At 43.3% G+C, this 122,176-nt stretch overlaps 6 protein-coding genes across 21 annotated transcripts; 2 read left to right on the forward strand and 4 right to left on the reverse strand.

Moving 5' to 3' along the window:
- Nucleotides 1-20,114: 20,114 nt before the first annotated feature.
- Nucleotides 20,115-36,088, reverse strand: LOC134027169 (doublecortin domain-containing protein 2C). 8 transcript variants are annotated; one of them, XR_009931426.1, is made up of 14 exons: nt 35,508-36,088; nt 35,276-35,324; nt 35,090-35,166; nt 34,689-34,820; nt 34,342-34,500; nt 34,125-34,173; nt 30,004-30,145; nt 28,110-28,210; nt 27,708-27,851; nt 27,290-27,391; nt 24,299-24,368; nt 21,554-21,602; nt 20,521-20,550; nt 20,115-20,252 (listed from the first exon to the last, which is right to left on the reverse strand). XR_009931426.1 is itself a non-coding variant. In XM_062470365.1 (13 exons), the coding sequence occupies exons 1-12, from the start codon at nt 35,795-35,797 to the stop codon at nt 21,586-21,588; spliced, it is 1,323 nt and encodes a 440-aa protein (XP_062326349.1). In that variant the 5' UTR covers nt 35,798-36,088; the 3' UTR covers nt 20,115-20,252; nt 21,554-21,585. The 8 variants fall into 8 exon arrangements, 7 of the variants coding, with proteins under 7 accessions (XP_062326349.1, XP_062326350.1, XP_062326345.1 ...); XM_062470365.1 differs by lacking the exon at nt 20,521-20,550 and having other exon boundaries at nt 34,125-34,164; XM_062470366.1 differs by lacking the exon at nt 24,299-24,368.
- Nucleotides 36,089-37,585: 1,497 nt separating this feature from the next.
- colec11 (collectin sub-family member 11) lies at nt 37,586-41,131 on the reverse strand. Its single transcript, XM_062470187.1, has 7 exons — nt 40,501-41,131; nt 39,523-39,656; nt 39,102-39,173; nt 38,579-38,650; nt 38,433-38,486; nt 38,211-38,306; nt 37,586-38,021 (listed from the first exon to the last, which is right to left on the reverse strand). The coding sequence occupies exons 2-7, from the start codon at nt 39,650-39,652 to the stop codon at nt 37,630-37,632; spliced, it is 816 nt and encodes a 271-aa protein (XP_062326171.1). The 5' UTR covers nt 39,653-39,656; nt 40,501-41,131; the 3' UTR covers nt 37,586-37,629.
- On the forward strand, nt 40,740-46,759 carry senp6b (SUMO specific peptidase 6b). 5 transcript variants are annotated; one of them, XM_062470184.1, is made up of 15 exons: nt 40,740-40,924; nt 41,744-41,790; nt 42,187-42,386; nt 42,607-42,759; nt 42,851-42,884; nt 43,008-43,169; nt 43,444-43,951; nt 44,136-44,252; nt 44,356-44,469; nt 44,671-44,763; nt 44,935-45,359; nt 45,476-45,527; nt 45,679-45,747; nt 45,848-45,998; nt 46,289-46,759. In XM_062470184.1, coding segments are annotated over exons 2-15 (2,253 nt in total). In that variant the 5' UTR covers nt 40,740-40,924; nt 41,744-41,789; the 3' UTR covers nt 46,463-46,759. The 5 variants fall into 5 exon arrangements, with proteins under 5 accessions (XP_062326168.1, XP_062326166.1, XP_062326170.1 ...); XM_062470182.1 differs by lacking the exon at nt 40,740-40,924 and adding an exon at nt 41,037-41,174; XM_062470183.1 differs by lacking the exon at nt 40,740-40,924 and adding an exon at nt 41,258-41,446.
- A 1,407-nt stretch (nt 46,760-48,166) lies between these two features.
- Nucleotides 48,167-85,884, forward strand: myo6b (myosin VIb). 4 transcript variants are annotated; one of them, XM_062469025.1, is made up of 33 exons: nt 48,170-48,327; nt 53,103-53,255; nt 55,093-55,162; nt 55,304-55,377; nt 55,491-55,620; nt 55,885-55,990; nt 56,446-56,501; nt 56,647-56,744; nt 56,874-57,038; nt 57,914-57,994; nt 60,194-60,374; nt 61,683-61,827; nt 64,273-64,430; nt 64,640-64,731; nt 65,337-65,409; nt 66,988-67,115; nt 68,046-68,141; nt 68,625-68,795; nt 70,044-70,082; nt 70,415-70,508; nt 70,787-70,917; nt 71,079-71,156; nt 71,406-71,535; nt 73,105-73,195; nt 73,647-73,797; nt 75,376-75,584; nt 75,729-75,807; nt 77,750-77,910; nt 78,306-78,350; nt 80,698-80,801; nt 81,961-82,092; nt 83,439-83,657; nt 84,014-85,884. In XM_062469025.1, the coding sequence occupies exons 2-33, from the start codon at nt 53,136-53,138 to the stop codon at nt 84,211-84,213; spliced, it is 3,807 nt and encodes a 1,268-aa protein (XP_062325009.1). In that variant the 5' UTR covers nt 48,170-48,327; nt 53,103-53,135; the 3' UTR covers nt 84,214-85,884. The 4 variants fall into 4 exon arrangements, 3 of the variants coding, with proteins under 3 accessions (XP_062325011.1, XP_062325009.1, XP_062325010.1); XM_062469026.1 differs by lacking the exon at nt 78,306-78,350; XM_062469027.1 differs by lacking the exons at nt 77,750-77,910; nt 78,306-78,350; nt 80,698-80,801; ... (1 more) ...; nt 83,439-83,657; nt 84,014-85,884 and having other exon boundaries at nt 48,169-48,327; nt 75,376-75,590; nt 75,734-75,791.
- Nucleotides 85,789-102,368, reverse strand: impg1b (interphotoreceptor matrix proteoglycan 1b). Of its 2 annotated transcripts, XM_062469029.1 has the most exons (17): nt 102,086-102,368; nt 99,193-99,414; nt 98,449-98,615; nt 98,251-98,291; nt 97,590-97,630; nt 97,459-97,505; nt 97,189-97,338; nt 96,351-96,409; nt 96,001-96,188; nt 95,354-95,842; nt 94,510-95,201; nt 94,077-94,166; nt 89,610-89,829; nt 88,876-89,086; nt 88,433-88,618; nt 87,295-87,378; nt 85,789-86,681 (listed from the first exon to the last, which is right to left on the reverse strand). In XM_062469029.1, exons 1-16 carry the CDS (start codon nt 102,150-102,152, stop codon nt 87,339-87,341), a joined length of 2,910 nt encoding a protein of 969 aa, XP_062325013.1. In that variant the 5' UTR covers nt 102,153-102,368; the 3' UTR covers nt 85,789-86,681; nt 87,295-87,338. The 2 variants fall into 2 exon arrangements, with proteins under 2 accessions (XP_062325013.1, XP_062325012.1); XM_062469028.1 differs by lacking the exons at nt 85,789-86,681; nt 87,295-87,378 and adding an exon at nt 87,414-88,303.
- An 8,907-nt stretch (nt 102,369-111,275) lies between these two features.
- On the reverse strand, nt 111,276-113,942 carry htr1b (5-hydroxytryptamine (serotonin) receptor 1B). The gene has a single exon (XM_062470237.1). It carries the CDS (start codon nt 113,584-113,586, stop codon nt 112,438-112,440), a length of 1,149 nt encoding a protein of 382 aa, XP_062326221.1. The 5' UTR covers nt 113,587-113,942; the 3' UTR covers nt 111,276-112,437.
- Between the last annotated feature and the right edge of the window lie 8,234 nt (nt 113,943-122,176).

Raw genomic sequence — 122,176 nt, forward strand, 5'->3', positions numbered from 1 at the left:
AGAGAGAGAGAGAGAGAGGGAGAGAGGAAGGAAGGAAGGAAGGAAGGAAGGAAGAGAGGGGAAGAAAGGAAGGTAGAGAAAATTATAATTCCACAATTCATTGCCCTTAAACCCAATCCAGCATTATTACCATGCATCGAATCGGGAAAGGACTTTTGTTGAAAGAAATAGGTTTTTGATGGCTCTGCCGGAGTAGTTACGGTTATTAGGTCTGAGAACTCTTTCATGATGGAAGTGGCATCCTGTAGTGCGGAGATCATGAAAATTTAAGTGGGGAATTTTCACCAGAAAGACTGTGGGCCAGCCAGTCTGGGCCATGCCCGGGGACACATGTGTTTTCATTGGGCGTAATGTGCGGCTAATGTCACCCGGAATAAATAGTTAACCAGCTGGGGATACAGTATCTGAGCTCGTCTTCTCGGTAGAGATGCTTTTCTCGAGGCATTCAGCATGTCCAGGAGATGATTTAGTAAAGAGACAAATGAAAAAAGAGAGAATAAAGCTGAGCTGTTAGGAGTGCTTGTTTCTGACACAAGCCCATAATGGAGTCAACTGCTGTTGTGGTGTGTGTATCTGCGGCTGATTTTGTCAGACACACTAATAACCCAATGCATAATCACTTTGAAGTGGATTTTTGACACTATCTATTGAATCGCTCACTCTTATTTCTAGTGTGCCAGAGTGTACATTTTCACAAAATGTGAATGAGTCACACACCATCTGAATCACACACCATCTAAAGAAATGACCTATTTTAGTTTGCCTTCAACAGTGCCTCTAATTGAAGATGTTACTTGAACTCTTAGCTCCTTTTATAAGTGGTAAAACTTCTCAATCAACCATGTCCTCTAAAATGAAGTCAAGGACTACATTTCCACACTTCAGTAGTTTGCAGTCCACCCACGCCTGCTGATGCAGTGTCTGTCTGAGGCTGTCCAGCGGAGGGCTAATTCCACTCCTCATCCAGGTGACCTATGGCATCATATATGTACTGCTTGTTGTGTGTATGACAGATTCCCATGCATATTCATACATACATATGGCTCGCCAGAATGAGGCCTGTCTCCTCACTCCAGCTATTCCCTTGTAGAGCTGCGTGAAGTCAGTTCATTACTAGATGTTCTCTAAACCAGTCCGGTCAAACCCTGAGGATTTAGTGCTGTGCTATTTGTGTGTGTGTGTGTTTGTAAGTACTCTGTGTGTTTTTGTGCATGTCTGTGTGTTTGTGTGGGGTCTGTGTGTGCAGATGTGTGTGCATTTTGTATGTGTGTGTGTGTGTGTGTGTGTGAGAGAGTTGTGTGTGTGTGAGAGTGTGTATGTGTGTGTGTGTGTGTGTGTGTGTGTGTGTGTGTGTGTGTGTGTGTGTGTGTGTGTGTGTGTGTGTGTGCGTGAGAGTGTGTGTGTGTGCACGCATGGCACTCACACACAGGATTTTCTTGTTTGTGAGGTGAGAACAGAGAGAAGAGGAGTCCCACAGCATGCCTCCGCCTCCCCTCGCTCCATCTGCCTCTCTTGCTCAGTCCTACATAAATTAAAAAAGCTGTACATCTGCTCAGGGGTACATTGTTAGTTGTGTGCATTTGGTGGTTCCTCTGTTTATGAAAAATTAAACACTTTGCTGCATTCAATTATTTTTCCCCGAAACTCCCTTGGTCTGCAGCAAACATGACAGGGGCCTAGGCACTGCCCCCGCTGTGTGGGTAGGCCAGGCACCTTCGTTCTCCAGCAAAGAGACAGAGAGAGCAAACAGGAACTGCTTAAGGAAAAAAAACATCTGTTGGGCTCAATGAAAAGCACATGTGATGCCTGGAAATGCACTGCAGCATGATGTTCTATTTCCACCAGAGACAAAATAGGATAATTGTGTTACTGTATTTTCATGGGGTATGGGTGTGGTGTTCGTAGTCATCACCTGGTCAGTCAACGCAATTTCTACTTAGCTGTCAGATTGGAGGGGTTAGCAAGTTTTATGACACCGTTAAATATCAGGATTACCTATCAACAGCAATTCTACTGTTGATATTTCATCATGGTGATCTTATTGCAGGATTGTCTAATTTTATTGTCCAGTAAACATGGCACATATTCCCCCCTCTCTACAGGTTTTCTGCTCTCCTACACAACTCTTCTGGGTTACATCCAATCGTGAATAAAAACAAAAAAAGAAACATGGCGGACACCCACTTCGATCAATCCAGTGTTGGCAGCGCTTAGAGAGATGGGTACCGTGGCTAGACCTTGGGGCCACAGATCCTGGACCATTCCCCGCAGACCAGCCAGCGCAGGACAGATGACCGCGACCAGAGGTTGTGGTCACTCTGTGGCCCCATACAGACACCAGGCCACAAGGGAGGACCTGTGTTTGTCTTTCACATTAAAGCTCTGGACTCGGGGCGGTCGTATTTGGCCAGGGGCCGTGGCCACAGTGATTCGCCTACAGCAGAACAGGTGTTGTGGGCCGACGGGGCCATCCATCTCTCTCTCGCCCATCTCCGTGGGATTCAGGGTTAATTATCGTCAAGCACGCCATTAAGGAGAGTGATGAAAACTGTGAGGATACAGGGACACTAACCTTGGCTGTGGAGGAAGAGAGCAGGGAGGGTTTAGATTGAGGGAGGAGACCTGGGTCACATACAATTCTCAAATATTGTTTGGTATTTGTGGTACACCGGAATTAGATTGCAATGAGGATAAGAGAACCGTCCCAAACAGTACTCTTCAGACCATTGTGACTCTCACTTTTAAGTACTTGTTGTATGACATGACCTACTATAGGTCTGACAAGGAGAGCTATAACTGTGTTTGGTCATTCACAGAACTAATGTAGAGACTGAAAAGGCAAAAACGATTGCTGGATTTAAAAAGAGGTGAAAAGGGATTCCTTTCTCTGTTAGCTAAGCAACCATAAAAAGCAGGTCATTTGTATCTTATTGTGTCTTGTCCTAATGTCAGGTTCTATCCTTATCCATCTCATCCTATGTTTCTTCATAATGAATAAATGACAACCACCATTAAGGTTTCTTTTTAATACCCAGTCTTAACATATTAATTGACATTACAGTGCATGTGAGATCATACAGTAAATTGTATCTAGTGGAGTCAGTGACACCTGACCTATTGGAGATTTTACAGTGTGCTTATACCTTCATTTATCTACCCAACGTCCCTATGAATATTTAAGACAGACAATTAAACCCCAGCTGACCTACGGGACACAGCAGCGCCGAGCAGCACGCTGTCACAGTGCTGCGGAAGCACACACACACCCACACACACACACACACCCACGCACACTCCTACTCTCGCTCCCTTTAGCCTCCTCCTTTTCCCTATCGCTCTCTTGGACCCGTGTACACACAGACACAATGTCCCAATGTCACACCGTCGGACACGTCACATGTGTCATGTTTATGGAGGGCGTCTACAGACACAGTTTGTGTTTTGAGTATGTAAATGCCCACGGGGGGGGGGGGGGGGGGGGGGGTCAAAGTTAATGTGTGTCAACGCGTTTCACCTTGGTGCAGCAAAGGTGCTGCTAAGGAATAGGTGTCCTCAACACTTTGTGTCACACATATTAATAAAAATGACTGGTTTGTTATTCTTATACAGGGGAAGCAATGCCTTATTAATTGAATCGACGTTAAGTGTTGGTGTTGACATTCAATCGACACCAACATTACCAGCACCAATAACAGGTGCCTTGTTACAAACAAGGTATTCCCACTGGACACGGCAATTAGCAGTCTCACAGATGTTAATGATATACTCAACAGGGAGTATATGTGTTAACCATATATTTCTTTCTGAGTAGATTCCATGACTCGATGAGGTACAGTACTTGATCACATTAATACTTTAAAGAGAGTAAATGCAGTCAAGACGTCTAAAACATGTTTTCAACGTGGTCTTCAAACTTATGTCTTATGTATGAAGATCAACCAGCATCCCTTCCCTGTCAAACACGCACATTAGATTTGAAGTACGTAGGTACATGCCTGCCTACCTTCCTGATTCTGACTGAAAGCTTGCCCCTCACTCTGATATGTAAGCTATGTACCGTCGATACATAATATGCATGACATTACAACAGATTGGCACATCACTATTTAAGATCATGGGATGGAAATTCTCACATTATCATCACAATTCCAACACCAAGCTTTTGTTGAAATGCCTGCGAGGAATGAGCTGTTTGTTTTATGCATTCGCTGACATTTCCTATGAAATTAAGCTACTTTGACGTGAAGAGAAGAATGTATGTTCATCTACACACTAGAACATGTGACTGTGTGGAATACTTTTGAGTCACTGGGAGGATGTCTATAGGTCAGATTACAATTTCATATGGTATGAAATATAGATGAACAAAGGCTTTTTCACCCTCTAATCAGTTTATTTTATTTCTATCACCGTTGTGATGAAGGTGAAATTACTTCCTGTTCTAATTACATTACCACAGCCTGAGGTCAACCCTACAATTTTGTCTGCTCACTACATACACCCAAAGAAAATAGCTTTAAAATGTACTGTAGTCTTTTGAATGTCCAATATATCACCATTGCACATACTCACATTTATGATCAAACTCATACCCATATCTTGTAGAATGAATCGCCTCATTCACATGACCGAAATACATTAATTTCATGTTACCACTCCTGCCCAAAACTCATGCAAAAACTCTGAACTCCAGTCAAGTAAATTTCAAATCCTGTCAGAAATGGTCATCATTCTTTGTAGTGAGCCAAATGCTGCATTCTATGACTTTAAAGTATTTCCAATCCATTCTCTTAAAGTATCCAAGCACCCATGCAGCAATTTAGCCAAAAACGTTTCTCTAAATTGTCTCAGACATCCTACAACCACTAGTTTTCCCGCCTCGAATCAGGCCCAAATCCAAGTTTCCATTTATGAAAAATGCCTGGTTAGGGCACTATCATTACAGCAATCATTCTTTCGTCTGTTGTATCATTTCTTCTTAAAATGCATCTCTAAGGCCTTCGTGAGGCTGGGATTTCCAAAACCACTATCATTTTGCCTCAGACTGTGATCTCCACAGGCAATCTGCATCTAGCAGCAGTACACCGTTTGCTGTGGGAATAGAAATCAGACACCTGTCGTTGCAGAAGGGATTTTTTATTCTGCAACACCCCTCAACCAGCCAGGCATATCAAAGCAGCGGAGGGTGAAAACACATCCTGGAATGAAGGGAAGTTAAAGAAAGCGGACATATTACAGCTCCCAGGCTTCCAAGGGGACTAATAATCATCACACTCTTCCTCCTCGTCAGCCCTCCATCATAACCGACATCTGGGACGGTAATCACATCTTAAATAGAGTCGCCACAGTGATGACAGTGTTTTAGGTTTGGTATTTTCTTTAAATACCCTGATATCCCTGTGTCTGGGGGTGATAGTGTCAGATCTTTTTGTAGTCTGTGAGGCAGAGTGACAGAAGCAGACAGCATCGTCGGTTTGGATGTCCGTCCTGTAAAAGCTTCCCCAGGGGATCATTAAAACGTGAATACAACTCCAAGGGGAAATAACAACAGTGGCTCTATCAACGCTGTGTTGATTATTTTCACAGTTAGATAGGAGGGTTCCCTGAATGGATGTAAACATATCAGGGCCAAAGGGGCCATTAAACACACAATTCGATATTGTACATAGATGATTGATGGAAGATGTCACTCAGATCTGGTCAGAAAACAGTAAAACACTAAGGCAGTGTTGTAACAGTCTCGTTTCTCTTATAATCAGCTAGCTCAATCCAGCCAATAAGTACTGCTTACTAACTGTACCTGCATAAAGTGTCATACCATCTTATTGATTTAGGAAAGCTACAAACCTGTATGAACAACACACACAGTACTCCTGTTATGGTGTCTACAAGTGACCCCTAAGCACTGAGTGCACTGAACACATGTAAAGGGTAATTGCATTGATTAATTCATGGTAGTCTTATGCAACTCACTCTTAACAGTCCTACTTCATTAAATTTGTGGTTTTATACATCTTGGCCCTATTCCGGGTCCGACTGTATTGAAGCCCTCCTCTCCACTAATCAACCTCTCTATCAAAGGAATATTGAGTCTGCTATGAGGCAGGTCGGGGAGGCCCAGAGCCTCCCTGTGCAGCATCTATAAGAGGACAGCACTTGTTTAATTGGCTCGTGTGCTCAGGTTGAACAGATGCTGCTAGCGTCCCTCATGTCCTGTTTTTCAAGAATATGAGCACTTCCAGCCTCAGCCTGGCCACCCCAGGAGGGAGCACAGGAAGTAAATGGATGGTCTACTTCAGATAGTCTCTAAGTAATATATCCAAACGCAACAGAAAGAGGGCTTTTTTTAGTCTTCATTTTGAGGAAGGACGCTCGTTGCTATTATGAAGAGAAAAAAAAAAAAACATTATTAGCATTCGCCATAAATTACCTAGAAGGAGCAAGAGAGGGCCACTATATCCAGATGGATGCCCCTTAAATCTGTCTTCAATTACTCTCCACTAACTTCCCCTTTCTGTTGAATTCTGATGAGCTGATCTGGAAATTTACTGAGAAGGGCTTGAGAGCACTTGTTCCCCATCCTAAGTGCAACCTGGCTGTATTTGAGTAATGTGAACCTTTGATCAGAGATCCTTATTACCTATAAAAGCCCATACTGTCCAATCCTACATTGCCTTTTCCCCTCTATAGTGCTTTTCTCCATTCATATCTGGCTGGGTGATAGTTTCTTTAAGGAGACACCGAAAATCCTGTGATCATAAAGAAATAAAATGAACGATAATGTCTTTTAGCCGTCAATATTCCTCCTACTATCCTGCTGTAACCTCTCTGTGGGCTGTCCAGGGCAGGAGAGTGAGTAGCTAGCTACTTCCCCCTGGTGGCCAGCAGAGACACCAAAGTGCTCTGCCTGCCGTGCATTCTGCTGAGGTCAACATGTTGAACGCCCGTCAGACACCTGGAGAGAACTAGCTATTCCTCTGGCTACGCCTGACATCAGACAGAGCCTGTCCAAAGCAGGAGGAAACAGAAAGATGGAAAAAGGAAAAAAAGTAGCGAGACAACGGATGCATTCTCGGTTTGAGCTAACACTAAGATAAACGCTGCACAGCACAACAAAGCTCTCTCGCTGGTTTCTCTTCTGCATCCGAACTCCTTCCTCTCTTCCCAGAGCTCACTCCCCCTCCCCTCTTCGATAGAAAGGGGAGCACCAGGGGAGCTGCACCAGGGCCATTAACATATATAGAGTCTTTATTTAAATCCCATTCTCCCAGCCATCCATTTAGAAGAGTGATGCCGGCGGGTCTGCGTTACGTGACACACTGATTGAGCTTCAATTTGATCATTTGATCTGATTGTGGGGTAAACAGAGGGGTGACGGATAAGATCTCATTACAATAGGAAAGTGAGAGTTTAATTTCCTGTACATGTTCCGTCTTTATTAATGTCAGAGACAGCAGGCCGTCAATAGCATTAAGGAGCCGGCCTCCGAAGCCGAGGCATCCGGCCTGACACAAACGAGAAGCCCTCGCCAGGCTAAAGGGATTACACTTGGCACACCCTATTGGGGTCTGGTTTCCTCCAGGCATTAATACAGTAGACGGACTTAACCACGTAAAATGCTAAATGACTTAATGGATATCAAGTGAAATTGAATCAGGCGGTCGTTAAATCAGGCCCATACAGACCTAGCAAGAAAATGAATGTTGCTCGTCGTTATCTAAATTACCGTTTCTCAGAAGCTCGTGGGGACAGGTCTGTGGAATACAGATGCCGGGGGAGAGCAGGTGTGTGTTGTCGTAGGTGTCCACCGAGCAGTGCATGTGGAGAAACCCTGGGATTTGAGCGTTTCTGAGGAACGTTCTCTACCCAGGCTAAAAACCTAGGCTAACATAATAAACCTGTCAACACTCCAGTGTGAATCCCCCAGAGCCTCTGGTGTCCCTCACACACCCCCTGTGATAGTCATCATCACAATCTCTGTCCTGGGAGACAGCATCTCATCTATCAGTCACTCACTGACACACGCACGCACGCACATATACACACACCCAAACGCACGCACACAACATATACATATACATAAACACAAAAACAAATAAATACACACACACAGTGCCCTAAACGTATCAATCCTGTCCTGTTTCCATCTTTAACAGTCTAATGTATTTCTACTGCCTCGGAGGAAGGACGGCCGTGCCTGGGACTTCATTTAGCGGCGATGCTGTCTCTCTGCCGGTCTTTCTATCTAGCTATCTCACTGCCAGTCTGTCTGTCTCACGGCCTGTCTGTCTGTCTCTCTGCCTGTCCGTCTGTCTGTTTGAGAGATGACAACTGGAGAAGAGGAGAGCATAGAAGAGAGAAAAAGCTTTGGTTATGTTCCCCTCGATCCTCTGGGGGCCGGCTTGCCACAGCAGAGAGAGAGGGGCGCAGGAGAGTTATACCCCGAGTGCACAATCATTACCATGCTAAATTTATATTGATTGCTGTAGCTTAAGAGCTAAATGTGAGTTATTCCCCGGACGGTATGCCCGTGTGTGTACAATCCGTGGTGAGCTGGTAATCCTGGGTACAACATGTGCAACGCGTTTACCGTAGATATGGAACGCGTTATGCAATCCCTAGCATGAAGATATGAACCTGCTAACGTCTTCCAGTTGGGATTTTTAAGTGGATGATTTGCAGAGCTCTTGGATTCCTTGTTACATCCCCTCATCACACACAACGAACACGAGTGGATGCAGGGAGTGAAGGATGGAGGAAGAGAGGGATGGAGGAAGAGAGGGATGGAGGAAGGTTGGAGGGAGGGAGGGAGGGAGGGCGAGGGTGTGGAAGGGGAGGGGGAGTCCATGCCAGAGGTGGTTAGAGAACATGCTGTTTCCACCAGTTCTTTTCCCTGCGTGGCTAGCTGGCTGTGCAGCATGGGTAAAGTTGTGTGTATCCCCTCCTGCAGGCACATTTCATCACACATATGCATATGTGCTTGCCCTTGACATTATCATCAGCACATTTGCTCCGGGCCCCGAGGTAAGGTTGAAATACTGCTGAGGCTTCCCAGACTCTGCGGCCCGCTTCAGAGCCGGCAGAGAGACTGTCCGTCGGCTAAATAAGCACCGAGGGACGGGGGAGAGGAGAGGAAAGGAGAGGAGGAGAGGAAGGGGAAAAAAGCTCAGTAGCAGAGCACAGTAGAGCGCCCCTCAGGGGACGCTAGTAATTAAACAGTGATTAAATTAAGGGGCGACGCGAGCAAAATGCCGTCTGATTGACAGACTTGATCCTCTCTCTGGCGGAGCATTCTCTCTACCTCAGTGAATTCAGTTCAGGGTGGCGTGACTCACGAGTGACTAGCAGAGCCTTGGTTTCTATTGACCTCCAATTACCTCTTTATTAGGATTCTTCAAGGTCCAATATTCCAAAAGTATTTTCTTAACGGTGGCTCACTGCGACTCTGAGAAAAGCACATTTCCGTTGGAAGAAAAAACGAACACCCTAAAAGGAACGCATGCACAGCACTGGAGACTCTAATACGATCAGTGTTTACTTCAGATAAAATCACAAAGTACAATCACTTGAGAGAATACATTACAGAAGCTGTGTCTCGAGTGCCAACAGTGCTCACTTCCACCTCAGAGAGTACACACACCAGTCACTACCTGTCAGAGGCTCTGAGGTACACTCACTCAGAATCTAAAGAGACCGTGGCTCTCATTTACTCGTGTGTAGTCGGCCTGCTTTAGGAAAAGCCTTATCCCACTCTCTTCCAAAGGGGTGAAAACACCATATATTACCTCTGGCGACTCCTTAAACCCAAAGCAAACAGACAGACAGGAGGGTTGAAAAACAGCAATAAAACCAGCTTTTACAAAACAATCAGAAAAATCGAGACACTGAAATTGCCTTTCTCTTTCTGGCTTCTAGAAGTCTCCACACGTCCCTCCTCTTCTCCCCTTCACTGGTACCACGACACCCAAGGTCCACAGGCCTTTTATAGATTTTTATAAAGCAGGTGTTGTGCTTATGAAAATACGTACTGAAGGTCCTTAAACAATCCTTTAAGTCCTCTGATGGTAAAGAAGGTCCTCTTAGCGTGTAATACAAATTCAAATAGCTTCATATGGAGATAGATTGTGGGCCAGGCAGCGAGCGAGAGAGGCTACTTTGGAGGATGACTTCAAGATGACAGATATTGATTAAGTGCTCAATGAGAGCATGCCTATAAAAGCCTGGCCTCCACACAGCTCATGAAAGAATCATACAAACACACACACACACACACAACCATCAGCAAATACACACACCCCCCTCTCCATTACGAGTTGGTGCAAGCACATTTTTTAAGTGACGCACTTGAGGACTGAATATCAAGTTCTAGATTAATTTGCATCCTCTCAGAAAGTTAGTGAAAGTGTACCATTTATGTCAAATTGTGAAGCAGTAGGTGGGTTAAAATTTATATTTTTCTACTTCAATTACATTCATCATTTACATATTTGAAAAAAAATGCTTGCATTGCAAAGAAATTACAACGTTTTTGTGTTTTTATGAATTATATATGTGAATTTGCTTTCAGAAAGGCCTTGTTAACTGTCCACAAAGTCAGTTTGCTACATTTAAGAAAGACTGAGTCCATTACTCCTTTGTTTTACCAGCACAGTGTGACACCTTGTATGTCTGCGCAGGCATCGGGGGGAGTGATGCAGGATGTTCTCAGAGATAAACATGTGAATCTAATTTCTGTGTGAAACAGCGGGCCGCTGAGGCAGGCTCACAGACGCGTGCATTACCGCCTCTGATTGTGGTTGTCAGAGTCTGTGATGATGCCATGCAAGCACTGCTGTAATAGCAACAGCACTGCCAGCCTGACCGACTTCATCAGCCCTGACATTTACCACAGCCTTGCACTCCATTTCTACCCCCCCACCCCTCTCTCTCTTTCTCTCTCTCTCTCTCCCTTTTCATGTCAGTCTCTTTTCTTTCCCACAAACCTTTTCTCTCTTTTTATCTCTCTTCATCTTTCGCATCCCTTCCAACTCCCTCTCTTCCTTTTCCTTCATTCCTCCCTCAGTCTCGCATGCACAATCTTTGCAGTATACAAACCTTTTACCCTGATTCCTATCAGATGAATAACCAGAGGGGCCTAGAGGCAGTAGCTGCTGGAGGAGAAGGAAAGGAGAGGAGGAGGACGCCTGGCCAGGCCAAACTAGGCCAGGTCCCACAAGTCAAAAACAGGCCAGACCAGTCCAGACCACGAAATCTAACAAAAAATCTAACAGAGGGGCATCATCAGAGGCTGATTTCACAAGAAAGCTGTCAGGTCCTCGCACACAAGCACATGATGAAACCAGGCAGTAAATGGTTCATAAAGCTTTCATAAATATGCAACTCAGGGGCTAATAGTCCCAGCTAGGCCCTGGCCCAGGCCTCATTATCCAGCCACTCCGCTGGGAGGCTGCTGTGCCAAGGTAGGCCAGGATCACTCCCCCTCTTACGGAGCCTCACAGGAATACTGATCCTGCAGCAGAGAGGAGGGAAGCTCTAAAATCAGAGGGTGAAAAAACCTGTCTGAACATAACACTGTGCTGAGCTAATGTAGTCTGTGGCAATGTTTTGATAATCATGTTGGCTTTGAATTAAAGGAGAAAAGCGATCTGAAAATGGAATTAAAAAAAATATTTGTAAAATGTAGAAGCAAAGTTTTAGGGTTATCGTGTTAAGCTAAGATGAGGAACAATAAACTTGAAATCCCGGGGGCAGAAATAGTTTGAATATGCAATGTGTGACCTCAGAATAGCTTTGTAAAAAAGGCACATTTGACTTGATTACCTCTTGACATTTTCTTTCACGAATGAAGGCGGCCGCAAGATAAGGCAATCATCATTGTGACACAATGTAAATATATAAATATGCGTATTTATCCTTCCCTGTCTGCTGATAAAGACATAAGGCCACATAAATGCATGAATGGTTCAGGTCTGGCCTTCCTGCCTGCCTTCTGCTCAGCCTTCATCGGCCCACACTACAGCGGCGTGCCCTTCATTATCAACAAGCAATGCTCATCACAACGCCCGGCGTTTTCTCCATAAACCCAAAGTCTCACACAATGAGACGTGTGGGAGATAAGGTGCGGGAGACCATTTCTCCTGACATTCACCATGGAAAAACTCATCAGTCATGCTGTCAGAGCCAGTGGTCTGGGCTAGTTTGGGATTTATGAGAAATAATGATGGCTTGAAAATAGCTGTAAGCCCCCCTTTTGCTTTTGCTTTTACCTGTGGTGTGGATGGGTGTTGTGCGTTGAGGCACGCTCTGCATAAAACCCAATCTCTTTTGTCAGTGACCCTTGCACTGATTTCACATCCCATCTCTCCATGTTTTGGAGGGCGAGGGTGTTCTCTGTTTGAGTTGGCTTTCTGAATAATGACATTTCCGCCTCAGATGATGAAGGGCTATGCTGCTGATCAGTTTATATTTAAAGTAGGGTGAAGGATGAGCGCAACATGAGGTACCTATGTGGTGCTTTTTCTTGTTGTAGACTTTAGAGTACCTTGAGTACCGGAGTACTAGTCATGTTCAAGTTTGACTGTTACCCTCTCTGATTAAACATTCATCAGCCAAGGTCAGACCCTTTAATAATGGATTTCACATTTTACAGTATACGCCAAAAGGAGTTTGTTGTTTTTTCTGTTGCAGCTATTTACTTAATCAAGTCACAACCCACAACAATTAAAATTGCTCTCAGGATTAATTGAGCGTTAATTCAAGTCTAATTCCATTGTGTATGCAGTCTTTGTTGACGTCCATCACTCCTGCACATTAACTCCCAACACAACAACTCAGGCACAGTAATAGCTTGTGTCAAATTCTGCTATTTTCCCTTCAAGGCCGTGACAGCCAGTCAATGACAGATGCTCCCAGAGCGATTCAGCTAGTAAACATCCTAGAACACAGCACTATCATCCATGTAGGAACAGACACTGTGATAACACAGACAAAAAAAGTCATGACTGAATACAATATCCCAGCTTCAATGTCATTTGAAAGTGGGTGTCGGTGCAATTGTGGAATTTTGTGGCTAAACCATATGATATAGCACCGCTATAGATTCATGTGGTTGGTATTATGGGCTCCCTATGGGTTTACACTGTAAGGATGTCCTCAAGCGCCATATTATTAGTCAATTTCAGGATACTCTGATTATCAGGTTTGTTAATTGCATTTCTTAATATATCTGAGAATTGTGCCAGAAGACATAACCTAACTACCTAGTCCTTCCTAATTGAACACTCGACATACATTTCCTTCCAGTCTGTTAATGAGTTACCATATTGCCTGGGTGTATGGCTAAAGCTCCTTGTGTGTATTTTACAGCCATATACCTGTAAGTGTTGTGAAATTAGTAGGCAGGAGAGGTTGGTGCAATTTCAAATCAAGTGCAGCAGGGAGGCCTCTTGAAGCTTGAGGGTTCTTTCATCAGACAGGAAATGAATCTGCCGGCTTGTTGCCGAGGAGACGGTGGATAGGCAATGACATCAGGCTCAAGCCCAGGTGAGCTCTTGATCATTGCTGTTGTGTCTCGTTTTGCACGGTAAAATGGACGGACGGGAATAGCCAATTACAGCGTTTTGAACAGAAGCGAAGTCAGGGCTATTTCTAAAGTAGAGGGGGGCACTAGGTGTGAGGAGAGTTTGGGAGATGGGTTTTAGTGAGATAAAATGAAGTGCTTCTGTAGTGTTTTGGCTAATGGACACAAACCAATTTCCGACTGAAGTCTTTTGGTGTGTTCATGTTCCATCGTATCCAGTCCCTTGACACAAGTTTACTCCCTGTTCTTAACATGTGGGTTATAATGATTATATTTCTACAGAACTTCTATTACCGATATGAACCTTTTGGGGGATTTGTTTGGTTTTATAATCCTCAGGCTTCGGGTTGTTTTTTGTTGTTCTTGTTGTTTTTGTTAGCATCGGATTGTTTGTTTTCTTTCTCACCGGGGTTCAACAACACCATATTGCTTTGCCACAGACTAACCTTAATGTAGACAAAGCCAAGTCGGCACATCTCAGCAAGAGCAAAACACACATCCACGTACACGTACACACACACACACTACGACAGGAAGTACACAGGAGAGCAAGGCGTTTTTCAATGCATTTAGATGAGACCTTTAACAAAGGTCCCTAATGCAGATATCAATGATCCAGGGGAGAAGCTATCGGAGCGAAATTGGCTGACAGAGGGATGTCACCCCTGTGCATGAAAAATGATGGATCCCATTTGTAAACTCTTCTCCTCCTGCCTCCTCCCCTCTCTTGGTCGCACCCAGCCCTGCCATTGGTCATTAAAAAAAGGAAGCAGCCGAATAACTCTGCAGGCAAATAACAAGTGCACCAGTTAAATTGGCACTTTACTGGCCGGTCTTTCTGGCTGTCAAGGAATGCACCAAGGAATAGTAGAATTCAATGATGACAAGATAGATTAACATCATGGCCTTTGTTTTTCATCTACTTTTCATTTGTTGTATTCCCCAAAGGGAGGAAAAACAATATGCGACCAATATCTATGGTCGCCTAGCGAAGTAACAACAGCTGGAGATCATTGCATAAATATAAGGGTGGGGGTAGCCGACTGCCACATAGTGATTTGCTCTCCAGCACGGTTTGTAACAGCCCTCAACATGTCCAACACCAGCACACGCAGCCCTATGTTCTCCTAGAGCACCAGACCCACTGCTCCTACCCTACAAGTCAAACTCATTAGAGGCAGCTAGCACTGCACAGCCTGAGCAATATTGCTGAGACCTTGGAAATGTTCATTGAAACTTCAGGTACAATGTCCAGCTCTCTTTAAACGCTGACACGGTCCATTTCTATGATGGAGTGACTTTGGGAAGCTTCCTGCTCAGCTACTGGTCTATGCTGTGCCCTTGAGGGGAAGAGGTAAATTTGCTAAGTTAATCACATAATGAGGCCAATTAAACATAGGAGAGCTTAGGTGAAATGAGAGCCACCTCTGAGCCTTTCGTAAATGAGTGTGATTTCCCTCTCTGGGCAGGGGTGGAAGGCCCAATTCCACCAGCTATACCCTCAGCTAATCCCTGCTAAGCAGACACGACAAAGTACATGCTTCTTATCACATTAACCTTCTGATCCTGGATTACGCATGTGTTTCCAAGTGTTTTAAGAAGAGCATGTATGTATGAATGTATGTAAACATCATTCAGGCTAATCCAGATTAGCGCAGCGGTTTCAAAGTCCCTCCCATGTCAGTCAAAACTTGACTCCGCTTTGACCCCTGTCGTACCGATGGTTGAGTCATCAGCAACTCATGGCGTGCCATAAACAACACTTTTCTTCAGTGGCAAACTCACACCTGGCTCCTCTAATCGTGTGTGAGGGTGCGGGGTGTAGATGAGAGTGACTGCATGAGTGCTCTTGGAGGGCCAACAGGTGCATAAATCACTTGAGCTGCACTCATCGTCCCCGAGTGGCTCCCCTCCTTCAGCTCAGTGAGCTACACGGCAGCAGAAACAGAACTCTAACCGGAGTCACAAAGAGAGGGCAAAGGTCATGATGATGGCCTGGGCTCTGAAGGAGAGGAGCATGGGTAATATATATCCATATCCTCGGCTGACAGCCTGTCCTCTCAGAGAGAAGAGCACTTACACTGAGGTCCTCATCAGCCCTTGGCCAACAGCTATTCACAAGATGGACACTACAGTGGAGCGGACATGGTTGGACAGGTTGAAGCATTGAAGGTCTTGTTTCTTCTTGTCTTGTGAGAGGCTAGCAAACATGTCCACTTTATTGACATGAAGGATAGTCCTATAATTTAGAGGGTAAGAGGCCAGGATCAGTTATAAGGCTTAAAACTGGCAGGTGCCTAAACCGGTATCACCTTGGTACCAAACATTACAAGCTTTGGATAAAAGGAGTTTATTTATAGTAGTTCTGAAAAAAAATATATCATTATTCTGAACATGATATGGTGGTCCTGGATGGTCCCATGTACATGGAACTCGTGTCCATTCTGGGCTGATTCTAATTCCAGGATGACATCATCCCCAAGAAGCAATTAAGCATGTGGGGAGAGCAGCATTAAAATATGAATGCATAAGGAGATACAGACCATAATAAGAGGATATTTCATCACCATCAAGGGTTTATAAAAGGCCCACCGTGTTGCTCACAGCATATCCCTTAATCTGGATCAGGGGAGATTCACAGAGAACAAGATGGACAAGGGAAATTAAAGGCAGACACATTTTACCAGATCATATTGCGATGATTTGTTAATAAAATGCAAAGCAGGCAGCAGGATGTAATGCAGAGACTAAACCGTCGCTGTGATTTAGACTTAATCCGTCATTATCCCGCCTTTGAAGTGACCTCGTCGGGGCATGTTCACACGGTGACCCAGAAGCTCTCTCCCCGTTTCCTCATTAAGCAGGATGAATCGCAGGCAGCAAGCGCCAGGGCTTTGATGTCCCCGACACCCACACCAGCCCCGGCAAAAACATTATGGTTCTTAATCAATTATGGCACTCACCTTTAGGGCAGTACATTCATTAGATCTGATAGGAACAGCTAAGGGACAATATTCAGATTGCGTGCTGAGATTGAAATGAAGGTTATGGTAACGGTAGGTCTAGGGGAAGGGAGGTTGGAGGTAGACAATGACTGCAATTTCACAGAGCACATCAGTGCCTGCTGGAATTTACATATGCACCCACAAAAGAGGGATATATAGCCATGGAGTTCAGAGGTATAATTTACGTCCATGGTGTGATTTATCATCCTTAGATCATCACAGAAATGTAGCGCAGATCACCTAAAGAGGTCTACATATGTTGCAGGTAAATGATAGCTGTTATAAAAGTTTATCACGGCCGTGAAATGAATCTATCAAAAAGACGTGGGTCGCCATTATGCAAAACGGCAGCCAATCAGAGAGGCTACGTGGAGGGCGTGGGGATGATGGAGGGAGAGCGGAGGATCTCAACAACAGTGCCCTTTGGGAAGAAACCAGTCAAAACCATACCGTAAATGATGGGCGCCTGCAACATTATACAGTGCATGTTGTTAACGCCCAATAGAAAAAGAATGTGTAGTGTGAATAAGGCAATACTGTGCCCAGGAGTGCATGTTAATGTCATTTCCAGATAACTGGGGAGATGTTATAAATCCCAGTGATTGCAACTATAACTGCAGTGCAGCACGAGAGAAAACAGCTTGTTCTCTCAGTACTGAGCAGGGTATGGGTCATATGTTTTGCCCGTAGTTTGTACCCACCTCAAGACATTCACTGTGCCTGATAACATAGTGTTGACAATAATGTTGCTGAACAGCAGAAAGTGTGTCCCTTGAAAGGTAATGCACCTGTGTTTGGGCATATGTTGGAGCATAACACCCCACCCTTAAAGGTGTCACCACCCATGCGGGTAGGAGCAGAGCCACATGCTCACGCTGTGGTGCAGTCATCTCCCCAGGCAGTGGCTCGTCAGGCTAGGCAGGGAGGCAGGAAAAAAGAGAGAGGGAGGGAAGGGAAGGGGAGAACGGGATGGGGAGAGAGGGAGGGGTGGAAGGGAGGGAGAGAGGGATGGAGAGAGGGAGGTGAGGGAGGGGGAGGAAGGGCGTTATGCAGGCATGCTGGCTGGCTGGCAGGGAGGCAGAGAGGAAGTCAGGCAGGCAGGGTGTTAAAGTGTGTGCTCGATACACACAGGAACAACATGACCATCTGCCCTGGGAACACAGGCATCCATCTTACTGAGGACAGGAACACAGAAGAGGGGAGAGAGACAGAGAGAGAGAGAGAGAGAGAGAGAGAGAGAGAGAGAGAGAGAGAGAGAGAGAGAGAGAGAGAGAGAGAGAGAGAGAGAGAGAGAGAGAGAGAGAGAGAGAGAGAGAGAGAGAGGGGAAGGTAGGGAAAGAGAGAGCATTAGAGGAATGGAAAAAGATGAAGGGAGTAAGCTGGTTCTTTCTGCATGCGGCATGCGGTACATATGACTTTCAACAAAACAGTCTGGTTCTTGTTTCAGTCCTGGGTAATCTAATCAAGAGCTGAAGGAAGGTTTAAGTTGTAAGCAAAATACAGCACAGTTTGAGGTTAAGGAAATTAGCATTAAGTCACTTATCTTTTGATAAACCTTGCATTTGTGATTAATAAAATAATCCATGGTCATACGCTATAGCGCATGTCTTTCACTAGTTACTGTCCCCATGCAGCCGACTTCCCTGAAGAGACAGTTGAGGAGCTGGAAAACTGCTCTCCCCTTTCTTTCCTACACAGTACACACATACATGAACACGCAAAGTCTTGTCGCTTCCCCCCTTCTACCCTCCCTCACCTCTCACACCCGGACTTTGTGTCTACAGTCACTCCACAGCAGTCATCAGTCTGAGAAGGATATCATCTTGCCCTTTTTCCATTTGTTTTTATTTTTAGCCCATGTCCTCATCACGGCATAATCAGTCCATGGCCCATTGATACAGTCTCCATCTGACTAACATCTTATCACACTGGGAGCTTTTAGACCCGCTCCCAGCCATTAGCGCTGGCCACTGGCTGGCCGGCCGGAAGAGTGAGAGGGGAGAAGTGGCCTCCTGGTGCTTCTGGATGATGTCAGTGTTAACAGGGCTTTACAGGACCAGCTGTCGGCTAGGGGCCTTCTCTGGGTGTCTGGTAGTACACACACTGCCCTCTATCTTTCTCCTCTACTTGCCGGCTCTCTCTTAAGTGCACACACCTCACACGTGTTTGCGCGCACACGCACACCTTTTTTTAAACGTGCAATGTCTAACGTGTCACTCAACTCAATGGAGTTTTTCTATTTTGCTCTCGGTGCTGACACAGGTCTGGAGCAGACAGTCTGCTGCTCCTCAGACTGCCCCTGCTCGCTTTGCTCTTTGACCCCGAGGAACTACTCCCGTCTGTCACAACCTTGAGGCTGAGGGCGGATGTTTTCTCACCACAGGTCAAATGGACAGGTGTTTTTCCGGAGTGCATTGCAACAGACGACTGACACATCATTGACAGGCAGTCAGGCGCTCGCCCAGGGGGAGAGATCCAGACCCAACACTGCTGGACACCCTCCGCTAGACCTTCGCACGTCCATCAACAATCAATTATTTAGCTATTTGTGCAGGCTTGCAAAAAGCTGCTTGCCTGTATTCCCTAAGTGTGAGACTGCCATGCATTTTGGATTAGGGAACCTGCCTAGTTTCTGAGATTCTAGAGTGAAGTCAAGGAACTGTTCACGCTCACAGTGCAACATGGAACAAAAATTAAGCGGGTCAATGATTCTTATTGCCTTTAATAAAACATGAGGCCCCTTGGACGATTTCTGTTGGCTACATTGTGTGATTTCAGGTGGTATGCTGTTTTATGCATTGTTCAGATACTTGGGAATAACACTCTGAACTCCTCTGAGTTAATAAGAACATTGTTGATAAAAAAAGTACTTATTGCACTCTGGCTTCCATATCTTGTAATGATAATTATTTATGATGGGTACGAGGTAGTTTGGGTCATTCTATCGGTCTCTTAATTGTAACAAGGTCTATTGGTGCTTCATATGAACAGGACTGTAGGACTGACGCTCCACTGTGCTGGAGTTACCACACGCTCGTCTAATACGATCTTCAACAGTGTTCTCTCCATGTCACACAGAGGAATTAAACAGGTGCTATGGGGTCACCGTCAACAGCTCTCCTTCCACTCATCACCATGCCTCTATGTTCTTAATGGCCACCACTGTGAGCCGACCGAGTCCTTTTTTTTATCCACTCCAATATCATTAAGTTATTAGTTGATTCCAGTGGATTTAATCAGCATAGTAATTCCTCTCCACGGGCAGATAAGTCTCTCTCCAGAGCAGTTACACTGGCCACTAAGCCTGCTGATTAGGCGCAAGCCCCCAAAATAATTCATCAGAAAACTACAAAAAATAATTTATCAAAAGTGCTTCTCGAGAAAGCCGCACAGGACCTTTGCTTCTTAATAATTAAACTCTGCAATTAGGCATCTTACCATGCGCTCAGTGTGAGACTCCATGTAATATTTATAACCATACATAATTATGCAATATATTCTTGAAATAAGAGGCCATATATCCACGGCCAGGCTGTCAAAAGGCAAGACATTTTTATTTGGTTTATAACACTGTTTCATCTTCTAGACGAGCCGCCGCTGGTGACTGAGGGGGGCGCGAGGTCCTCGCGTCTGTCAGACGCTCCACCCCTGCCCCGGCTCGAAGAAATCTGACGACAGGGACAGAGAGAGAGAGTGATTCAAGAAAAAAACACACACAAACAGACAGAGGTAGCTGGACGAAACAGGTTGAAGACATGAAGAGAAAAGGGAGAGTGGAAGAGAGCGAGAAAGAAATTGAAAAATAGAGAGGGAGACAAAGAGAAAGAGAAAGAGAGAGAACGAGGAGTGTAGAAAGAGAAATAGCATGGTGCTCCATTCGGTGCCACGGGGGCCAAAAATATCAAAGAACATCATCCCAACACAACAAAGGCATACCTTAGTGGTAACATAGATTGACCACACTGTCTGTCAACATGAGACGCAATGGGGAAAAAAGTGAAAAGAGAAAGATTAGATTAAAATAGTAGCAGAGATGGGCGCTGTCTTGAGATGTATTGTATGATAAATTATACATCACGTCCCGGCATGTAAAAAAAAAAAAAAAAAAGATTAAACAAAGTCTACAAAGCCCCTGATGGGGCATGAAAAAAATAAGCAACAGCAGCGTGTGGAGTGGACACGCCGGACAAGGTTGGCTTTCATCTAGTGATGTGGTTCAAAGCATGGCTAGGAACAGAGCAAACTGGCAATCAAAGCTAATGTGTAACTGGGCAGTGGCGCTCTCAGCTCTTCATAAGGGCCCCTTGTCAGAACGGCAGAGAAGATCACACGCAGGCAAGACGCCTCTCTCTCTCTCGCTTACTCTCCCACCCTCTCTCTCTCTCTCTTTCTCTCTCTCTCTCTCTCTCTCTCTCTCGCCGTCTCACTCTCTCGCCCTCCCTCTCTCCTCACATCACAATGGTTCGTTCTCCACACGAGCGTCTTTGGAACTTATTATTTTTCCGTGTTAAAAACGCAGTGCTGGTGGAGCAGCCTTTTGAAGGCTTTTCATGCCATGGATGTGATGAATGAGAAGTAAAACCGTACGTTTTCACTCCAACTTTGCTACAGTTCACAAAGGTTTTCTTTTCTCCTTCAAGTTCCCCATCCCCAGGGGTACCTACTGTATCGGAGTGTGAACTAGCGCCCGAGCGGAATGAATGAGTTAGAATAAAACGCATCCTGAAATGTATTGTCTGCTCAAACATGCATGGAACATGCAATTACCAATCTGTCACGGATATCAGGAGGCCTTTTGTGCCGCGGGTTCACTACCATTTAATATCTTCTCTCAACATTTCATCACACTTCCAAATGGACTGCATGGGGAACTTGCACACTGTACCCTGGTCGTGGAGCAGCCAACAATGTACAATGTTTCAGTTTATCACAAGTTCATCAGACTCAAAGTGACTCACCGCTCACTCACCTGACTGAAAATCATACAGTTGTGGTTCCGGCTCATTTTTTACTTCTCTCTGGAAGAATCATAAGGGGATAGTGTTACATTACAATTGCAAGGAAAAAGGTACATTTACAGACAGTTTTTTCTGCCTAGAAAAATCCTAAATGTTTTGGACTTACTGTGTACCACACAACAACGACCTTTCATGGATATTACGTTTTTCACACCGGCATTATAGAGAGGTGATTAACATAGATAAGAGTTAAAGTCAAATAGCCGTAAAGGTCGTCATTCAGGCCCTACTCCCACAGTTTCGAGAGTGATTTACAACACATTAATTTGGTTCAGGGAATAATTTATCCGTGACACACACCCAACCACACAGCAGCACGCATGTAGAATGCGCACGCAGGAGACAATATACCGTGAATGCACACATCTCATATCACCGATCAATCAAGATGCTTTACAACTTCTGTCAGCAGCTCTAACAGACATCATAAATTACAAAGCCATTGTTCATGTTGCCAATAACTTTTGAAGGAGAATCTCAGCAAACTGAGAGAGCACAACAACATTGTCTCTGCAGCCCGTTCCGCGGGAGGCGCGACACGACGCCCGGGCACAGGAAGCCATACCTAATCAAAAACCTGCCTGCAAATACGGAGGAGGGAGAGGAAAGTACTTTGAAGGTAGATTTACATTTGCGAATAGGTTTCCTATTCCCCTCAACTGGAACATTCCCATCAAGGATAAGGATTGGCATGGACAGGGACATTCTGATGGAAAGCAGGCAGCGGCGGGCTCCGTTAGACTTGGTGATCCCTTTGCATTTCCTTCACAATTTCTAAATCCTCCCCTCGACTGCAGTCCCGAGGCTCTTCAGTCGGGCTGGGGCTGGAGTGGCACCCACAGATCTGTGATGGTTGTGACAGTGAATACGAGCCGTTCTTCAGACCCACTCAAACCCAGTGAGAAAGATGTAAACAAGCGGTGGTGTGCATAAGGAGAACAGGGACACAGGGGTGGAGTGGAGCTAGACCAACATCCTGAAGCACTGATTGATAACTGGGACCCCCTAATGGGAGCATTTCTATTCAGGCGGGGGAGCAGAACTGTACGGGGCCATATTTCCATCCCCTGACAATCTACACGACAGACCCCAGGTCCATTCAGTATATAAAGAGAGTTTGTGTGCGTGCATGTCTCCATTTTGTGTGTAATGGAAAAAAGACAGTGTTAACTGTTGCTTGTGAGATTGCCCAGTGTGTTGACAGTGTGGGGGCTACAGGGGAGAACAGAGGAGAGAGGAGGGTAGAGGAGAGTGGAGGAGAGAGGTGGGTAGAGGAGAGTGGAGGAGAGAGGTGGTTAGAGGAGAGAGGAGGAGAGAGGTGGTTAGAGGAGAGAGGAGGAGAGAGGTGGGTAGAGGAGAGTGGAGGAGAGAGGTGGGTAGAGGAGAGAGGAGGAGAGAGGTGGGTGCCTGCTGTTAGAGCAGGATGCAGTGATTTTCATGGTGTCACACCGTGACAGGTCTCAGAGCGAGGACAGTAATAACCACCTGGAGAGCCAGCTCCTTCTCTATTTAGTCACCTATGGAATTCTCCCTGGGACAATAGAACATCCTGGAAACGCTGAGCGGTAGCAGCCTGAAACCTATGTTTTCAAGCCAATCAGAGCCAAATTGCCTGAACTAAGTGCAAGGCACATCCACTCCCAGAGGAAAAATGTCATGCTTCCATTACTGGTACAAGTATTGTAGGACTCCTTGTTATCATTCAACAGTATGTTTCTCAGATTAAGAGATGGGCGTACAGTGTGCTTTGGACATTCAGGTGTTCTATTTTATACACTTAAATTGCTAAACTTATTGAATTTACATTTACATTTAGTCATTTATCAGACGCTCTTATCCAGAGCGACTTACAGTAAGTACAGGGACATTCCCCCCGAAGCAAGTAGGGTGAAGTGCCTTGCCCAAGGACACGTAATTTTGCACGGCTGGGAATCGAACTGGAAACCTTCCGATTACTAGCCCGACTCCCTCACCGCTCAGCCATCTGACTCCCTCATTTAATTCATTTAAATATATAACGAGTCACATTTAATTGTCGGCCTGTCCATGGAGGCGGCATTACAGGGGAGTGTTGGGGGTTAGTCCAGAGTGGAGAGTAATCCTTGGGCTCGGTAGGAGACACCTTGATGTGCAGGTGCCTTTAATACTGAACAAAGTCATGTGAGAGGGAGGAGTGGAGGCCCGGGACCAGATGTTCTCCATCAGCCTGAGAAGCTGTCCCAGATGTGGAGGCTGTGGATCCGGTGACATGTGAGCGAGAGCTACTAATGCCAAGTGTATTAGTGGTCTCTTTATGTCTACATTAGGCTCAATGGTGTTGCAAGGAGCGGGGGGAGTTGACGCAAGGCTGGGCTTTGCTGTTGCTACTGCTACTATTACTACGACTATTATTACTACCTCTGCTACTACTACTACAACTACTACTGTTCTTACTACTACTATTACTACCAATACTACTACGATGACTACTATTACTATACTGCTACTTCTACTACTACTACTGCTAATGTGATACTGCTACTTTTACTATTAATACTACTACTACTACACTGCTATTATTACTACTATTAACACTACTACTTTATTACTACTTTATTTATTTTATACTATTACCAGCCTACTCTTAGTACCACTACTACCACTACCACTACCACTACCACTACCACTACTACTACTAAATGCTTTGATGAACTTACCCTTGAAGAACTTGGACATCCGTGACCGTATCCCGTACTGCTTTGAAGAAGCCTCCTCCTCTCTAGTTTCCTTGCAACATAAATCAGAGTGTCCTATCATCATCTAGTCATATTCAATGCATATGTGGCCTGATTCAGTATATCTGTCAGCTTTCTCCTCAGAGTGATAGATCATATTCCTAATCCCACTACGCACATGCACTATATGTCACGTACACCCTCCCTTCCTTACATTTAGAGATATGGTAGAGGTACAACAGAAGAGAGAGAGAGAGAGAGAGAGAGAGAGAGAGAGAGAGAGAGAGAGAGAGAGAGAGAGAGAGAGAGAGAGAGAGAGAGAGATAGAAGTTGGGAAACACATTATAGATAGCTAGGTTCCCTGCAGTCTTTTTCTTTGTGCTTCAGTGTGTACCCTAGACAGGAAGCAGGGATAAACAGACCCTGTTTTTCCTGCTGGTTCAATGTCCCTTCGAGGACTAGAGGTACATCTCAGTCTGATTAATGGCAGTACACTGGCTAATGAACAGTAATTGAATGGTATAATGCAGTAGGTCCTAAAAGCCCAGAGGACCAGTCTTCTGTTGCAAAAGGCTGGTGACATTGTCTGGGGTTGATTATAGTTGACCTTGCGTGAGAGAGAGGGGGCCCTTTGAAACAACCAACCAGAGCTGGGGGAAATAGAAGCCACAAAACTGTCGGAGACAAATGAAAAGAAATTGCATTGGTAAAGAATAGGGGAGGTCGATGGCCAGATCAATAACTATCTGATTTCTTATCACAAAATTCTTAAGAAGAGGAAGACGATTGATCAGACATCCCTAGTTGTATTGGCACTTCTAACAATATTAATTAAGAAAAAATGCTTAGCTGACTGGTTGATAAATCAGTCTATATCGTTAAATCAAAACAAACGATAGTAGTAAACAGAAATCAAACCAACTCAAACAACCCTAACCCTGAGCGTATCCGACCACTGCTAGCCTGTTAACATTCCTACACGAACACATTCCAACTTGTAAACAAGAGGAAGGCTAACGATGTACTCTAACTGGTTAGCAGAGTGCACATCTAAATACAGTGACTTCCAGCTCTAGATGGACTATTAAAGAACTACTGCCTCATCTAACAAGATCAATCCAGAAACACTACAAATGCCAATCAACTCCTTACGAGGAGACGTCTGGCTCTTAAGATGTCCCCAGCCTCCATGCACAGGGTCTGTCTGCTGGGCTAGGCTGACAGACATGGCCAGCCCCAGACAGCCATGCCAGCCAGCTCTGCTCATTCCTCATAACTCTTTACTTTGTGTGGCCAGGTCAATATCACACTACCTCACCACTGTAACTATTCACTATCCCAACCCCACAACCATGAATCATCTAAACAGAGGCAGGACGCTTGGCTGGGAATGCAATCATGTAATTGAATTTGGTCATCAATACACTGTATAAACGGCAGCAGTAGCATGAGAGGTGCATTTCACAAGGCCTGCCAAAGTGGGAGGCAATCTATTCAAACCCAGTTCAAACTATGAGTCATAGAGGTACATATATCTCTTATTATCATTCCCAGCAGTGTACATGATGAGGTGGCAGGAGAGACGCAGGAACAGTCTGCTTCTCTCCATACAGGACTGGGGGGGGGGGGGGGGGGGTAGGGGTGGGGGGGTGGGCTGAGTAATGGTTGTATGTTGGTTGGCCAAATAATTTGCTCAAAGTCCCCACCTTCCATAATTTCCACTCTCAGTAAATCTTCCATAAATAGCTCTAATAAAGGTAGACACATAAAAGTGCAGCTACAATACCTTAATTATCCCTCTGTGACATTTTGGAATATTGCAAGTGACTCCTTTTTAATCACATCAGACTATCCAATTGTCAGCCTATGGATGTGCAACTTTGTACTGTTGAACACCACTTGATACACTGTTATCTCTGATAAGGGGTTTGCTCCAAAAGTTTGTGCAAACTGATTACATCAAACTATTTAAGTCATCACATAAGTAAACAGTAAACAATAAATATACAATTAATAGAATCAATCTATAATAGATTGTACAAATTCTTATTAAGTAAAACAATTGGGCTCTATTGAATATGGGATGGGATATGAAGTAAATTAAATACCACAATCATAATTTCCTACTGAAATTCAGTAGCTGTCTCCCATCAAAAGAGGTTTGGAGCGGTGGTGATGATGACTGCTCAAATGAGCTGAGTCGGAATCAGAAAACATTAGTACTGCTTACCTAATGGTCATTCCAACAATCTATACACACTCTGATTCAGCAATATCCATGCAGGCCTAAAAGCGATAAGTAATGAATTAGACTATTGATGAGGACTTTAACCGGGTCATAAGTATCCCCCTTGTAGTCAATAATTATTCAAATAAGAATATCTTTATTGCAAAAGTGCATGCCTTTGCAGAAATCATTGCAACACCAAAATATCTCCCTGTGGTGCAGTTCCATTTGCTTGGACCTGGTTTTCATTACAAAGAAATGTTCCGTTTTATTCATTGCTTAAATCAGACTCAATATCTTCTTATTTTCAAAGCTGAATGAAATGGCGAGTACTAGTAATATGACCAAACTACTCTGTGTGTTCTATCACCATTATGGGGCTCATTTTACATCCTCTTGAGGATTATTAGAGCAGAATAAGTGTATTTAAATGAGTGTAATTTCTGGAAAGCCCCCATCCATGCAAAAACATCTGTACACACAGCGGTGCTCCATTCGTTACCAGGCACATAACAACCAGGATAAGGCACAGATATGAAAGCGAAGTAAATGTGGGGATGGTCGCTGCTTGACATGAATCAGACAGTCCTCTCTGCATGTCCGCACGCTCATACAGTAGCTGAGCCCCAAGCATGGTGCTGCAGATAAGCCTGCTGCCTGCTTTATGTGTGTGTGAGAGTGTGTGTGGGTGTGCGTGTGTGTGCATGGGTGGGTGTGTGTGTGTGACAATGCAGACGAGGCTGTACCTGGGTCTCTGCCAGAAGAGGAGACCTGAGTCCTCCATGTCTGGAGCTGGTAAAACCAGTTCCCCTCCCTGACTCCTGGCCCTCCCCTGCTCCTGACGACTCCTGCCAGACACACAGACACACAGGCAGACACACAGACACACAGACACACAGGCAGACACACAGGCAGACACACAGACACACAGACACACAGGCAGACACACAGACACACAGACACACAGGCAGACACACAGGCAGTCGCACAAAACGATAACAAATGAAAAAGACAGGAAAAGGTCACCATGCCTGTACTGTTTAGCATGTAGCTGCTGGTCCAGAACCCTTCTTTTTAATCAGGTTTTCCTTGAAATGAGAGATCTTATATTTATTGAAGTGCCCCAAAACAATAGGTCTCATCCACCCCTATGCCAGTGCTAACCATCCTGGAGCTGGCAGACAGAGGCCTGTTGGTGCTGGGGGTGTTGCAGTCCTGGAGGAAGGTCTTGTATGGGCTCTGGGCTCCACTGCCTGGTCTGGATGACCTGCGAGTGTACTGCTCCTCATCCACCACCTTGGCCTCAACCTGGAGTGGGGCAAGACGGGGGGGGGGGGGGGGGGGGGGGGGGGGGTTTCTCATACTGGGAGCTTGTTGTTGTGTTTAACAGGCATATAAATTCTACATGTGTATATCTTGTTCGCACAGTGACCTTCTGACTACAGTCTCTAAAGACTATTGAATGTAGCATTTAGTCCAGGACTAGACTGAACGGGAAACCTTGACCTAATTGTTTCCTGGCCATATGCTCAGGCTCACTGGGCGAGTGAGAGGCTGCGCTTTTACCTGATCAATTGGCAAGTCCACCTTCACCTGGCGATCCTCCTGCACCTCGCAGGCTCCCGCCGTCTCCCTCCGCTTGTGCTTCGCTCGGAACACGCTGCCCTCTGAGAACAGTGATTAATCACAATTACCCCTACTGCTGGCAGTCCCCCTGCCACTTCGCACACACACACACACTCACTCACTCACACACACACACACACACACTGTCCCTTTCGCTTCCTCGACTTCAGAGGTGATCAATGATCCTGTCAAGCTATTTATTTATTTAGAGAGAAGCACACACAGAGCGAAAGGTTACTGAGGGTCGAGGCCTCTCTCCCACCAATGTGGTCCACCTGCCTGTACAAACCCTCTGCTGTCCCCGGGCCCCGGGCCCCTGACACTGACTGGTCGCTCTCACCACACCTGGGGAATATGGATCTGACACTCTGCACACTGCAGTCAACAAAATCACATTTCTCGGCGGTCGCTGGATTCAAGAAGGGGGACGTGAGTAATAAAACAAGCTATTGGGACTCTGGGAGATCTATTATTAAAACAGAATTACTGGACCCATCCCGAAGTTCCATCTAAGTACTATTGATAATCAGTGATTAAAACAAAAAGGTTGTCTCTACAATATCAAGCAGTGGGCCCCGGGGGCCCAGGTGAATCACGGACAGTGGGCAGGCCTGATGTGTTCTGTTTCACGGCGATGAGATTTGGATGCGATCCGAGCGCCTATCAGGTTCAGAATGAAGACAAGTGATGAAAGTGATCCACAGACAAAGCCTGGGCTCCTGCTTGCCAACAACAGCGCTCAGAGAGCCACCGTCCCCCAGCGCCACACGCTGATGGAGTTAAGGAGAAGCCTATGGATTTTCCCCGCGTTTTTCTTAAACCATTAGTAATGAGTTTATGAGGGGAGCTACTGCCACTGGGGATGATCAAGTGTCCAAAAAGTGTCCGGAAACGCGGGGAGGAGAAGGGGCCTGCAGACAGACAGTCACCCTGCTCATGCCGGGCCCCAGCGTGAGTGGAGGAAACTCTACTCCATCACCAGGAAGGAGTGCTGGCTCGGCTTGAATGTGTGAAGCGATGGCAGAGCTGCAGGGGCTTGGCCCGCTCCTCCTATGATGTCATGGTGTCTCTGGACGGCGGTGCGTACTCACAGTTTAGATGGCGCCGGGCACACACACATTACACGCGTGCACCAACACACGCACACACACACACACACGGCTACGGTGTAACATGTATTGAACAGCTGGGTGGTGGAGGCATCGGTGCAATTACTGTGTATTGTATCCACTATATATCACATTCATACTGCATAATTGCCACAACGCTAAATACCATCAATCTTAAAGACTGTTTTTGTCAGCTTTATGATCTCCAGTCTATATTATTGTGATGAATAACTTATGATCGTTTTGGTTCCCCCCCTTCAGGAGTAAATTGGAGCATTTTGTTTTCCTGGTAAAGTTAACGAGCCTTTCTAGATACATATTCAACAAAATGGCCCGATTGAATTCATCTATGATTTAGAGGGCTTGATGGCGTTTGAAGTCTTGTTCAGTTTGAAATTTACGGCAAAGAGTTCTCTCTCTCAAAGGTGCAAAACGTGTTTCTCTGATGTACTCAGACTCAGGTGAATTCAGAGAAAGCTCTTCTGTGTACCTGTACCTCCTATTGCTACCACGCCACTCAAATACTGACATGCACAGGCACACATACAGAATAGAATGCACACACACACATACACAAACACTCAAAGTGCTAAAAAATATATAAAAGATGGAAAAAAAAAACAACAGGTCCAATTCATATCACAAAGAGAGTGAGAAAATGAGTGGGTGGTGGAAAATCACACATGTAACATTGGGAAGCATTTGTATATGGTAGCTATGCTTACCCCCCGTGGTGAGGAGAAGTGGTATTCTGGACACCTGCTTCTGTTGTTTAGCTCTTTCAGGCTTGGCATAGAAGTAAGAGTCCTTCTGCTGCCTTGCTTGCTGGCCTCTGGCTGTGTCCTCCACAAACCCTGGGTGAGCAAACTACAGAAAAACAAAGGCTCTGTGAATCGAGACGCTTTGCTTGGATTTCAATGCGATTCATCAGCCTCTGTTGTTGTTGTTTTAAAGAGACAAAACACTGTGGTGGGGTCTTACACCTAATGTGCTTTTAGTACACAACTTGTTCCTACCTTCTTTCGTTCTCTCAAGCCTTCTTTTTCCCTTATTACATTTTCCACTGACCTCAATTTTTCATGAGCTGATACGCTTTGTAGACTACCCCCCCCACCCACCTACCTCTCCCGCCCCTACTCCCAATGTATTGAACTCATCTGGTTCCAATGCATCCTGTGCACAACCTATCAATCACCAGGGAACACAGCAAACTAATCATTTATTGATGAAATGGGGCAGCCATGAATTTCTAACTGCATTCGTCTTATTTATCAAGCCAGATCAAACAATGAAAATCCAAACAAGCTTAAAGGGAAAGGAGAGTCGCAGGGAATAACTTATTCCTCAGCAGACGGTTATTGATGGAAAAAAGGCTGGATGGCAAGAAAACAGAGGGGGGAGGGGAGAGAGAGAGGGGTGAAGAGAGTGAGACAGAGAGAGAGCGAGAGAGAGAGAGAGAGAGAGAGAGAGAGAGAGAGAGAGAGAGAGAGAGAGAGAGAGAGAGAGAGAGAGAGAGAGAGAGAGAGAGAGAGAGAGAGAGAGAAAAGGAGAGAGAGACAGAAAGCAGCGTGAAGATGACTTCAGAGTGATGTTCAGACAGCAGGGTACACATCTGAATTAATGCTTCCCACAAAAGGCAATTTTCTCCTTGCAGACTGTTCATCCCCTCAGTGGGTAGCCAGGTGAGCTATGTATCCCCTTAGAGGGAGAGGAGAGAGAAGGGGGGAGAGACGAAGAAAAAGAGACAGGGGGAGAAAGGGAGAGATGGCCAGAGAGCATTTCGACGGCAGTGCTCTCTGCTGTGGCTGCTCCAGTAGATCCCAGGGCAGGCTCCAGGGCCTGTGTAGTGATCTCAGGCTTCCACCAGAACCCGATGCAGGCAATGGTGTTTGCAAGCACACTAACACAGAGTCTAGGGACTAGCAGAGCAAGTTTCTTCTCTTGTTTGCATTCTTTAATGCAACGGCAGAGTGTGTTGATATTCTTTTGAATTTTATACAGCCGTTGGTAAGGGAGAAAAATAAAACAACACAAAGAAGTTTTTGCCTGGGATATTCTGTTAGGGAAAGTTGAAATAGAGTTCACTGAGTGGTGTCCATGCCGCAAGATCAAAGACAAAAGTGCTTCTGACTGTGGGAGTGTCATGCTGTTAATCCAATTTCAACCCTCTAATTTGGTTTTGAGTGATGTGCACACCACCATCCTTGTTTATGTATATCTCAAGGTCCACAATCACAAACTAAATCCATCCTAACTATCAAAAAACAAACACCATATTATATATGGTGTTTGCCTCAGCCTCATAGCAAAATTTAAATACTGCAGTTCTCACTTAAATCAACAGAGTGCCCCTCCAGAGAGGGGAGAGAGGATGGAGGAGGAGGGGGAGAGGTATGGGGGAGGGGGCAGTGCTGTGTAGCAGTGGGAGTACAGTAACAGTACCAGCACCACTGAGAGAATACCGCCATGGAAAAAGCTGAAGTCATTTGCTTCTTGTTACGCATTACATATCTGCCGCGTCCTGTGGGGACAACGTCTGTGTCTATCAGGAACCGGCGAGGGAGAGAGAGCGAGAGAGAGAGAAATAAAGAGAGAGAGAGAGAGAGAGAGAGAGAGAGCGAGAGAGAGAGAGAGAGAGAGAGAGAGAGAGAGAGAGAGAGAGAGAGAGAGAGAGAGAGAGAGAGAGAGAGAGAGAGAGAGAGAGAGAGAGAGAGAGAGAGAGAGTTTAGAAAGAGACAGAGAAAAAGAGACAGGGAGAGAAACTCGGGGGGAGACGGGCAGCAGCGTGTAATCTCTGGCCCTCTCAAGTGGCAGCGTGGAGGAGTCATCGGGAGGACACTGCCTGTGATATGATAGCATGGGTGAACTGGGGGGGGTGTCCAGAGAGCCAGCCACCCACCACTAACACCAGCACAGCGGTATCACTGAGCCCCTCCCTGGGTCTGGTCCTCCATGGGCAGACTTGGAGGCAGCGGCCAGGGCGTAGCCTTCCTCTGGGGCTGGGTATCGCCTCGTCCACCCTGGATGAGGTCAGAGGGGAGCAGAGGTGTTGCGACGGAAAGAGTCGGGGTTGATGTCAGGGGCAGGATGGGGGGGCAGGGGGGGGGGGCATCATGGGTGATGTCAGAGTGAAGGGTTCTCTGTGGAGATGCCCTATGCCCAGGTGACTGTGTGAGCCAGGCGCCAGTGTCTCCAAACAGCAGCGCCAAACACAGGAAATGAATCAAAGCACCGGTTTCCTCTGGTCACGAGTCACTACAGCCACACCATCCACATCCAGTATGAGTTCAACAGATCTATAGAAAGCAGCACGCCTCACATCCCCCAAGGAAGAGGGCATACAGGAACATTTATCACACATTACACACCTCCATTGGCCCACTATGAAAAAACACAAGCCATACAGTCTCATCACCACAAACAACACCTCCATTTGCCATGCTGTAAAAAGAGCATGTAGCATGTAGCATGTAGCATGTAGGCAACAGTACAGTACCTCTACCCTCCGCAGGGCTTTGTGTGCTGCGGAGCCTGGTGTCTGATCTGATCTGCACCAGCTGTCCCAGTCCCAGGCCGGGGGCAGACGGACACCTCTCGTGCCCAGCAAGGTTGCTGAGCAAGGTTACGTTTTACACAGCCTCCACGGACACGTTACCAGGCTTTTACAGGCCTTTCACATCAGACCGGTGTTGTTTTGTGAGGTCAAATCGAAATTAATGATGGATGTGACCCTTATAAATGTACACGTGTAATCAGTAAGCCAAACTGATGACATATCCAGCTACACTGAGCAATTTCCCTCCCGTGTATCTTTCTGTGAAAGGTCCTCATTAACTGTTGAAATCATGTTTATGAATTCTTGAGTGATCAGGCAAGAGGAGTGCTGGAGAAGAGCTGTTCCAGACAGTGAATGAGTAATAGTGGATGAAATAGCTCAGACAAGTGACAGCCATTGTGTTGTCTCTGTCTCCCCCTTCTGGCCAAAGATAAAATGTTGCCACTAGTACATATGTCTAACTGTTCCTTCTGATGACGGCATACATTTTGCTTCCCCATTGGTCCCTACACAGTCCAAAATGTGACTAATTAAAGTAATGAGATATTTTTGGGTGATAACAGTTGAAATTGTGTATGTCCAGTACAGATAAAGTAGTGAGCTTTTTTTATCTTCTTACACTGAAGACATTTCAAAACTGTACTTCAGTTTATTTATTTTTTCTCTCTATCTGATAATTGACATATGTCATGGTGTCTGTCATCTTTCATGGTTAGAACAATCAGACACCAAATAGATAGGCTAGGTTTTCTCACACCAGCCTTATCTCGGTCTAAGCATGCTGAGTGGGCATGTTCTTTTCTTACGCCTCTTGTTTGTACGTGTTTGGTGTTCATCTCTGACTCTCTCACCGTCTCACCTAATCACAAAACAAATTTTCCTGGTTCTGGTACAATGCACAGCCTCTTGGTGAATATGTTGAGTCTATGAGGCTGGCTGTGCTTGATCAAGTGGGCCAGGCTGGTACTATGGGGATTACCCCTCATAGTGGAAGGCTATGGTAACTCAATGCCTCCCACAGACAGTGATGGATGATAGGACGGTCTCATAACCAATCACACAAGGCAAGACTCACGCCTCCGCTGGAAATGTTAATTGAAATGCTGTGTGCAAAGGCATGCTTTTCAACTGTATTCTGCTGAGGTGTTAAAGCAATATTCAGATGGAACAAATATGTAGGAATTTAGGAGAACAAAAGCAATAACTTAGCAATCACTGAGCTGTTTCCAGCAACTGCACGGATATCTTTTCTAGGTTAGGTGTTACATGATTCTGCAGCAGGGCACTCACCACATTCCTGGAGTACCGGCCTTTCCTGACGGCTGGGAGGCTGTTGTTGCTGACTCAGAAGAATACAAAGCAAAGCAAGAGAGAGAGGATCTTCAACTAATTCAATATAAGTGGACAAGCATTAGGCATGATGGAAAATATTCATCCGATTCAGATTTTGAATGGTGACAGATTAGGGTTTGTATGATTAACAGTTGAGGGAGGATGTTTGTCTCACCCATGACCCAGCAGGTTGAGGTCCCTGATGATGCCTTTGCTGGGGACCCAGTGGTAGTATGGTATCGACCTAAACTTCTCTGCTCCCACAGCTACATAATACTGGTTGTTTTCCAGCTGCATAGGACCCTGCAGAGGAGTTCCATCTACAGCACACAGCCTGAAGAGAAAAAGTCAAATGTTATATTGTAAACAAAAATATCCACGCTACAATAAAAGGCTACCTCATCCTAAATATAGTATCAAACTGAAGCAAGGCAATGGGGATAAAAACTGTATTGAAGCCTTTGTATTTTGTCTCTTTGTAGCAATCATGCAACATAATGGCCAGTCAAACTGCTCTCCTACCTGTGCACTGCCCCTGTACGGAGATGTACTTTCTCAGTCACCATGGCCAAAACACTCTCCCAGTTTGTGAGAGTATACTTTGGGATGAGTATCCGAGCTGGAGGACCCATGTAATCTCCATTGGTAAAAACACTAAAAAAAAACAACACAACACTTATTATAGTATAATAACATGATGTCTGCCAATTATTCAGTCTTGGACATTCCTAATATTAGGGCTAAAAACGTAAGTTTAACTTAAAGCCTAAAATTATCTATTATTTTAATGTAACATTTTACACTGAAAGCTGTAACAAATAGGATACATCATTATCAATATTCTACTATTCCATGGAGTACAGTACTCTAACCTAACAATTACAATAAAAGTACAGTATGGGGTTATTTAAATCAATACTCACTTGATTGTGCATGACTCATTAATAATCTTTCTCCAACGAGCTGGAACAACTATCCTGCTGTGAACCACAGGCCGGATCTGTGCATGGAAGGACAGGGTAAAGATGGTGCATTTTCAGCACAACACAAGATGATTAGCTATGTCTATGATAAAGCAGACAACAAAATAGTAAGTCTGGCCTTGATACCTGTTCATTCTTCTTTTTCTGTGGTTTCTTGGTTGTTATGTGATAATAACTGGAATGCAAAAGACATTTGATGACTGACAATACATCTCATGGTTTAGCCTAACTATCATGTTGCCTTCAATACACAGTAACCCTACTGAACAGTAATTCTTCCCATTCTGACTAATAATTCTGCAAACGAATTCAAGAAATGTCATCATCGCAAATTGCTTCTTAATTACAAGGTACCTACTCCAGCTTTTTGAAACGCTCTCCCCCAGCTGCAACGTATCTCTCCCCATGTTGCAAACTGTCCAGGTCAAATATTTTGTGACCGTCTCTCGGAGTGTAAACGTTCCTCACAGCTCCAAAAGAAGCCTCAACTCCGCGTGTGACAGAGCTTAAAAAACTGCCAAAAGTTGACACATGTCGCTGGTTGACGACAAACTTTCGTCCTGGAAAGAATGCATCCCCATTCCTGTACACGACAATCGTTTTAGTTGGAGGCTGAGAAAGTACAGCTCTACCTGATGTGCCAGACATGACAGCAACCTAAAACGATGCCAACGTTCACGAACTCTGGTAAAATTACTTGCTAGCCTTGGATTAGTTTGTAATGATACAAAAGATCTTCTAACAAACGGACCGATGTCCAGATAAGCGCAGAGCATTTAATCAGGAATCTGTTAGTCAAGTTGTTGTAATTTGCGTCTCTCGCTTTAAGAGTAATTTGTTGTTCATGGGTTCAAAAATCTAGTTAGCCGCGACTGTCTGATTGCCCAGTCTCACGATTGTTGTTTGATGTGTTGCCATGGAAACCAAGTGGAGGAGAAAGCACTCTGGTTGATAAATTGATAGAGAGCAGGGAAATGTTATGACTACTGTTAGTAACTGGATGCTGTTTCTGATATTGATAGCTAACATTTCGGATTACTTTTATAGATTAAATATGAATCCCTACAAAAAACACTTATTATTTCATTTATAAAAATGTTTTATTATACGATTTTTGTTATACAGCAAGTTCCAAATAGTCTTATGTGACCTGTAAACCTTTTCTCAGGTTGATAAGTAGCCGTAAATACTAATTTAGTGACGTGGCAGCCTGTGTTTTTTGATCACGGACCGTCAAGCAGTGATCTTTTTTCTGAGCTAATCAAATTGTTTACTAGGATACTAAGGTAACTAGAGATTTCACCAGTGCAAAGGCAGCTAATTGGTTTCTGCCAGACAAGTCCTTGTCAATGGAATGCATAATTGATAACTGTATTACTTATTTACTGCTTGAGAGCCTTATGCCGTGCTTTATTCCACAAATCATTAATATTGAACATTCTCAGAATTTTGTTAATTCACTTCACCTCTTCGTCCAATGCATGTGATTTTTTTTTCTTTTTTCTTCTTCTCATGCATAACAACATAACAATGAGTGAACATTTGACATGGAGAAGTTTACTTGGATATAAAGTAGGCTATAATATGAAACTTTTGTATTACTATGAGCTCTCAATTCCAATTAGCCCTACAGGAAGCAATAGCTTGCCTGTCTCCAATCCACTAATCAAATACTGTGGGAAATGTATTTGAAAAAAGAACCTGTTCTATTTTAAAACAGTCAATGCAATAACTTGAATCATTTGACTTTCAGCAGGTCAAACATCTTATTCTCAACTTCTTCTAGATGTAATGAAGAAGTTTAGGTGACAGAGTGTGCAGTCTTCCAAACCAATGATTTCACTGTCTCGTCTAGTAATACCAGTGGCAAAGCAAGGTTTCATTTTACAGGCCATTGCATCATTGACTAAAGGGAAAAGGTCACTTTAAGACTCCAACAAATCATTAAACAGTTTGTTTATGGTTTGTGTATGGTTAAATACTGCATTTGTATTATACTGCAATACTGCAAGCCACAAAATACACTAAGAATACAAAGTATTTAGGTAATAGTACTATATTGAAAATAAATAATGTCAACTTTTCACATGCAGTACCACAGTCCTAAATCTCAAAGGAGTATAAAGACACATGTACATTTTATCTCACGTCATCCACAATTGATCAAATGAATAATTAACTACAATAAAATGAAACACAGAACTGGAAAAAAAACAATGGCAGATAAAAAAGCTGTAAAAGAAGATGCAAATAAAATTCAATTTATGGATTTTGCCTTAAAAACCATTCAAATCCCCAAAGACATTTTGCACGTTGTTGTAGCATGTAGATATCTAGTCCAATAAGGATACCACTAGTGGATTACAATGGTTTTAGATGTAGACAGAAGGGAAATATCATCCTTGTATAATCAAAGCTCTCTCTGGCTTAGTGTGAGGCAACTCAAATCAATACCCTCCTCGTTTCACCTCTTTCCACATTCAGACAGTGTCCTTGTCAAACTCACACACAAAATACATGGTGGGATTGCAGGACACGTCTGTCCACTCCCCTGCGGCCACCATCTCAGCACAGTCCTCATCCTCGTAGGCATCATTGGGTTCCCCTTCTCGCCATTTAATGAACGTGCTCATGGGTGACCGATCCACATAGGTAAAGTGACCCTCGCGGTCCATGTCGTTGATACCGATGTACACCCTGCTCAGGCCCGCCTCCGTGATGTAGCCCGCGATGGCCATGTTAGCGCCCTCATCCTTGGGCATGGCTAGGTGTCCACCTCTGCCCTGACAATAGGCCTCTGCATCTGTGTAACGCTTCTCCTCTTTGACCAGCAGATACACCTTGCTGTCTGTCTCTTTAATGCCGGCAACAGCTGCAGGGGAGGGCAGTGCTGAAAAATGAGCACTTGTATTTCTATAATCACATGACATCTGTTCCCCATCACTTACATCACTGCATGACAGCAGGCAAGGCAAATAGCCATTGATGAGAACATTTATTGGAAGATGGTGCTGAAAATGACAGCATTTCGGCTGGTAGATACAAAAATGTATAGACGTACCATTTTTTATGAACTTGAGCTCATTGGATAACTGAGCTACAAGGATGTCCATCTCGCCAAACATCTTTCTCAGGGGGGAGAACTCACATTGTGAACCTCATGTAAACAAAAAGGAATTAAATCAATATTCACACTTAATGAGCACAATATTAAGTTATATTGTAAGGAAATCAATCAGTCTAGCGGATCTACGAAGGGAAAGTGGCTTTAATATTGTTCTACCTGGATCGCCATCAGGGCCTTTTGGCCCAGGATCTCCCATGTCTCCCTTTACCCCTGGGGGTAAGGAGAGAGGATTTAAAAACTCAAATTCTCATGCATTCTACATCTAAAACAAATGTAGTTTAAACATGTATAGTATGAGCTACCTTTGAATCCGCTTGGGCCCATTTTACCGTAGCGTCCCAAGGTGCCCTTCTGTCCTTTTAGACCAGGCTGTCCTAAAGGAAATAAAAACAAATCTGTTTTTAGTTTTTGAGTTAGTGTTACATAGTATAATATAATTAATTTTATAATTATATGAGCATTTTCATTGTTAGATATTTTATCAGTTACTATTCTCATGTTTTGTGACTAAGAGAGTAGCGTAGCACTTTATTTCTCAGAGGGAAATTGCACTGTTACAGTACCAGGGCAATGGTGGAAGTAAAGTAGATCTGAACACTGAGAAGTCTTTTCAAGGAAGAACATGTAATCTCAGCAATGAGGACAGGCCCCACTGCTCATTACGAGCAACAGTAAACACTTGTCATCTAGCAGTGGATTCTGGGTATGGTTTCTCACATGGCCCCTGACCTTATGTAAACACGGCTCCACTTCTCAATGCTTCTATGAAACTGCTCAGTGGTGCAACCAGGCTATAGAACCATTGCTTTGCACACACTTACATACCAATCTCTCCTAGGGGCCCTAGTCTTCCTGGTCTTCCAGGTGCCCCTTTCTCTCCTTTCTCTCCAGGCTCACCTGTCAGATTGGGAGAGAAATAAATAATATAAATATAAATATAAAAAAGTAAATAAAAAATAAATAAACATGAATTCACCTTCAATCAAAAATGTGTATGTGTCAGGGGCGTAGCCAGAATAATATTTTTGGGTAGGCCTAGAAAAATATGGATAGGCATCTTTTCCGTTTTTTTACTTATTTATTTTGCAATGTGTACCCGGAGCATAATTCATCTGAGATATTTTCGTTTTTGGGTAGGCCTTAGAACAAATTGGGTAGGCCTGTGCCTACCCAGGCCTACCCGTGGCTACGCCACTGGTGTGTGTGTGTGTGTGTTGTTTTTGTGTGTTTCATATGAACTACGTGCCTTTGAGTCCTGGGACGAGGATTTGGACATTGCAGGGTTCGTCTGCCATGTGCTGGCTGTAAACTGACTGCATAAGTGCCAGACCAAGCACAGTCAGGAGCACCCAGGGCATTGGATCATCTCCTGTCATCCTGCTACATGGAGTGGTTAATAGACTGGAAGACAGAGAGACATCAAATGGAACCATGGAAGAAATCATGAATAATTGTACAGTTGAACAAATGTCTTAAGGCTTTACTTATAGCTTTACTCTAGCAATACCAGTCTGTCTTCAGGTTGAAAAGAAAACAGACTCCTTTCCTATTATACATTCCGTGACTACACCCCACTGGTGTAAAAGAACATTTGTTGCACAAAGGAATGAAAGAAGGCAGTCTTATCTACACCCTTGTGACCTCAGTGTGATGGATAACCAGCCTGACAGATTCACAACAAGACATGGTTCACGTTAATGTCCATGAATGTTAACATGCTTTCATTGATTACTACTGCATATCATTAAGATTGATTGGCAAATTATTGGGAAGACTTGTTGCTAACATGGTAGAATTTTCAAAGACAGCAGATTTTCTTCATTGTATTAGGTATGGGATGAAGAGAATGCGTTCTTGACACAAAGCCCCATAGCAACCTAAGTCCAATTTTCTTGAACATAAAAGATGCATTAACTTAAGCATGAATAAAATGTATACTAAATTAAGCATATGACTGTCAGGCTTTTTAAATACATCAAAACAACAAAAAATGCAGTATCTCAGAAGGTTTTTTTTACAACTGAAACAATGCTATTCTGGTTATTGTAAAATTCCCGATTTGTAGTTTTGGGTTGTTCGGTACTTATAAGTTATTCCATACTAGAAAACATGAAGGAGGAAGCACAAGAAAGGGCATGTCAATTACTCTCATAATTGTGTCAAATTGGCCATGCATGTCACAATTTGTGTATCAAATAATGTCAAAAATAGGTTTTAAACCTACCTACAGTGGATTTTTCCGGTCCCCAAAATCAGCAAGCAGTCTCAGTTTAAGGAGTTTCCCAAATTAGCCACATGAGGGGCTCGCACAATGGTGGTCTCTCTGAGGAATCTAATTTTCCTCCTCAGGAACCCCAGAATGTGTGAGATAGGCCACCCATAAACAGTTTCACAGATAAAGCCCAAAAGCAGCTGGGGCCTCGAAGATAATTGCATGGGAAAGCACTGGGGTCACTGACACCATACAAGATGATAACAACAGCACAAACTGAACATCAAAGGGAATAAGAAAGTTAGGTCGACTTTTGAAATGCTTTAAACTATACGTTTAAAGCCTAATTAAAATACAAGCGTTAAAAATGAGCTTTCAGTCAAGTGAATTGGAGTCTCCAAAATTGCAAGTCTTGCACTTGATGCAATGATAAAATGTAAGACTGTTTTTGATTACGTTTTCCCATAATGTATTTTAATGTGTAGGCCTTATGCCAAGTTCCCATACAGTGTAAGGTTAGGGTACTGTAGCTATACTTCTCATGGTCTTGTGGTATCTGAACTCTGCTTCTTGCGTTCAAGAAGAATGACTAGTTGTTGTCTGGGTAACGAACAGTGTTCGAGTTTATGACTCGACTAGAGTAGCTCTAGGTATAGTTTGACATGAAGGATGATTGCGGTTCTCAGGTGGGCGTTTTAACGTGTTTACTTCCACATCAAATTAGACACATTAAATGTCATTAAATTGGTGCGAGTATACACGTGCTGTAGTTCTAGAAAAGTCAGTGCTAGCCGTCAGAGTCAATTTGAGGGAGTAAATGCCAACGCTTGCTGTTGCAGGCTTTCAACTTTGGGTACGCGAATGCCATCACGTGCAGTTAGTGCTAGCTAAACACTGCAGCTACTGTAGCTATACCTAGCCATGTTTTGATTTACTTTACTAGCATTGTGACAATGAGGTAGCTGTTTTTTTGTATTATTGTAATTTTCAATCTAGATTTGTATATAGGAAAAATATTGAGCCAAATGACAGATGAGATTCTTAAATAAGTTGGCCTACTTGGAATTTCTACAACGTAGCTAGTGGGTGACTTTTAGCACCCTTTATTAACACGCTATTGAAAAGCTCACTGAATATAATTCAACATGTTAGGATTTTACAAAAATACCAGGTAACTAATAGTACAAATTTGCCTCACATAATGTTTTGTATTCTTAGTATTTTTCATGAAATCTATGTGTGGTGTACTTTCCAGCTTTCAGTCTGGAGCCCAAGTCCATTGCAGCTCAATCCACAACAGGAGTAAGTACTTCAATTGAAACGATATTGTTCTTTTTCCAGGGGTCTATCCATGAGAGAATCTTTCACCATGCATTTATCCCCACTGTTCTGGTCAAAATGGTTTGATGCTATTCATGGTCAAATCTTTACTCACAGTTAATATATGTTGGTTACAGCTGTTGTTCCCTAAATGTATTTTATTTTACTGATAACATTGTTAAAATGACATGAGTCATCAAAGAGAATGTACAGGTATATTAGTCATTTAAACCAGGAAGATTCACTGGAATGGGTATTTTAGGCATGCAGTCGTTCATATTTTTATTTATTTTGCAAGTCCTTAAATGTGGGCCACCCTTTGTATCTTTATAAAGGGAAATGTTAATTGCATGTTTTTTCTTCTGTGTTAATGACTAGTGGTGCTATCCAGTGATGAAGAGACTGAAACACCGCCCTCCACCAGGATGGACTTTTCATCCCCAGAGACTGCCCAGTCCGCTCCATCCACATCTAGTGGCAGCATTGAAATGGCTAAGGATAATGATACCACCAGTTTTGACTTTGACAGTAAACCCTCAAAAATCAGACTACCCAGGAAGATGCTTATGAAAGATCTGGTACTCTACAACTAGGCTTATGTATTTTATGTTATTGTTAATTATGAGGTCAGTGTGATTCATTATTTGACTCTGGCTGGGGAACTGATACAAACAACTATTTACTCAAAGAATTTAGTGAATTTCAAAAGATTTAACTGCACTTCAGAATTGTGTTGAACATCTATCAATATTCTTATGATTATTCTTTCAGTGAATTTCATATGTTTTCTCTTGGCAGCTTGGGGAATTGGCCAAACAGAAAAAAAGCAAACAAGATGATGCTTCATCCATTCCTTCTAAAAAGATGCCTTGGGCTGTGTCTGAAGTCACTGCGTCGTGTCGATTTGTGAGAGTGGGGACAATGCCGCTTACTATTCAAAAGCCAGTCACAGTAAGCAAATTAGTTACTTTAGTGTATTCCAAAACACAGATTCCCTGACACAATTCCTATAGACTAACCTTAACTTTACTTCCTGTATTAGTTTACAACAGAAAACATCAGGATAGACGATCAAGGTATGAAACTCTTTTCTAATTTTCTTGTTTGTAGAAATTGGCTCTCGACCACAGAGGGACGGACAGTGAAACCGTCTGTCTCTAATCCTTTCTACTTCACTCTACTGTGCCTCTACTGATCAGTGTGTGTGCAGGCATCTACTGTTGTCAGCTGTGAGATGTGCTTCTCCAAGAGGCTTCCCTCCCTCCTTCTGAAGGCCACCCCTGCCGAGTGTCTCCGGCTGTGCTACCTGCTCAAGATGTCCCGCTCCCATGGAGGCACCTGGGTCGACAGCAACAGCCCAAGTGAGAGACCTGAAAGTCACCTTTGGTTTTCATGAGTTGATATCCTGGCTTGTGAAAGCTTGATTATCTGCAAGTGGGTGCAACCTGATTTGGTTGTGCTCTTAGGTTCACGTTGATCTTCGGTAATCTTAGGTTCCTGCTTATCTTAGGTGATCTTAGGTTCACGCTGAATTTTGATTTTCTCCACATCCTGACATATCCTTTTCAAACCTCAACATGCTGTTTTCTATTCACCATAACTTCCGCTCTCTGTGGTTGAAAATTTCCATCGCAGATCTTGGAGAGAACTACATCATCCTGGTGTTTAAGGGTTCGCTACCAGAACAGGACGAAGTCCTGCTGAAGGATATCTTAACAGAGATCGGGAGAGCAGAAGGGGTGGATGACTTTATAAGCGAGATTACGTTTGAGGAAGCCAACAAGATACTGATGCATGGCAAGAAAGATTCCCCTAAGGACCAGAGCTGCACTTCCCAGTCTCTGCTGCCAGACTGTCACGTCTCCTTGCCAAAGATTTCCGCCACTGCACGGTTCCCCCCACAGTTTCATCCTAAAACATTTCAGCAGATGTTTTTGGACACCTTTTCGACACAAACTCAGCCTGTTTCAGTAGCTCAGCAGAAGGACTCCAAAGGGGTTTCCCACCTGCTAAAGAAAAAGGCACCTGAACGCTGTTTGCGCTCCAATACACGAGCATCCTACCCAACATGCCTTTCTGACGGCAATGATGAAAACAATGACGTAGTGGAGGTCCTTCCGGTCTTCTCTGACCCTGTCCAGAGGTGAGGTCTTTAGGTTCTATGAATGGGTAGATGTTGAACTGCATGGAGATGTCAACTGAATGTATTTCATGTGGCCAGGTCAAAAGTAGATGCGTGTCCTTCTCTACTCTACACTACCTTTACATTTAGTCATTTAGCAGACGCCCTTATCCAGAGACACTACCTTTACTGTTGTCTTGATTAGGTTGGTCCTGTACCCCCCTCCTCCAGCCAGAGGGGGCATATCTGTCACCAACGAAGACCTTCACTGTCTCAACCAAGGAGAGTTCCTCAATGATGTCATCATTGACTTTTACCTCAAGTGAGTGATGGTCAAAATCATGGCCAACAGTTTTCTCTCTGCAGTGAGTTAGCTCAAATCAAAATTCAAAATCAAATGTCTGTGTGATGTTTGCAATGCAAAGGTACCTGATGTTGAAAGAGGAGAATGCGATGAGGAGCCATGTGTTCAGCTCCTTCTTTTACAAGAGGCTGACTCAGACAGAGCAGGGACAAGCCCAGGCGCCGGAGAATCTACTGTGAGAGAATTCAGTGTGTATAGAATTATGTACTGACTGCCTTTTAGTTATATTGTAGCATACTGTACTATAAACTATGAGAAGCCGTGTAGGACAAAATTAATTCTCAGCCTTTCACGTGCCATCATTCTCTCACACTCACTATCATATTCAGGATGCCCATACTCCTATGCAATTTGACGGTTTCCAACTGTGTTCCAGTGAAAGGAAGTTGAGACACAGTCGAGTGAGAACCTGGACCAGAAATGTGGATCTCTTCCAGAAGGATTTCATTTTTGTCCCCATTAATGAATCGTGAGTCTGGCACACACTAAATCCTCTTGTCTGGTTCTTCCGCTATCTTTACCAGATTTTCACAGCAACTCAGGATTTGGAGGGATTTTTACAATAGGATTTGTAATTGATAAAGATCCAGAAGTTGTTGGTTCATATTCCTGATAACTATCCCTCCCTTCCTTGTTCCAGTGCCCACTGGTTCCTGGCAGTCATCTGCTTCCCAGACCTGGCGGGTGCCCAATCTGACCCTGGGCCTCCCAGCCCCTCACCTCTCTCTTCAGCCTCCCCTCAATGGCCCAGCCCGGGGCCTCTCTCCACCTTCCAACAGGAGGATGATGAGGAAGAGCCCAGCTGTCTAGATCAGGGCTTCCTGTCAAGTTTCACCCCTCCAGGCCCCAACCCCATGTCACTGTTCTTTCGCCCCATGAACAGCATTGCTACAAGCTACCCGGACCCTGGCTCCAGCCCTGGCTCTTTTCCTGAGGGTGACTTGACAATAGGGTTTAGTCTGAGGGTGTGTTCAGACCTGCAGGAGAAGGAGATGGGGACAGGTGTGAGAGAGCTCGGTGTGAACTCCTACACGCTGACCACTGGACAGAAGGCTCGTCAGACAGGTGAGCATTGAGTAATACACCCTTTTGCCGGCTCACTCTTTTTCAAGTGTTTTCACTCCTGTTGTTACACTCTGCTATCTTGTTTAAACCCAAAACCTGGTGTGATTGTGTTTTAGATCGAAATCATGACTTTTTTGATGTCACCCCCAAAGCTGCAACGCATAGACGGTGAGTGCTGTCTGGGATCTCAATTAGCCGCACGCAAGCGCTTCCCACACTACTTCACCTTATCTGTGATAATCCTGTCCCCCATGTCATTCCCTTCAGTGACACTAGATGGCAGCATACATTCTGTCCAATCTTTCATCTTCTCCAACAGACCCTGCATCCTAATAATGGATTCCCTCAGCGGCAATGGCAGATTGGATGTTGTGAAGATCCTGCAAGAGTAAGAACTAAGCTGTCAAGGAAAACGTTTTTGTTATCAGCACATCCACTACAGTGTACTAAGGTAGAAAATGGGGTGTTGTATGTGTGTGCCTATGTAGGTACTTAGAGGTGGAATGGGAGCTGAGAAAGGGGACTAAGAGAAGGTTCTGCAGAGACACCATGAGAGGTTCCAACCCTCGTGTTCCCCAGCAGGATAACTACAGTGACTGTGGAGTCTACCTGCTCCAGTACGTGGAGAGCTTCTTCCAGGTAAGAGGGTGTGGTGGACAGACAGAATACACACACTGTGTTATGTTATTGAGGGATGCAGGAATCAGAAACGTCTTTAATTGCCAAGTAAGTGGTCACAAACAAGGAATTTACTTTGATGGGCAGGTGCATACCGTTAACATAATAAACAGTATAAAATGTACAACAAAATACTGGCAGAGCTATACAATATAATTATAAAATAAAATAATATAGAATAAAATAATACACAATGTTAAATATTTGTATGTAATGTTTATTTTTATTTTTGTTCTTTATTGTTAATATAGAATCCCCCACAGAGTTTTGAGCAACCCATGGACTTAAGTAAATGGTTTCCACTAAAACGAGTGAAGAGAAAGCGAGCAGAAATCAAGGAGCTCATTGTCAAAATTCACCAGCAGCAGGAGAGTGGAGTGACAGCTAATCACCACAGGAGGGACACCTTTCCTTATTTAAAATGAACAGCACTTTCTTTACATTACATGAATTGGTAGTTACTAACCAGAGTTCATCTTGTAGTACTTTTCTCTGATTTGTATTCTGCCATTGTCCACTTGTCCATTTTTTGTATGCCTTTTCCTTTAATGGTAGCACTTGTTAAATATGTTCACTGTTAAGGTTTTTATAATTGGCAGTTTACTTTCCTTGGCTGGAGATGACCTATGACCCTAAGTTGTTACTTTTATAAATAATCAAATGAAAAGAAGAAAAATAAATAGGTGTGGTTTTGTTGTAAATTGTCAGCACCCATTATTAAGGCCCAATTCAGAACTCTGAAGTGTTCCAAGTGTTTTTACTACTTATGTTAAGTTCTCTTTTCAATTGGTGATGCTTTAACTCTTTGGTTCTCTTGGCACTCTTCTCAATTATTTGTGAGAAGCACTCTGTTAGATTGGCCACCTGTTGAGCCAACAGACTAAACTAACATATGGAGAAGCAACCCCCCCCCCCCCCCCATTTTTTTGTTTTTGTTTTGTTTACTCAATGTTTTAACGGCTCCCATAGATTATCTGTAGTTTTAAAACAGAATTCACACTTTGCAAATGTATCTGACGTGTCATCACTGAAGTTGGCTACCCCAATAAAAGTTTTTTTTTTTGTGCTTCGTTAGACATTTGTGTGTCGTGAGGATACTTTATGCCTTATCTTTTGTTGGATAAAGCATTAGCATTATAATCCACTCTACATAATTCTCAAATATGCCTGGGATAGGAGCCGTGGTCTCACAGCCTCCTGGGGCTCTGTATTCACTGCATTGCACTGTATTCCTCAGATTCATCCCAATCCCATACAGGAACGGCTGAAGCCTCTAAATTATTTCACGTGATCTGGTTGGAAGGGCATAGAAATGAATGGATGTGATCTTCCGATCATTTTCCTATACCAGATTTCTCTTATTTTAAGGGGGAAAAGATCTAGTAGCTTCGGTAAATCTGTAGATTAATTGATCATCTGAGTAGAGGAATGGGAGATTACACAGTAGGTCCTGAGTAGGATGTAGTTCAAGTAAGTATTTCCTTAAAGCTGGCATATTGCATGACAGCTGTTGCATGCAGTACAGTATGATGGTTGCATGATAACATTGACTTGTGAATTTAGGCATTGTGGTCTGGATTCACTGTAGGAATTAAACAAAACGTAAACATCAAATTCCATGTTTACATGTCTTGGCCTTTTGTTGGAAAGACCACTATATCAGATTTCCTAATTAGATTTACAAACCCAGTATAGACTTTCAAAGGGGGATCAAATATCTTAGGGAATAATCCCAAAAGTTTTACATTACCAGCTTTTTAATTATTTATAGGTTTCAAATTAGCATTTGTTGCTAACCTTTATCGAAACCGGTAGCGCTACTCCATCATCCCCACCCATGTACGCTACTGATGAACATAATGTCTCATGTATGCAAAATTCAAAGGAAAACATTCATTTTACATTTGAGTGTAAAAACATTACATTTGAACACAAACTAAATATATATTAGAAGTCATTTATATTAAAGCATGTATTTATATTTTAAATTACTTTGGAAACTCTAAATAAGATAACATAAATTAAGTTACCTAGTCTATGTCATGAAAGCTAGATACCAATTAATTTAGTTGGTGGTACAAACCACGTGACGTCACCTCGGCTTCCCTGCCTTTTCTTTGGACTTCAGTCATCCTCCAAGGCTTGCGTTCTGGGCAGACCAAGGAGTGCTGGGCAGGACAGGGTACCTAAACCAGCTGGAATATCTCATCACCACAGAGGATCTATATGCGGTAGCTTCAGACACTTTCTGTTGGGCTAAGTATAGCTGCTTGACCATTTGAAGACCATTGTAAGTTTCTACTTTTTTTTAATCGTACACTTAGCGATGCATGTCCCACTTGCTAGCTTGCTAAACTTAGTGCTATAGTATCCACACTGTACGGGCGGGAGAGATGGAGCGAGCACGGTTGACAATTTTTTTTATGGTAGCAATGTTCACTGTTTTAACTTAAGTGGTTAGGGCATACGATCTTGTCTTATTGTGTAAATTGTTGTCATTGAATAGCAGCCCATGTAGCTATCCTACTGTTGACTATAAGGCTTATATGCTGTCATCCCCTAGCTTTCCCGGGATGGCCATTACACAATAGCTACAAGTAAAGTACATAATTAGAATGAGAAGAATGTGTCCTCTATCAGAAATGACAGATGTGACATGTGAATGTGACAGACTGTCAGTCACATTTATTATTTGGACAGCAAATAATTTAGTAGGCTAAGACTTTATTCGACCATTGAGATTATTGAAATAGATTAAATCTTCAACAGATTATAGCCACATTATAAAGAAACTAACTAAACGCAGCCCATTTATACATATTTTGGAGAAAGGTGCTTTAAATGCACTACACTAATCATGTAAACCTTGCAATTTTCCATTTTTTATTGTCTCTTCCTGATATCAGAGACCAGACAGTAGGTCATGGAGCCTTAGAGGACCTAATTTAGACCCAAGAAGCCATATGAAACTTTTTTTGTGTGTTTTCTGCTTACTTAATGAAACCACTGTCTCGAGTGAATGTAGTACTTCTTATATCCTGTTGGGTTACAGGAGACATCCCAATGTATTTTCCATATCCTCTCGCCTTACTGGGAGCAGGAAGTGAGAGGGAGGCAGCTCAGAGCGGTGTGTATGTGGTTTTGTTTTGTATGTGTGTGAGAGAGGGAGCGAGTGTGTGTGTGTTCCAGGAAACAGTCTGTAAACTTTGAACTCAGGTCTTCTGTATGATTGTACTGTTGTATCCTGTCACAGCACACCTGACTGGCCTATCCATGATCCAAAGGCTTGTATCCTCTCTGACATCATCATTTGTTTGATACGTCTCACTTCAGCCGGCCTGACAAATATCTCACGGCCGGTCTGGATTAGGAAAAAAAGTCTAAGAGGATTAAATGCAGAGTCAGACCTAGCTGTACCACGTGAGAACAGGAAGTTCTTGGTTTGTTGTGACTATATAATTTGTGATGAAATCAAAGGCTATGCATTTGCTACGACCAGATATTATAATCAGAATGTTATAATGCGACTGCAACATTTGATTATTCTTGCTGCTGGTTTTCAAGTTGCTCTTAATATGCATACACCTTTAAACAATTCACAGAATGTTAGGCTAGTCTGTACAGTAGTTATGTATTTGTGATGCTTCCTGTTGACGTCACTAAACATGGCAGCCTACGTGAACTGTGGAAAAGTCCAGTGATAAGCTCCCTGACAAACTTCAGACGAGACCTTAACTCACCATTCGTCTTGATCTTGGAACAAGCAGTTGAAGATCACAGACTAGGGAGAAATACACCATCATCAGATCAGTTCCCTCTTACATAAAGATGACTTCCTTTCTTGCTTTTAGATATTACAAAAATGGAATGTACTATAGCTTTAACAGTTGTAAACATGGCAATGCCCATTTGGTGCCTTACCAAGCCGGAAAGTATCCTGGAGGCCTGTACTACAGTGCCCTTAAGACAATAATTACCTATTGGATGTGGCCTAGCTCAATCACTGTCTTATACTGTATATTTATTACGCTAACAGCTGGTTGAGGCCTGTGCTCGAAAGGGTTAGACTGTGGGACGATGGACATTCTGTTCTTAGCATTGACCTCAGATGACAGATTTGGACTAATCTGTCATCTGAAGCTCTGGGAAAGGGCTTCCACAGGTGTGCTTACTCAGATGCTTTCTCAGAATCACAGAAAGACAGACAGAGGCAGGCCCATATAATGTCATATTGGATAAACTATTGCTTCTTGTTTGCAACCAGAGAAGTAAGGTATGAATCCAGAGGTAGGCTAATAGTTTTGGATGGTTTCCTGAAGCTATACAACAAGGTTGTGGTGTGGTTCTATGCCTTAGTTTTATAGTTCAGCCTTCATACAGAGTTCACTGATATTATAGATAGTGCACAGGCTAGTTCTTATGAAGCACACCCATTAGAGTCATTGTCAGTGTACAGGAGGGCCATAAAAGTAAATAGAACCTGGTTTTCATGACAGCTGTAAACTGTTTTTGAACAAAGCCTTCCGTTGTCCTATCATACACTCTTTATGGTGAATGGTCTTTACAGTGTCACTTCACATGTAACATATTCTTATGTATAAAGGCCTTTACAGACTCAGATGTACAGTGAGTTCCATTACTGTAGAGAAACATACTAACTGTATGCAGGGCTCGCCTCGCAACTAACTTTTTTTTGTTAACTGTCAAAAAATGTCTCTTGGTGTGGCTGTAGTAAACAAGTTTCGAAAGGTTTTACAAATGTTTTTCGAAAAAAAGGTTTGAAAGGTTGAAAAAATCATTGCAATTGATTGAAAAAATCATTGCATCATTGATGAGTACTTTAGCAGGATTCTAATAAACACAGACGTCCCAAAGTCTGTGTTGAACTGTCCAATACATCTTTTTCATCGTCCCCGGGACAACGAGATACCGTTAATTTCAAGCCCTGACTGTATGCCGCATTTAATTCAACTGTAACTTACTAGAATGTAATTTACATGTAAACGCGTCTAATCACATGACTTTGCATAATAAGGCTATGATCTGTGTTACCATAGCATTAAGATAAAGTAAGATGCTGGGTGGAGAGAATGGTTTGATGCCTTGCATTTGGTTTAGGTCACTATAGAGTCAGATACTCTTTTGTCCTGGGTAAATTATTTACCAGCAATTTGTTGATCCAATGGACATGCTCATTGTTCCATCCATAAAGAGATGATAAGTGTTACGATAAGTTTCTCATGAAACAGCCAGGCCCCGCAGAGGTAGTGTATTTGATTTGCACATTGCCCAGAAATGCTATAGGCCTACACTTGTTAGTACGCCATAAAGAAGGGTTGATAAGCATGTCATGTTACCAATGACATACTGTATACAAAGTACTAGGCTAAAAAAGCAGATTAGAGAAGAACACTTTGAACATGAAGAATGGATTGGATTTCTCACTCTCACAGTACAGTATTCTATGTCTTTGAGAGAAGGAAATGATCCTGCTACTACGCTAACCGTTACCTCGCATCGGGTATAGGTCAGTGTAAAATCATCTGACTGCAGCTCTAGAGGTAACAGGTTCAAATGCCCCTCTATTCTGGGTCAAAACCCTCCCTGGACATGGTTGACCCAGTGAATTGTATAGGTGCTGAGTAACCCAGCGAGTGAACACTGAGTCAGCCCCTGATCATCAGCAGTTTCCAATTCTGGTCTCTGGTCTTCGACCTCAATCCCTGATAGGATAGTCTGCTAATTGGATAGTGCAGCCAAGCAAAGGGTACGTTCTGTATGGAAGGTCCTCTATCACTGTAGAGTAAAGGCTGGGGAGAGATCCAGCTCCCAACACTGGCACACATTATAGTCCAATCAGTCGGCTGTGCTTGTTGATGTTTAACATGAAGGATTGATGCACTTTAATAGCCTGCCTTTTGGGAAGGAGAAGCAGTTAGTTCTGCTCTGGTAGACACACATTATTTTGGCCATATTCCTCCCTCCATTACTGCTGAGACAAACAAATTACTTTCTTCAAAATCATGCTCAGCAGTGATACAAAGGATGCCATATTTGCCTGTGGTCATGGATACTGAATCATTAAGGTTCTTATATCTACTTCCTGTTTATGGTTGAATGTGTCCATGCCAACAGGAGTTCATGTGACAGTAGGCTACTTATATTCTTCTCCTGCTCTTCATTGTTGGGAAGCCATTGTTATTCAAACAGCTGGTATACCCTACACCTTATCCACAGGCGCTAGCCACATTATAAAAGTCCCCATATATCTACATGAGTCTTACTAGAAGTCACTGTATAACTATTGTACTGAGTTAACCAGACTGTAATTACTCATCATAAGGCTTACACAGTAGTTGAGTAACTTGATAGCTAGTCCTTCCTGCCTTCATGTAGAGCAAGTAGCAAGTGTTGCTCTTATTATACAACTCATATTCCCGAAATGGTAGGTAAGCAGTAGGCTTTTTTGTTTAAAGTGTGACCATTAACTGGGCATTGTACTTGACTGCAGTTGGGTTTTAGTCTAAAAGTGAATAGCACTGTCGGTCTGTCGGCCAGGAGCTACTGTTGGCTGGCCAAAATGGCCTTTGTCCGGTCTGTTCCCAATGTTTTATTCCTCTTTAAAGGATCAGTCAATCATGATGGAAATAACAAGATCATTGAAGGCAGAACATTCTGATTTAGTCCTTGGTCCAATGGACATTACTGAATGCTTTACATCGGCATGTAGTCCTGTAGGTTTAGAGTGATGTGAGATTGGTATTGTATGATAGTGGCTATCTCGTTGTTATGATCAGTGACCTATGCACTTTGTAAAGCTCTCTCTTGGAAGTCGCTTTGGATAAAAGCGTCTGCTAAATGAATAAATGTAAATGTAAATGATAGATCAGGCAACAGTGGTGTTTAGAAGCAAAAGCTGATCTATATAGCCAAATATGACTCTGGAAAAATCTAGGGAACTATAGTATTTAGGTATTGTTGTTGTCAGAAATGTTACCGTTAAGAAGTTTACTTAAATCAAAAACAAACTGACCACCACTCTCTCTCCTCTGTAGAACCTTCCAGAGCCTGCTGGGTCGCCGTGGAGACAGGTGAGCCATGGAGGACGGGAAGCCAGTGTGGGCTCCCCACCCTACCCACGGGTTCCAGCTGGGCATGATCGTCGACATAGGAGCCGACACACTTACCATCGAACCCTTGAACCAGGGCAAGAGCAAGGTCAGGCACACACACACACACACACACATACACACAACGACACACACAGGTAAATAGATACACGCTAATGCACCCAAACACACACACACACTCGCACACTCACTCTCTCACTCCCCCAGAAATGTATTCTCTGGAGGTTGCAATAACACTGCAATAACAAGTTCCTCTATATTGCCATTAATCGTATAGTAACTATAGCAACTGTAATAAGGCACTTGATGTGTTACGGTTATGGTGTCCTGGCTCTTTGCATAAACCCATTTAAAAAATTGACCTGTAAAACACCAAAAATCAAAGAAGCTGGGTTTTTGTCAAGTTACATCGTGTTTGTAAAACGTGAGGAACGTTAAGCAGCGCTGGTGTGGCATGTCCCTGGCAGCTCAAGGCATCGTTAATAGATAACGAGAGCAGCAGGTGTGCTGATTGTGTTACCTGCAGGGCCGGCTCGTTAGAGGGGAAAATGCCACCTGTTGCATCCAGCCATTAGACTGCTCCCTGGTGACTTGCTTTCACTGGAGCAGCAAGCACAGTCTGGTGCTCACAACAACACAAGGGCCTGCAGCAGGAGTTTGCCTTTCATTTTGGCCCTTAAATTGTAAATGTAGCAATTTTAAATGTTTCAATTTCTTGAAAACATTAAAAGGCTTGAAAATATTAGACTTATAGAAAACATTAGACTTATTTACAACATTGGATTTCTCGAAAGCATCAGCAGACAGTGGAGCAGTGCCTAGGCCTGTGTGGGTCTTAATGAGTGTATTTCACTGTTCAGTTGCGCTCATTAAAGCCCAAGCTGAGTCTATTACCCTGTCCCCAGACCAGTCAGGCCCTGGTTTATCTAAGGTTCTCCTGTGTTCTCTCTAGAAAGCTAGCCCAGGGTGTTCTCACACATTGTGCCTGCCAGCCCTTGTTGTTGAGTTGAAGTGGCAGGCACACAAAGCATATTCTGTTTGTGCTTACTGCTTGTTTTATTCCAGTAAACCACATAACTCTCTCACACACACACACACACAAACACGCGCAGACAGGGTTGGAGAGATCAAAGGCAACAAAAAGGGAATGTGACCTTCGATAGAGGGGGCCATTTTTGATAGGATAGGCCTATATTGTAAAGCTATTAAAACAACTACGACCCCATGGCAATTAGGCTACAGTGCATTGTATACTGTTCTATCTGTCTCTGTCCTAGTGGAGGGAGGTATGTCGGCCTATATTAGTGTGTTACTGTGAGAGTTGTGAATAAAAGGCTTCATCTGCCTTTAACTATTACTTCATAATTTCAGTCAGTCCACATATTTCTCTCTCCCTGCAGTCTTTGTTCCTCTCTCTTTTTCTCAATTATTTTAGTGTTCTGCACACAACAAACACAGAGGCACACAGACACCACAGCAACTCAGATCCTGTTTCTCTGCCTTGAAATTATTTATTAGGCTGCCATGTCAGTCGCCGTGTTTCTCACACACGCTGCTTGTTCCTTTGAATTTATTTCCATGAACTCAGCCACTCTACAATAGCTAGAGGAGAATAGCTGTGACTTATTGAGCTGGGGAGCTCTGACAGAATGCTCTATCACTTTGATCGGGAAATAAAATGCATTTTTTATGTTTATGTTGGCCCCTTTTCAGTTGGTAATACATCCTTTGTTTTAGATTTGTGCTTTCTAAAGAGTAAACTGCAGTTAAACTAAAGACGCTTATCAAATGGGAATGCAGTTGTAAGTGGATGTGGGGATAGTGTATGAACTGATGATCTACAGAAGCGCCGTTTAAAAGAACACACACAAGGCGTTTAAATGGAAGATCTTTTACTGACAGGTTGTGCATTTCTGATGTTGCAGAGCTTTCTGGCTCCTATGAACCAAGTCTTCCCTGCTGAAGAGGATGTCAACAAGCATATGGAGGACAACTGTAAGTTCACATACACACACACACATGCACCACATACACACACTGCACATACAACCATCTTTCATCCTCAAGCAAGCATTTTTAGTCTTTTAGATATATTATAACCATATTTTTTCGGTTTTGCATATTTCCTCTTTGCAGGCTCTCTTATGTACCTCAATGAAGCCACACTTCTCAACAACGTCAGAGTGCGGTATAGTAAAGATAAGATCTATGTACGTTTACCTGCTGTTAACTTGATATGAACCTCAAACATGTGTCTCAACAGACATGTTGAATAAACACATGAACAGAAGATAACACAGCAATGTCTGCTTTTTTCACACAGACGTATGTGGCCAACATCTTGATAGCAGTGAACCCCTACACTGACATCCCCAAACTCTACGCTCCAGAGACCATTAAGTCGTACCAAGGGCGGTCCCTGGGCACCCTACCCCCTCATGTATACGCCATTGGTAAGACCCCTGATAGATCTGCGAAACTTATAGTTCGTTACTGATTAATGGACTTGTCTAGTTTGGGTCGGCTTGATTTCAAGTTAAAGTCAGTGAACTTGAATTGAGATTTATTCAATTTATTCAATTCAATTTATTCAATTTTTCCCATCCGGAAGAACTGAATGGTTTGTGAGGTATTGACGCATTCATAATGATTCAGTATTCCTCCCATCAGGCTTTGACAGACCAATGAGGGATGTTGTTGTTGTTGTCTCTTCTCAGCTGACAAGGCCTACAGGGACATGCGTGTACTGAAGATCAGCCAGTCCATCATCGTGTCTGGAGAATCTGGAGCTGGGAAGACTGAGAACACCAAGTTTGTTCTCAGGTCTGTTCCCAAATGTGACACCATTGTAATAAGACACAGGGTAGAATCCAAGTGCAGAGTTTACGTCGTAGAGTAATCAGCGTCATGCCAGTGTAGTAAGCACAGGCAGACAGGGCAGTACAGGTTATCCATAAATGTTATGCTAGGCAAACTATCGGTCAGGAAACCCACTGGGACTGAGCTACAACTGAACAAGACTTTGCAAAGAAGGTATATATATACACACAATATTAAACTAGACACAGGTGCCAGCAATTAATCTAATACTCCTAGGAGACGGAGCGCGGTGTCCTGGTAGGTTGAGCAGAGGACCCTGGCATGACAACCAAGGCCTTATTAGAACGTCATACCTTATTAGAATGGCCATCTTTAACAATTAAAAGTGTTGTAGTTATATTTTAACCCATAGTAACTTAATAATTGTGGGTTGTCCCCATTTCTTTGTTGCTCTGTAGATATCTGACTACGTCATATGGGACTGGTCAAGACATTGATGAGAGAATTGTTGAAGGTATGGTTTAACCCATGATGTGACTAATATGCATTTTCATCCTAATGTTTTCCTATCAGCTAATGTTCGTCTGATGATGGTCTAGTTTGAGACATAATTCATCTTGAGTTTTGATGATGTTAACTGTGTGATTCAAAATTTCCAGCCAACCCCCTGCTAGAGGCTTTTGGAAATGCAAAGACCGTCCGGAACAACAACAGCAGTCGTTTTGGGAAGTTTGTAGAAATCCACTTCAATGAAAAGGTATTCATTTATCCAGCCTTTCTGAGAATGCCACACATCAAACAGAAAAAACACAACAGTACAATTTCTAGCTCACGTTCATCATTGCTGTGTGTTGCCTCTGTCCTGGTTAATTAATGTGTGTGCCAGAATGCAGTGGTTGGTGGCTTTGTGTCTCACTACCTGCTGGAGAAGTCGAGGATCTGCATGCAGAGTAAGGAAGAGAGGAACTACCACATCTTCTACCGGCTGTGTTCCGGGGCCACCGAGGACATCAAACACAAACTGCATCTCGACTCCCCTGACAGTTTCAGGGTCAGTGGTCCAGCATGGAGCTGAATGTGCCACCCCTCCCTCCCCCGCCCACACACACACACACACACACATAGTATACACACACACACGTACACACAGGACAAGCACACTCCCATTCTTTCTTTCTCTCTCTCTAACTTGAGAGAGTGAAATGATGGCCCCTTTTCAAAGCTGAAATAGTACAAGGATGTCAACACTAATATGTCCACCCTGCTTGATTGGGCAGTAAAGTAGTGATAAACAACTGTCTGTTCATCATCTGCTCGGCTGCCAACATTCTTTAGCAATGAGACAAACTGTTTACTGACAGAAGAAAAAAAAATACTGGGAAAAATTCATCCCAGTCACTGTGAGACAGTTCTGTAGATGACCACTAGATGTCACATGAAGATAAAAATCCTCCAGCTGAACTTAGTGACTTCAGCCATTCTGCATGTGCTAGGCAATGTGCCTGTCATTGTGCTGCTGTTCCCAGTGGAGTTGGTGAAAAAGTATTTTAATGACATTAGTGCTTGTGAGACAACAATCCTAGACACCTTTCCTGAGGTGATTGTTTCGTGTCACCTCTCAAAACAACATTAAATTCAACATCATCTCGCCTTTAGCGGTGCTTTTGTTAGCCGTGCTTTTGTGTAACAGTGTCATTATTGCAGGTCTCTAAGGCAACACCCATTTCAACAGAGGCAATTTACTGACACACAAACCAAATCAAGTATGAAACAATACTGGGATATATGAGACACTTTTCTTTGACAGAAACAATACTGATGTGGATTCCACCCCCACTCAACCACCCCTAGTTTTAACATACTGTATCTTTATGTGATTAATACTAATTTATGTGTGTGTGTTTGTGTGTTTTGCCTTTCTTGAAGTATTTGAATCGAGGATGCACCAAGTACTTTGCCAGTAAGGACTCGGATAAACAAATCATGCAGAACCGCAAGAGTCCTGAGGTACTGTGCCCTTATCTAACTGTCTCTCCTTCTGTCTCTCTCTTCCTCCGACTATCTTTCTATCCCACTCCCTCATATTGTCTCTCTCCCTCCAACTGTCTCTCTCTCTCTCCCTCAAACTGTCTCTCTCTGCCTCCAGCTGTCTCTCTCTCCCTTCAACTATCTCTCTATCTCTCTAACTGTCTTTATCCATCATACTGCAGCGATTCCCAACCTGTGGGCCGCGTCCACTAGTGGTCCGTTAGGGTAATGCAGGTGGGCCGCCAAACCAATGAAAAATAAAATATGAAAAATAAATATATATCAAAATATTTATACTGTTAGACTAAAACAATGAAAAACTTTGACGTTAGCCCAACTGACATTTCCACTTGCCAACGTCCACTATGCACACATTACTTCCGCATATTGTATAATCTAGGTTAACAACTTCCGGTAGCTTGCAGTTACGTTAGTTCTGGCTCACAAATGCCGTTTTTTACGAGGAGTTCGGGTTAGCTATTGTTAGTAGCTAGTTAACGTAACCCATTCTGGTTATTAAAAGTCATGTTTATAACTTGTGTGAACTCTTGGCATTAACTTGAGGGAAAGCTCCTAGGGTGAATTTCCATTATTAAATAGAAGTGGAGGTTTTTTTTTATAAAATGATGCATCAACGATCATTTGTTATTCCAGAGAAATTGGCTTGGGTCTGTGTCTTGATAAATTATGAAAGATTGGTATTTTTATCACTGTGTGCCTTGTCCCTTCAGGATGCGTAATTTTTTTTTTTTTTAAAGCTGTGAAGAATAGGCATGCTGTTCTTGCCCTTAGGGCATTACAGACACAGTATTTCTCCATTCTTGTTGTGGAAAATTCCCTCTTGTTTGCTGATGAAAGTTTTGTGCATCTAAAATTAAGGAGGAACTCAGGTAAGGGCAGCACGTGTTTTTTGCTAATAATGTTCCTCCCTAAGGACCTCCAAAAGAGGAAAGAAGTAACACTTTTTCGTATAGTTACCACACACCCATTCTTTAACACCAGTGTGAAGGGAGCTTGAAGGCTGTCTGATGTCACTAATCATAATTTTTTCTGCCCTGCCTCGTGTGTGTGTAACACAGGATGATAAGGTGATAAGATGCTATTATTTCCTAACAGGAGACGCTGCTCTTTGTGATAAAGTCTATGTACTGTGAACACTGTAACGACACAGACATGCTTTGAAGCCGTAGTGCTAACAGGAACTCTGCGTGCGGTGTCTTTTTCTCTCTGTTTCTGCATGTGTGTTTGGGTGAGGTGGGGACTGGGGAGGAGGGGAGGCCTATTTCAAAGGATGTTGAATTGTTCTGACTTATCCACCGTAGAATGTCACTGCGTGGCGCAGCATAATAATAATAGCAATTTAAAAAACGTGTTCATTTAGAAGACGCTTTTATCCAAAGCAACGTACAGGGGGAGGTTTGGAATGTACAACCTCTTAAAGGCAGGGTAGGTAAGTTTTGCGAAACTAGCAATTTTGGCTTGAGTTTGAAAGTGTCCTACCCAAAATACCCGACCCCCTCCCTTTATTTCATTAAACATTCTCAGAAACACGATCTACCCTGCCTTTAAGCTGCAGTTAAAGGATCTACCTTTGAGCTAAACTGAGCTAGTCCCTGTTGGCATCAGCCAATAGAAATAAAGGAGATGATCCTGTACTATTTAATATTCTAAGCCATGTTATACAGTACTGTAGATGGTTGGCTTAAATATTTCAGACATTCCAGTCTGTTGTGCAGTATCATCCGGTGACATTTTCTGGTTTTGCTTTTGCACTAATATAACCCTCACTATAACCATAAATATTAAATAAATGTAACTGTTACAGTTTACTGGAGTACAGTAACATCTGTTCTTATTCATGGACAGACAATTTCCAATGGTGATTTCTGGTCATTTCTCATCATTTCTGGTTGTAGGAGAGGGGGAGTGGTTTAGCATTTTGCTAAATCACACAAGGCTACTGTAGAGCAGAAGCCTTGGTTTTGATGGCTGTTTGTGGTGTGGCAATCTGAAACTAAACTTTAGTGTGCTTATCATCAGGCTCTATAGATATGCTACATTTTATTAAACTTAATGTTTCCCTTCAAACGTTGAAGGGAGCAGTTGAGCCATACTGTTTTTCATAATGAGCGTGGAGCTTCCAGTAAGAGTTCTAATTGTTTCTGCTGTGGACCCCAGCATGTGAAGTTGGGGGCCCTGAAAGACCCTCTGCTGGATGACCTGGGAGACTTCAACCGGATGTGTGGGGCCATGAAGAAGATTGGACTGGACGACACAGAGAAGCTGGACCTTTTCCGGGTGGTAGCTGGGGTGCTCCACCTGGGCAACATCGACTTTGAAGAGACAGGGAGCACCTCAGGTGAGCTTCAAAGTAGTATGCTGGCTCTCCCAAGAAAACACAACTCAAACACACTCCCTGGATCTCTGGTATACACACACACATTCTCACACAACGTCACACAAACACTCATCCTCACATGCAGGCTAATTAGTGCTAAAGCCGTGAAAGAGCTTTTTAATGAGGTGCCAGCCCCATAGCTTAGACATACTGTTGGACCTACTGTGTCTCTGAGGGACGGTGACGGTCTTCCTAATCAGGCACGAAAGCCCATCACACACATATTTACATTTATGCATTTAGCAGATGCTTTTATCCAAAGCGACTTCCACGAGAGAGCTTTACAAAAGTGCATAGGTCACTGATCATAACAACGAGATAGCCCCAAACATTGCGAGCAACCAAAACATGAATCATACATTGTATGACTGGCACTTGGTTTCAGCCTGATGCTGAAACCAAGTGCCAGTCAGTGTCCCTGATGGAGGTGGGGAGTTGATTCCACCATTGGGGGGCCAGACAAGAGAAGAGCTTGTGTTGGGACTGGGCGCTCTTGAGCAGTGGGACCACCAGACGGCTGTCAGAAGAAGACCGCAGGTGGACACATACACACACTGTATGTGTTTCTCCTGGGTTCTTCAGATCTCTTCCATGTCCCACAAATGACAGTGGCTAACTCGCATCAGACCTCCACCTCTACCCCACACCTCACAGTGTGCTCTCTAGGCTTTGGGAGCTCTGTGGGGGGCCTAATGATGTCATAGGCTGTACCTTTGTACTCCCCCCCTCCACTTGCTCTTTCCCAGCATCAGTCTTCCATTGCTGTGTCTGGATCTCCATCTCTCTTTTTCTCTTTAACTACAGCCCCTAGTAACTCACAAGCATCATTTCAGATACATCTGTTGTGAAAATGTCTTCGTTTATTTTTTGTACACAAAGGATAATTCCAGCATGTTCCAGCAAACCTCCCAAATCTGCCAAAGCTGGATTTTGGTCTCTCATCTGGAAAGGATGCATTTCGGCAGCTAATCTCCTCCCATCTGTGACCATCTGTCTTACTGTTCTAAAAGAAGCTGTACAATATGTGTATTTCACGGTCTGCTTGAATTAAGCCTTATCCTGCAGTATATTCACAGTATGACACGGATATGCTTCTACAATCCCTTTGCAAAGATTTCTGAGAGGAAATGCTACCTATTATATACTTGTTGTCAACGCTAGATTGTAAAGTTATTTTGTAGACTTTGATTACTGACTTTGTAGACCAGATTACTGGATCTGACTGCATGTGTGTGGTTGTGTATTTGCATGTGTATGTGTGTGTGCCAGGTGGCTGCATCCTGAAGAACCAGTGTGGCCAGACTCTGGAGTACTGTGCTGACCTGCTGGGGCTCGACCAGGAGGACCTGCGGGTCAGCCTCACCACCAGGGTCATGCTCACAACAGCAGGGGGCACCAAAGGAACAGTTATCAAGTAAGGTCCGCCACTCTTCTGAAGCAGCGCTACGCCTCATTACTGCTGCTACGCTGGAGCCCAGGGCCAGGGGTCACCGTGGCAGCGTGTGGCGGGCTCACACCATGCACATGAACACCATGGCTGAGAGCCAGTGTTGAGACTTCTGCTGTTAGTTTATTTAGCTCAGTTGATTGTGATGTAATTGCAATTATAATTCCTAGCTACTTGTTGATATCTTCACCTTAGCCATTGTAGTATTGCTCGAACTACATCTGGGTCATACAGTACCATTTTGATAGGTTGCACATTGGCTGTGACTATTGGCACCGACCAGGTTCTAGTCTCTGACAGACTAGTCACATGTCCGACTCATGCTGGTCAATGAAGGTGCTAAATATAGCTAATGATGGCCAGATCTAAATTGTTAAATCAACCCTGACACTCTTAAGCAGGCAGAGTGACTGAGTGTAGCTGGCATCTAAAGCCAACGGGATCCCAACATGGTAAGGAGCTACTGGATACTTTATATATACAGATTGCATAAGAGGGCAAGACTTAAGACAAAGTCTGTTAGACTGCATATGTAGACTTTGAGGGAACGCAGTAAAGTATTTGACCTGCAGGACAGGCTGAAGGTTGTATCTAACCCCACCCTCATGTAACAACAATAGTATTCATTTAGATCCAGTTAAGAGGCAGACTAGGTTACCATTACTATATGTGCCTGCTGTAGGTAAACAATAAACAACATGTGGATGTTGTGGAAGGGTGGAATGTTGTGGTGCCGCGCGAGAGCTTAAATGAGGAGGCCACAGTGGGGTATTGATACGACTCACTCTTGGGTTTGAGTGATGGGGTCTGGCCCGGCATGGCCTACCAGATGAATATTTCAGCAGGCCCAGCTGCTGAACTGGCCTGGAAGTGTTCTCTCCACATGAATAATGCAGCTTTATCTGAGGAGACTGGAGATGGCGGAGCGAGTGAGAGAGAAAGGGGAAGAGAGAGAGAAAAAGACAAAGAAAGAAGACAAAGAAAGGGCAATGTGAGCCTGATGCCTGGAGAGCAGGTGGGGATGGGTGGGACTGGGGAGGGGTGGTGGAGGTACAGAGTCATATCATTAGGCCGACCGACAGCACTCTTTACCCTGAAGGACACGGGGGGGGGGGGGGCCAGGGTGGAGGTGGAGGTCTGCGGGTCTGGAAGGAGTCCCTAACTGTCATGTCTGTAGCATGGCGAAGATCTGAAAAGCAAAGCCCTGGGGAGTCACATGTGAGGAGGATGAACGATGGATTCCTTCAGGCCTGATGCTGAAACCAAGTGCCGGTACATTCCAGTGCATTTTCCTGGGATTGGCTGATGGCCTAGTGCTACTGTAGATTATGGATGACATTGACTTGAAGCAGATTTCAAAGCGAATAGATGGGAGAGAGGGAGAAGCAAAAGAAAGATGGCGTTTGAAGCTAAATACACTCTACTTCTTCCTTAAAGGGCCATGCCTTGAAGCTTGGCCAAATGCTAAATGGCATACCACACCCTATCAGAACTCCCTTCAGAGCTGCTCTTTGTTCATGCCTTAAACCTCTCTAAATATTTAAACCCATAGTGTTGGAGGGAACCGACTGACAGCCAGGCAAAGTGCAGGGGCCACTTTCAGCTTTAATGCAGCGCTAAACCTCAATAAAGTGTAACTACATATCAGTTCCTATGTAACTACAATGTTGTTTTCTATAGGTATTGTTTTGTATCTCTGTCGTAGTTAATGTGACCATGATAAAGTGTTACCAGAGAGAGCGCTAAACAAGGACAATTTAAAACAATATGTACAATGTAAGAAATTCCAAAACACGTTTCTATCAATGAAGAGGTTTAATCAAGACAAGGTGTCCCCCAGTTTAAGCTTCCCATTGACCCAGGAGAGAACACATTAGTCCTGTCCTAGCTACTTTACACTGGCTCCCTGTTACCTTCAGAATTGACTTTAAGGTCCTTTTCCTCACATACAAAGCTCTACACGGACAAGGACCTAGCTACATTGCTAACTCCTTTATAAACTACACACCAGCTAGAACACTGCGATCATCAAATGCAGGCCTATTAGAGGTCACCAGAAGCAGTCATAAGAAGATTGGTGATTCGGCCTTTGTCAATTACGCCCCAAAACTATGGAACAAATTACCCATAAATATTAGGGAAGCAAACACTCTAGACATTTTTAAAAGACAGCTTAAAACCTACCTTTTTACCAAAGCATTTAAGTAATTTTATCTCAAAAGGGTTTTCCTACTTTTTAAAGTTGTTTTCTCTCTTGAACAGAGATCTTATTGGGATTTTTATTTTTGTTTGAATTGTTTATCACTTGTATTATTGTTTTTATTGATTTTATGTAAAGCACCTTGAGCTACAATTCTTGTATGAAATGTGCTATATAAATAAAGTCTTACTTACTTACTTACTCTCCCTCAGGGTGCCTCTGAAGGTGGAGCAGGCCAACAATGCCCGGGATGCGCTGGCCAAGGCCGTCTACAGCTGTCTTTTTGATCATGTGGTCAAAAGGGTCAACCAGTGCTTCCCCTTCCAGACCTCCTCCAACTTCATAGGAGTGCTGGACATCGCTGGGTTCGGTAAGTCAAGTGTGACAGAGGGGATTTGTTAGCTGTTAGTGTGTGAAGATTCAGTTCTTCTATCCTCCTGTGTTAATGCCACAGCACAAGGTAAACAGGCTGAGGCAGTCTTGAGGTGTCTAGGAGATCTGACTTTGAACCTTGTATCCGGGTGTTTTCCTTTTGAAAGTGCCGCATAATTAAATCATGTTTTTTCCCTCTCCTCTCAGAGTATTTTGAGCACAACAGCTTTGAGCAGTTCTGCATCAACTACTGCAACGAGAAGCTTCAGCAGTTCTTCAACGAGCGTATCCTGAAGGAGGTGAGGGCCAAAAAGACCAGGCCTGTATATCTGTCTGGTTTTCTGTCTGTGTCTCTGTCTGCCTGCCTGTCTGTGTGTGGGGGTCTGTCTATCTATCTGCATGTCTGTCTGCATGTCTGTCTGTCTCTTTTGCCTTGCACACACCACCTTTCCTCAGCATCTGTCCCAGTGAAGTGAGCGGTGTCATTAGATCCCTGTAGATGACAAGGCTTTTTTCTCCCCGGGGGTCTCCTGTTTTATTCATATCCAAGTTCTCCAGTTAAACACCAACAGTCAATTCCAGATATTTCATCTCTGCGTTTGAATCACTCGGGGGTGGTGTGTTTGAAATACAACAACACAGAGATTGGAAGTGAATTTGTGTCCTCATAAAACAAAGATATACCACAGAGAAGCATTTTTAGATAACAGACAGTACTGTAGGGATCCTTGAGGGTTTAGGTTGGTTGAGGGGCAGTTCTATGGGCGTATGTGAAGCCCTCTGTGACATGCTTGCGTGTAAAAAGGGCTATACAAATACATTTTATTTTATTTAGGGATGGTTGGTTTGGGTGATTTGTGGATTTAATATTGAGAGTGTTGATGATATGTCTCTGTGTTTCCAGGAACAAGAGCTGTACCAGAAAGAAGGACTGGGAGTGAATGAGGTCCATTATGTGGACAACCAGGACTGCATAGGTGGGTATTGCTACCCAGTCAAGCTCTCAGTCTCAGACTCCAGTAACCACATCACACACTGGGCACATTTAGCATGTCCCTGTTGCACACAAAACTAGTTTGAACACTGAAGCAGTGAAAAATGAGACATCCTAAGCAAGAACGTCGCACTTTAAATTTCTCAACTCAACGCAAGGTGCAAAGTCAAACTTCCCAAGAGTGGGCTCTCTCACAAACTACGTTACTGTAGGAAATATGGGTCAACAGTGGAAAAAATAGTTTATGGGTCAGCTCACTGTATCTGGATACGTTCAAGGTCAGGGCTAAGGAAGGACTGTTATAGAAAGGAGAAGAATAGAACTGTCTGGGAAGACTGCTGACTGGAGAGTTGGTCATGAGGGAGCAGAAGAGTGTGTGGGGGGGAGAAGGGGGGGGGTTGTAGGGGTGTGTGTGCGGATGTGGCTGCTCGTGTGGGTTTGTGTATGCCAGCAGCTGACTGGGTTTGAATGTCTGCAAGTGTGTTTTTGTTGGTGGCTTTTCAATTTAAAGATTGCTATAACATTCCCATGGAGGTTTTCCCCTTCTGAGAGAGCAATCTCTGCTCCACTCTCAGCCACGAGAGACTAACACGCATTACATTCTCGGCAGCTCTGTAATTACAGATTAGAAAGGTGCAAGGCACTATTCTGGGCCATTAATTACTTTAAGTACATTTACTCAGCTTATGTTTTGTTGCACTTGACAGTACTAGGGAGCCGCTCAAAATCTGACATGAAAACAACTTTCCCTGTCTACCTGAAGTGGGCTGATGACATCACCCAGATCGCCTCTGTTGTTAACTATAGTTTAGTTTTGTTGTTTGATTTGGTTTTTCACAATCCCAACAACAAGGAATGAGAGTGAACACTGAGGACTGCAAGGTGAGGTGAAGCATTCACATTAGTATTTGAAAAAAAGGCTGATTATTCAGGTGCTAGGTTAACTGACAGCCATGAATAACATTTATGACTTGCTAATGACCGGCTGCCTGTCCATTAGTTCGCTCATCAATCCAGGGGATTTATTCACAGGTGCTTCTTCATGCAGATCTATCAGCACGCTCCTGTCAGATCCCATTCCAAACAGTGTACTGTATGAATAATTCAAGTGGCATGATGATAATCCAGATAAACATGTATTGTGTCTCTAATTGCATTTCCAAACTCTCAGAAACAAAACATGGTGGAAGTGCAGCGTATAATGCTCGTCATATCCAGAAGAAAAACATTTAGATGATAGCAACATCATGTCCCTTCCTTTTCTGAGATAAAGCAGAGAATGTTGTTGTTGTACCATGTGGAAGTAGCCCAATGCGTCACATGAGCACTGGTATTCATAGTATGCATTTAAAGCATGAATAGCATTTAGACCATTTGAGGTCTATATCTTCAGTGACAGTGTCTAGTTAACTACTGTAGTATGACAACAATGCACCGCATGATAAGTAATAAATGGGTCGATTCATTGTAAATCTGAATTAGTCAGTGAGTTTGTTACCTTGATTTAAATTCTTAAGGGTCTGGATTCAGACTATAATCCCAGTGTGATGTTTGTTTGTAGACCTGGTGGAAGCCAAACTGGTGGGCATTCTGGACATCTTGGATGAGGAGAACCGTCTGCCTCAGGCTAGCGACCAGCACTTTGCAGACACAGTCCACAGCAAACACAAGGACCACTTCAGACTGACGGTGAGATGCACCAGCGCTCCATGCATTTATTAAGTTCATTTTCCCTTTGTTTTGGAATTGCAGGGTTCGTCTGTCATAGAGACTCCTGGGCTTTGTAGGAATACTTTTGTTCAAATAAAGTTATTTCTCTCTTCCCACTTCTTGTCACTTTCTACTCTGCTTTTAATTGATGCCTCCCGCCCCCTCCGTCTTTCTCCCTCTCTTGCCCCACCCCCCCCCCCCCCACCCCCTTCCTCTCCTGCTTTGCTGCTATCATCCTCAATGTTCTTACCTCATCTCTCGGTTGTTTATGCCTCCCACACCAAGCCCACAGACTTTGGCAGATAATCGTTTTTTTCTTTCATTATTATGCTTGCTTGCCTTCAGAAAAGAAAAGAAAAGATCATCTTAAGGCACAGCCCCAGTGTTTCCCTTTTTCTCTCCCTCTTTCTTTCTCACCCTATCTCTGGAACATTTGTTCCACACTCTGGAAGTTGTCTACAGGCGTGAAATCCTCTTTGAGATTCAGTGCAGCTATCGATTTGCATCCCGGCAGATTATTCAACCCCTGTCAGCAGATGGGCTTATTAATCATAGCTTTCATATTCTAATGAGGTCTGTTCTTTACATTTCATATAGTCATGCAATATTAATCATTGTCTGAAACACTATGATAATGCAGGGTTGGGTAAGTATCCAATTGTGTCCTGAACACAATGTAAAACCATGAGAGCTTGCAGTTGTTCTTTGGCATATTGTCTCAGTGTTGGTACAGCTGGACAAGTGAACCGCTGAAACCCTGTGAGGCTTAGTGAACACGGACAAGGCCTAGTCCTAAACTACTGCACGCTTTTATCCATCATTGAAGTTTTATATGAGACACAATCCACTTCCAGTAAACTCAACCTGCAATAAAATACACTAAGCTAAAGATGTTGGTTGCCACCCCAGGTCCCCAGGAAGTCCAAGCTTGCGGTCCACAGGAACGTCCGAGACGACGAAGGCTTCATCGTCAGACACTTCGCTGGAGCTGTGTGCTACGAAACGGTAAACAGCCTGGAATACATCTCTCTGCAGCTGGAGGGCCTGATTCTAAGTGGGGGCAGAGCTATGAGCGATCCTGAAAATCCTGTTATACCTGGAACAGAGGGTGAACACTTAACAAGTTTCATTAAACTTCAACATTGCCATAACTGTCTAGCAATTAAAAGTCCTCGGTAGCTGCCAGTGTTATTGTAGTAAACAGTATCCCTGACTCATTTATTCAGTGTAAACATGGCTGCTCGTACTTGTTTTCTTAGCCTGAATATGCAAAGGAGCCTGTTTAGGTGTCTGATATGGGTTTCAGTTGTCTCAGTGCACAATTTGCTTGATGTGCTGGATTATTTGTATACTTTGTATTCATTTCCAATAAGAGTATGTGTGTCCAGATATGGACATAATGACATATGTATGTCAACATATCTATGTGTGTGTGTATGTGTGTGTGCGCGTGATGTGGACTGTATGTGCATGTGCCCGTGTCTCCAGACCAAGTTTGTGGAGAAGAATAATGATGCCCTGCACATGTCCTTGGAGAGCCTGGTGTGTGAGTCCAAGGACAAGTTTGTCAGAGAACTGTTTGAGAACTCCAGCAATTCAAAGGACTCCAAGCAGAAGGCTGGCAAGCTCAGCTTTATCAGCGTGGGGAACAAATTTAAGGTGAGTGACACTTTGACTCAGTGCTGTCAATATGTTTCTACTATTCACTACTATGTCAACCTTACTAATATATCCATGTCTACTAGTTTTTTTGTGAGTGGACTTATTCTATCCTGATGGTGATGGTGTGTCTCTTTCATTGGTCTGTTTCCTCCTGCTAATGGACCCGACCACTCTCCTTTCTTCCATTTTCTTCCCCCTTTCCGCCCAGAACTTCTCCCTTCCCTCCTTTTCCCGTGAGCATCCTTCCTGGATGGATGGATAAAACTGGATAAAGTCAGTTTGAGGTATTTAGAGAGGCTGTGAGAAAGGACAGATTGAAAAACTGAAAGCAGAAAGAAAGTGGGGGAAAAAGAACCTCTTGTGAGATCATTTTAAGTAAGCCAGGAACAGAAGGTCAGCAGGCTTATGTTTAGGAACCCCGTCACTCGCTCAGAGCCAGGGATAACGTTTGCCTGCTCTGTTACCCTGTTCTCACCAATGTTCTATGGCGTGGCAGGTTGGATATGTCAAGGTTTTCTATGAGAAAAAACCCCAAGAAGAAACAGAAAATACAAACCTGCCCCGATTGTCTAATCCTTCCAGCTAATTAATGCTATCCTCCATACTGTTCCCTCCCCTGAATACATCAAGCCACAGTATTGTCTTTGCTCTATTGTCTGTGTGCTGTGGGGCTTGTCCTGCTGTCTTCAGTCTATCACTAATGCATTACACATGCAGACAGCAAAGATCAAACCTCACTGCAGTTCCGTTTGCACTGAAACATTGACATGCTCTCACGTATAAGTTGTCTTTAACCCAGTTGTGTTTGATGACGTCAGTAATTATCTCCTCCCCTGTTGCCAAGTCCTTGAATCCCCTTGGTCCCCCTCCTTCCTCACACCTTACACCTCCCTCATCCTCCCTCACCCCTCCCTCCTCCTCCCTCACACCTCCCTCATCCTCCCTCACCCCTCCCTCCTCCTCCCTCACCCCTCCCTCCTCCTCCCTCACCCCTCCCTCCTCCTCCCTCACCCCTCCCTCCTCCTCCCTCACCCCTCTGCCTGTCTGAGAGCTTCTGTCCCTCACCTGTTGGCATGGAGGCGAGACAGATGCATGCGTGCATTTACACGCATGCATCGAGGATGTGCATGATGGAAGTCATCCAGTCAGTCATGCTGCGAGCCTAACAGCAGTGTACAGCTGTGCGGGGTGAGTCTGTGATGCCACGCTGTTAACCAGCCTTCCTGTTTCCGCTCCTGTCCTCAGACCCAGCTGAACCTGCTGCTGGAGAAGCTACGCGGCACTGTGAGTAGCTGCACCCGCAGCCAGCTTCTCCCACACGCACCTCACCGGCAATTACTGTCGACGAAGGAAGGTTTCAGAGCCTGTTAGTGTGGCTCCTGGAACTCGGTCTCTCTGTCTCTCTCTCTCTCTCTGTCTCTCTCTCTCTCTCTCTCTCTCTCTCTCTCTCTCTCTCTCTCTCTCTGAGGGCTTTTAAAAAGCATCCAAAATGAGAGTAGAACTTTGATACACCTACAGCTAAACACTGTGGTCGTCGTAAACAGCCTCTGATATGACCGATGTCTCCCTAGGATGAAGACGTGTAGATGTTCAATAACTGATGTTTGACTCTAAAGGGCTCCAGTTTCATCCGCTGTGTGAAACCCAACCTGAAGATGGTGAGCCACCAGTTTGAAGGAGCCCAGATTCTTTCCCAGCTGCAGTGCTCAGGTATAATAAACCAGTGTAGTCATATCGGTCATTATACTACAGCACAAAGGAGAAGCTGTGGAATGGCTATGATCAAGAGCAGTGTGTATACAAGGTCTGTCTTGCTAAAACAAGTCGATTACGATGCAGTCTCATCATTGACAGTAGTGTGCAAAAGTCTTTGGCCACTTTAGAAAGTTCATTGGCCACTTCAGGGTATATTCTAGTAATTGTGTGTTTTATTGTTTTGTTACTTGTTTTTAAACTAGTCACTAAGGGGTCACATCTCTCTCTGTCAGGTATGGTGTCAGTGCTGGACCTCATGCAGGGCGGCTTCCCATCCCGAGCCCCCTTCCACGAACTCTACAACATGTACAAGCAGTACATGCCTGCCAAACTCACCAGACTGGACCCCAGACTCTTCTGCAAGGTGGCTCTCCCAAACACTAGCTCCTTACTCTCACAGGCTGGGCCAAGAATACATATGCGTTAGACTTGTAAACAAATAAACAAAATCGGTGGATTGGAAACTGTAAGGCTGTTTGATTGTTTTGGTTGCCTGGTACCAAGTTCTCTTTATTTTCTCTATAGGCTTTGTTCAAGGCACTGGGCCTGAATGAAAATGACTACAAGTTTGGATTGACCAGAGTCTTCTTCCGCCCTGGAAAGGTAAGATTAGCACTATGCCTCATTCTTCATCCTTTTTAATTGTATTTACAATAAGCTTGCAGGAAATGTTATTTTCCATGTTCATCTCACAAAGCTTTCCTCGCAAGCCACAAAGCTTTGTACCGAACCTCATCTTTCATTTTTGTCACTTATAAAACCAGCCTGTGATATGAATTGAGTGAAGATTACTCTTTGTGTGTGTGTGTGTGTGTGTGTGTGTGTGTGCGCGTGTGCGTGTGTGTGTGTCAGTTTGCAGAGTTTGACCAGATCATGAAGTCTGACCCTGACCACTTGGCTGTGCTGGTGCAGAAGGTCAACCAGTGGCTGGTGTATAGCCGCTGGAAGAAGGTTCAGTGGTGTTCCCTCTCCGGCATCAAACGTACGTAGTCACCTGCTCCTCATCCAATCACACGCATCCTGCACTCCCACACTGGACGTACAACATGCCGCACCACTGTCCGCTCTAAACGGTGATTCAAAGTCGACGCAAACTTGTCAATGAATTTGGATTCAGATTAGATTCAGATTTCACACTGATCACAATGAAAATAACAATAGTTGATCTATTGATTTATCGGAGTGAGCTGTGATGGTGTAGAAGCTTTGAGAAAAATGTCCATCCCAAAGTGTCAAAACAAAGGCAGCCCTTCTCAGTACTTCTGAGGGAGGGTTTCAGGTGGAGGGATTCAGCGCTGCAGCAGATTATATGTTCCACGCTGTCAGCTCCAGAGCTCAAGCCTCATGTTTCAAATGCTTTATGCTGAAGGCTGAAGGCTATCTCTGGCCAGCTAAGAACGGCTGCGCTGAAAGCTGTTCCCTGAACCATTACCCATTGTGCTCAGCTACCACACTGACTTACCCAATTTAACAAGGCAATGACGAGTACTGCTCATTTGCTTGAAGGCTTCAAATGATATCACATTTTAGTCATAAATGTTGACAGCCTCGTCTCATCGCCATTTTCTGATTTTTTCTCTTGAGAATGGATAGTAGCACAACCTGATGGCTGGCTGAACTTTCCATTTATATTTCCCCCAACTTTTACATGATATTATAAGTTTAGTCATTAGAGTATGATAATGGGGACTAGAGCTTTGTCTGTGTGCTCTCATTTGAATAATTGTCCCTAATCCTTTTCTTAACTCCCTCTTTTTCCTTTTTCCTTTTTCTCTCTTCTGTCTCTCTCTCTCTCTCTCTCTCTCTCTCTCTCTCTCTCTCACTCTTTATCTCTCTTGCTCTTTTTCTCTCTCCATCTCTCTCTCTCTCTCTCTCTCTCTCTCTCTCACTCTTTATCTCTCTGGCTCTTTTTCTCTATCTCTCTCTCTCTCTCTCTCTCTCTCTCTCTCTCTCACTCTTTATCTCTCTTGCTCTTTTTCTCTCTCCATCTCTCTCTCTCTCTCTCTCTCTCTCTCTCTCTCTCTCTCTCTCTCTCTCTCTCTCTCTCTCTCTCTCACTCTTTATCTCTCTCTCTCTCTCACTCTTTATCTCTCTTGCTCTTTTTCTGTCTCTCTCTCTCTCTCTCTCTCTCTCTCTCTCTCTCTCTCTCTCTCTCTCTCTCTCTCTCTCTCTCTCACTCTTTATCTCTCTGGCTCTTTTTCTGTCTCTCTCTCTCTCTCTCTCTCTCTCTCTCTCTCTCTCACTCTTTATCTCTCTTGCTCTTTTTCTCTCTCCATCTCTCTCTCTCTCTCTCTTTATCTCTCTTGCTCTTTTTTTCTCTCTCTCTCTCTCTCTCTCTCTCTCTCTCTCTCTCTCTCTCTCTCTCTCTCTCTCTCTCTCTCTCTCTCTCTCTCTCTCACTCTTTATCTCTCTTGCTCTTTTTCTCTCTCCATCTCTCTCTCTCACTCTATCTCTCTTGCTCTTTCTCTCTCTCCATCTCTCTTTCTCTCTCTATATATATCTGTCACATGCTCTTTTTCCTTCTCCCTGGTGCACTCTCTCTCATCCACAGTAAAGAACAAGATGAAGTACCGAGCGTCTGCCTGTATTAAGATTCAGAAGACTGTCCGCATGTGGCTCTGCAAGAGGAAGCACAAGCCACGGTGGGTGTCTCTCTCCCCCTCGCACACACATTTGGTGTTTTCTCACCTATTTTGGGGTCTGTTTTCTCGACCACACCCTTGTTCCCCTTAATTCAAACTCTTTCACACCCCGTGGGTCTCGATGGCTTTTCCCTCCATGTCCTTGTAGGGGCTCGAATCAATCTAAAGAGCTCAGCCATGACGTGGCTCCCCTCCTCCTCGCTGGGCAGCCTGTGGAGATGTGTCACCATATTGCTTTTGAAAATCCTCAATGTCTTTTTATGTAGTTTGGCCTTTGGAAATATGATGCCTCCGTAGCCACTCAGCCAGATGATGAGTTTTTGGATTGTCTCATTATCATGGTCTGTTGACTGTGTGTGTGTGTGTGTGTGTGTGTCCGTGTTTGTTTTGTGCGTCGCAAGCTGGTTGTTATTTGTCCTCACGTGCTCCGTGTCTTTCCCTTGTTCCCCAGCATCGACGGCATGGTGAAGGTCCGTAATCTGAAGCAGAGGATGGAGCGTTTCACCCAGGTGGTGGCAGGCCTGAAGGAGGGCAAGCAGGAGATGGCCAAGCAGGTCCAGGAGCTGGCCACGTCCATAGACACCCTCATGACTAAGATCAAGGTGAAGACACGCCAGTGTTTCCCCTACCGTTATATTAGGGGGGCGCGTTATATTAGGGGGGCGCCACCCAAACGCGAAGGTCAAGTAAAAAAAATAAAATAGCGCCCAATCACAAAATAAGTAATTTAAGGTTACCTTTCCTATAAAACAGGTTAAATAGCTTGCTCTTTTATTAAACAAACTACCCCCCCCAAACACTGCACGCCACTGTGGGGCCTACAGCACAAACCACACACACACAGGAGCATGGAAATACACAAAGCAATATTAAACTCCAGGGCATCTTCATCACCTCTCTGAAGCCAGGGTTAAATTAAATGTTTTTCTGGAAATAACTCTAGGATTCACAATGGAAATTGCAGTTGAGGTACTCTACACAGGAAACATTGCTAACACTACAAGTATGCTGTATGTCAATTAGTATTTTACTGCAAAGCAATACCTGTATTGTTATTTGTAGTTGCTAAGGAACAGCTATGCTTATAGGATCCTCTGGTGCAGGTTATTAAACTGCTGAAGTTCTTGTCTGCTTTCTTATGTTTTCCTCTCTTACCAAACCTTTGGAGTTCTGAACTCTAGTTATTAAACTCCCAACTCTCCCAATGCAATAAAGGTCTGTGTTATTGGTGCCTCTCAGAACTTCACGTTGATGTGACATGAAGCACAAGATATTTATACTGCTGTGCATTTTAAACTCCCTGACTATTATGTTTCTGGTAACTGAGGACTGCTGTGATATGTTTGTGCTTGGAAAGGTGAGAGTATTGGAGGCCTTTGCAGCCCACGTGACTGTCAGTGGTGCGCAATAACAATCCTGTTTTACATTTGAGGAAGACCATATCTCACTTTTTACTTTCGTTCCTCCACTTTTTAGTTTGGCAATCCCTTTAATATGGACATTTTCAGTCTGTCAGCATGCTCACCCCCTGTGCCTGTCCTCCTTCACTCCCCTCATCCGTACTTGCCTCCATGATGCCTGTTTGACCATTAGAACTTTTATGTCTGTCCCTCAGCCCCCTGTTCTCTCACTCTCTCTCTCCCCCCAACTTTCACTTCCTACATCCCATCCATCGTGCTGCTGTCAATCAGTGTCATTCAATATCTGGAGGGTGTCATGCAACGGTCAGATTGGTGCTAGGTCGGAGCCTAGAGTCTTTCTTCCTGGAAGTGTTATATATGGAAAAAGGAAATTGTGTTATAATGAGTCGTGAACATTTAAATATTTACTAAGCCTCCCTGCAGGGTTTTTCAGTTCTTTTCATCTGCATATATTAAGCCCAGTGTGCTATGGGGAATATTGAGGATGACACTTATTGACAAGCAAATGTAGTCAGTGGCTGGGAATGTTCTGAACGTGAATTGTAAATGTGGAATTTAAAAGTGTAGGGAATAGTAAATACATATATTATACTACTAAACGGGGCAAGTCAAAACAAGATTTGTATTCATGCAAATGGCCTTGTGTCGGACGGGAGGCTAGGGGAGTCGTCAAAACAGAAAGGTGCACAAAGCTAAGAACTTTTACCTCATCCTCTTGATCTAACAGTCTCACCTGTTGACTCCCCCCCCTCCATCCAGGCCACCGTGATGACCCGGAAGGAGATAGACTCTGACTACCAGGGTCTGGTGAAGCGCTCGGAGCAGCTACTCTCCTCCATGCAGAAGAAGAAGCAAGAAGAGGAGGAGCGAGAGAGGCTGAAACACATCGAGGAGGAGATGGAGAGAGAGAGGAAGAGGAGGGAGGAAGACGAGCGGAGACGCGAGCAGGAGGAGGATGACAGGAGGCTGTAAGTGTGGAGGGAAGACAGGGCTGCGGCAGCAGGGTCCGGGAGGTTTCTCACATGCTGACTCATGCATCATCCAGCTCTGTTGTCGGTTTGTGTGTTTGGTGAGCCTTCACTTATAAGCCTCTTTGTCCTTGCTGTCGCCAGGAAAGCAGAAATAGAGCAAAAAAGAAAGCAGGAAGAAGAAGACAGGAAGAGGGGAGAGGAGGAAGACAAGATACTGCAGGTGTGTGGACCAACAACTCTTCTAATCCACTTTTGCACAAGCAGGGCTCAACATTAACATTTTTTGGCACTGGCCCCACCGGGCCAGTGGGTTTGAAACTTACTGGCCCCAAGACAATTTTTACTGGCCCCCCCTCCAAAAGTTGTAATTTATCATTGTTACAACAAAACCAAAGACTTATAAGTTGTGTTATTCTGTTAACATGTTTAACCATTTATTAAACACATCCTGGATATAAAAAGAACAAAAATTAAATCACATTTCTAGTGATAAAAAATAAAAAGGTAATAGTCAGCAAAACAATTGACTTTTAACGTCAAACGTGACGTGCTCTCTTCCCTGCTGACAGCCATCTCTCTGCACAACTGAAACCTCTGGTCCCTCAATGCTAATATATAAAAGCTTCCATAGCATTTCATCAGTATATACTTTATTACTATATTTACTATATTTATAACTATATTTAGTTATTTTATTTCCTAGACCAGGCATGTGTGTCTAGGAAATTGACTGATAGTACAGTAACTATGATATCTCAGTGCTCCTTCAATGGCAGGCCCCCATAATCAGTTCCTACAAGTCTGTGTGTAAATCTCTCTATTATTGGTCTGCAGAACTGAAAGGCTTTCATTCACGGGTCTCCCGTGGCAACTGTGGGGTCGTGTCATTGGTCAGATTCCCCACCGGGAACGTCCTTGCTTTTGATGGATGGTTCCTGCCACGTTTCTCCTTCCCATCGCGGTCTCCAATCTCTTTGTTTCACCTCTCTCTCTTTCTCTCCTCTGTTCCTCCTCTATTCCCCATCTGCCCTGTGTTGCTAGCTTTCCTCTTATCTATCCTGTATTTCCACCGACAGACCAGCTTTAACCCCAGGTTGGCCCCCAAGGTTTCTCCTCCCCATCCTTAAGCCTTCACTTCCCTCTTGTTGACTTAACCAGCCTCCTTATTCCCTACTCAAACATTGCTGTTGCGGTGTACCTGCATTTTTAGTTTGTATTTCGTTCATTTATGCCCTCCGCCCACTTGAGCCCCCCTCCACCTCTCCCTGCCCCTTTTCCTCTCCTCTACTTCAGTCACTCCATCCTGAGGGTTGAAGCCTGTGTCTGTTTAAAGTTCTGCCGGAGGAGAGTGTTGTTTGACAGACGGGACCGTCTCCCTTTCACCTCCTCTCCTCCTCCCCCTCCTCCTCCCTCTCCTCATCCCCCTTCTCACCTCATCCCTGGCTGGTTGTCCGTTTCCTTCACAGATACCGTTGGCTCCGGTGCTTTTAGCAGGGCGGTATACGATGCGTTCCTGTAATTTGTTTTGTAAATCAGAGAAAGTACACTTGAACCTCCAGCTCAACTCGGAACCAGAGAGCTGTAAAAAAGCACTTTGTGAAGGTATACTCCAGCAGCAGTTTATGGTTACTCTCTCAGAAAGCTTTCTCAGAGTTATGTTCCTGTGGTATTTGGAACTCCATTTCCATCTTTTTTCTCTTCTCTTTTGCTGTGTTGTTTACCTCAGTGTTTTGGTCTGTCTTCCGAACCAGCCTTTCAGTTGCTCTGACCTTCCCGAAGTTTGTCCCATGTGATTATATCACCTTGTTGTTCCCGGAGACTGTGTTTGCACACTCTCCGTATGTCTAGACGCTCACAATCAAACGACAGCCTTGTTAACAGTCCTGTAACCTGGATAATATGTCTAATCGGGCCTTAGCACACAGAAGGACTGTAATTACCTATGTTCCTGGCTGCAAAGGGCAGTTCTGCCTCCAGTTTGTCCAGGGACAGGCACTTTCCCCTGGGTAGATTGATTGTGATGTGGCCTCGAGACACTTTCTTCTAATCTCTGAAACCAGAGTGGTGGATTTTGGTTTGAAGAGAGGTGCCCTAGAATTGGACTTTGCGGCTGTATCTATAGATTTAATAACACGTGTGTGTGTGTGTGTGTGTGTGTTCAGGCGGAGCTGGATATTCAGCTGGCTCTGGAGAGAGAAGAGCAGGCCCAGAGGTCAACCATGGTGGAGCAGGAGAAGAGAGACAGGGAGCTGGCCATGAGGATCGCCCAGAGTGAGGCAGAACTCATCACAGAGGAGGCCCAGCTGGACCCGAGTCTCCGCAGGTACACTACCTAATGTACAGAGCACACACACACTTACCTACACACACACATTCCTACCTACCTGCACACTTACCTACACACACACATACCTACCTGCACACTTACCTACACACACACTTACCTACACACACACATACCTACCTACACACACATACCTACCTGCACACACACTTACCTACACGCACACACATACCTACCAGCGCGCACACACACACACACATAGACATACTGTACCCACATAGACACACATATACATACACCTACAGTACGTATGCACACAGAAGTGTAAATGTCTTCTCTGGAGCAATAGTTGAACAAAGGCATTTACTGTCTTTCACAGTAACTCCAAACCATGCGTGTGTGTGTGTAATCTCACTGCTGTTGTTTTCTCCCAGTGATGGGTATTTCTCAGGTCTCTCTCCAACCTCGATCAGAGCCATGTAAGACAACACTAGCCCTAGCCTCCTTCCACTCCCAGCCAAAATGACCTAACACCACCCAGTAATCACACACAGACCCTTCTGCCTGTCTTAATCTCAACCACAAATCTCTCACCAACCTAGATCCTGGATTTCACCAGCTATGCAAAAAATACCATATACAATAGACTAATTATTTCCTTGACTGACAATGTCATAAGTCGATCATCCGGTGCTGTGTGTTCCTGCGGAATGAAGCAGACAAGCGTTAAGATTAGCCTGTCTGATAATTGGTTGCACACCAAGATTGTGTGCCAAATCAAAATGGAAGAAAAATGTGAATCATTCTTTCTCCTCTCCTTTGTTTCTTCATTCATCTTTCTCTCTCTCTCCCTCTCTCTCTCTTTCTCTGCAAAATTCCCCTCCTACATTAACAATCCCACTCTACAGGGACGTACAATAGAACTAGCTCGATTCTTATAAACCCCCGTCTCTCATGATATCATTAGGCAGCTACCGCTTCTGATAAGACTCCAGATGTCAGGAAGTGTACTGTACCACTTAGACCTGTTTACCATGACTGGGTATCTGGGTCTCCTGGAAGACTCTAATGGACACCTGGAGCTGGGAGCTTCACCCAGGATGCTCCCTACTGAAGTGACTTGACTGACTTCCCATCCAGGAATACGGATAAGCAGCTTCGAGCTCACAGCTGTCACACGACTGTCAAACAGGTTGCTAATGGTGTAACCGTAAAAGTCCACTGTCACAAACTGAGGCTACATTAGAGACCTCACCCGAGCTGGGTTTTGATATTGACATGGCTCGGGGGTGGTTCATCTGGATTGATACAGTGGTTGTGTGCAAGCGTTGCGTACCGTGGAGGTATGTCACAGCAAGAAAGCCCAATCAACTGCTGTTAGAGAGGATCTCCAGTGCTAATAGACCCACACCGTTCTTGTTGACATTTGAAATATCGACTGTAGTGTGTAGTTTTTGGTGCTTGTTGTTTCCGGGTGATTGTGATGCAGGACATGTGTAGGGAGGAGAACAGTGGAAATGTCAGCTAGTCTAGCTGGGGCACAGGGGAACAGGCACCAGGTAATGAACGATTCACCTAGAAATCAATAATCAACTGGACCAATCGGCCAATCAAAAGAACGCTTAAACAGATCCAATCGGAGGTGATTGTTTGCTACGCCGTGGAGTTGAATACTGATGATTCGGCGAAAACGGAAAACGTCTTACCTAGTAGACTGTCAAAAGCGGCCGTAGCCCAGGTCAGCACTCCTCTCATCTCAGTGCAGCGGGTGCCAGGTGACATTCACGCCCTTTATCCTTTAATCCCAGTGTTGGCACACGCCATTAGCATTAAAGTGGCTCCTCAGACTCCATCCCATTTACTCTGCTGACCCTAAGGGAGCTCTGAGGGGCTGATGGGACCAGCAATCAGCAAGGTCTCTCAAGCTGCCACAGGTATCGCACACATGCAGTATAATAACACAAACACACATACATTAACACACGTTGCGGCCACACACAAATACAATGCCGTACACATATGCTCACGATCACATGATCATTATCACAATCACATGATCATTATCACGTGCACACAGAAACCTTCACATGATCATTATCACGTGCACACAGAAACCTTCACATGATCATTATCACGTGCACACAGAAACCTACTACTCTTTAAAATTGCTGTCACAAACTCTGGCAGCTCTCCCACAGGGGGAACCTATTGGATTATCCCCAGATACACGAAGATGCCCATCCCTTTCTCCCTCTCTCTTTATCTCTTTACCTGGCCACCCAGAGCTTGGCCCTGTCCCTGGAACCTGGGCAACCCAGACCTGGTGTTGCCTCCTGTAAATAGGGGAGGCAAATCCGAGCAACTTAGGTGCCTCTGAGGCACAACAGGGGGTTTGGAAATGGTGCTGACATCAGCTCTGGCCATACTGTACACAACAGCATAATGACGAGAATGAAGAAAGGTTTTCTGGTATGAATAGTCTTAGTGTACCACTACCAAGGACTAGAAGGACAACCTCCTCCTCTTTTCTAGAACAGTTCTATCCAAACCACACTGTAGCTGCTGACAAATATACCCGGTGTAAAAGCAGTAGGCTCTCTTAGGGGGAATCCCATCAGGCCTACCTGGTGGTAGCCTGTTTCATCAATGTTTAGTCAAAGTTGATAACGACTTCTCTCTCTGCTGTCTTCCCGTCTCTAACCTGCCTCACATATCCCCATACCCCCGTGATTCTGTCACTGTGTGTTTATCTAGAAGGCCTGTCTGGTGCTGCTGTTTCCTAACTGACACGTTTCCCTCAATCCTCTGCTCCGTGCTGGGCCGTAGGGGGGCGCAGGTGCAGGCTACAAAGGCTGCCGCAGGCGTCAAGAAGTACGACCTCAGCAAGTGGAAGTACGCCGAGCTGCGTGACGTCATCAACACTTCCTGCGGTAAGCGTGCCGCCTCAATTCCTCCCTGACCCGAGGAGCAAAAGTCAGCGTGGCGCTGCTTCGATTCAGCACCACCCGCCATCACCCCGCAGGGGTCAACGCCAGGGCCCTCGGCCTTGTTGTCAGAACTCAGGCCACCGCTCAGCACGGGACCACATTGATCCATAGCACCCCCCCCCAGGGCACGCCTATCATCAGGCTTAAGGTAGCAGCTCTCACGCGGCACAGCTCAGCACGAGGCCCCATCGACTCACCCTCCCACCACCACGCCACCAGAACAGGTCCTCTGAACCAGGCCCATGGCAGCCACGCAGCAAGCACCTCTGTGTCGATTCATGCCTCCCCTCTTTGCTCTCCATTCCACCCAGCTCCACTTTGAATAATTCAACATCTGCTTGAGTTTTCTGTAACATGGCCTCTCCGGAACAAGCAAGTTAGCACCGTTTCCGACCCAACTCTTTTCCCTGGCAGTGTCAGATGTGTATCCCCTCCCTAACCCCCACCCGATGTTCTGGGACTCAGGGTGGGGGGTAGGTGGTGGGACTGCAGCTGGAAGGACCTAAGTGTGGATGACAGCAGAGAAGCACAGAGCACAGAGACAGTTAGAACTCACAGCTGCTGCGCCAAATCTCAATACCGCCTGGTGCCACAACGGAAATTATAACCATCGCTGAGGATGGTGAGGTGTGGTTTCCCTATCATGCTGTTTCATCACAAACATGAGGGACTTTTGAAAAACCTTTTCATTCTGGGGGCGGCGTGTAAACAACTGAATGGATCAGCTGTCAATCAGCGAGCAGTCTGTAGAATGGCCTCAGTGATAGACATTGTCAGCGAGTGTGTTTATGCACTAGTGTGTAAAGTGGACATCTGGCTGCTCAGTCTAATTTCAGTCCTTCTTGTGGAAGTAGGCCTCAGAAGTCTTTTAAGGTGATCTTTCCAATCGCAAAGCAAATGTACCATTTACTCTATGGCGTATGCATTATTTATCATTCGCTTTATCCTTTTTAACACCAAGGATCAGTTAATTGAGTACTGCACACTTCATTTGTTTACGAGCAGACTGTGTCATTTCTGATACTGACGAACAAATGGCGGCAGGTAGGAGGGCACCACCATGTATGATATGCGTGTACTGAGGAGCCTGTTGTGCCTGTAGATATCGAGCTGCTGGCTGCATGCAGGGAGGAGTTTCACCGCAGACTGAAGGTCTACCACGCCTGGAAGTCCAAGAACAAGAAACAGAACGGAGAGTCCGAGCAGAGGGCCCCCAAGTCCATCACTGATTACGGTGAGTTCCACAAGAACGGGTTCCTCTTGGCAGGCTCTTTTTTATTTACAAAGCGACATACGGGAGGGGAGAATTTAAACCTGCAACTTCTTGACCAGTTGGCAGTTACACCAGATGGATCAGATGGATTTTCATCTATCCATCTTTGTATTTATGTTGTTGTATTTTAAACTGTAGGTTAGGACTGGACTAGTACAGTGTATATACAGTACACAGACATTGTTTCCCAGCACAGTTGTGAATCTAATCCATAACATTTCCTGAGCTCCTCTCTCTCAAAGGCCTCCTTTTCATCTCAGGTTCTGTACCTGCCAACCACGCTCAAAGGCACGTCCACATATTTGCATTAATGGCTCCTATTTGAAGTGCAGAAATCAGAATCAGATCGCCCTAGTGATCATATGCTCAAGGATTTTTCCTCACAAACAGACGGGTCACAGGTAAAAACCTGGGCTGTTTGTCTCTCCTTGTTAATGACTTGTGTGTATAAATACCCAGTCGCCACTCCCTGAAATGTAATAAGATGCTGATGTAGGCCTTGCGCCTGCCTGCGTCAAATGTGTTTGTCCCAATTAGTGTCAGGGTTTGCTGCCAACCACGCCTGGTCAGGCATAGTGTTGGCAGTTGCATAGCTGTGGCTGGCTGCCTAACCAAGCATGGCGTATTCCTCTCACTAAGACACAGGACCAGGGAGGTTAGGGGAACAGTTTAAAACAGGATATGATTTATTTATTGACTTGAAAGCTAGCCCTTTTCTCTTTGTAGACCTTCATTTTCCATACTTTTTTATCCCGAGAACCAACAAAGGTGTATGGTGAGGACAGGGGAGGATTTCTATTTTCTCTTTCCAGTAGTTTTATTTTTTTTGCTTCTTTTGATGTGAGAGGGAAGCTGTATAAGCATGTGGGTCCCATTTAGTTTGTCTTTTGTTCAGTTGCTTTGCTAATGGAAGTAGGTCTTGGCAAGTGAGCCTCTACCAGCCCATGAAACTGCTTACTTTGGTTCTTTCTTTATAGTGTTAGCTAGGTTCTTTTGCAGTTGCTTTGATGTCTCAAGTTGTTGAAATGTTATTTGTTGCCGATTTCTTCTTGTGATCCCAGACACACATTACGACATGAAAACACTCATTTGCTAAAAATGGTTTTCCAGACTATTGGAAGTACTGGTTTGATTTTTGAAAGTACTTTGCAAACTACAATGACTATTCAGCAAAGCAGTCGATCTCATGCAGATCTGAACAGGAAAATAAATGATGATATCATGCACAAAAGATAAATAACATGAACATCAAAGTAAACCTAACCTCTCCGAGTTGTAACATGAAATGTGAATGAATCCTGACACAGCCGAACAGAACCCCGCACCGCCCATGACAGACCAGCAACAGGAAATAGCCATGAACCGCCATCAGCGCTACTTCCGCATCCCATTCATCCGGCCAGCCGACCAGTACAAAGACCCCCAGAACAAGAAGAAGGGCTGGTGGTACGCCCACTTCGACGGCCCCTGGATCGCCCGGCAGATGGAGCTCCACCCTGACAAGCAGCCCGTTGTGCTGGTGGCAGGTGAGCATCAGAGCCGTCGTCCTCACCTTCTCTCTACTGTGGAAATAAGCGCTCATCACGAGCTACGTGGGTCAGGAGGTTCGTCATAGCGGTCGCTTCTGTTCTTCACCTGTCCTTGAGTGTGTGGTATTGTACTCCAAGCTGGGTTTTGCTTGTGCTATTAGAGATGTGAGCTCAGAAATGTTTGTGTAGTCGATATAATAGGGTTGACCAGCTAGCTATTTTTGTTGTTTTTTACATCTGTAAGTTTTTGTGTGTGTGTGTGTGTGTGTGCGCGCGCCTGCCTGATGGATCGGCATGTGTCCTCACAACAGTACGTTGAACCCAAGTCTGAGCCCCTGCTCCTCTCTCCTCAGGGAAAGATGACATGGAGATGTGTGAGCTGAGCCTGGAGGAGACCGGCCTGACCAGGAAGAGAGGAGCGGAGATCCTCCCACGGCAATTTGAGGAGATCTGGGAACGCTGCGATGGGATCCAGTACCTGAGGAATGCCATCGAGAGCAAGCAGGCCCGGCCCACCTACGCCACGGCCATGCTGCAGAACCTCCTCAAGTGAAGCTGGGGAGTAGGCCCCGTCATGGGCCTACTGTAAGAGGAAAGCCTTCTGAAATCTGTCACCTCAAATTATCAGTTGAAAGCAGAATTGGCATTTATTTTTGTGTAGGGTTCCTAAATTGGAGTTGTAAATTGTGCTCAAGGTTAAATTGATCACTTAGTCCTGTGGGTGTTGTAAGTATGAAGTCAACACACTAAGGGAAGACGCTCCATAACATTGAGTGTTTTTTTTTCTCATTTAGGACATTTAACATGTAGTTGTTTGAGTAATTTGACTTTTTTTTTATGTTGATTTGTGATTTTTCGTTTTTTATGTGTGTGTGAATATACAGGAATGTGCACCGCTATGCATTCTCTCCTTATGCAAAATGGAACTATGCTTGAATAAAATGTCCACACTGAGGCCTTAACTACGCTTAACTACGCTTAACTACTATGCTGAACTAAACAAACGCATATTCATATTAAAACATCACAAGTTATTAAATAATTAATTGAACATAGTTGCAACAGTCATAACAACAATGTCAAATTGTTTTGGTTCTTTAGAAGTTGTTAAATAATAATTCTTGTTTGCATCTGAACTGGACATTTTTGCCATAGAGGCAAAACAGAGACATGTTTATTGGTTTTGTTTATCACACCTTGAAGGATGTTACATCAGTGATGAACATGGTCTGGGATGAAACACTCCTCTTTAAAATGTCAATACATTGCGTCAGACTTTTACAATAGCAATAAATCTTTCCTTGATGGATAAAAGAGATATCTGTTTTAGTACTGTACCTTCTCTTAGACCTCATTTTGCATGTGTAGGTATGGCATTGTTGGGCCCTTATAGCTATTCCAATTGATAACTGGATACCATTCATATGATCCCTTTTCTTCTCCTCAAATATCTTCTATTCGAAATGTATTGAGAAGTGTTTGTTGATCTAAAATACTATATTTGTAATCTTTTCTAGTGTCAGAATGTTCTTTTAAATTAATAACATTTGAATAATCTCATTTATACAGTAGGCATTTGTAACATGTACTGTATGTCTTTTCTCAGAGAATAGACTAAAGCCATGCACCATGAATACAAGAAACTGTTGTTCTATCACCTTCAAACCTGCTCCTCAATATTATTAATATCAGTTTATGTCAGTCACCTCAATGTGGATGTAATATTTGAGGAGTTGCATTGTTTGATTGTCTGTACTCTTATGTACAGAGCAAGAATAATACTGACCATACCGTGTGCAACCAAATCTTGTATTCTGTTTTCTGTACTGCAACATACTACATGAAGGAAATAAACGCTTGCTACCATACCGTATGTCAAAGTTTGGTATTGAATAATGGGCAGGTGTGTGGGTTAATGATCTGACTTCTGGCAATGAGCTAAGGTTCTTTGTTAGGGCTGTTCTAAATGGCTCAGAGAAGCTTATGATTACAGACGTTAACAAGATGGTAGAGTGGATAATGAAATAATGGATAAAAGATTTGTTAATCTGATTTTGCTGTCTCTGCGGATGATTGACAGCTTCTACTTGAAGCTATTGAAAAGCTAGTTCAGTGCTGGAGAAAAAAGTTTCGAAACAAAGTACAGAAAATTACATGCTCTCCGTGGGGAAAAAAATGCTTTATTTTTACTATGAAATGTAAAACTGTAAAAAAAAATCGTCCACATCCTCCAAGTGTGTTTTGGTTAGGAAAATCACTCAAAACACAAGTGATTGGTGTAAATTGTTGTATACGTTAGGACTGACTTCTTGTTCATTGCTGTAATTTTGCTAGAGTAATGTTTGTTTTTAACTATACATTAGATGTTACAATCAATTACTGGAATCTTGCTATAAACAATAGTATGATTAAAATATACAGCTTGTGTTTTTTACATTCATTCTCTTTTTGGGACACTGAACACAGGTTAGAATAACATTGACATTAAAACAGCATAATGTTCAGTCGTCTAAGATCCAGATACCACGATGTGTATCATTTTGTAAATAAATACCTCATTGTGAGGAAGAACAATAACCTTTGCCAAGGGTGTACAGTACGTGATCCTAACCATAGATATACAGTATAAATATATGGGTATTTTAAAACATCTTAGTCCAGCATACATTGGTATTTTCACACGGTAAACTGGTATTTTTACAATTTCCTAGTCCAGAATATACAATAATATCCATTCCTAGCCAACTGCCTGTAAAATACAGCCAGTCGTGTGGAGAGTTGTAACTTGCATGATCATTGGTAATTCCGGTTTAAGATGAGTCCACTGCCATGAAACGAAGTTCAAGTGATTACAAATATCCCCAAAACAATTTAAGTTTAAGATCTACAATGCCCAGCCTCTCTAAGACACTGTGTGGACGGGCAAGGAAGGTGCAATCAAAGGATTGTTACTTCAAAGCATTCATTGTCTGAAGCTCTTAACAAGCGGCGAGTTCGGTATTCATTTGGTGGTCGCCACGTCTGGAACAACAGCATAAACAGGGAAGAGAATAGTCAGTGATGTTATTAGTTGTCACACATTTAGAAATGCATTTGAAATCATAGCAATAAAATGATTAGACTCAAGGTGAGATTCAAAATGAAGGTCGACATAAACATACTGTAAATTATTGATAGAAAAGCATACTAGGTTCATATAGAATGACATTTTGTTTGTTTGAATTATTAAATGGAGGCATAGAGGAAGCTTATATGAGACTTATATCACTGTTAAGTTAATAATGGTTGGTTAAAATATACTGAATATTGTCAGATCTAGATGTCACACTGTGGTCTGTTTGAATGGAGCCAACAGGTTATTACACACATTATGATTTGGTTAAGATTTGTGGCAGTGTAGGTTTGATTTGTTCAAGTAATCATAATCAGTTAAACTGAAACGTTATCTCACCTTTACATGCGTCATAAAGCTGGAAAATATTTCATGTATACACAAGATAAGAATGTACTCATCCACCGTTATCCACCTTACATAACCACATTTTTTGGTTCCTTAACATAAAATTATTTTTGCATAATTTCCTTGATTCATAATGACAAAAGAAAGAGTCAAAGAAGCAGGCTTTAGCCTCACCTCATTATGTGGTATACAGTGATGGAAGTCTACCATCTCTGAGACTAACTTGTCTGGTCTTGTTGTGTAGAGCTGTCTGGGCATCTGAAAAAGAACCAGAGAAACATAGATTCACTCGTTCACAAACTCCCGTTTTATAAGGGTTAGCTGGAGGATTTTTAATTAAGTGTCTGGCACTAATTTAATATTAGGGGGAAAACATAATTGAGTGTGAAGTTTAAGGCATTGGATTTGGCTGCAAAAAAAGATGAGTAAAAATGAGAGAATTAGTAGAATTAGAGAGCTTGTTTCTACTGTAGCTACAGAACTGGATGTGAACTCATAAGGATCTCTCAAGCATGACTTGAGAGTCCATTGAGTATCCTCTTGGCGTAGCACCAAGTCTAGGTTGGATTTTAATGTCTGACAGAACATTAAAACATTAATGGTTATACAGTAGTTAAACCGACAGGGATGAGTGAAGGATGTCAAACCCAAACAGATTAGATCATCCCAAAGAAAGTCACATTTTGGTTATGCTGATGGGAGTGGAAAATCAGTTTATGGAATCACCTGACAAGCAGATAAGACACTTAGTCCCAGTGAAGGATGCATGGTTATCTCACTCAACTCATGGGTACCTCATGGGTGCCTTATCAAAAAAGGATACTCGGGCATGGGTTCAGTGTATGAGTTCAAACTGAGTCTGTACCTATTAGTATAACAGAGCATGTCTAACCATGATTCAAAGCTATCCTTTGAGACAATTATTGTAAGTATAGAATTAGTGAGTTAGTTGATCACTTTGAGGTTTTAGATTAGTAATTTAGAAGTAGCCAATTTTGATGCACCAATTACCTCAATACTGAGATGTAAATTTTCAATTGAGGGAAAACTGCTTTGATCTGATGGCTGGGAGGAACTGGATGCACACTCTAAGGTGGATACTTGAGTCAAGACACCATCATCATTCTCAAACACAGGGTTCACTCTCAATGTGTTCTCAAATGCATAGGGAGCAAGAGTGTGCCTGTGATGAAAAGGAGAAAGTGGTTGCAGACACCAGGATTTCAAAACATCGCCTCGTTAAGCCAAATGGACCAAAGCTTGACAGTGCGGAAAACATAAAAGAAGGGGTCCAAAAAAAACGTATGCTTACACCAAAGTCACGGTCTTTCGGGTCTGTATGCATTTCTTGTTAATGAATATCAAGATGCCTATGATGGCAGAAACGAGGGTGAGGCTTCCCACAAGGCAGCCTACGATGAGGGAAGGGTCTAGCGGCATGGACACAAGCTCGTTGCAACGCTCGCCGTGATAGTGCCAGTATTTACCCACAGGGCATCTGAAACAGTCAAGAGGAAACAGGTTAGACTCCCACTCCCATCCGTCAGTGGCTTTTTAATTCCATACAAAGCACAATTTTAGTATACTGTATACATATCTTAAAATGAAGTTTATGTTCGGTTTCCGAATATACTGATAACATAGCAGGGCAGGAATTGAACCACGTTTTCCGTAAACGTACAGCCCTGAGCTACAGGACTGTATCTTTGTATCTCTGTTGTGTGTGGTTGTTCTGAAGGTCAGTTTGTTGTGTACCTGCAGGTGGCTCCATGGCCCTGAATGATCTCACATAGACCTTCATTGAAGCAGTATCCAGGCTCCATCTCACAGATGCTCTGGCAGGGTAGGCCGTCCACGGTACTGTAGCCTGGGTCACACAGACACTCCGCCTCCATTGTCCAGCTGTTTACCACACACCGTGAGAATTCGTTACACGCTAAGAACTTACAGGGATCTCCTTGGTCAGCTGGGTGGAGAGAGTGTGAGAAAGAGGATAGGAGACTCTTTAGCGTGCATTGCATTCCAAAGACATTCACCTGTCTCTGTTCTGTCCTCAGGCATTTTCCTCACACACCGACAAGCAGCTAGAGAACATTTTGATTGATGTTGATGAAGATGCCTGCGTTCAATAAAGTAGGTTAATGAGGTCGTGGAAAGAGATGTGCTTATCAGGAGATGTACAGTCCGAGTCCAGATCTCAATGATATTGGCTCAACACCAGTGAACAGCTGAGGGCATTGTCAGTATGCTGCCGTGGTAGGCACTATACCCACTTCCTGAATAGTTTAAGTTGGCATGCTGGTCAATAACAATTGCTCTGTGTGACACTTTTGCTATATTAAAGCCTTTTATGGTAATTACAAAGCTTTTACATGCAGACAGTGATATGCAGTGCACTGTATACAATAGTAATGCACTTCTTACATCTCTAATACTAGGTAAACTGTTATTGCAACAGTAGAAGAGCCATTTTAGAATTTGTTTCTTACCAGGTTCTATATCCAGGGAGCGGCTGTCAATCTCAATGTCCAGGCGTTTAGATGCAGCATTGCAGAAGTCTTCAAGCACACAGTGCACGGCTTGTGTAACATTGTATGGAACTGCTTTGTCTAGTTTCATCTTGCTATTCACCACAACACTCCCATTCCTGAAGTTGAGGATTTCCAATTGCTTAAATCCTGTTAAGTTTGACTGCAGGTATGGAAGAAGCTGTAAACAAGGGGAGAAAGATCAAATTAGTATGTAAATTTCACCAATAAATGGATTCAGTACTATCCTTTCATCCTTTTATCTGATAATGCTCTCCTTATGATATACTTGTATTTCATGGAGAAATGATTGAGCTTGTGTTATTATCTGCTAAATGTGTTGTTCTTTATTATGACAGGACTAGTAAAAATGTTAACTGAGAATGGTAAATGCCTTAGTGACCTTCAAGACAGACAAGTGTTCACCAATATGGTTTAAATTAATGTCTTGAAACCCTCCAACATTTTGATGGAGTATGTGACTTCATCTTGACCATAAGAGGATGATGAATACAAGGCTGTCATTGTAAATAAGAATTTGCTCTAAATGACTTGCCTGGTTGAATAAAGGCTGAATAAAAATAATTAAATAAAATAATAAATTAAATGTTAATTCAAAAGTAATCTATCAGATTTCACCCTGAGATTTGATTAATTATTTGTTTAACTGTTTCCTCCTAGGACCAAGATTGTGAGAAAGCCTCATCTCACATGTACTGGATCACAATCCCTAGAAGGAGTATTTACAATCTGAAAACAACAAGGCCAGAGCAAAAAACTACAGATCAGCCAGGTCAAGTTCAATTCCCTGCAACTTTCTGCTCAACTCAAATCTTAATTAGATTGTATCTCAAGTCTGGATAATTTAACAGGCAGATCAGGATAGGTAGATTCCCAAAGGAGCATGAATGTTAGGTAGACCAACCTTTTAAGCAGTGCCACAGCAAGCATCATGACATCCTTTCTCTGCCAGTGCTTACACCATCAAATTTGAAAAGCTTTTAGACGTAATGGACCTTGTGAAAACCATATTCATACATCAATGGGTTTTCAGTAATAACTGCTCTCATTCTGCACCTGGGTTTACAGAGCAATATACGAGGCAGCAGGAAGGCGCTACTGTGAGAGGGGAGATTATGCTGCCTTAGTTCAGCCATTTCAGGCCTGTATACCCAAAGATAAGAGGCATTAAGGGGCTCTCCTCTGATCTGGTTACTCCACAGAGCCAGCTCGCTATGGCTTCGATACACCTTCAGTCACACACGCTAACAGAGAAAGCGAGAGAGAAAGAGAGAGGGAGAGAGATCCATGCTCTATACTGTAGTATGGCCACAATAAAGGGCAAATGAATGGCTTTGACATTCAGTGTTTGTTAAACATTTGTCATGTCCAACATGTTAGCCACCATCTCCTAACAAACAGCTATGCACAGACTGGGTCAGAATGTCAGCATATTTTACTTTGGTATATTCCTCATTGTTCTCAACTGTAGTATGCAAGGGAATTGAAAGCAATCTTGCTCACATCAGACAACAGAAATATATTTCTACTGAGTGCATTCAGTTGGATGAAGAAACCTAAATTATAATGTTGCAGTTTATGACAAACTCATACTTGTCCCAAGATTACACTTGTATCTACTGGTTATTGTTTGTTAGTCCTGGTGGAATCACCCTATCACATTCTCAGTTATTGAATATGTTTATTCAAACATATGTTTATTCAACAATACTGTATGTTGTCTTTTAGTCTCCATTTCCAAAGTTACTTGGTTGCTACACACACCAGTAGGTACAGGAGTAAAGGGGGAGTATGCCAAAACAAAATCAGGAGACTCACTGTACATGCACATTTCTAGCCTAACCTAGAATCACAAACGGAGGTGAATGTCCAGAGTTTTTTTTTAATAAAGTTTAAATTACACGTTTTTAATTACATATATTGTACATTTAAATGGGCTACATGCATTAACTAAAGTAAATTGTAGACTGTAATTTGTGTTGTTTGTCCTGAAGATCTATGTAAAGCCCATTTAAAAGACAACTCTAACACTGGTTGTACAGAACATGTACTGTGAATACTTACCAGTGCCAACTTCTGACCACATTAGTGTTGAACATTGAAACTAGACACACGGGTTAATAAGGAACGTTATAGACCTCTGGTTTGGGCAACCACTAAAGATTGGAGATGGAGTATGGATTTTAAGATTGAATCAAATGATTGAATCAGATATTTTGTCATCAAATTATTAAGACACATAAGATTTTTCTGTTCTTATTTCAGTTCTTAATTTTTCTTATTTCTTCAAATTATTTAGTCTGAAACATACTGTATATTAAATGCAGCAGAGTTCATCTAGTTTGTAAGTGAAGACATTGGAATATTTTTCATTCATTAATGCATAACTTGAAATTCCACAGTTTGAACAATGGTATTCCTAACGTGTCATCTATGGAAAGTGATTAAAATGTTGAATATATCTAAATTGCTTAGAAAGTGACAGTTATCAACTGAAGTTTTTTATTCCATTAAATTTATTGTAATTAAACAATTCTCTTGTTGGAATATTGAATCATTTTGTTGTGGTAACCAGAAGACTTTTCCCACAATCTTCACTGTTATTGCAAGCCTATCTGCTTATTCCAAAGAGCAGGCAATCCCATTTGGTTATGTCTTCTCAGTTTAAGGCTGAGAATGTTACATAACACAGTGCATAAGTCATTTCTTAGGAACCCTAAATACTATACAATTTCCACTGTCAACTATTTGATTTGGAACTAATCAATATGACAGGATATAAGGAATGATTTTTCATTGCTGTTTCTTAATAGGGGCAGGCATTGCAACAAGTCAAAATCCTTGTAACCTTGACAACAGTGTTTGGTAAAAAATATTTTTTCTATGAATAGCATCAAAGATTTTTGTTTGGATTTAAATAATAATGTATGGCACATGATGGACCAGAGCAGGTGTGGACCTGCTATATCTATTAATTACAACCTGTTGGATAAATACATTTCCTGTAAGTCCTCCGTCAAGTATTGTAACCAGCTGCATGACTCTTTAAGCAGTAAGCCTAAACTCATCCTGCAAAGACGTGCCTGAGGCCTCATACACGCATGTTTGTGCGCACGCAAAACACATTCAATTGACTGATATTGGACTAAGCTGATTGAGACCACTAATTATGCTCTTTTAGAACTTGTCCGGTGCCTGCACTAACCAGAATTACCTAAAGCCTCTTAGCCAGTCTCAAAGCCCAGAGCCACACCGTACAGAGACCACAGCAACACTGGATCCCATGATGCAGACCACCCTGGACTATGCACATGCGCTGAGCCATGTTCAAACGAAAGGGTGTTTAGCAAAGCTCACATCCATCAACACAACTAAAGACTGCATGTTTCCGACTTCAGTAGTATCAGGGCTGTCGTAAGCCTCTTTTTTATTTCATCACAGCATCAGAACTATTCATTTGTACATTCAGTTTCTCAGTCTCAGTTATTGAACTATCATCAGTGATTATAATTCACAAACACAGGAACCCAACTTATTAAAAAATGTTCTAATGAGGTTTTTGAGTAATTGAATCAATCAGCATAGCTTAACTTTACTGCAATGCAACTTTCATAAAAATGCACTAAAGTAAGCTAAAGCAAGCCATATGCACAAATGTCAGAATTGATTACATATTTTATGATACACATGTTTCTGTGAATATAAAACACCTGGCAATACATCTATCATCCATAACTCAATAATAAAATGTCCCCAAACTCTAACCAATGCAGCAACTATTTGACTTGCTCTGTGGTCTCAGAAAACCTGTTGATGAGAATTAAGTTGATATCTTATTTCCGATCAAGTTAACATGAATGAAAAATGATTCATGGGTTTAACGTCCCAGCTTACACCCAACACATCAAGTTGTACGAGTTAGTCACCAAGTTTGACCAATATCTATAGGGACTTGACAGGCCTAAAAATTCAATAAACATTTCAAGACATACTGTGACTATCAAACTAACCAAACTGAGTCCTTGAGAAACCAAATCTTGACCAGTGTGCACAACATTTAAGGAAAAACACGCAACACTCATAGACAAAACATACAAGGAAGATGAAATCAGTTCAAATGAATGGTTCATCTCTGGACAACCAACTGACTAAACAAAAAGTGCATTTCAGAAACTGCAGGTACAGAACGGTTGGCATTTGTTAGACAAAGTTGGTTATAGAGATTTGAACCGTTGGTTAATGCTAGTTGGCAATTATTGAATGAAGAAAATGTTGAATTGTGAGAAGAAGACTAACTTCTAGGTCAATTTCCAAGATGTTAGCACCTACAGCAAGAACTGTTAGACAAGAAAAGGTTTGTGCTCTCTCTGAGGCACGACAGATATAGTTCCAATATGGAAATAATACCGGTATCGAAGCTAACGTCCTCTGAGTCTTAGTCCTAGACTTACTGGAAGCTCCAAGATTTGGCGAGTCTCTGGGCTCAGAGAATTGTGTCTAAGTAAAACAAAAATATTTAAATCTTTATCAGACCATGTGAAAATAAAAGCAACAAAAGTTACCAATATGATGCAGGATTGTAAAAATATCTTATGTTTAAGGAGAATAAGACATCTGCAGCAAGAACACAGCTAAGTGAGGATAAGGCTCACAGTGCATCCTCAACTGTGTACAGTGAAGAGCCAAAAAAGTAACAACTATTCATTTCAGACCAAAATCGCTTCTTGTACAACATTAGCTTATCAAGTGGTCTTGACACCCCACCTTGGAGCTAAGAATACAAGCATGAGAGAAAGGCATGCATCAAGATGACATCAAGCACAAAAGCATGTTTACCTACCAGCTCGAGAAACGTATTCTCCAATGATCTGTATTCAGGGGAGCTCTTGTTGAACAGGTCATCAGAAAACATCATGTTAGTGACCCTCAAGCTAAAGAACACCACTAACTCTTTGCTCTTTTCCACACTGGTCATCAGGGGGGTGCTCATGTGTCTGAAGGCAGGAGGGGCGGTGGACTCAGAAGGCTCTTCGTCCTCTTGGAACCCACTCCCGCTGTCTTCCTCCAGTGTATTCGTGGCCTCCGTGCCATCCTGCTCACTCGGCTCCACATCCTCCTGCAGGTCCGACTCATCCCTGGGCACCTCCACGGTGGCGGGGGTCACCGCTCTCTCCCAGGCCTCATCTCCATCTCCATGGGGGGCTGATCCAGGTTCAGGGGCTTCAGGAATGAAGAGGGCATCATCTGTCACCTCCATGGAATCCATTGGTTCTTTCTCTTCCGCGGCCTGGGTGAGGTCATCTTCAGGGGGTGGGATTGGGCCAGCTGACAGGAGCTCTGTAACCAGGGGCAGGACCCATTCGGGTTGGGTTGGGTCTTCCTCCACTGGTGCAGGGATTTCTGGTAAATCAACCTCTTCAGGTTCTTCTTCTATAGATGCCGTTGGAGGAACAACTTGATCTTTGTGATCTTCATCATCTTGTAGCTCCTCCATGTTGTCCTCTGAAGCCACCTCAGGGCCTTTTAGTGGTCCTTAAAAAATAAGTAGAATTTCAGATTATATTCACCTCAACTGTTTTACATGTATAGAACCAGGGTTTACTACCCCATCTCAGTCACAAAATACACAAATACATCAACTCTCTCCAAGCAAGATGGCCGCTTACGTGTCCTCATACTCTTACCTTCGTCCACCTCAGCCTCAGGTGTCACAGGGGATGCAGTCTCCTCCTCCACAGACACTGTGATTGGTTCAGTGGAGGGCTGCTCTGTAAGGGCTGCCAGCGTGGTGACAGGTGGCATGACCACAATGACTTCCAATGGAGAAGCCACCTCCTCAGATGCCTCCATGGATGAAGGCTCCTCCTCCAGGACTCTCTCCACAGTGAGCTCCTGTATGGGGGGAACTGGGAGGGCCTCCACAGCAGGTGAGCCAGTAACCTCCTCCATGGGCTCCTCGGGAAAGAAAGGCAAGTAGGTGTAGGTATGTGGTGTGACCGTGAAAGCCTCCAGAGAGTTGTCCTCCATCGCTGCCACCGTGGGGAAGAAACCCCCAGCTGGCCCCACACCCTCCTCCAGGGAAGGCTCGGTCTCCGCTGGCAATCCAAAACCTTCTGAGACAAGGGTCTCTAAGGGTGTCACACCTAAGACTTCCACTGGAGAAATGGTGTAATCTAAAAACGAAGAGAAAAGGGGTTGAAAAATGAGATGATGTTGATTATTTAGGACCATCTATCCCCTTCAGTATTAACTGTCATTCATACTCAAATAGTGCTGCTTCTAGTGTCAGTGACAGGGCACAGGGGTCTGTTACTTATTCAGTTACTCATACCTAGCTCAAAATTTAGTGAATGGATGTCCACAAACAGTGATGTCTCTTCACTCAAAGCCTTGGCAACCATGTCCTTCAGTAGAGATCCATCTGTCCCTGTGCCTGGTTCAAGAGAACCCATGGCGTCATCGCCATTGTCTGAGTCCCCATCAAACACCACGGCATAGCGGATAGTCACATCTTCGGATCTGAACAACAGGGTGAAGGTCATATTACAACAATGTGTATCTCCTTCCAGCATCTTACATCTGTGTAATGAGTTGCAAAGAGGGCATATATAATAGGGCATGTTCAATAGAAGGACCCATTTAGCATCGAAAGTAGCACAGCACTCTGTTCACATCACCCACCGAAATCCTAGTACTCGGATCTCTTTAAATCCTGGCAGTTTGTCAAAAACATGAAGCATCTGTGGAGAAGAAGAGAGTGTAAGTTACCTTCAGGTAATGCATCTATCGCCATTCTTCCAGAACGGCTCCTGATGCGATGTTCACTCTCAAACAAAACAACATCACAGGAATGTGAGAGATATCCACCGAACAGAAACACTAAAAGAATAAGAATATTCACAAGAATATCTTACAGCAGAATAATTTACATGCCCTGTGCTCTTTGATATTTTAAATTTGTTCTACACACAGCAGGCTTTTTTACAAAAATCATGTATTAGGTTTACTGTACATGCTCTCCACATGCAGTGTCTATTCAGTCTTTAGATGTTGTCCAATACTTGGATTTCCTCTTGCTTGGACCCTTATCAGAAGATTCTTTGAACATCAAGCTGATTGGGGATGTCAGGTATGCAAGACCAAGAGAAGGACGTCATTGTGGTAGATATTCTTTGGGCCTGTCAAATAAATTCCTCATTCTTTAGATCTGGACTAATTAGCGCTATTCACTCCTCACGTTTCTCTAAATGCAATATTGGCATTAGCATGGAATACTATGTTAATTCAGAGAACCATTGGCTCACCCACACAATGGAACTACAGTTACAAAATTGTACCACGGCAAGCATTTCTTTAGGTAAAACCTCAGGATTATAATAACCTTTCACACAAACATACAGTAGCCTTTAAGAGTCAGATCTGTAAAGCCACAGGACCATCGTGCTAATCAGGTTACACGATCTATAGATTTCCACTTTGCTTTGACATTCAACATAATTTCCCCTACGGCAGACCTTACCTTATCCTGCAGTTCTTGTGTGATGTCATGGTACTGGGGGGTTTCCGGGTCACTTAGTAGCTCACTGTAACCAGGGTCCACAATGGTGATGCTGAATTCCACCACCTGCTCCAGAAGCTCTTCAGATCCCACGTTGGGACTGTCCGATGACTGGTGAACCCAACAGTAGCCATGCAGTTGTCAATGGCTGTGTGAGGCAACACTGCTCCTTTGGAATGGATAATGCTGGTCCTAGTACAGCCAGCAGAGACTGTGTCAATTTCAACCTACCTCTGCAAATTCAATTGGAATCTTCAGCAGGGAAGATGTCCTTGAGCCTGAAAGAAAGATGCATAGTAAGAATTTTTATGTAATTTACTCATTTCATTTTCATAGGAATTTTGATAAAAGGGGGCACTTACATTTCTCTCCTTCAGGCCTTCCTGGCTCAGCTGTTCCATCACTGGAAAGCAAAATGTATTATTCTGATTGATGTGTTTCAACAATGTAGTCACGATACATTGACTATACTTCCATAATTTCCTGGCCCTGAACAAGAATCTTAGCACAACACCAGAGATACGGTAAAAAGGTGAAATCCAAGTATTCTGGACAGTAATCCACTCAATACACAGTCATGAGAACAATACATGAAATAAGGCCATCAAAAGTACAGTAGTGGATGCATCTGTGTTGAGACGAGCGGGGTATGAGTTGTGTGTTCCATATAACACCTGGCCTGGTCTTGGAGGCGTCGGATGTTGAGAGACTATCTGCAGTAGATGAGCATGTCTCTCCACACAGTGTCCTGTCATCACATCCTCATCTTACACTTCTCAGAGCTCTTAGTTTCTCTGAGTGCTTCTCAACAGATGTTTGGGATTGGCTTGTGTACAGTATTAGCCTCCGGAGGAAGCGACTGTTGGCAGTCCTTCTGACTCTTTGTAGTTGACACAAAAATACCAGCGGGGTGTGAAACCCTCATTTCCCTTATCTGCTCACATCTAATTATCACACGTATCTGGCTTTTATCAAACTTTTTTCAACACATTATAAAGAGGAATTATAATTCTCTGTACCTACCTTTCACGTTCAGCTTGCTCCTGTGCAGCTGCCTGCACTCTCTAAAATAAACACACCACACATATGCATGGTTATTACAACCCTTGTTATTGTGTCGTAACACCTTTTACAAGACGCATTCCGGAACCACAAATTAAGTCTTAAGTCTAAGGGTCAGAAGTAAAGCTATGTGCTATGAGCTATTGCTTAGAGACCCACTCTGGCCACCATGTCCTGGTGTTCCTGGGTGCTGCTGAAGTTGCGTGCCAGGTCATCCAGACAGAGGGAGCCATGTTGGCAGGCGTGGACCCAGTGTTTGTACTCCTCCGAGCTGGGAAGCCTGTCCAGAAAGACACGGAACGCCTCCCACACCGCCTCCTGACAAACTAAACACACAGACAGACCACCAAGCTCCTTAAAAACCTAAAACAACCCTCTGGAAGCCCAACTTCTGAATATTGGTCATTCATTTATCCCATGTGCTTTTCTTAGATTCACCACAGTAGTACCTTCCATCATCACTGCAGTATGTCTCTGTGTTAAGTACATCAAATTAGAATTTTCAGAAATTGATGTTTTTTATGAGAGGATTAAGATACAATTCTGTTTCTGAAAACAGTCACTGGAAACTTCAAAGCAAGCAATTATTATACTTATTAGTGTAACTACTTAAATCTGGAGACAACGATATCTTTACTCAGTGCTGACACAATGTTTTTGAAAGGGCTTATTCTGTCTCAGCTCATTTGGACAATGAATACAGTAAGCTCTTATCAGAGGAAAACACTGGTAAGGTGTCAAGAGTGATCTCAACCTTCAACCACCTCCAAACCATATTCTTTGTTTTTATTTCAATACTATATGTCATTCTTCAGTCATGTTCTTTAACAAACAATAGTAGAAATACTGCTAAGTGACTGGTGAGTCAGTCACTGCATTGCAAGATAATCTAACAACACTTACTTCTGAGTTTGTAGTAAGCTCGATGGCTGGTGATGACCTCTTTCATACTCTCCTGAGGACAGACTTTGACCCCAGTGGTGAAGAAGGTTGACCTTTTCGTCCGATGCCTGGCCAGGTCGTCTATCGTCTTGACATTGGTAGTCTGCTTAATTTGTCTGGATGCCTCCAAGAAGTGCCTGTACTTGACATCCCTGATGTCTGAGAAATCTGGGCCTTCTAGGTCTACAACAGGAAAGCAAAATCATTTTGTCTCTGATCTTATGAACAACTTTTTTGTTTGTTTTTTCATGCATGGTGTGCTTAACAATCTATTAAGCAACAGGTTAATTTTACTAAAGAATCCCAGACCAAGTATATAGCAGCACAGCAAAACATTGCAAAAGTGAGATCCAAAAATGAATCTTTAACTTCATGAACAATGACTTCTTCACAGTGATCAGTCAGCAAAATCGACCATAGCCAGTATGCATTTTTCCTCTGAGGTACCTTTCTCTGCCTCAGCCATATCTCTGGTGCTAGCCTGATCTGACACAAAGAGTGTTTAAAATTCCAGGTACTAAAACTGTCAAGGCTGTAACTTAATGGCAGAAGTCAAGTCCCAGTGTTCTAGAGGAGCAACTGGCCTTCATTGTCAGAGGTTAAAAATAGATAGAGGTGTGGCCTTGAGAAGATTAATCTCTGACATTAAGGATATTTAAAGACTTTTTTGGGGATAGGCACTGCACAGAGGATCTTCAGACCAGCAGTTCAGGCTGGCCACGTCTTCTCAGAAGTGAGAGAGTATTTTTTTTGTGAAATTAAGACAAGTAACCTCCTGATCAGTTGACAGATAATTATCTAGAAATATTTCTGACTAAAATACTTAAGTAGCTAATTGAATTGATTGTGTTAATGTAAAGTCGATCCAGCCCCCACTGACACTCATTCCGATGTAGCTGACTTCACTTTTACTGTTTAGTTGACAAATTCACAATTTCAAAGTCTCAGCCTTCGCTGTAAGATAGTGTCATGAGGTTAAGCAAGTCATTTAAGCCTGTGAATGCTGTCACTCATTCAGTATGAAACCAGATGGCTAACTTCAGAGACATTTTAAGCTGGAGTGTCACCAAGCTAGAAAAAAAGACCAGTAACCTATATCCCTTAACCCAGGTTCAGGAAGTGGAAAGACAAGGAATGAGTGTTAGGGATGTAAATGTTGACGCTTTAGAGTGGAAGTCTCTCAAAGTGAAAGTGTTCAGTTTGGTGTTTTAACGATAACCATGCGATTGACCATTTGTGCCATCTAGACCCCTGAAGATCTATGGTGGGTGGACAGATCTTCCTAAACTGGCCCAGTGGTCAGCCTCTCTGAGGTGACTGTGCTGACACTGACTGCTCATGTACTGCACAACAGTGACCTCTATCAATCCAATGACCAGAGGAAAGCATATCCTTCTTGGACAACAAATGAGACTAACAGGAGTCAAGGTGCCTCGAGTCATGATCTGAATAGTGTCCCACTGGTGGCTTTTTCTGTTTGCTTTAGGACTGACTGGTACTGTATCTCATACATCCGTAAACTGTAACAAGACATACTTTACTGTACATTTCACACTCATGGATCACACAGCCTGGTCAAGAAAGAAGCAGTGAATAACTTGATAGGAACAAGCTCACAATAAAACATTTAGTTGTGTTTTCTTCTTAATGAGGTAATTACTGTAATAAAGATCAATAGTGTTTCCGGAATGGCCCATTTAGCTCATTACTAAGAATGAAAGTGAAGGAATGGGACCAGAGTGGATGATGCAATGTTTATGCTGCCATGCATGTACATTCAGTTTCCATCTCACAGCATCAAAATCACTCTCCCCTCCCCCCCAGCCACCATTCAAACACTCCTTTGAACCCTTAACCATATCAGAGCAGATTTCCAGAACAGTGGGTTATGTGTATTGATAATTAACTGAGTATTTAGGAACTGCAATGCTATTATACTTCCCAGTTATAAAACATATTAAAAACCAAAGGAGACAGATTGAGAAATTGGTCTCAGTAATTCCATGGCCCCAGCCTCAGCCTTGGCCTCAGCCCCGGCCTCGGCCCCAATGCTGGGTTGCACATGGCCAGACATGGGGGCCTGAAGCAAGGGTAACTGGTCTCTAGTACAGAGCACAACAGCAAGGGCCTCACAGCAGAGTTACAAGCCAGAAAAGATTAGCGTCCTGCGCTACCGATTACAGAATGCTCTTTTGTTTTCCACTGTGGTAATGAACTCACAACTCAGCAGCCATCACAACCAGAACTGAACACAGCCCAATATTCTACAGAGCTGTGCTGCAGAGCTGTGGACCAAATCAAAGAACAAAATAAATCAATCCAAAACTGTATCTAGGTATTGTCTAGCTCAAATCACATAAGAAAATACATGACTGTGATCCACACTAACACAGTGTCACATTGAAATGTGCTTATTGAAGTGTCCCGGTAAGTAGAAGACAATTACACTCCATCCAACACCAACAGGTGTGATTAACGTCTACTCTCTGGACAGGAGCATCTGCTGTCAATACAGCTGTCGAAGTGAATGTATGTTGCCTTTATGCACCAAACAAGTCCCAACATTTTTCACAAATGTTCAGTTCCTACTCTACTTTGTGAGACATCATAATGATGACAATGACGATCAAAAAGTTGGGCTCAGTGAACAACTCAGAATTGTCAGAATCAGCATAGTGTGTTCTGAGTGTTTCTTCTTGTCTAACTGAACTTACATCTACTCAAGCATGTAGCAGTGTCTCTCTCCATACTGACACAGCAAAGCACATCTTAATGCAAGGACAGGAAGCAAGCAAACAACACAGGCAGACAGCAAATAGTATTCCAGGTCCCCCGGAGTAGGGACTGGGCTTACCTCTGATTCGATTGGCTTGAAGTGTAAACAGAAACAGGGTGAGGAACAGCCCCGCTCTCAGTAGCATGATGGAGCTGTTCAAGGCTTCATTTGTGCAGAGACAGAGAGAGAAAAAAACGTCATGAAGTCCAGGATCCACCACCAATGAGCTCCAGTCCAAGAGAAGAAGGATAGAGAAGTGCCACAGTTCCCAGCTTCCAGCCACAGAGAGCCAAAAAGGGGGAGTGTGCTCCTCCGCAGGGTCTGTGTCTGCTACAGGTCAGGACTCCTGGTAGAGCGACTCAGTCTCTTATTGGAGGATTCCTGCAGACCTGGATGGATGGATGAGAGAGGTGGGGTGGTGTGTGGATAGGTCGGTCTCCCTCCACGGTCAGAGTGACAACAGTGACGAGGTTAAAAAAGCAGGTTCTGTTTCGGGAATAATCTGTTTACCTTGGGCTCGATCATGGTAATCCCTCCCCAGCCACGTGGTGGCCCGGCCTCATCCTGTTAGCAGCCTTCTGGACTCACATCTGTTGGCAGGGGCTTCGATCCGGCGGCCCCACTGACAGCCACTGGCCTGCCTTGAGTCTCCCGAAATCCCCCAACGATCCTCTGAAACCCCGGTACTCAGTGGATCCCTCCCTCTCTCTCTCTCTTCCTCCCGGAGTGAGCCTCTAACCCCAGCCCTCCCAGTGCACCCTCATCCTGGTCCAGGCTTGCACCAGATCCTGCCACACCTCCCCCAGTGCCAAGATCACGGGCTGCCAAGCTGTTGGAGCAATGCGCTTTATCCCTGCTCTGAGAGAGTAGCGGAGCGAGGTTGGGGAGTCTCCGCCGCTGGGTAGGGTAGCCTCAAGACCCACACAGCAGCTAGACTCATTATTGGTGGGGTGTTTTATTGAACTCTGAAATACTTTGACCAGTTTCACTTTTGTTAAGTAGTTTATTCAAAAATACGGTGATGTGAAACCTGTGTGTCCTCAGAGTTGCACTGCCCACCCCCCTCTACCACTACCACCACAACCCTGCGCTTCATGTGTCGGCATAGGGGGGTGGTTGGAAATGGGGGGGGGGGAGATTCCTACAGTTGTCAGAGAATTGCTTTGCTCCTGTGTTGCTCGACTGCCTCCTTTGTGAGTGTGTTATGATGGATAAAACGGATGAAGTGCTGTCTCCTTGCCAGGCCCCCCTCTAGTGCTATCTGCCCCACTGCTGAGATCGCTCCTTCCTGCCTCACTAGCCTGAGAAGAGGATTACCAGCTCTGGTCTCTTGTTAACATTTTACTGAAGTAAGCCTCTGTCCTCAGGACCAAATCCTTCAAGGGTTTCCAGTCAGCGGAATCTCTAACCTTTGACCCAGCAGCGCCTTCCGTGGTTCATGATAATTTCCCTCTCCAACATTAGTAGAAGTAGGTGCCAAAGGCTAAAGTCTGTGTTTTGATTCATACTTTTAAATGAAGTAATGGAAATGCTCTAAACATTGAGATTTATCCTGGGGAACATGAGTTGTTAAAATGCCCCCAGAAAGCAATTACCCCAAATCTATTTAACGAAATAATCCTAAATAATTTGCTGCTGTTTTTGTCATTCACATAACATACAACTAAATATTGTAAGACTGAAATTGACTCGACAACGAGGCTATGAAATTGCTATGCATTTAAATACAGAGTTTGTAAAAACTTTTGATTAAATTCAGAAATGTATTCAAATTAATTTTGTATTATTTATTTTCAATCTATAATCATAAAGACACATTCTATGTATTTTATGCTCCGAATAAAATTTCTCCAAAATAGACTTTGGCTTTCATCATTATCCTCATCCAGCTTTAAATGCCTAAATGCAACAAAAAAACAAAAGAAACATCTTCGAGTGCTATCTAGATTGGTCACTGCAGGGAACCTGTTAAAAAGGTTCCAGATGGAACTCTAAAATGGTTGCTTTTGACCTGGAAAGGTTTCTACCTGGAATATTTATCCAGACAAGCTTTCACTCTTCACCTGAGTGTACCTCTCAGCCAACCAGCAGTCCCCTTCCGAGGGGAAGGGAGAAATGTTTTGTATAACGGGGGCCGTTACAAATTTGGTGGCGCTTGCTTAAAAGTGCGCTCACCATTATGATCGAGGTTAACCTACTTGTCTATCTTCTTTTTTTTACCTTACTCTGTCCCCTCCTTTTCTTGGGATCAGGGTCAAGGGTCACCTGTCAGTTTGAGGTCAAGAGGATTGAGTTATAGGTTCAGAGTTAGGATTAGGAAAGGGTCAAACTTTTCATTCTCACTGGGTTCAACACATACATGCATAAAGTGTGTGTCCTAGACCTTTAGTAGGTGTTCATTGCCTATTAAACAATGATGCACACATGCTAGATGTGACAGCTGGTTTATATAGCCCACAGGTGCATTAGAGATTTTTCAAAGTCATAAAGTCATGAGTAACCACACTATACATCTTGCTTCATGCAAAGCGATTTGACTGCCTGCATACATCCATTGATACTTAAATCAATTATTTAATCAATTGACCAATTTGAGGGGTCTACTTTCATTAAGCAAAGGGTCATAGTGACCAGCTGTCAGAAAATGACCTCACTATAAACAGAGAAAAGGTCTCTTAATGTAGCTGCTGACAGAGTGAGCAGAAAGTGATGCTCTTCGACTTAAACACTTAAAAGTGGCCGGTCAGATGAACACAGGGAAGGACAAATCAGAAGGTTTCAATGGTTGGCTCAATGACATGAGTCAGCTGTCAATTAATAGAGGATCAATAGAGGATCAGGAAGTCTGTTTATTCAGTTTGCTTGAACAGGCACATCCCCACTCTGAACATCCACTTCAGCTCTGAGCCTTTCCTCTGATGGTTTCCCCTTTTCACCCACCAGTGACCACCCTCAAGTCTAATATTAGAGAGATAGACATCAGCTTCTGGTGTAACTCTCTCCACTTTTAGAAAATCCTATCAGTTGATTACCAGCCTGGCCCATTGCCGTTCGAGCCGCTGACTGGTGGCAGTGACACATTGACACCTGTGACATCATAGGCCTCCTCTGTGTGACCCGGCTCCAACTCATGACCCAATCCGGCGTTCTTCAAGACGTGAGATGTTCTCACTCTCTGATAATCTTAGATTATGTAGTTGTCCAACTCCACTTAATGTCTCTTTCATTAAGCGGAGCAGTCATTCACTTTCCGTCTGACTGGCAAGCTTCGTTTTTCCTGTTGGTTAACAACCCCCTCTGCTGATCCTGCCTGGGAGCTTGTTGGATGTGGAACTCAGATTTTCCTGCTCTACCACGAGGTACACCGCTGAACCGGAGTAACGGGTTTTTGTGCCGTGCATCCAGCAGGGGGCAGAGTATCTATGTGCACTCAGGTCGAGACTGATCGAGGAAAGCTACAAGGATTGTTTGACGTTAATTCTCTGAAAAGGACACAGGGATAAGCTATATGGACAAACAAATAACATATTGAGAAATAAACCTCTCATTCCCCAATCCCCTACTTTTGACTAAAACTCATGACCCTCTGAATTCTCTGAGCTGCTGTCCCACCTTTGACCAACTAACTGCTGACTGTCTTTCAACATCCATTTGAGTCGAAAAGTCATTTGTACTGCACACAAATAATCTGTAATTGACCTACTTTTTGTATTGTGCTGCTATAGCATTGCTATGCATGTGCCAATGGAACAGTGCAGAAGTTCCCTATCTTTTTACTCTTCATTCAGAACGTGTGTTACCACAAGTCTGCTTTTAAACAAATCATCAATTTGACCCTCCCTCTGGGCTGAATCTACAGAGCTGTGGACGCCCCCCCCCCCCCCACACACACACACACACACACACACACACACACACACACACACACACACCCCTTACCCCACCCCGAGTGGTAGCCGTTGTTGCTCAGCTTTGATAACTTCCACTATGATGAGCAGACGTGAGCCCTCCCTTAGAGGCTCCATATGTGCAGACCACCACTTCACCGCTGGAGGAAAAGCAATTCAGTTTGATTGCAGCACTAAACATCCAGCTGGCCTGCAAACCAAAGGTAAGAAAATTGCAGGCAGAGGAGATTGCTGTGAATGGGGGGCGACGGAGTGTAACCGAATAACATAATGTATTCTGTCAGCAGTGGAGAGACTTGATGCTGTGACATGTAAATGAAGCACAGGGCCGCTGTAAAGCACACCTCACTGGTTCTGTCAATATGGCAGGGCCACAGACATGCACACAAACACACATTGAAATGCACACACACATACATTCACACATACACACGCTAATAGACAAAAGTCAACAGAAACCTATATTGAATACTGATGTCCACTTGGATGTCTGTTGAGCCCCCACAATAGAAAAGAATTGAACAGGATGTGTGTCTGTTTTGTTCTTTCTACAAAAACTTTAGTGAAGACAGCCAGGACACTGAGAGGGATATCTCTCCTTCTGAAAACCAGAGCAAAACAAGAACTCCAGAATAAAAGAGAGAGAAGAGAGAGAGAATAAGACAAGGTAAATAATTGATTCTCTTGAAGATGTGAAAGAGTGTTGTTCTGCCATCTGAAACACTTCAGATATTTAGGAGTGCTAAAACAAGTGCATTACTTTTTGCATAACAAGTTCTTGCAGGTTAACCTACTTATTCTAATCTTAAGAATTGCATCACAAACATTAGGAAGTTTTGAGAAAGGTGAAATTAAAGTTAGTTAATGCAATCAGTTAATGGCATCAGTAGACTTGGTTTTCAAGTAAGAATTTTACAATTATAGCCTTGAAATTTAATTCTGGTATTAATAGATATGCTGGTTTTTATTGTTCAGAAATCACAGAACACACCAGGATTTGGCCTCACAAAAATGTTGTCATCTCTTGATATAAAGCGCCCTTGTGTTCAAACAGTCCAGAGCTGACAGTAAACTCCAGGAGATTAATTGGCTCTGCGTTCTCCTTCTGAAACTGCCCTGGAGAGTCCCAGGAGAACTCTTCCTGATGTCCCTGGAGAAAGGAGGAAGGTAAAAAGGCATCAGAAATGGGAGACTGGCAGACAAGAGGGCTGGGTCTCCAGGACTCCAGGAAAATGGAGCCCATTTATCACACTCTCCGCAGGCAGCTGTGATGACTAACTGGCAGGAAGGGGGAGGAGAAAGAGGGCAGGCAGGTGGGGCTGGTTGGCTGGCTGGAGGCTGGAGGCTGGGGGAGACTGGGGAGACAGGTGAGGGTGCTCAGGTCTACTGAGATTAGGGGAGATGGTTGAGAGAAGGGGAAGGCGGGCAAAGACAGCGGGGGAGACAGGTGGAGTAAATTAGGGCTCGAGGGGATGGGGTAATGGGGGAGGCAGAAAGAGCAAGAGGTAGGAAACCAGGGGAGTAGGAAAAGTGGAGGAAGGTGATAAACTGAGTAAAAAAACAGGAGAATGGGGAGATGGAGGGAGGTGGGCCAGCTGTTAGCTTTTCAGAGACATGTCTGACCTGCAGGACAACACTGTGCCTCGCTAGGGGTACAAAACTGCTGTACATCAGCTCCAACCCCACAGAGAGACACCAGTCTGAGGCAACTATACCCTCCTGAGACCCAACAATTCGCTCCCTTTCCTCAATATTTGGACATTGGTTTTAGGCTACTAACTTTGTAACCATACTTCCCTTTGTATTTATTTATTTGGTCAACATAAGAAGGCATCATGGGATTTTTAATGATTTTACTCATGTAAACAACCTCAGGAATAGCTGTGTATTTCTAGTTAATTAAGTTAGAGATGTAAAACTGTAACAAATAACACTATGTTGTGACATTTCTTAGTCTTTAACTATGTTTAAAAGTCAAACTCAAGTACATTACTGTATGTAAAACCTTGAAAATATGTTATACTGGTCACAGGAAGTTTAGGAGTCTGCCCTCCTCTGAGGGTACTATTGGTTTACGTCGGTGAAGGTTTGGTGGGAACTGCTAATAGAGTGGCGTAGATGCCTCTAAACAGGAAATAGACTGTGTGTGTGTTTGTGGTGGTGGTGGGGGGGGGTTGTATGGCAGCTCATATAAAAAAAGAGTAATGGCGTTATCCAGTGATTAGTGGACTGAAGGACTGATGTAATGCACATGATCAATCTGTCCAGTCAGAGAACTACAGTAATGTCTCTTATTTATGAGAAATTATTTTGGGGGGCATTTCCAGATCTTTCAGTTGCTCTGCTGTGGGTGATTGAACTGAACTGATTTATGAATACCTTGGATTAACTGTCATTCACACAGCATAACATCAGTGTAATTGCAGGGTTAGTCATTCTCATCCTAATGGCCTTGGTCTCCAAATGTTTCAGTTCACTACAGTAGTTCAGTAGTAAATATGTTGTTCTTCGTAAAATACAACCGCTATTATTTGCCCTATATTTTTGTGTATGAGCTAACAGGATTTTCATCAGTGATCCATATATTTTGCTGTCAAAGGCAGACAGGCAATCATAACACAACATGACCCCCAGTCAGTATTGATCAGCATCAATTCTGGCTGTAAGTAAACGTTTACTCTTTCAAGACATCATCTTGTACCATCGTGAATAGTAGTCAACCGTTTATCAAGATGTGTGTGGGTGTATGTGAAAGAGTCATAAACCATGAGAAAGTGTGTGTGTGGGAGCGTGTGTGTGAGCGTGTGTGTGTATGCGTGTGTTTGTGTGTATTCTTGTGTGTGTGAGGCAGAGACTAAAATTGAATCTCAGTAGCCTATCCATAATGATGTTCATTGCTCATGCACAGATTTGGACAGCCAATATATCTGTCTGGGGTAGTGGGGTGCTGAGAGGAGCATCCCTGCTCAGGGGCCTCATCCCAGGCTTGAAACAACCTGCAGTGTGGCCCTGTGGGGACAACTGTTGAAACAAATTGTTTTCTAAACGATATATTCATCATCCAGACGTTCAGTGTTTTGATGCATGAAGTTGTAATTTTGTGCATAGTTTTTCATTTTAAGAAGTCTCTGGTGTAAACGTGATAGTTAGAAGGATTGTGTGTTTTGTTTTGTCTCTTATTAATGTCGATAATATCTGTTTAACCTCTGGTATTTAACTTGAAAAGTGTGGGATCTAGAGGGCACTTCTGCATCACACAAACACAAACGATCCCACAATCCTTTGCATGGGTACATTTATTTACTTAAATACAGATTTTCCATCTGGTTGTGATGAAAGAAAGCAGAAGTGACTTGTCTGGATGTCGCTGGAGTGCTCTGAAAACCAGGGTGTGCACCAAAAACCAAGGTGTGCTATAGGATAACCTAATCATAGAATTCTATAGAGGCCTCTGAGTCACGATGCCTGGCACATTGAATTTCAAAGCTTTATTAATCTGTGAATGATACAAGAATGAAGTGCACAATGCATTAAGGAGAGCTAGCGCCTAGGCTTCTGAGCCTTGTGAATGCACTTAATGAGATCGGAGAAAGGACACACCATCATTACCACACAAACACACAGTCCATTTATCAACATTTGGGAGCAAAATGGGTCCAATTTAGTCACAATCAGGTGTGCTTGTAAGTGTAACTGGCCATAAATAAGACAGTGATTGGTACTCTATTCCAGGCCCCACCCACACCTGTTACTGCAAAACTCTAGATTTACACAGTCAGAGTTATAGTCTCTCTCTGCTGCACCCTTCAGAATTACTGAAGGGTGTTGATTATCCCAGAGTGCTTTACTGTAATCTTGTTGTTTATCACCACAGACCATAGATTGTATTTGTCAACATGCCTCTACCCTTTGATGCAACACGATGGGGTGAATTATTTACGTGCTCGTTCTGTGTCAAGGTCAATTGAAATTAGTCAAGGGATAAGGAGGGTAATATTGTGGTGGCAGACGGAACTTTAAGAGTCCATTGTTCTTGATGAATGCTGCATTCTCAGAGGACATGGAGGGTGAAACAATAAAGCTGTTTAGCAAAGCTGCGTACCAGATAAGCATGCTTTATGACTTCATTACACCTGCATGTCTTTCCTGATTCATTCCCCAACACCTTCCTGCAACCTACAAACCTACCGTAGAGAGCGCCTGACGCAGGAGACTTAAGTGGAGCATAAATCATGGTTGTGAAATGAGTTGTTATGCATTATGCACATGTGCATATTTCTGCAGGTAATGCTGGAGAACATGAGAGACATTGATTGGCTCTATAACTTTATAGATTCAGAACTATTCCTTCATTGAAATGACATACTGTACCATATTCCCCTGACTGCAACTACTCTCTCTCTATAAAATATTCATAGTGCATGTTCTAGGTCAACCAAGTCTTGACATGGGGAAGCCATGTCTACAATGCTGAAGTAGCTGTCATGTAATGTTGGGGATCCCCAAATAGGTTGCAAATCAAGTCAACTTGTTAACAAAACTGTTTTCCCCAACACACTGTTCCCATAGATATGGTGAACCATGTTGGAAATATTAACTTTGAATAAACATTATTATTTATTTTCCATACATGGAGAAGAGGTGTTTATTGGTGCACAACGGATGTCATAGATTAACTCCAGGTGACACCATCTAGAGCTTGCCTGGGATTACTGGATGCTACAGGTGAGGCCTGGCTAGTGAGGGTAGAATTAGGGGGTAGGGTAGAGGGTAGGGAGACAGACAGGTTGATTTGGGGGGCTAGGGGCTGGGGGTCAGGGGATTTGAAAGGCAGAGATGTGAGGTTGAAGGAAAGGGGGGAGGGGTAGAGGCAAGGGGGAGGGTAGGGAGGCGAGGGAGGGATACGATTTGGGGGGCTTGCAGGAGGTTGGAGGGGAGTGTAGCGAGATGAGGAGGAGAGTAATGAGGCGGAGGGGAGTGAGGCCGGACCAGGTGAAAGTGGTGAGTTCACACTTCAGTGAGGATCTCAGATACACAGATGATCTCGTATTGTCTGGGAACCAACCAGTGATGTGCTGTTCCAGCTTACAGAGTAAAGGGACATGGATGGATGGATTGAGAGTTTGACATCAGCCAGTGTTCACTTAAGTGCTTCCTTTCACCATGTTGTCCACAAGAGGGAGCAGAGTAGCTCCTCCAATACCTTCTGCCTAATAAGGTTAGGTTAAATTTAATCCAGTTTTCTGTAAATTAATGGATTTGAAATGTAATTAATTATTTACATTTCCTCATTACATTTCTGAAATAGAGCAGTTGGAAACAAACATGTCTTAGCAGCATGCCTTTATTTAACAGCTTTTCTCAGAGTGAAAAGAGGACTTCCACACTTGGAGAGATTCAAGAAATATATTTCACAAACCAATGTCAACATGGATTTCATAAATACTCTCATAAAGATTTATCACTGTTTCAGTTTCTCCTTTTCTCTCATATAATGTGACTCAAGGCAGTGAAATGACTGGCTGAGCAATACAGACACAAACACAGATAAACACACTTCCTATGTATGAGGATACAGTACAAACACTCTCACAGGCATACAGTCACACATAAACAAACATTACATGTTTGTTCAGTAAAATTGAACTTATTCATCTGCTCTCAAAAATAACTGGGTAAATATCACCCATAATAAAATCTGTCTATGCCTGTGTTTGACATTCAAGTTATATGAATCTAAATCCTATTTAAACCTAGTACACAATAAATGACACCATTACAGAAGATGATCATTTTCAGCACTCTTGCATTTCTTGGATTAAAACGATATTAGCCTACAAATGAAACACCACAACCTGTGAACCAATGCTGTTGATTCAGCCAGATGAAACCTAAGATCTTTTTAATCATTTATCCACAGAATAAATATACATACATCAATGTTGAGTTTTGCAAAGAAAACAACAAATATTTTTACACACAGAAGTATGCAAAACAAAACAAGATAGAACAAATGTAACAAATAAAATACATTATACCGTACATGAATTCCCAGCGCACAATTAGGTTTATGGTTTAATATCAGATTGGTTGGTGGGAACAGTCTTTAGAGATATCAGCCTTGTGCAGCGCATCTGAGGCGCATTAATAGGTCAGTCGCCATGGGAATAGCGCGGAATGCGCTGCACCAACATGTTCCCCAAATGGGAATCCATGCGGAACACGAACAACCCATTTCCGTTTCCCAAAGCCATTGCCGATTAGATTTGTCGAGCCTGTCTAATAATTTTAGACAAATTTACCTCAAAATGTATTTTGCGTATAGTTAGTTTTATCCAACCAACTTAATGACCATAAATGGTTGCCAAAAGAATTTCATTTCTGACACTCATCCTAACTCATTGTAAATCATATCCAGGCGTTAAAACCTAGATTCTGTACTTAAATTATTACTTACCATATAGGTATGTAAATAAGAATAATTTACAATATTGAAGGCGAAGATAATTGTCAAGACATTTTTCATAACTTGCAACATTTGAAGCGCACGAGTTTGTGGAAAGCTTTCTTAAAGTCATCGTTGGACATAGTATATATGATGGGATTGATCAGAGAATTTAGATAACCAAGCCAGTTGAAGAAGTCAAACAGCTCTGGGTAAAAACAAGTTGAGCAAGTGGCTACCACCAGTGTATAAATAAAAAACGGCAACCAGCATATGATGTACGCACCTAATATTATCCCCAAAGTTTTTGTGGCTTTTCTCTCTCTAGCTGCTGATATTCTTTTCTTTTCCAACAGCGCATCTGACACAGTTACTTTCACTTGATTGTCACTCGCCAGAGATCCAGTATCACTTGAGTGCACATCGTGTCTCCCACACTGCATAGAGGTAGTTGACGCCACAGATCCTGGCGAGTTGGTGACCAAGTGCGCTGAAGTGAGTCTTTTCCCGACCTTTTTGGGTGATTGTTTCAAGATTCTCTTACGGGCTTCAACGTAAATCCGTCCATAGAGCACAATAAGCAGCAATGTGGGGATATAGAATGCCCCAAACGTGGAGTAAATAGTGTAAAAAATATGATCCGTGTTCACATTACAAGTCGTTAACTCCTCCGCTTTCACCTGCCGCCAGAACAGAGGCGGTAAGGAAATGGAGATGGCGATGACCCAGGCGGTAGCGATCATCCCCGCCGCGCGCGCTGGGGTGCGCTTCTTGGAATATTCGACCGCGTCAGTTATCGCCCAGTATCGATCCAAAGCAATTACGCACAGGTGCAGGATAGACGCAGTGCAACATGTTATATCAGAGGATAACCAAATATCACATATTACCTGCCCCAAAGTCCATACGTGGATCACCGTGTAAAGAACGCATATGGGCATCACCAAAATTGACACCAAAAGATCAGTCACGGCTAATGAAGCTATGAGAAAGTTTGCTGGTGTTTGCAATTTCTTTGACTGAGAAATCGTGGCAATGACAAATGCATTTGATAAAGTAGTAGCCAGTGTAATAATGGAAAGAATTACGGCCAAACTAGTTTGAAAGACAAGACTCTCCGTGTTCTCCTCCAGTTTAGGTGAATCTGTCACAGATGTATCGTTTGTGGAGTTCATAATTTGTCCATTGAAAGCAGGCGTTGTCTTTAAATGACTTGAAATGTCCATCTCCTCAGGTGATTTTAATATAATTGGCTGTTATTGTTTATAATTTTTTTCATTTTATGAGGCGTCTTTCTTTATCTTTAGAAGTATCGAGCATCCCCTTTCAGTACTTTTGTCTCTATTTCTCTTTCAATCCATCTGATCAAAATGTGTAGCTTATTATTGTGGGAAGGGAGAAAAATAATTTGGTCCGTTTCTTCTTCATTTTCTGTCATTGCACTTACTATAGTATTATTTCAAATGTCTAACAGAATAGTTTGAAAGTATCCATTTAAATCGATGAATATACTCACGTTGTCGGTCGTAATACGACTCAACACAGTGTCTTCAAAGTTTGCATATTTTGAAAAAGACAGCATACTGATGTTGCAACACCAGGCAGACGCTCCGTATCCCACCCTTTGCGTAATCATTTGAAGGTGAGGTTGTCATGCTCTCTGCTTATATCCAGCGCCTCTGTAGTTACTGGTGAGAGAAACCTCAAGTCTTGATTTTATACAGCTGCAGCACCTGACGGCAAACAAGCGGCATTGATCACAACTGTTGTCTTCTAGGGTGTTAACATTTACTGGGTCATAGTGCCCCAGATTTCCTGATGGTCACAGTCAACCTCTTAACAACACTATTTTTGAAGACTACTTAATAATGCAAAATATCTCGCTTAAATCTGGCACCCATGTGTTTAGCTAGCTGCATAGCCATGGGGCTCTTTATAAAGCGTTGTCCTAATTCAATCTTTCTATCACCTTGGCTCTCATTCTTTGGTATCTCTCATTCATTCGCCATCTTCTCCTCAAGTGTGTGAAAATTCAAGCATTTTCTTTGACAGGGTTAACACATATTCACACATCTAGGTATAGTTTTAGAGGTTAACCATTGCTTTGCCTTGTAGGCTGACTGCAAACTCCATTTTGAAGATACAGCGAGGGGAATAATAGTGAGCATGAAGGTCATGTGTTTCGTCTGTACAGCAAACAATGACTTCCTGGTTCCTTAGTGTACTGGGTTTATTATATGTGGTCCTCACTGACCATTCTGGGCACCTGTAGTGTCTGCATTTTGGTCTGTGTACTCGTGGATGTATGTGTGTGTGGGTGTGTGTGTGAAGGTGTGTGTTTACAGGACATATCAAGTCTCTGGAGCACCTTAAAACCACACAGAGTAGATTCTGCATAGGTGCTAGTAATATCAGCTTCCACCTAGATACCACACCTAATACTCTTGTATTCTGGACTGCAGCTACCCAGGACCGTGGAGAGCTACCCACTGAGAATAATACAATACTTTTTGCCTATATGCAGTATACTAAAGATAGGTATACAGTAGGTATTTACAGTTCCTCTATAGCCGCTTCCAGCTAGGCAAGTACTATAGGCACAGTACTATACTATATGAAATCCATTCATGTACACTGTGAGTTTTGGGCTAATAACTTTGCAGCAATACTGTTCTTTATTTTTTATTTTTTGTCAAATAGAGAAGGCTTTCCAATGATGTCACAAAATGTGATTAACCTCAGAAATATACTTAGTTAGTATTCTAGTTAGTTAATTTATAGATGCAAAACTATGATAAATAAGAAAACTAGGTTGTGACCTTAACCTTAAAATATGTTTATAACCAAACCCAAACACGTATGTTACGTAAAATGTAAACATTTCTAAAGCCATTTTCTCAGGAGGTTATACCCAAGGAGAGTCTGGACCCAAGCATGGCTCGTAGTAGTAGATTAGCCTCCACCTCTGGCCTCTACCTCTTGCTTCCACCTCTAGCCTCCAGCTCCAGCCTTCACCTCTACAGGGCAACACTTTGCACATCTACCTGGCGGATTCTGGGACCAGTGTAGAATTTTAACAAAGCTTTCAATGACATGTTTTTGATACGTTTTATTTACAGATAAATACTGGATGTCTTCCTACATCACTCCATCAAGCTTCTTCATAATGTTTTATGTAGGATGGTGGGGTTTTATACATGACATATACATTTTCACAGGCCACAGCTTGCTTTTCCAGCATGATTTGAAAATCAATGCAATTTAACTCATTTGGGCCCTTAAACATTCAGTACCATTACCAATCAAGGTTCAAGACAGACAGATGAAACTGCCCTACATCTTTCACAGACAAACGACTATTAGGAGGTCACTACAAGCCAGATCCCAACGGTTACCTAAAATATTGATGCCGCTAGACCTTTGTCTTTTTTACAACTCTGAAACATCAATATGTGACCTTCGGGAAACCTTAACAACGAACAAGCTCAGCCACTTCCCCTTGTGATATTTCTGTCTTGTACAAAGTCAGCAAAAATGTCAGCAAAGAGTGTTAGGTGCACAGAGTCAAGTTTTTGTTTGGTATCTAACAATACCCTCAGTTCTGACCTCCAGCAGAGGCAGACGCCCCTGTCTGCTGCGGGACAATAATCTTACGTGAGCTGCAGAACAGATTAGATGCTGTAGACTTTGTTATCGCATTTCAAAAAGGAACACATGCGCTAATGTATTGATTGCGAGTTGTCTAGCCCTTGGGTTAGTGTGGGTAATGAAACATTAGATGCCATCCACTTGTTTGAATGTCTGCCGTTTATCCTTCCTGTCTTGGACAGCAGATACACAGAGATTTTGGACCTGTGCCCGGGTCATTTACACACGTCAGTTGGGGGGTTGTGTCGATTGTGCAGTTTCCTGAACAAATAATTGATTCAGTGATTGAGCTCTGACAGGAAGCATGTTCTGGATTGCCTTCCGACAGAGAGTTTAGGGCAGGGTTCTCCAATCCTGGTCCTCGAGGGCCGCTGTCCTGCATGTTTTAGGTGTTTCCCTGCTCCAGTACACCTTATTCAAATGAATGGTCATTACCAGGCTTCCACAGAGCTTGATGACAACCCATTCGTTTGAAATTCAATTCCATGTAAGAACTTTATTAGGAATCTTAAAACAATGACCTGTGCTTCTTAGCGTGGTCTCTTGACCTCAAGGCAGATTCAATTCTAGTTTATCAAAGTGCTGTACTATTTTCATGTTGCTCACTCTCAATAAACACAGGTTAAGTTGAGCAGTGACATAGCTTGTCTTGTGATACCTGATATCCTGACTGTTGGGGGCCTGACCCCAGCAATTTCAATCAGACACAGCCTAGGCATGAAGTGTCAAGGTGTCCGACCGTTACACTGAGTTAGATACAGATTAATGAGGAAGCCTGAGATTTATGGGGGATTTAATCAAACAAACTATCAGGGAATGAGTAAACAGGTTATCAAAGTCACTCAAAGACATGACCAGCGTTGATGCTTCTAGAGTACTTTAACTCAATTGAAACACAAATTGATGAAAGTGATGATTGTTGTTCCTCAAAATATTTACAGAATGCATACACCTGATCAATAAATGTACAAATGAGGAGTCATTGTGCCCTGAGTGACAATTCACATCGACTTAAGGTGCAACATTTCTTATCAGGACTGTTGACATTAGGGCTGTGTTTTTTCTCTGACACCAATAATTGTTTCAACACTTTCATATGGAAAAGAGAGTGCATTTAAAAAAACAATTATTGATTTTGTTCTAAAATGTTTATTCAAGTCGATACTACTGGAAATGTGTTACGCACCCTCAGAGAAATTTGCAACCTTCATTGCTTTTATGGCTTGCTGTGCCGATGCCTCATGTGACATCCTGTTCTGTCAAGTTTTTAACTGTTCTATTTCTCACATTCCTCCCTCTGTGAGTATGTTGTCATTTCAAACTTTGTATAAAAGCATCCATTAGGTATCTGTCTGTTCTAAAGACAGCCATCAGTGACAGTCTCTCTGTGAGTTGCTGATTGTGCCTCATGACTGGCTGTAACAACCTTACACCGAAGCTTGGCCACAATGCTCCACCTCAATACCCACGGGGAAAAATTAGGTATTCCAGACTTGATATGTAACCACACATCTGAAAATACACACACAAACAAACAAACACATTCAATGAGTGTCAACTGTCACGACGTGAGGTGGGGTTGGACCCAAACGCAGGGGAGTCGGCAGGCATGGCAGGAATAAGGGTTTATTACAACAACAAAAAAACGGGACACAGACAGGGTAACACGCAGCGACAAAGGGTAATGCTAAGACAAAGAATGGACACAAAACAGGAGCCTAAATACACAGAAACAAACAAGACACAGGTGGACACAATGAAACTAATGAGAACTCAACGAGACACAGGTGAAGACAATGAGACAGGGAAACACTAGGGCAGGGCAAAACCAAAAACAACAGGGGGGCACGGCTGTGCAAACGTGCATGAGCATAAGTGCACTAACATATAATCACACTGCTTGCTTCTTAAGCACACACATATACACACATGCAGACAAACACATAACACATACACACTTACACATATACACACACTGTAAAACACAGTTAGAATTCAATTGTGCTCTCCTTGCTAAAAGCACTGCAGTAAGAGAGATTCATATTTGTAGAAAGCAGTATAAGCAGAGATTTATCTTGCGGATCAATGATTGGGGTTAAGTTTGTTGAATTATACATGTTCATATGTGTGTGTGTTTGGGGTACCACCACTACTACTCTACCCTACTCAGACTGAATGTTGGCTTTGGGTGTTGTAACCCACTTGAGGAGCAGTAGAAAACAGGACCCCCAACACCATGCCTCCACCTTCCTGTCATCACACAACACGTTACAGCACAGCAGAGCACGCACACATCCAATCTCCTGCAGGACTATATTTAGTAAAGCAATAAGGTGGCCAGCATGCCTCCTTCTCCTCATATCAGACCACATGCAAGCAGACAAATATAGGATTTTCTTCTCTCTTTTTTTTGTCTTCTTCGGAAGACACCTTCTGCTTTACGTTTCACATGAGTTTATGGAGTATGTGACCTTTTTTCTAAATGTGTTGCTCACAGCTGTAGACACATTTCTGATATTTTGAGTCTTTTTTTGTTGTTTGTTGCTGGCATGGGCATTTTTTGGTCGACAGCTGTGAAAGCTGACACCAAATAGGGCAAGCCCAGAATGAGGGCAGATCCCTACTGTGAGGATGTGAGGTCCTACACCACCCCCGCAAACTAATCACTCTGGGAAATGGTTTATTCCAATTCTAGTTTAAAATGTGAGACCTGTGAGAGGTGAACAAGCTGAGCGGGGTCAGTCTTAAAGAGTCTAAACCTAATGGCTTGTTATGAACCCTGGATGGAGAGAACGTGAGGCAGAGAGAGAGAGAGAGAGAGAGAGAGAGAGAGAGAGAGAGAGACAGAGACAGAGACAGAGACAGAGACAGAGACAGAGACAGAGACAGAGAGAGAGAGAGAGAGAGAGAGAGAGAGAGAGAGAGAGAGAGAGAGAGAGAGAGAGAGAGAGAGAGAGAGAGAGAGAGAGAGAGAGAGAGAGAGAGAGAGAGAGAGAGACAGAGACAGAGACAGAGACAGAGACAGAGACAGAGACAGAGACAGAGACAGAGACAGAGACAGAGACAGAGACAGAGACAGAGACAGAGACAGAGACAGAGACAGAGAGAGAGAGAGAGAGAGAGAGACAGACAGACAGACAGACAGACAGAGAGAGAGAGAGAGAGAGAGAGAGAGAGAGAGAGAGAGAGAGAGAGAGAGAGAGAGAGAGAGAGAGTAGTAGGCAGTAGGACATCAGATCATAGAAGAGTTCAGAGTGATTATGACAGGTGATCCCAGCTTTGCTACACTGAGGGGTTCAGACATAGGTCATGTATGCAGCTGTGCAGCCATGTTACTCAGCAGAACACAGGCCCAGTCGGCATGATGTCATTTCCATGTGCTAAGACTGAAGGGATCAATACTTCTTAAAGTGTTTACACAATTGTTTTTTTAATTTACACATCCAAGATATCAACTCCTACACTCTTGGTATTATATGTGCTTCAAGCTGAAGAACAGGCTGCCAGAGGACATATGGTGTCTGTTCGTGATCTGCCTGTCAGCAAGGCCGCTCTCTAAAGACCTGCTGCTAAAAATGTGACAGGAGCCAGAGGGAGAAGCTAGGCTTCTTTTTTCCACTGGTTGTGTGTTTATGAAGTTTCCAAAACGAATGCCCGGACTAGGGATCTCAAGAATCCCACATTGAATCCGGTGCCTCTTTAGTCTGTTTACAGATTCATGATTCAGGTTCATGGCATGCAGGATGGAGGTTCACATACCAGTATACGACTGATGTGTGATCCATCAAGAATTGAATGAGCGTTTACTGAGTGCTCATTTTCTCCTGACCAGTGTTCTGTTTCCTGGTATCAAGTGTACGACTTATAAGAAGTGGTGCTGGGGGATGAATGATAAAACAAATGTTGCCTATTGAGGTCAGACTCCTTTTAGTGTAATAATGTCTGAGAGATCATGGAGAGCCTTTAGGTGGTGGATTATGGAGTATGCCTGTCTCAACAGGTATCCAGTGTTGGAATTAGTCCACACTTACTTGAGCAATTGATAAAGAATGTCTGTTTGTGTCATGTATTTTGATGAGACTCCTTAGGCATGTCCCAACGCATCTCAAGATATATTCAGTTAGATATCTGAAGATGTTTAAAGATATTTTATGAAACGTTCAAGCTGTGTCCAAAGAAGCACCTTAAAGATGGTTAGGTTATAGCCATCTTATGGAGTTTTAGACATTTTGTGGGGTTGATAACACTTAGTATCAGCTTAACATTGTGTTGGCAAAAGAGGTTTTCACAGTTGCCTTTCAGAAAGATCTTGAACATCTGTGCTTTTAATGTTTGAATATTTTGAGATTCTCCACTCTGCGATAAAGAACATGGACAGCACCCAGCCTCCACAAGCAGCTGATATTGTTTGTAGATACCATCAGTGAGATATAACACTTTATCACCTCCTAGAAGTAAAAGCCTCGGGCTTTGTGTGTGTGTTTGTGTGCATTCACAAGCGTGTGTTTGTGTGTGTGATAAATCCTTAGTGGACAGAGAAGTGCTAATAACACATCTATGATAATGGGTGGGATGGGAGCATTGGAGGGCCAGAGGATGTTTGTCTTGCCAAGAATAGACGAGCACAAAACAACATTGTTATTCGACTGATGCCTCTTCCCTGTCTGCAAGAAATGAAGAAACCAAAGCTGTGAATAATCTCGTCCTGGCTAATTGATTAAGGACAGCTGTACGTTATATATCAAGGATTGTATGATAGCTGAATCTACTGCTCTATGGCCCTTTTCTTACTTCCTGCCCTGTCTGGCTCATGGGTAAAGAGGGATTTCTTCCCTGTCAGTTTCTCCTTGCAGCTCCACAATGTCCTGACTGCTGAGTGAAGTGAAGACCACTCCCAGTGTTTACTTGTCATGGAAACGGAAAAAAACGGTGCCCGCACACTCAATGATGAGGCTGCGATGGGTCAAAATAACAAAGACTGATGTAGCGGCTGCCCATAGCGGCCCCTCTTGAGTTTGGGACTGAATCCAGACTTCTAATTACGAACAGAAATATCAAACATTTAGATGTAACTATGTCAGTTTCTGTGTCAATTTCGACTGGAATCAAATTTTCATGAGGTGTGTAAGGTGTTATGTACCACCCCCTGCCATGCAGCCTGCACATCAAAGTTTCCATCTTTACTTTTAATGAGGTGCAGCTTATCTCAGCTCATGACAAGGGTCAGGCAAAGCTAAGCTCAGGGACTTCATTTCAGGCAGTGTTCAAGCAGAAAAATGTCAAATAATGCAACCGTGCGCTTTGTTTGAAGCCCTTCAAAACTAATTGGGAGAGAAAATAGATATTCAGAGGGATCACAATTTGATCACATGCATCAAGGACAAACGTCAAAATTGACATTTTGACACATCTACCTTGGAAGAAGGCTTTCCTGTACTGATTCATCTAAGTTGTGATCATATGATCATGGACAGGCTCAGGGATTTTAAATGGCATGTGAAAGCAAAATGCAAATGGTGGAGAGAAAGTCTTGATTTCCTGCACATTCTATCCATGGCAATAATTTATTAACTTTAAATTAATCTGTCCTCTCTCCTTCAGCAGAGAAACAATTGATTTGGTGAGGAGAAAACATGCAACTAAACATGGAAGACCAGACTTTGCACAGAGGAAAGAAGATAAAGGTTTGGAAGAGACAGATTTGTTCAGGCAGTAAAAACTGTAAAATCAGTAGATTTTACAGAATGCCTCAAATGCTCACATTGAATCACATCGGAATTATGGTATATTAGGTCTTTCCACTTTGTTCTTGTATCTTTAGCTCTCCGAGTGACTAACATTCATTAAGCATAACTGCTATTACAGTTTTTTACAATCGCTATGACCATTTTTTCAAAACTTCTAACAAGTTTCCTAAACTCTTAACGCACCAACACACCTACGACACACAATTGGCAAAACGGTTAATTTCATGCTCAAAATCACACATTGTAAACTAAACTCAAACACGAATTTTCATAACACAAAAATACACTGAACAATACACAATGTCAACACTAACACGTTCTCTTTCAACAGGAAATTTAGTCAATCATAGCACAATGTCATAAAAATATTAGGTTTCAATTCACAACAGCTGTTCACTTTGACTTTAACCAATAAGTTAGG

Source organism: Osmerus eperlanus, chromosome 9, assembly GCF_963692335.1.
Source record: "Osmerus eperlanus chromosome 9, fOsmEpe2.1, whole genome shotgun sequence".
Taxonomy (NCBI): domain Eukaryota; kingdom Metazoa; phylum Chordata; class Actinopteri; order Osmeriformes; family Osmeridae; genus Osmerus; species Osmerus eperlanus.

Excerpts from the sequence above, each read along its gene's own strand:
- LOC134027169 (XM_062470361.1), bottom strand. The coding sequence starts at position 35,797 with ATGTCTGGCACATCAGGTAGAGCTGTACTTTCTCAGCCTCCAACTAAA. Across the intron at positions 35,325-35,507 it reads GAGCGTTTCAAAAAGCTGGA|TTATTATCACATAACAACCA; the intron begins GTAGGTACCTTG and ends TTTGCATTCCAG. Across the intron at positions 30,146-34,124 it reads GCCGGTACTCCAGGAATGTG|TTTGCTCACCCAGGGTTTGT; the intron begins GTGAGTGCCCTG and ends GTTTTTCTGTAG.
- colec11 (XM_062470187.1), bottom strand. The coding sequence starts at position 39,652 with ATGACAGGAGATGATCCAATGCCCTGGGTGCTCCTGACTGTGCTTGGT. Across the intron at positions 39,174-39,522 it reads CCTCGTCCCAGGACTCAAAG|GTGAGCCTGGAGAGAAAGGA; the intron begins GCACGTAGTTCA and ends CCAATCTGACAG. Across the intron at positions 38,487-38,578 it reads GGGCCCAAGCGGATTCAAAG|GGGTAAAGGGAGACATGGGA; the intron begins GTAGCTCATACT and ends CCTTACCCCCAG.
- senp6b (XM_062470182.1), top strand. Across the intron at positions 42,760-42,850 it reads CTATTCAAAAGCCAGTCACA|TTTACAACAGAAAACATCAG; the intron begins GTAAGCAAATTA and ends TTCCTGTATTAG. Across the intron at positions 43,170-43,443 it reads GGTCGACAGCAACAGCCCAA|ATCTTGGAGAGAACTACATC; the intron begins GTGAGAGACCTG and ends TTTCCATCGCAG.
- myo6b (XM_062469025.1), top strand. The coding sequence starts at position 53,136 with ATGGAGGACGGGAAGCCAGTGTGGGCTCCCCACCCTACCCACGGGTTC. Across the intron at positions 68,142-68,624 it reads GAGCTGTGTGCTACGAAACG|ACCAAGTTTGTGGAGAAGAA; the intron begins GTAAACAGCCTG and ends CCGTGTCTCCAG. Across the intron at positions 80,802-81,960 it reads CGTCATCAACACTTCCTGCG|ATATCGAGCTGCTGGCTGCA; the intron begins GTAAGCGTGCCG and ends TTGTGCCTGTAG.
- impg1b (XM_062469028.1), bottom strand. The coding sequence starts at position 102,152 with ATGCTACTGAGAGCGGGGCTGTTCCTCACCCTGTTTCTGTTTACACTT. Across the intron at positions 95,843-96,000 it reads TTCACTAAATTTTGAGCTAG|ATTACACCATTTCTCCAGTG; the intron begins GTATGAGTAACT and ends CTTCGTTTTTAG. Across the intron at positions 88,619-88,875 it reads GGCCATGGAGCCACCTGCAG|ATGCCCTGTGGGTAAATACT; the intron begins GTACACAACAAA and ends TGACTGTTTCAG.
- htr1b (XM_062470237.1), bottom strand. The coding sequence starts at position 113,586 with ATGGACATTTCAAGTCATTTAAAGACAACGCCTGCTTTCAATGGACAA.